This window comes from Spea bombifrons, chromosome 9 (genome assembly GCF_027358695.1).
Source record: "Spea bombifrons isolate aSpeBom1 chromosome 9, aSpeBom1.2.pri, whole genome shotgun sequence".
NCBI lineage: Eukaryota > Metazoa > Chordata > Amphibia > Anura > Pelobatidae > Spea > Spea bombifrons.
In genome coordinates this window covers 31253674-31397577 of record NC_071095.1, presented here as the reverse complement: position 1 = coordinate 31397577, position 143904 = coordinate 31253674, and the positions used below count along the sequence as shown (strand labels likewise).

The 143904-nt window shown below is 39.1% G+C and overlaps 7 protein-coding genes and 1 non-coding gene across 11 annotated transcripts; 3 read left to right on the top strand and 5 right to left on the bottom strand.

Annotated features, from left to right (window-relative positions):
- Nucleotides 1-7836: 7836 nt before the first annotated feature.
- RMDN3 (regulator of microtubule dynamics 3) lies at nt 7837-23310 on the top strand. The gene is made up of 13 exons (XM_053474525.1): nt 7837-7973; nt 10785-10979; nt 11578-11731; nt 12380-12523; nt 13710-13974; nt 14332-14434; nt 14965-15025; nt 18588-18663; nt 19326-19403; nt 19582-19680; nt 20295-20348; nt 21603-21683; nt 22914-23310. Exons 2-13 carry the CDS (start codon nt 10799-10801, stop codon nt 22983-22985), a joined length of 1368 nt encoding a protein of 455 aa, XP_053330500.1. The 5' UTR covers nt 7837-7973; nt 10785-10798; the 3' UTR covers nt 22986-23310.
- Nucleotides 23311-34693: 11383 nt separating this feature from the next.
- LOC128504941 (cytochrome P450 1B1-like) lies at nt 34694-36587 on the bottom strand. Its single transcript, XM_053475217.1, has one exon. The coding sequence runs from the start codon at nt 36406-36408 to the stop codon at nt 34810-34812; it is 1599 nt and encodes a 532-aa protein (XP_053331192.1). The 5' UTR covers nt 36409-36587; the 3' UTR covers nt 34694-34809.
- Nucleotides 36588-53759: 17172 nt separating this feature from the next.
- RAD51 (RAD51 recombinase) lies at nt 53760-62394 on the bottom strand. 2 transcript variants are annotated; one of them, XM_053474900.1, is made up of 10 exons: nt 62240-62394; nt 61581-61662; nt 60847-60984; nt 60048-60165; nt 59513-59604; nt 58350-58444; nt 58148-58261; nt 55477-55606; nt 55044-55165; nt 53760-54450 (listed from the first exon to the last, which is right to left on the bottom strand). In XM_053474900.1, exons 2-10 carry the CDS (start codon nt 61650-61652, stop codon nt 54327-54329), a joined length of 1005 nt encoding a protein of 334 aa, XP_053330875.1. In that variant the 5' UTR covers nt 61653-61662; nt 62240-62394; the 3' UTR covers nt 53760-54326. The 2 variants fall into 2 exon arrangements, with proteins under 2 accessions (XP_053330875.1, XP_053330876.1); XM_053474901.1 differs by having other exon boundaries at nt 62260-62394.
- A 2787-nt stretch (nt 62395-65181) lies between these two features.
- Nucleotides 65182-90330, bottom strand: KNL1 (kinetochore scaffold 1). Its single transcript, XM_053475247.1, has 26 exons — nt 90244-90330; nt 88493-88541; nt 88006-88042; nt 87390-87449; nt 86465-86526; nt 86006-86058; nt 85860-85893; nt 85216-85253; nt 83974-84026; nt 78082-83436; nt 76168-76315; nt 75880-75938; nt 75243-75341; nt 74302-74417; nt 73901-73991; nt 73680-73796; nt 73495-73582; nt 72574-72651; nt 72101-72140; nt 71862-71963; nt 71360-71460; nt 70541-70609; nt 69752-69858; nt 68560-68678; nt 66724-66846; nt 65182-65568 (listed from the first exon to the last, which is right to left on the bottom strand). Exons 2-26 carry the CDS (start codon nt 88522-88524, stop codon nt 65472-65474), a joined length of 7278 nt encoding a protein of 2425 aa, XP_053331222.1. The 5' UTR covers nt 88525-88541; nt 90244-90330; the 3' UTR covers nt 65182-65471.
- Nucleotides 90331-90773: 443 nt separating this feature from the next.
- TRNAS-GCU (transfer RNA serine (anticodon GCU)) lies at nt 90774-90855 on the top strand. Its single transcript has one exon. It is a non-coding gene; the product is annotated as a tRNA-Ser (tRNA).
- Nucleotides 90856-93275: 2420 nt separating this feature from the next.
- On the bottom strand, nt 93276-97460 carry RPUSD2 (RNA pseudouridine synthase domain containing 2). Its single transcript, XM_053475001.1, has 3 exons — nt 96979-97460; nt 95699-95995; nt 93276-94192 (listed from the first exon to the last, which is right to left on the bottom strand). The coding sequence occupies exons 1-3, from the start codon at nt 97426-97428 to the stop codon at nt 93428-93430; spliced, it is 1512 nt and encodes a 503-aa protein (XP_053330976.1). The 5' UTR covers nt 97429-97460; the 3' UTR covers nt 93276-93427.
- Nucleotides 97461-102736: 5276 nt separating this feature from the next.
- On the bottom strand, nt 102737-131982 carry LOC128504878 (protein-L-isoaspartate(D-aspartate) O-methyltransferase-like). Of its 3 annotated transcripts, none has more exons than XM_053475134.1 (9): nt 131853-131982; nt 112041-112192; nt 110506-110610; nt 108922-108953; nt 107846-107950; nt 107286-107406; nt 105436-105521; nt 103495-103664; nt 102737-102957 (listed from the first exon to the last, which is right to left on the bottom strand). In XM_053475134.1, exons 2-9 carry the CDS (start codon nt 112156-112158, stop codon nt 102945-102947), a joined length of 750 nt encoding a protein of 249 aa, XP_053331109.1. In that variant the 5' UTR covers nt 112159-112192; nt 131853-131982; the 3' UTR covers nt 102737-102944. The 3 variants fall into 3 exon arrangements, with proteins under 3 accessions (XP_053331109.1, XP_053331108.1, XP_053331110.1); XM_053475133.1 differs by lacking the exon at nt 131853-131982 and adding an exon at nt 117438-117516; XM_053475135.1 differs by lacking the exon at nt 131853-131982 and adding an exon at nt 116530-116637.
- CCDC32 (coiled-coil domain containing 32) lies at nt 117690-126339 on the top strand. Its single transcript, XM_053475136.1, has 4 exons — nt 117690-117720; nt 120578-120841; nt 121810-121966; nt 126130-126339. The coding sequence occupies exons 2-4, from the start codon at nt 120586-120588 to the stop codon at nt 126266-126268; spliced, it is 552 nt and encodes a 183-aa protein (XP_053331111.1). The 5' UTR covers nt 117690-117720; nt 120578-120585; the 3' UTR covers nt 126269-126339.
- Nucleotides 131983-143904: the final 11922 nt, after the last annotated feature.

Here is a 143904-nt window from a genome sequence, read left to right as displayed (position 1 = left end):
TGGAAAAGAATTGAGAGAGAAAAATGATTAAAATCACTTTTGATGACAATATAACCATAGTCATCCCAAGCCTATATGAACAATTTAATGCAAAACCTACAAAATCAAACAAATTAAAGAACCACTTAAAATGTGTCTGGTATTAAACATGACATAGGATGTAGATATCCCAGCACGATTTCTAAAATAAATGAGGAAACTATATTACGCTTTAAATGGCATTAAGTTCTAATAGGTAAAGTAAATCCAAAGATGTGTGTTTCTGTAGGTGCTTCATTTGCACAGCATTTAGCAGAGAAAAATGGGCATTCTCCATCACAAGACATAACTTTAACTCACAGTTTTTGAACATGAGCCCTGCCTCGGCATGTTCAGCAGCAACATGCATCAAAAACATGACACAAAGTCTTTGTAAGGCACGCAGAATAAATCTGCAAAACTCAAACATCAAGAGGCTTGAATGTACAATCATTATTATTAACTTTTTAAGGACCAGCCTCTTTTTTTTTTTTTCTTTTTGTAGTCTTCATGACCGAGGCTGTTTTTTTTTTTGTGGTGCTAGTGTTTATCTTCTTCTCTCTCATTAAGTGTACTCACACAAATTATATATTGTTTCTTCAGCACAAGATGGTCTCACTTCAGATATCATTTACTTAGTCATATCATCTCATTTCCTATAAAAAATATGGTGAAAATTTACCCCCCCCCATTATGCACTAAGATGTTTTTACCCCCATTGTATTCCACTATGTTGAAAATTAATTTATGTGGTAGTGGATGGGACTGTCTCCACTAGCACAGTGCCAGCATAAGCACTTGTATTGGAGGTTACATAGTGTGGGGAATTAATTGATATTTCATCTAACGATGTTAACCCAGGAGGGGTGAATGGGACTGTGGTCTCCACACCTGGGCCAGATAACCACTCCCCAGCAGAAGTGTTGGCATCAGGGCAGAGTGCCGCAAGGCCTCTCCCTGGCAGACATTTCAAGGCAGCCAGGAGGTTGCAGATGTTCTGTACAAGCACTTTTGAAGAAGCACAAAGAAATGGGCAATGTTGAGAACCATAGACACAGTGGTCGGCCGAGAAAAGTTAGTGCAGCAGATGAAAGACACTTCATGCTTACTTCCCATATAACATAACTTCCCACATCGGAAGATGTCCAACAATGCCATCAGCTCAGCATTGGCTGAAAACAGTGAGACCCTAGCACACCCAACTACTGTCCTATGAAATCTGGTCAGTAGTAGACGTAATGGAAGACTTGTGGCCAAAAAGCCCTACTTCCAATGTGGAAACAAGGCCAAGCAACTCAATTATTGACAAATACAGAAGAACTGGGGTGCAGAAAAAATGGCAGCAGGAGCTCTGGATTGAAGAGTCCAAATTTTCACATATTTGGCTGTAGCAAAGGGCAGCTTTTGCGCTGAAGGATGAGTGTTTGTAGGCAACAGTGAAGCATAGTGGAAGTTCCTTGTAAGTTTTGGGCTGCCTTTCTGCAAATGAAGTTGGGTATTTGGTCAGAATAAATGGTCTCCAATGTTGAGAAGTACAGGCAGATATTTATCCATCATGCAATACCATCAGAGAGGCATCTGATTGGTCCCAAATTTATTCTGCAGTATGACAATGACCCCAAACATACAGCCGAAGTCATTTTCAGCTTAAAGAAGAACAAGTAGTTCGGGAAGTGATGGCATGAACCCTCAGAACTCTGATCTCAACACCACTGAGTCTGCCTGGGATTACATGAACTAAAGCTGCCATAAAGCTACAGAAGAGCTGTGGTTAGTTTTCCAAGATGTTTGCAACAACCTGCCAAATTCCTTTAAAACAACTGTGTGCAAATGTACCTAGAAGAATTGCTGCTGTGTAGGCAAAGGGAAGTCACACCAAATATTCATTTGATTTAATTTTTCTCCTGTTCACCCACTTTTGTTACAAAACTGTTATATATATAAAAGAATTTAGAAAACATAATTCTTAGCGTGGGATCAGCAAGTTCAAATAGGTATTGGATGCTATCCACTTGGCAGAAATAATTTCCTTTGCTGCAACAGAGATCTGGTTACAGTAGTTTAAGTTGAATGTTCTGGGCTAACCACAAACATACAGCTGAACAGTCCCTAAGTAGATATTTTAACTTGGCAATGAACACCACTTTTGGGGAGGATTGGACTTTGATACTAAACTTGTTTAATATTACAGTCCCATGGTGGTTAGATCGCCATTCCCCAATGGCAAAGTCATGAACATTTTTGTGAGGTTTTACAAATGTCATAGAAATAAATGTTAGTTTGGCATTCTGAAAACATATAATGGACCCAGCAATTGAAGAAAGTTAAGTCCCACTGCTAACAACGCTATGGGTTGAATTGGCTGAGGCGAGGGTTTGGCAAGAGCACAAGCTGTACCAAAATGTAAATTAAATTGTTGTTTTTTTTTTTTTTTCTTTAACTGTGCTTGTTACTTTTACATAACATTGAAAAGGCATTTGGCAATATCAAAATATGTGAAGTGTTTAGCCATTTCAGTATTCTAGGCACTTTTATCAAACCCATAACTGCAATGACGGTCATCCTAAACCATTGTTTCTCAATGCAGGTTTTAACACAACATTCTTTTCTGTCCTCATTGATGTGTGTCCTGGGTTTAGAATCCTTGATAACACGCATCTGCCATGACCCAGATATAATGAATTTTCAGTTTGCACTCTTATCGCATGGTCAATCATGCCATATCCCAAGTCATAATAATACAGATGCAAGGGTGAGATTTGGATGTATTGCAACACCATTTTAAATGTCAGTGAAAGAAGATACAGGTTGAATGATGATTAAACATGACATATTGACAGAGCCAGGAAAAGTACTGGATCTCAAACATTATCGGTTACCAGATGGTAGAAGACAGCCTTTGAGGGAAGAGGTACAGAAGATGCAGGATATGGGAGTGATAGAAGAATCTCATAGTAATTGGTCAAGCCCTGTAATGTTGATTCCAAAACCAGATGGATCAATAAGGTTTTGTAATCATTTTAGAAAACTTAATGTAATATCCAAATGATATGCCTACCCATCTTAGGTTAGTGGTTGGTAGATGATTGGTGAAATCCCAAATATCCACACTTGAGGCAATTAAAAATTGTCCCAGGCCACTTAATATAATACAGGTACAAGTATTTTTGGGACAGGCAAACTATTACTGGTGTTTCTTACCAGACTTTGCCACTATCTCTGTACCTTTGTCGGATTTGCCAAAAGGTACCAAGTCTGTTTTGGTTAAATGGAATGGTGAAGCTGAGCATGCTTTCCAAAAACTAAAAGATGTGGTTTGTGCGTAGCCAGTGTTAGTAACCCCTGATTTCTCAAAAGAGTTTATGGTACAGTGTGACCCGTCCAATGTTGGAATAGGAACAGGTCTGCTACACTAGCAGAAAACCAAGTGGGAGCTAGGATTTTGTTTTGGTTTATTTTATTTATGTGAAAAAACCCTACGAAATAAAAGCATACTCATTTTATCTATGGTTTCCAGCCTGCAAAGAGGTGAAGTTGTCACATAATATGCACATATAGACATACAAATGCACACAGAACTTCCGCTTCCTTGCTGACGTGCAGCCATCATCATCCCTCACTGGCACTGCTCGCCAAGAAATAATGTTATTTCCGTTGAAGGAGGGAGGATGGTTGCCTAATCATCTCCCCACGTTGTGAGAGGTATGGACCGTCACAACGCTGGTGCACTGGTGCAGGGCCCCTCAGAACTATGGGGCCCTGGAGCAATTGCTCCATCTGCTCTGCCTTTAATCCGGCCCTATCGTGGCCAATGTGGACCTGCATATAGAGTACACTCATCCTCTTATCAGTATGTGTTATGATACTTAGTGATTCAGTTGCCCTTCTGGGGGTTTCTACAACCCGTTTCAAAAAAAACATTCTCCAAGCTAATTTCATGCTCATATAAATTGTGCATTGATGTTCACAAGGCGCTTCCTCTTTTTTCCAAATTTCCATTAAAAATATAAATGGCTTGGATATTATCAACTGCGACACTAAAATGAAGAAAAAAAAATATACAAAGGGGTTGTCTATCTTATTAATCTTAAAATTTAAATTAAAAAAGCACTGCATTTGTAGTGCGCATTAATATGCCCTGTGTGTATCAAGGCACCGTGAAATATTAAATCCATGGTTATTTTTCTCCTAAACACGCGTTAGATACAATCTTTAATATCCGCATGCACTTTAGGCCTGCAATATTGTATAGTTTCTCTCAATAACCTTGCATGCGGTTATTTCATTCTCCCACTGCACACAAAACATATCGAATTTCTCCTGGGCAGAGTTTTATCATCTTTACCTGTACAATAGACAGAGATGATGTCAGTATACTAATGGGAAAATAAAGCTGTATGATTTTAACTCATTACATAACATTTTAACGGACAATTTTGTAGGGGAAATTATGAATATTTGCGCCAAACCTTTTTTTTTCTGAAAAGCTTGTTTTGACAAGAATACACCCAGTAATACAGGTCCTTCAGATGCATAGTCAATGAATAGCATTTTCCCGAGGGTAAAGAACATAAATAGAGCAGGAAAGATAGAAAGGAAACAGAAGTGAAGGGAGACGGGAAGTAAATAAAATTATATATACACGCTAGGTATACACATGTATGTCTTCTACTCAGCGTCAAGCGGGTTTGGGGTTCCCCCGGGGAAAGAGACTGAACCAGATGGGAGAACAGTGTCTCCCCAACAGTGGATTTCTCGTGGCGATAGCATTTAACCCCTCAGCTGCCACAATTCAGTCCTCTACAGTAAGGTGACCAGATTTTTAAAATGAAATCCATGGACATTTGTTTTTAATTGGCAAAAGGTAAAAAAAAAACATTTTATAAGCATATTTTCTTCAAACTATATATGGAGTGTATTTGGTATGTGTATGATATATACGTTATTTCATCCATGAGATAAAAAAAATTACTTTCGGGCAGATTGAGAGTATCATGGGCCTGGTGCGGAGGATTAAAATAGACAGAATCTAAACTCTTCAGCATACTGGATAAATATGTTATCAGTTCGAGGCAGATAATATAGGATAGAATTTTATGTGATGGGATTGGGAGTAGATAAGTACACTAAACAAAAGTCATCATAGACGGGACGCCTGAAGCCACAATTTACTGCCACTAATCCTTTTTAATAAGGTATGCTGACTGAAATAAAAGCAAATAACACAATACTTTTCCTCTCATTGATGTGTGGGCCTAGAAAGTTTTGTCGTCTGAAGTGCCTACAAATTCAGGAGGGTGTTTTATCTCTAGATAAGTAGAAATTAAATAGACCAATTTATTCCTACAGAAAGTAAAGTGCAGAGAAACAGATGACTAAATACACACACCAGGACAGGTTCTGCCACACCGACACCCAAACACATCCACACCAGGACAGGTTCTGCCACACCGACACCTAAACACATACACACCAGGACAGGCTCTGCCGCATTGACATCCAAACACACACACCAGGACAGGCTCTGCCGCATTGACACCCAAAACACACACCAGGACAGACTCTGCCAACACTAGGTATGCACCGAAATGAAAATTCTGGACCGAAACCGAAAATTCATGATTCACTTGGCTGAAACCAAAAATGACCTCCCCCTTTTAAATAATTTTACATTAAAATAACCACACTTTTATTAAAAGTAAAAAACTGGACAAAAAAAAAAAAAGAAATATTGATATATATGATTGTTAACGGCATGCTTCCATGCTGGAATCTGGGTATGACTGGGCATGACAAGATTGTGATTGCTGTTAGCAATCATATATTTAATATAGCAATCACATGCCTATCATTCCAAGTCAGCCAGTACATGCCAGACTATGGGTATGCCTGGGCATAATAGGAGTGTAATTTAATACAGTAATCACACTTCTATCATGCACAAGCAGCCAATACATGCAGCCCCTGCTGCCGATATATATAAATATTAGCCCCTGCTGCCAATATATATTAATATTAGCCCCTGCTGCTGATCTATAATAATATTAGCTCCTGCCGTCTAATATTATACTATTATACTAGCAGGGGAAAATATACTAATATTAGCCCCTGCTGCCAATATATATAAATATTGGACCCTGTTGCCAATATATTTTATATTGAAAAAAATTGGACCCCAAGAAAGCATTCCTTGGGCCGCGCTCCACACTCCATAGCATGCAATCACTCCCTCCGCTCCCGCACCAAAAACAATATATGCGACACTGACTGCAGATTAGGGGGAAGACTGTGAGAATCAGTGCAATCTTCCCTATTTATGACCCTACAGTGACATTGAGAGGTCATCTCCCCTATAATCATCCCCAGAGTCCCTTTGTCCCCTAATTCAGGTATAGATCAAATAAACACCACATGTAAACAGCACTGCATGTATAGATCAACTGAATAAGACCCTGTATTTGCAGGTATACAATAATAATGTATGGAAACATAGCATAGCAGGTATAGATCAACAGAACACACAAACCCAGCACTGCAGGTATAGATCAACTGGAAACCACTTGTAAACTCAGCACTGAAGGAATAGACCAATTAACCAATTGGTTGATGCCAGAGGAGGACCCTGCAGACGAACCTATGGATTTCCGCTTCCGTCAACCCCTGCGATGCTGCATAGATAAGGTAGGCTAGATGGGGAAGGGACCAGGGAGATTAGTAGATGAAGACGAACACGAAGATTCTTCATGTTGTGTGTCTTCGCGTAAATTTTACCACCACTGCCTTCGCTTCTTCGGGACAAACAACGAAAACGCACTCTTCGTGTTCATTTCATGTTCGCCTGAAGACGAATGCACAAGTCTATTTGCTATCTTGTTTTCAATCATAATTGCCTCCCTCTGATTTAGCTTTACAACACAAAAAGGAAAAAATGGGGGGGGGGAAATATGAAAAAGCCAAATATAATTAGCAGGTGCAAATTAAGAGAAAAAGAAGATCTATCACTGTTTTCATACTAGATTTTTTTTTTTCTAAATGTGATACGCTGGCAGGGCCGGCCCGACAATGGAGCCGAGTGGGGCAACCGATCCAGGCGGCACTTTTGAATGGGTTTTTGCTTACCAAGCTGTCAGTACCCGCTCGGCGCCCCTCTCTCTCTCCTCTGCGGTGAGTCTCCCTGTTCGGTCTCGGTGCCTGCTTGTAATGAGAGTTCCAGCGCTTTACAAGCCGGCACCGAGACCGAACAGGGAGACTCGCCGCAGGACTGCTGAAAGGTAAGTACAAGGGGGGGGGAAGGGTAGATAAGGGGGGCAGCATTTTAAAATTCGCCCCATACGGCATTTTGCCTTGGGCAGGCCCTGTACGCTGGAGTTGGGTCCTAATAATAGCTAGAAAAAAAAACCCTGAGCAAAAAGAATATATTTTTTGAAAGCTGACAACCCAAAGAATTGTACTAGGGTCATTTTCAAATTTTTGCTGGGTTCCCTTGGCAAATGAGGGTTTATGCCCTGCGGACACATGCAGTCAGCTCCTTCTCCTTCTACTAATTGGCTGTTTCAAGTAGCCAATCAGCGGAAAAAAATCTTCAGAAAGAGGAAGAAAGTCCTTTTTTTGTGTTTTGGGAGAATATGCATTTTAAAGTATTAACAGATTACTTTAATATGTATTCTTCTTTTGTGGGGGTGTCATGGACAGTACGTTGTACCTTCAAAGAGAGAAAGCACTATAGGGACGGTACGAACGCAGTGTGATGCTTGAATGCATTATTTGGAGGTTGGTTAAGGACAATCAATGCGCATGCGTAACATTGTACACGCCTTTGTAGTGGGCGTGTCTCCGACTGTCAGATTCCTCCGGTAGGGAAGGCGGGTATTTCTTAAGAGTACCGAAATCGCTAGATCGGGAAAGCGGCGCAAGTAACGTCCCCTCGTTAGATTTTTGGGTTTTGTGCAGAAGAGGTAACCTGACGTATTAAAACACGTAGAAGCGACCGAGATTGCATGACTGCGATATGACCACGTGGTGGTGACCTATCTCAGAGGGCGCACTTTCCCTGGACTCTGGCCTGTCAATGTTAACGGGGTATTTACGTTGTATCTGATATTAGTTCGAACTTACACGCGGCGAATGACGATGATTCCTTTCACTGTATGACTTGTCATTCAGTGCCGTCATTAGGAGATATGTGCGGATGATGCAGCATTTTTTTTACATATATGTCACTTTCAGATCAGAGTGCAAGTGTTATGACACACGTGCGGATACGTCGCTTTATGTGATGGACTCTAGTGTCATACTACATACAATGCTATTCCATTTTCCTTTTACATATGGGTAATAACAGCATTTAGGTTGTGATCTTAGGATTGTGCTTTTTGTATGTGTCACATAGAACTATATATACATGTCAAGAGATATGAAAGAATGTGTCACGTGGGTTTTGTTTGTTTCACGTCATTATGCGTTGATCTCCTTTTCTATTACGTTATTTAAGATGTTCTCTGGTTAAAAGTGAGTAAGACCCAAGATCTTTGTGGGGTTGTGTTACCCAATATGTGGCATCGTATTCATGTAGACAGTTTTTTTAATTGTTTCTCAAAATGCTATATATTACTAAAATACACTAATGAAATACTTTACGGAACGTTGCGTTTTTCTTAAGGCTGCCTATTTGGCCAGCCGTTACTGGACTAATGAACCTTAGAACTGCAAACATTGTAGCCCTGCTTTCACTAATTTAATATGTGGATCTTTCCATGTATGTCTGATTGGCCATTGCCTTTTTAAGTGGATCTGTCCCTTTTGCCCAGATCCCAACTTTTGTAGTTCAGTACACTAAATCAACGTATATACGTCCTACGAACCCGCCATGTTCATTTCGTGTTTGCAGTTCTATGATCACACAAGTTGTTGATATGCTTATGGTGGACTGGTCTTGACTGTCTTTGTAAGGGTCAGTCGAGAAGAAGAGAAAGAACTTCAGGACAATGACTTAATTAATTATCTACATTTTGGCCTTTGGTCTCAACTTTTCTGAAATAAACTTTTTTTTTTTTTTTTAAATATTTTAAGCCATATATCTCTAGATAAAAGTGTCCAAAAAGTATACTTTTTAGTTTTGCTAAAAGCTGTGAAGGCCACACACCGCAGTAAAAGGCATTTAGTACATTCTCGGATCCTGAATGAATCCATCAGTATTTTAACCCCTTCGTGACAATGGCTGATTTTACTTTTTGTACCCTTCGTGACAATGGCCGTTTTAACATTTCTGCGCTGCTCGTGTTCAGCTGTAGTTTTATTCTTTCCCGTTTACTGAACCCACACAAGTTAAATACTGTTTCTTCAGGACAAGAAGGGCTTTCATTAGATGTCATTGTTTTGATAGCGCTTTTTCTAACTTTTACTTGAAAAATCTTTTACTCATCTATAAAAGCTAGAGAAAAAAAAGTGAATAGATTCTACTATTTTTCTTGAGTTTAGAAATTCCCAATGTTTTTTTGCTTTTTCTGCACGTTTTGGGGCAATAAGTATATAAGTAAGCGTTTTGCTATTTCAAAACCATTTTTTCAAAATTTGGTAATTCTTCCCCCCCATGCCCTATTTGGAACATCTTTGAAGCCGGCCAACACAATTTACCCCATCAAACCATATGTTTTTAAGAACCCACAGGGTATTTCAAGTGCTAGTATTTTAACTCTTTCCAAGCACTAATTCTACCACCAGTCTTTGTCAAACTTTGGTAGTCATTTTTTGCATTTTTTTTCACACACAATGAAGTAACAGGTCCTGGTATATGTCACTGTCCCACAACACCCCAATGCATGCATGGGTTTGTTGGGTTTTTGGGGGGCTAAAAGGCCACATTTGGGACGTGTGCATTTTTCAAATTGGAAATTAGACGTGTGGTCATCCTTACCCCGGTGTTAATTGGTACATTGAATTGGCCGGGTTCAACAATTTACTCCTATCAAATCACCCCATGGGCATTTAACATGCCAGTATATTAACTCTTTCCATGAGAGAATTGTTTTAAGTTAAAGAGCTAAATGCTATCGAGTGCTATTGAAGTTTAGGAGGTGATCCTTGATCGCCTCTTAAACGCTTTAAATACTACGAATGGCGGACGTTGGTATTACACCAACACAGTTTGGGTGCAGAAAGCCATTCTAACAATATCCCCTTGACGATTGACGGTCCTGGCACGTCAATTGTCGTTAACCCTTTGTTTTCAGGTGACGTGCCCGGACGTTAATCTTAGAATCTCACGAGACTGGTCGTTCCATAGACACCCACCCCCCCCCCCCAAAGTAAAGAGTTTAACTTTCTGGTTAGAGAACCTAATATAATTCCTATAACGTTAACGGTTAAGCAATTGTTAGAGCATGGCTTAACAAACCCAAAAAGCAGAGGTAATGAAAAGTGAATCAGAGCATATGAAACACACGTGCTAAAGAGGTTACATAATACAAATTTGTTTCAATATGTTTTCATAATTGTTTCATATTATTTTGGAGGCGTGTAAACGCAATACATTTTGCTGACTGGTAGCCGCTGAGATACCAAAATACACCTCTCGTAATTGCCAGATACTAGTGACCAGCCAGTAGCCACTACCGGTAGTGGTCATTGTTCAGCAATAGAGCTCTGCGGATAAATCCATGTAGTAAATACCGGTAATACTAACTCACCCAGCCACATAAATACCTTGATTTAAAATTTCTAATGTGAAAATAATTGTGATAACTGATTTTTTTTTTCTTTTTCCCCAGAAAGAAGCCAAGCCATGTCTAAACAAATCTTTTTTTATCGACTTGGCTTTGGTTTGATATTTGGAGCAACTGCAGGGGCTGTCATTTTTCTGGTCTACAAGAGGCACCGGAACAATAAAAAACTGACTCTGAAGCAGAATGGGTACTGTTTATCCACAGATGACAGTAAAAGCCTAACGTCAAAGCTTCCAAAAGGTAACTTTATGCAATATTTTGTTGTATTATATGTGTAGTTTTTAACCATCTATTCAACCAGCATTCCCTTTTTTGTAGCCACACAAAATATATATATTAAAGAAGCTAGTAAGTGTCTTTACAGTGGAAATGACTAATCCCCATATCCTTATGCATGGTGTAGGCGTCCACATGGCTACTGGGATATGACCTCCTCTGCCTTACCTGTAGGTGTTGTGTTATCCCTATTCATAATGGCATAGAAAGTCATGAGTAGAAAGGGTTAAAGGAACAGCCCTGTCAAAAATGTACTCCATTTATATCCATTCTATAATTCCAAAAAAGCCCTGCTCTATGTGGACCATTCCGCAGAGCAGCTCGACCTTGCCCCATTGGCTACTAAGATACAATGTTTAATCCTGACTCCTATGCATAACTGCAATGCTTGTGCACATGCTTTGTAGGCATGCTGGTTCTGCATGTCAGAGGGTAGACATAACACTGTTTGTTTAACAGATCCCTAAAAAAAAATATAAATTCTCTTTCTGCAAGATGTGAACGTCACGTTTTAATCTTTTTGCTGTGCAAACTTATGGTTTTCTATTTTGGTTTACTTCAGCCGTGTTGGAGACAGCTGTATCACAAGGGGAGCAGTTGGAGTTGCTGAATCGCTTGGACTATGTCATCAGCAGCATTTCTGAGTTGAGAAGTGAGGTTCAAACCTTGCGTGACAGTATTCATGGACTAGTTGAGGATATTGTTGGAGAAGTGCGGTAGGTACCTCTTGGCTATCTTTGGAAGCGCAAAATTTCTCCAAAGTAGAGAATGCAAATTAAAATTACTTAAAAATACTTGAATAAATATTCTTTGTTGGTACGACCATAGGGGGTAGTAACTTTTTGATATCCAAAGGAAACCTCCTGGATGCAAACTTTTTCTTTTTAAAAGGACGTTTCAGCCATATCAAGTTACATGATGCCCCCCTTCCAAATACATAGGGGTATTCTACAGAATCCTCCATATGCATTTGCTCCAGTATTTGAGATCTTTCTGAGATAACTTGTATTTGCTAAGAAATTGCAAAATAAATTAAAATTAATTAATTGTAGAATTACAAGAGGCAAGGCCCTTTTATGTGGTGAGTTTTTATGTTTTTTTAATGCGGCTATGGCGTCTACATGAGCTCTATCAATAAATGTAAAGTATTTAAATGTTATATTTTGGAACTTTTATTTAAATCTTGGATAATTTGTTTAATATATTGCACACCTTCCGACTGTAACATGCATAAACCTTGATTTAAACTGTGGAATGATCATCACATTTATGTTAATAAAAAAAAAAAAAAAACAGTATTTGTGATTTAATTTCCCATAAGCGTTCACAAAAAAACCCATAAGACTGTAATGTATTATATATAGATTGCAACTGGAAGAGAACCAGAAGGCAGTTCGACGCAGGAGATATCTACCTTACAGAGAGAGGACAGATTCCACAGGATCCAGCTCGATCTACTTCACAACAAGTTCTGGAGCAGGACACACGGATGTTGAAAGCGAAGGAGGGTAAGCAGTGCAAACAATACGTTTCTGTATGCAACAGGTATGGGCTGTGAAAACAGAGTACTCGACAATGGGGGGGGCAGTATTTCTGCTGCCTACCTGGAGACCATGTATACAAAAAAACAAAAACTGTCTGCGCTTCTCACCCTAATAAAGTTGGCAACAAATATATAAACATAATATAAATGAGACGTTTTGGTTATATGAATTGGCCAAAGCATAATAAAGCTCACCCGCCACGTCAAGGCACACTGTGAATAGGGTGAGAACCTACTCTCACCTCCTACATAGTGGACACACAAAGCAGTTTATACTGCTACCAAAACCTTATTAATGTGTTGGGGGAGGTGCAATTAAACCTCCTCCCAATTAACCCCTCGACAGCAAGCTGCAATCAGACTGATGAGGAGCCAACAACCTCAAATAATACAAATGTATAATATGAGGCCTACCAAACAGTGTGAGCATGCTGCTTTGTGTGCCCACTATGTAGGTTCTCAAAGAAGCCCCGGCCTCCACCCGCTGGCCCCACTAGAGGGCAGAGTGGCAAGCCTGGGGGCAGATGTGAATAACTGGGGGGGCAGGTTGGCAAATAAAAGGAAATAAAAAAAAAATTCTCAATCATATCTTTTATTAAATATGAAAAAACAGTTTACATGAATTAACTTTTTTTTCCTATGGAGCAGGCTTTTTCTTTTTTTCCTAAATTAATATTCAGATTTTGGGGGGTCGTCTTATAAGTGAGCAAATACGGTAATATTTGTATCTCAAGATCTACATGATTATTCTAATAAGTCTCAACAAAAAATTAAAAATGTGATATTAATTGCACTCACAAGTGTACTTGAAAGTGATCGCTCGTCAAAAATCTAGACTCTTTTCTGTCTTGGAATTTCTGTGACGAAGATCAGAAAACGAAATAGTGCAATAAAAGTTGATATTTCTTTAATAAATAAAGGTAAAAAAAACTTACAAGCGGATGGGCATAACGAATAAGTTATGCGTAAAAACAGTGTGAGGATGTCCTTCACAATAGTAGAAATGGTGATCAGCAAGTCCTTATATAAAGTCCAAAGATCGATAATCGAAATTATAAAGCTTCTCAACGCGTTTCGCCGACTTCAATGTCGGCTTCCCCAGGAGAAATTCAAAAATCAGTATCATTATGATGTAATTTTGATCTTTATAGTTACACTACAGCAAATGCAGAATCTGATTATGACCGCGAAAGCAGCAAGGGTAGCGAGGAAGAGGAAGACGAAGTAAGCTGTGAAACTGTGAGAACAATGCGCCGAGACTCTGTGGACCTGGTCATGGATGAGGAAACAACTATGGTTACTGACCTCGTGGATGAAGAGCTGATGCACCTACTCCAAAAGTCAGACCAACTTTCCAGCGGGGATTCTGAGGACAAGAGTCAAGGGTTCCAAATGCTTCTCAGCAATAAATTATTGGTAGAAGTTACTTTTTTTTAACCACATTTCTACAGCCAGTGTAATGTAGTAAAAATTCCTTCATAATCGGCTTCAAATTGGCCTGCGTTGTAAAATGAAAGAATTATTTATATTTCTATTTAATTAATTATAAGTAATATCATAGCTTCTATTTCTAGATTGTAAAATTTTGAATAGCAAGATATGTTTTTATGTTCAAGTTTATGTGTTTAACTGAGCTTATTATATGTGATTCCACCCATGCTTGCACATGGTCTATTATGTTAGGATTTGGTAGTAGTCATTTAGAAAAAAGTTATAGCACATGTGGGCCATTATTTCTATATACTAATACACTTTTTTGTTTTAATTGTAAAGTATGGTGAACATCAAGATTTTCTTTGGCGTCTTGCTCGGTCCTACAGTGATATGTGTGATACCAGTGAAGATGTTCAAGAAAAGAAAACGTATGCATTTGATGGTAAGCGAGCTATCCCGTCTCATTTTGTAGAAATGTAAATATAAAAATAAGACAAAAAAAAAAAAAAGTCAAGCCCAAATCTTTTTTTACAGACACTCCTGCTGTATATAAAGTGACACCATGTTGAAGGGATAAAAAAAGGAGAGGAATGGATCAGTAATTAGTCGATTCTACTGGCATCTTTATATATATATATATATATATAATCATAAAATCAAACTGGTTTCTATTAATGCTTTGTATGTTCGTTTGCCTTTGGCAAACATAAATCCTCACCTTTTTATATGAAATACTATAGTATATGTATGGTATGTTTTTTGTGTGTGTGTCTGATTGCTCTCCCTTCGGTAGTGTCTTCCGTCATGGGGAGGGGGTATATGTAATATTTAAAGAATATTAAAATGTATATAATTTTGGTGTCATTTCCTTTGATCGTCCCACAACGCTTCCGACTACCATTGAAAGAAACATCCCACAACCAGCTGAGATTTCCTCCCACCTAATACTCCCTTTGTGTAATTGTATTGCAGGAAAAGAGGAAGCTGAAAATGCACTTCGAAAGGGAGACCAAAGTGCGGAGTGCCACAAATGGTATGTAGACATTTCTGTCTTTGAAATTGATGTCTCAAGGTCATGTTTAAACTTCGGTTCACTGCGGATATAACACAGCAGGCAATGTTGGCTTTAGTACTTAATGCAAACTGAAAAAAGACTGACCAAAAATTAAATATGTTTTGCTTGTTGGAAGTGACTGGCTGTTAGCACACAGGTCATTTAAATGTGTTTTTTACTCCTTGAGTAAAATTGATTTTAATGTTTCGAATTCCTGTGTCTAAAAAATGAGCCAGATCAGCAGAAACACATAAAATAGCTTACCACAATTCACTTGCGGTGGCTATAGTCAGAACCAGACTGGAGCACTAAAATTGTTAGCAACGGTTTAACGCCAGCAGCCGATAAATCACTGGTGTGGCGCTGTCTGCTAAAGGTAGGTAGAGGGGGTTCTGTCAGCAACCTACCCACTGGGCATTTGGCGTCAAAGTTGATTTTATGGAATTGGAGGCTTTTTGAATTAACTTGACTGACTCAGTCAAGAGTCAAGCGGTCAAGCTTGCTTTAGCAAAGATATGTTTCCGTAAAAACAATAAAGCATCTACCTTAAATTAAAACCAGATGATGTCCTTAAGAAGACTATGTAAAAGGTAAGTCCTCATGGAAGTCCTTAGATTTGTGCCAGGTTCCTTTCTCTCCACAACTCATTTCAATGCTGGGTTTCCTCTGGTGTCGGGCACAAATTTGAAGACTTAACTTTTACCTATTCTCCTGGAGGATATCATCTGATTTTAATGTAAGATAGATGCTTTTATAGGATAAAAGTTTTTTGAATGCCAGTGCTTTTATCTTCTTGAGTATCAAGGTCTGGAGTTTGGAACAAGGAACACATTAACCTTATTGGTCTCCCATTGAAATGAATTAAATAAGCAGTGTTGTGCTTCATTCAGAGTGAGTGGCTACTGCCTACAAGTTATTACCAATTGTGTAGCGCTGCGGAATATGATGACACTGTATAAAACAATTAATAATAATTACCACTTTTATAGACATTTTACTCATATTTCTTTTGTATTTTCATGTTTAACCTGGAGCATCTTGGTGACCCCGGATAATAAAGGTGCCATTTATTTTGAGAAGTTTACGGTTTGCTCAGTTCATCAATACCTCGCTATTAGCGATGGAATTTACACACTTTGAATTAACCAGAAAATAAATAAAAGTGTGAAACTTTGACTGTGGCTAACTGCTGTTATTTCTCACGGCATTTGTTCCAGGGAAACTGTAAAACAGAGTCTGCAGATCTTAAACTGCAACGAGTCAAGCACTAACCTCCTGTGACCTTGTTAAAGTGTCAGTCGCCCATCACCCTTCACCTTACTGCAGATGTTTTTCTGAGTGGCGAAGGGTCCCAAATAATTCAATTTCATCCGCTTCCCCAAGAGATCAAAACACAGCACATATTTTATTGCTAGCCTAAGCAGTATTTCATAGCCAGAATGCCTCAAGCACTGCATTGTTCATTCGTTAAAAAAAATGCTAAGTGTATCATATAACTTTTACAACAGCATGGATTCACACTTAATATTTTGTGTTTCCAGAACACATTTTTGACCCCACTTTAAGAGGAAGTCCAATGGACTATATTTTCTTTTGAGCATTTTTATAGAGTTGTATGTGGTGAAGTAGCGTAGCGCTGAACAAAATTGGGTTTTGCGTAGCTTAGGGTTGACACATTTCGGCCCAGGGGACAGGTAAAGTAGAGTCGCCGGCGACTACACACTAGCATGCACACCCTCACACATGCACACTCATTCTAACACACACACTTACACATTAATATTGAGCATTATGCGCCCCCCTCCCCTACTTCTGGGAAGGCACTGCCACTGGAGCTGTATTAACCCTTAACGTCTTCGTGGATGGGCTATTATATCCACAAGGTCTCAAGATAACGCAGTGGATGTAGTAGTATATCCAGTGTTTTTATTTATAGTGATAGGAAGACCAGGCCTAATAAAGTACTACATAGTGGAGTTATGTGGCCTTCAAAAATCTAAAAACATTTAGGATATTAGTGTAGTCAGGGGATGTTGCTGAATTTAAATTAGGTTATTGTTCAGCTGTGTCACCTACTCTTGTAGGTGACACAGCTCATTGTACTTGAAATTTCTATTTTACCATGAACCCTGGTAAAGTTGAATATCCTGCTACCAATGGTATATACGTTTTTCACTTATTGATGTGCCTTGTGTCACATTGCAGACTTCTATCTATCTTGCCTATTTTTCCACAGTTATACCTTTTCATATTCAATTAGTCTAATGCTACCAAGTTATCTGCATCGGGAATATTCTTGCTTATTTTACCAGGGAACATAGATACAATGCCTAATAATACAAACTTGGGTAGAAGTTTAGGCAGCCCCAATTAAGTGGAATGGGGTGTCGCAGCCATGAAAATTGTGTGCCTTACTATAGTAAATGAATAGGTTAAATATTGTGGATATAGTGAATTCTCTCATTCAACAGGCTGTTATCCTTTTGCCCTGTGGTGCAGGAAAACAAATCTTATGTTATTCATCCCTGAAATTCTTCTGACCCTGTTTGGTGAAACTTTTGAGTATTTGTTCAGCTGTATAAAACCGTGAGAAATATCCATCTTTTTGTTCTTGGGTTGTGTATTCTCTTGAATATATACACAAGCACTACAGGGTTTCTATAGCGAAGGAGCATAAAAAAAAGTGTTGGTTCGGGTAAAGTCTTGAGTTGATCAACTAAACCATATGTCTTTGTTTGACTACAGGGGTAGCTGCGCTATGTTTCCGTATTCTTCAATCTCCTATTTGTTCCGTTTCACTTATAATGGCAATTCCTAGCACATAGTATAGAGTAAAACCATCTATAAATCTTGGTCAGCTTGCTTTCACTATTATTTTAAATCACAACCTTTTTTGTGTGAGAAAAGACACACATTAGGTTTAGTAAAGGCGTACTGAAACAGTCATGTGATGTCCTTCTGTTATATACTGTGCAATTGTTAGTAAATGTAATCTATATTTCTGTTCTAAGGATGCGATGTGTTCATGCTGAACAAAAAATAATCACGCTTCTTTAGGAAAAGCTGCACATGGCCCCCATCCTTTTCTGATTGATGCCAATTTCGGGTGCTTGATATCGATGGGAATACTTTACCCATGGGTGATCTCATTAGACCTCCTGGAACTCTTGTGTAAGCCAGTGCCAACGCTGGCTGGCAGTGAGTTTCGCACATGTGTGCACTGGCATGTAAACAATGTGTTGGACCAAAAGCATCTCCAACCAAGGATCTGACAAGGAAAGAGAGAAAATGCATGGGGAGGATTCTGAGACATCACTCCATGCATCTGCAACTGGGAAAAACACACTGTTAGAGGACCTTCGGCTGTCACATGCATTAAAATACATGTGATGGCTGGAGTGTCCCTTTAACAGGACCGTTGAATTATTCAGGACCGTTGCTAGCTATGCATACTTGCACAATAGTCTATATGCCCTCTTATTTTAAATTATGAACAATCTTTTTTTATTATTATTATTATTTATAGTATTTTCTTTTACAGGTTTGCTATCCTTTGTGGACAGCTCGCAGAGCACGAAGTTATCCAGAAGCGCATTCAGTTGGGAAATTTATTTAAGGTGGGTCTACAGCTTATTGTTTAAAAAATGGCATAAAAGAAATAACATTTATTTTTAATGTGGTTAGCACTTATTAAAAGTAAGTAACACACCAAAATTGGACAAAAAGAAATTTGAATTCAATAACAATATTAATGTGTGTGTGTGTATATGTATATATAATATATACATTATATATATATATATATATAAAAATAATATGATACACACACACACACACACGATTGCTAACAGCAATCACACTCCTATCATGCCCAGGTAACCAGTACATGCTAGAACCTGGGCATGATAGGAGTGTGATTGCTGTTAGTAAGCATACTCTGGGATTGCCTGGGCATGATAGGAGTGTGTTTGTTGTTTTTTTGTCCAATTTTTGTGTTATTTATTTTTAATAAGCGTGTTTTTTTGTTTTTTTTTAACCCCCTTCATGACAAAGCCCATACATGTACAGGCTCACAATGCATTGTTTTTTAATGGGTTTAAGGACAACCCATTGTCTTTAAGGGGTTAAAGTGAATACTGAATTTTCGGTTTCAGCCCAGAATTTTCATTTAGAAACATGCGTAGAAAAGCTTGACTAAATGAATATTATGCAGAAACATAATCCCTTGCTTATTCCACAAAATGTGGTATTTTATTTTGATTTATTTATTTTTGTTTAGGAGCACATTGAAAAGGCAATCTCACTGAAGCCTGATGATACAAGATGTTATTACTTGCTTGGACGCTGGTGCTATCAGGTATATGTTTATGTAGGCAATTGGTAATTTATTTTTGTATCTCAACAAAGCCACAGGTGAAAGGATAACTAATAACTGTGTACATGAGATGATGGTAATTTACTAGTATTGACCATATGCTGCCCACTATTTCATATTTAAAGAAACCGTTCTCACAGTCAAATATATTTTCCTATAGGTTTCTAACCTTGGTTGGTTGGAAAGAAAGACTGCGTCTGCCTTATATGAAAATCCTCCAAATGCTACTGTCCACGAGGCCCTGCAGAACTTCCTGAAGGCATGCTCAACACAATACATTACAGTTTTCTCATCTACTGTAAAATGTTTAACAACTTTTTCTCTTTCACTCTGTAAATGTATACATCACTGGAGGAGCTAAATGAACGGTATACCCTGTCCTTCGAGCAGTACAGAGCTCTAGTTGCGGAAAAACATTTGGGAATCTCCTTCCTGCCCAATAATTAAGCACATAGGAGTATCACACAGCCTGAGTTTCTGATGCATTGTCATGTTTACTACACTGGGGAAATCCCAGTTTCAGCTGGACACAGCACAGAGATCTGCTATCATTAATTTGTGATTGAAAAGGATGCCTTGAGTTTTTTTTTTAAGCAAAATAAGCTTAGTATAAACTTGTGGCATAGGTAAACATCCAGTGGGACAGATGGCTTATTGGTTTTTACTTACTAGATGATATTTCAAAAAATGAAGGAGGTTTGGATTTGAGAAATAGATAAAGTGAGAACAATGTTCTTTTATTTAATGAGGAAGTGGGAATGAGGGGCATTAAACAAGCAAAGGAATGAAATGTAGATCTTTTATATGCTAGAATAAATTCTGCATCCTTTTATTTCTTAGATATGTTGTTTAACTGTTTATTTTTTCTCCCAGTCCGAGGAACTGATGCCTGGTTATTCTAAAGCATTAAGAATTTATATTGCAAAGGTAACTATTAAAATACCTAGTATATTTAACTACTAAGGACAGGGTGATTTTTTGTCATTTGTACTATGTTTGCAAACAGTGACATAACTTTTATGGTAGGATTCCTTGAGTGTTGTAAGATTTGATCTATGGGTGAGCCTACACCTGGTGGTAAAATCCCTATGTATTTTTTCATATATATTTTAATTTTATTTTTTGGAATTTGTGGCTGGGTAAAAGATTTTTCAAATGTCACAAAAAGTGTTTAGTTTTTTACCATATTTCATTATTTTTACAGGATACTGTAATATAAAAATAATGGTATCTAAAGAAAGCCCTTCTTACCGTGAAAACTATATATAATCATTATTATTAACTATATATATATATATATATATATATATATATATATATATATATATATATATATATATATATATATCATTCTCATCAGAGAAACAGAGGCATAAATGCAAAGGCAGCTTCTGAAGACAGAACTGATTTAATTCTTAAAAATAAAAAAAAAATCCTCACACTTAAACCTTATTGATTTTTAAGTGTATTGTATGTAAGGCTTTGGGAAGTGACGGGTCCATTTTAAAACTTTTTCTATAAAATTACAAAGCTTAGTAGCACTATGTGAAACTACAGCATAACCGATTATAGTTGGCTTTGCATGCTATTACAGTTTGAATTGCGCTTTCCCATAGTATATTAACACCCTGTTCCCAGCTGAAATTTATTAGGTTTTTCAAATCACTAGAGAATTATCTTGACAGCGATTGCCAAGTTTGTGTAGAACATAAGGGGAAGTAATTGAGAAACTGGAAGTCTGCCAATAAAAAGGTGTTCAGGGGGTAAGCAGTTTCTATTAAAAAATGGTAAGCGACTGACATCTCGACTGTTCTGTGCGCTCCTGTTGAACTGCAACGGTCTACAGTGCAAATCAGTCATGACATGGAGTGACACAGATGTTCTGCACAGACCACATCCAGTATAACAAAACCACTTGAATAGAATTACTGCAAACAAAATGTACTGTGCTTGAGATTGCTAAAGAGTGCAATACTGAGTAGACTGTGAATAATTACAAATACCTTTTTAACAATCAACTTCAAATGTGTATGGCTTTTCAGGCATGAATTTTATTAGTGACTTGATTAGATACTCATTTTGAGAAAAGTGATAGAGGTGGCATGATGTAGGATAAATGGCAACGTGCATTTGATTTATTTTTCTTTCACCTTTCTCTTAACATGTCTGTTTTAACCGCAGTGTTATAAGGATTTAGGAAACCTCGCTATGGCGGCACATTGGTTGAAACTGGCTGCAGAACTCCCGTCTATCACAAAAGAAGTATGTATTGCTAGTGGATTTTGGGTGCCCAAATATGAACCCTTTTGGTCAGTAGTATCCAGAATGTATATCTTAAGCAAAAGACTCATTGATAGTTATCGCAATCATTTGATCTGATCACAGTTGCCTCCAAGAGATAAAATAAACAAGGAATAATGGAGAGCATATACATGGGGGAAGAAAACAAAAACACAACCAATAGTGTAATATTGTCAAATAAAAAGATGGAAAATAAATCATCCGATGTATGTTGATAAAATCTCTCCAATTTATTGTCTCGACGCGTTTCGCCGATGGATCGTCGGCTTCCTCAGGAGAACAAACGAATCAAATAACAAATAAAATCATAAAAAGTCTCGTGTCTTTTTATGATTTTATTTGTTATTTGATTTGTTTGTTCTCCTGAGGAAGCCGACGATCCATCTGCGAAACGCGTCGAGACAATAAATTGGAGAGATTTTATCAACATATATTGGATGATTTATTTCCACACGCTTTTGCACAATACTCCTTGAGTTGTGCTTCATCTTAATTGTAAGTGTAAACTGATCTTTTAAGATCAACTTATAGAAGATACTGCACCATCCTGGTTTATGTTTGCTTTTGCAGAATGCAGTTTTTAGAAGCCTGAACTTTGATGAGCCTTCTTTATCCAGTCCTTTTGTGAGTGTAATTAACACCATAAAATATCTTTTATTATTTGACAATATTAAACTATTGGTTGTGTTTTTGTTTTCTTCCCCCATGTATATGCGCTCCGTTATTCCTTGTTTGTTCCTGTATACACTTTGAGGAAGAGTGTTTTTTGGTAGCTGCTTTCATTGTGGGGAAGTATTTATTTATATTTTTACATCTTTTTACACGTGGGATATTTGGTTTTTTCACTTTTGTCTATTTGTATTAAAATAAGTTGGATTATCTGAAGTGTTTTAAGGTGACTATTATTATCTATATTATTATTTATTTATTTGTATAGCACCAACAGTTTACGCAGCGCTTAATACAATACATATATTAAAGGGGTTTGACAAGACGAAAATCGACAGACTAAGACAAATCGATACATTAGGTGGAGAGAACCCTGCTCGCAAGCTTACAATCTTGACATATGCAAAAATATAAGAAATTAGGAAGGGGCAAATACTTTTCCACAACACTGTATGTAACAATTTCTTTCAAAAGCTGCTGTTTTACTAAAAACAAAAAAAAACATTTCCATTTCTATGACAGGACCATGAAATGGCTTCTACTATGGATGAAATAGCAACATACAACAATCGTGACAATTTACTTGGACTGTGAGTTGTGATACGGAAGACCTAATTCTTAAAACCGACAGTTGGTTGGATAATAGGAAATCACTGAGTTTTGTGAATTTGAAGATCATCGCTTTTTGCTAGGATTTTAGATGTCCTCATTCTGAGACTAACTTCTTGTTTTCAGAACTCTACAACTATGTTATGCATCTTATTTATTTTATCCAGGACAATAGTTAAGTGAGGGTTCCAAACGTTTAACAATACTAGTTTTGTGAGTACACCACTTACTGAATATCTAAATACCCTGCTTCATTTTCGGTCACAACCCTCTAATTCCAATAATGTGAAATAATAATTACTAGTAATGGACTAAAAATATTGTCTTATTTTGCTATAGTATCATGTAATTGGTATTTCTTTTGTTTAATTTTCAAAGGACAAGCAACGCGTTTGCTTAGTAAGTAAAATGTAATTAAGGGTAGACAAGAAGAGGAAAAAAGTACTGTTTTTCTTTTTTGTAAATATTTGTCTACCAATTTTCACTTGATGGAAAAACCTAAAAGCTTGACTGATTGCTGATAACGTTCACACATGCTCACCATTTGTCCAAACTTCATTATAAAACAAATTCAAGTTTTGGCAAAAAGAAAGGTGTACAACAAGGACAGTGCAGGAGCTCATCCATGCTACAATGCAAACAATGCAAAAGCCTTAACCCGTTTCTTATTAGTGTATTTATGGGGCCCTTTTCATGGACCAGTTCTGTTAATTTTGATGACTAAATAATAATAAAAATGACCATAAGTATTGCTACTTAAATCTGTAATGAAAGATTTTCTCTCCACAAATATTGTAAATAGTTTGTCACAATGCCTTGCCGGTCCCCTGTTGTAGACAACGCACAGCAATATTTGTCCTAACTATTCTAAGTTAATAGTTTTATAGTACCGTATACCCCATTAAAACAACTCAAATGTAACAATCGAAAATAACTGAAATAGCGCCATACATTGTGTAAATTGATCCTATGTCCTCTTTAAATATGTAACAAATAAAAGCAAAATGTGTGGCACTGGCTAATTAGACAGTTAGCCCTTGGGCAGCTCCTACACAGGTTTAATGTGTTGGGTAATTTTGTGTAAACAGCTATGTGTTCACATTTGTTGAGACTCTTTGGCCTACAGACACAGTGGTAAAGATATAAATCCATTTTACAGATCAAAGGAACTTTTGCCACGTATCACCCCAAAACCTACATTGTATACGATAAGGAAAGAAAAGCCAACATAAACATCCAAAACCTTAAGGTATATTTGTACCATCATAAATAATAGTCTGATGCACATAAAAGTCACTGCATATTGAAGGCCAAAGAAAACAAAACAAAAGGCTTGGGAAGTTTCTACTCGCCCAGCTGTCTGAACTGAAATTTAACATCTGAAAGACTTAAATAGGTTTGGACAACAACTGCGAGTTTTTTTTTTTTTTGGGTGTATTTTATTTTTTACTTACTACCTACTGGATGTAGTGTCTACATAGTTATAACTGTCACACTTTATGATGCCAGCATCACTTTAAACCATTTTAGGCTATTTGTGTTACGTTAAAACACATGAAATCATCAGACATACAAAAACATTTAATTACTGTTAAGTGCTTTAAATATAGAATATATTTAAAAATTTTATTTATAAAAGCTTAAGCCCCAAATGACCTTCTTTTAAAACTCAATGCCAGCAGGCCACCCAGTTGGCACCTATTACTTATATATAGAAAGGATGTTCCTGGATCATATAGAAGCATCGCCAGTTCATAGATGAATGGTTGCAGAAGCTTGCTGGATAATTTGTTACCAAGTAGCATGGGCTTGTTACCAGGCCCAGTTGGCCCATTTACACTACAGTGGAGTGTGCCAAGCTTGACCGAGGTTCCATAGTATATAGTACCTCATGCCTTAACATCCTTAAAATGTGGAGCACCGGTATATAACTGCAGCGCCCTACATAAGTAAACCGGTTATTCCCGTTGACTCTTCACACAAAAGAAATTCTAATTATGTGAATTACCTAGGTCGTAATTTGTTGAAAATAATTAATTGTGGCGACACAAAAAGCAATCAGTGATGGGTTAATGTCTTAAAAAATACAACAACAAAAAAACGTAAATCTTTTCAGCTTCTGAGATGAAACTTGCTTAGCATAGTGAGTGCAGTTGATTTTGTCTGTGGGAGAGCATCTTAAATGCACAGTATGTGTAATGATTTTGTTCTACAGACCGCTATAGAATAGCTGTATACTACTGTAGTGTGTTTCAGTACCGTTGGCATTCATGTGATGTTTGAAAAACAAAATGTTTTCCTGAGAGAGATTTGCTGGTCAGATTTTATAGTGAAGGTTTATTTTATAAATGAATTATATGGAACATACGTATATAAATAGTCACACATTCCTAATGTCTTGATAGGCACAATGCTTAAAATTACGCTTGCTGCATAAAAATAGTATGCATTAAATTACCTGCCATTATATATATATATTCCATATATGATAATGTAACTTTCCAAAAGCCCAACAAATATTTATATGTTGCATACACTGTATATCAGAAAAATGTGTGGTTAAGTATTTACATAGACATAATCACAATGCATTTGTATATAGTTAAAGGTATGACAAGGTCTCTAACTGATATATTTAACCAGAAATAGGCACACTCGGATATTACAGCCAGCGTTTAGATGTTGTTCATATTTTTAAGTGGTTTTATATTATGTAATTAACCAAAACATGCACTGACAAGCTGTGAGAAGATTTATATGTCAAAATACATGATAAATAAAATAACTTGATGGACATCTTACGTGCCTTGGCTTTGTGTATGTGTGTGTATATGTTAAAGTGTGATTCAATTAAGCTGCATTCATTCTTAACATCTGTTTTTTGTATAATCTCAAAAATATGGATGTTCAAAAAATTTAATGGTTTTCTCATTTTTCCCTTTGATATAACTTTACTAATCGAAAACATTCATCATAAAGTCATTTAATTACTAGTTTATTAACATTTGAACAAGGTCTACAGTATAGCCTTTTTTACCATCCAATATAATTTGTTTAATGTGACGTGAAGATGAATGAGTTATGTGTTTTTAGTGTTAGTTTTACTGATACCCGTATATTTTAGATGTTTTTGCCATAACAAAGCAAATGACATATATTGCTCTCCTGAGGCATTTGGAGCTCCAGATAGCAGCTCTGAACACGTAGGTTCAGCTTAACCTTGCAATACTGATCTCAAAGGGAATTTTATCTTTTAACTTTGTTACCTCTAAAACCATGTTTAAGAATATGAAAGAAGTTTAGAGAACTATTTCTGAATTAGCTAGTATAGCCTAAAGTGGTACCTGTCGCTCTTCCAGTAACATTACATTTAGCACTAAATATTTGTACTTGTATATGTTTGGGCTCAGCAATGGTTTTGTTCTCCTACCATAGGGGAAAAAATCAAGTTCTCCTTTGTATTACCAATAGTGTTTAAATATGACTTCACGTGCTTTGAGCATATTACCAATAGCTATGTCTAAACACAAACTATCAGGAACTCGTAAACCCAGAGTCAGAGTGAGTTCGGACAAAGACTAAGGCAAAATAAAAAACTTGTGTAGTATGGTTCATGTGACATCTGAGTAGATGCATACATGACACTTGTTCACAAATGTGCCAAAGGAAACAAGGACACTAATACTCAGGAGAGCAGGGCCTGCCAACTGTGGAAGATGACTTAGATTGGGTCTGAGTAGCTGTGCAACGATCCCTATAGTTGGTAAGTGTGACAGTGCTCCCCCAGACAGCTGCATGGAGATGGACTGCAGCTTTAACATATTCAGATACAACCCTGGTACGTTCCTGGCATATATTCCGAGAAGACAACCAAACTTAATCTACAGGATTAAATTTAAGAGCTGGAATACAGTATCTATCTAAAAATATTTTTTGTCTTTTCTGGGTCTCCTGTAGATGTGTAGTGATGTTTTGCCAGTGTTAAAGAGCAGACAAGTAATCTGAGGTACCGTTCCAGGGTTTGGTTGGTCCTGTCGGCCCAATTATTTGTGGATAAGCGGAGGAAACCTGAAATGATATACCCTTAGATCTGCACATGGCTCTCTGGAACAGAGATGTGAATTGGGAACCTCTAAACCACATTTTATTAATGTGTGCTGGAGCCTGACACGTCGGAAGCTTGGTCAGTGCTATGAACTGGGCCTACTTAGAGAATAGGTCAACATTACTGAATATACTATTTTTGCCTTGTAATAGAGGAAAATCTACAACTAAGTCCTTAACAATATGTGTGTCCAAGGTCGTGAAGGTACTGCCAAAGGATGTAATGGTGCATAGGGTATGAATCTAGGAGATTTATGTATGAAACATAGGGTGCAAGCTTGGGAAATATAATGAACATGCTGTGAGAGATTGGACCACCAAAAAGTGCGAAACAGTAATTATATTTTTCTCACACTGTGATGGGCCTGATGGAGGAGAGGAATGTGTTGAGGAACCAAACGGTTGTTATTGGATGGACAACATAGTTACATAGGCTGAAAAAAAAGTGCGCCCAAGTCCAGCCTTTCCCATATCTGTATCTAAAAGCAGGCAAAAAAAAGTTGTGGCTCTTTCCAATTTTGCAAAAACATTCTTGACCCCATAATGGCAGTTAGATCTCTCCTTGGGTCAAGAAACTATTTCCCCATAATTTAAAAATGATATCCCTTAATATATTTTTGCAAGTATTCATCCAATTGTTTAAGTGTCTGTAGAGACTCTGATAATGAGACAGAGAATTCCACATCCTTATTGTCCAGATGAAAGACAAACTAAAGGAAGTCTGGCACCCTACAGCCCAATGTAAACATTACATTACACTCAATGCGCATTATTTATTACTGTCTAGCACACAGTTACTGTCCATATCCTTTCCTCCTGTTATACTATCTACACAGCCCCTGCCTCCCCATGACCCCGTTCTTCACTTAACTGCAGCCGGGTAAGTCTACAACACAACTGCGGTGGAGTCTATCTGGCAACACTAATGCAATCGCAACATTAGACATTGACCTTTAAATACTCACAATACTTTAGTGACATTTAAACAGGTCAGCTAGACTGTAGTCTATTTTTGTGTATGAAGTGCGTTATCTGTTAATTCTGAATTGCCAGACTTTGATTATATATGACTTTGAGTTTGCTCAGAACCTCAACACCCACCCCCACCTCCCCATTACAGCCTGCACAAGACTACCAAGATTGCGGTCCACCATGAAGTGAAAAACGGTACAGGGATGTTATATGCATATGAATTACTGTGTCCATCCCAGTCTAGAGGGAGAGAAACAACATGAAGCCATGAATTGTTCTTCATAGTGCAGAGGTAAATCTGTGACAGGAAGTATTTCCTCGCACCCCAGTACACTGTTCAGTGAATTAACTCCACTGAGAGCAAAGTAAAAGACATAGCATGTTGAGAAACTTATATATAACAAATATTATTGTTATATATAAATTACTTATATATAGCAAATGATCATACCTTATGCTTATAACGTGGACTCCACTCTGTAGGTAGCAATAACGAAACACAAAAAGGGTCTCAGTGAGAGAGACAGGGGAAACAGAAGAGTAGGTACTTATCACCCTCGATCATGAATGAAGAGAAAGTAGGAACATCAGCCAGGATAATAGTCAAAGCAGTTCTTTTGTTTATTTCTGAAAACACTGACCGGTTTCAGCGTGAACAAACGCCCTTTGTACATTATATTAATAAGCATCTATCCAAAGCATAAATTCCATCACCAATATGTTGTTTAGCACCCCACTATTTAAAAGTTACCCATTTTTGGTGAATTTTTACATGGTTATATTGTGGGTTACTAGGCAGTTTTAGTAATGTACCTCCATGGTAAGCTATGTTAGGATTAGATAGGATTCTCCAAACTTGGGGTACTTTGACTTAATGTTGGGCTCAGCTATATATATATATATATATATATATATATATATATATATATATATATATATATATATATATATATATATATATATATATATATATATATTGTGACACAATACCCCTTCACTTTGGTACTCTGTCCGGGAATCTTTACTTACACACAGTCTTTCAGGCTGCAGAGGCGGCTCAGACACGAGGAGGGTAAAATAAAATGCTGGGCCTGTTTTTATTTTTCGGCACAGGCATAACAGGAAAAATAAACAAATCAAAACAAAAGCCTTGCTCTTGTGAGCACTTACTAATACACGGATCTCCAACCTAACTACAGTTGGACGGCTTATCCGTTCCCAACAAACAAAATAACAGTTTGTATGCAATAATTGCAGCAGTCAGTATTTTTGGCAGCTCTCTCGCTCTCAGGGAGCCAAATGATCTCCCCTGCACTGAGACCAGGAGGCTACTTAACTGCCTCTCCCATTAATTAGTGGAACCAGGTGAGTACTAGGAGAGTATCCGATAATCTCCGGACTGGATTCCCACCTGCTGGTCTTCGGCTGCTCATAAACTCTGGAGTGGAGCACTGACCCGCCCTACTCTCCAAATGCTCCACCCCAGGGACCCAAAACACACAAATAACAACAGACGTTAATAATTCCAATATTAACAATACATCTCCCTGGGGCTAGTAAAACTATTGTGGGTAACCACCCTGCAAAATATAAGGGGATATATACACTCCCTCCATTATCATCCCCTGCTTTCTGTCACAATATATATATATATACATATATATACATATATATATACATATATATACATATATATATATATATATATATATACACACATATATACATATATATATATATATATATATATATACACACATATATATATATATATATATATATATATACATATATACATATATATATATATATATATATATATATATATATATATATATATATATACACATATATACATACCGTATTGGCTCGGATATAGGCCGCCCCCGTATATAGGCCGCACCCTAAAAGTTTGGTGCTTTTTTAAAGAAAAAGTTTTTTTCTTTAAAAAAGCACCAAAAAACATGCTGCCACTCTGTCCTCTCCCCCCCCCCGAGATATGCTGCCACTCTGTCCTCTCCCCCCCCGAGATATGCTGCCACTCTGTCCCTCCCGAGATACGCTGCCACTCTGTCCTCCCCCCCCCCGAGATATGCTGCCACTCTGTCCTCCCCCCCAACTTACCAGAGTAGACTCCCGGGTGTCTTACGGGGCTGGAGGGGGACATCTATGCACATCGTGTATACAACTCCCGGTGCCGGCACTCAGCGGAAGTACCGGCACCGGAAGTTGTATACGCGTATTGCGTAGGTGTCTTCCGCCGGCCCTGCAAGACACCCAGGAGTCTGCCCTGGTAAGTCGGGGGGGCTAAAATGCATTGTGCGGACGTTCACCGGCAACGGCGCATCGCCGCTGCCGGTGAACGTCCGTGCGATGCGCTTAGACAACCTCCCGCGCCGGTACTCCCCCCGTGGGAAGTGCTGGCAGGGGAGGCTGTCTGAGCGTATCAGACAGTAGGATGCAGGTCCCCTGCACCGCTGCGGGGGATCTGTATCCTAACCCCGCTGCCTGCCCGGCGCCCGGGACTGCATGTCCCGGGCGTCGGGCGCTAGACCCCGAATATAGGCCGCACCCCCACTTTAAAGTTTTAAAGTGGGGGAAAAAAGTGCGGCCTATATTCGGGCCAATACGGTATATACATATATACATATATACACACACACACATTCACATACACACATTTTTTTTAAAAAATTATTATTTATTGGTTTATCAGTACGTAATAATTGGCAACAGTTTCTCTAAACATGTTAACTCTGGTATGAAGTAAGCATACCATGTAGTGATGGTGGTTACATGAACCCAGTGGCGACTCTAGAAACAATATATGGGGGGGGCACATTAGATACCACAGTCAAAACTGGGGGGCATTAATAATTTCCACCATTAAATCATACCACTGAAAAAAAACTTATACGGTGTATATATATGTATAGTTTTGTGTGTATCTATATATCTCTTCTTAAAAGGGGTAGGATGAAGAGCTGAAGCACGGCCATTGGGCGGCGAAGTGCGTGCACGCCAGCTGCTTCAATTTCATTAGGCGCCGGCGCGGAAGCCGCTTTGAATGCCAGTCTGGCCCTGCGGCATGGAATAGGCACGCCGGCCGCTTTAAAACCGTAGACCAGGGGCGTACCTAGAGTATTTGGCACCTGGGGCGGATCCTGTATGTGGCACTCCCACACACACTTTAAAACTGCATAGCTTCTATCATTAAGCAAACATTGACGGTGGTACAGCATAACTGTTATCATTATATACTGAGGCAAACATTGACAGGGGTACAGCATATCACCTATCACTATATACTGAGGCACGCCTTGACGGTGGTACAGCATAATCCCTATCACTATACATTGCGCCAGACATTGACAATAATGCAGCACAACCCCTATCCCGATATACTAAGCCAAACATCAATGTGGTGTAGGCCTACCACTTCAGTGTCTGGGTTAGTATATAGTAGGGATGCCCCGAAATGAAAATTCTGGACCGTAACCAAAAATTCAGCATTCATTTGGCTGAAACCGAAAATTACCCCCCCACACACCTTTAAAAACGAGAACAAAAAAACCCCCACTTATTAAAAGTAAAATTATACAATAAAAATCAGTAACAATATTTATATATATTGCTGGTTGTTAACAGCAGTCACACTCCTATCATGCCCAGGTTCTAGCATGTACTGGTTGCCTGGGCATGATAGGAGTGTGATTGCTTTTAGCAATCATATTTATATATTAATACTGTTATTGAATTTTGCTGTCCAATTTTGGTGTGTTAACCACAGTAAGTAACACACCAAAATTGGACAATTGGAAAAAAAACAACAATATATATATAATTGCTAACAGCAATCACACTCTTATCATGCCCAGGCAGCCAGTACATGCTGGAACCTGGGCATGATAGGAATGTGATTACAGCCTCCCTATGCCATGTTATCCCCCCTTTTACATCCATGCTATCACACACTCATTCACAAACATTCAGCATAAACTACAGCATAACACCCATCACTCTCACACACTTACTAATCCACTCTCACTGAATGTTTTCTTACCTTTTCTCTGTCACTGTCACTTTTTCCTCTTGGCTCTTCTTCTTCTGTGTCCTGTCCTTCCGGTGCAGTGAGTGCGGAAGGCGGTGGGCGTGGCTTCAGTGTTGCCGCACGCGTCTCACAGGAGCAGGATCGGAGGTCTGCATTAACAGAACTCCCGCTCCCTTGGTTGCTTTTTAGCCGGTTAGCGGGAGATCCTTGATCTCCCCAACCGAGCCTGCTCCTCTAGCGGCAGACATTACAGTCCGTCTCTGGAGGGGTGCCGGCATGGTGGTACCCCCCTGATGAGCGCCCCCCACTAAGTACGCTACTGCCTTGGACCGACCAGCCCACCGGGAAATCTCCCGGTGTCCCAGTGGGCCAGTCCGGCACTGGAAGGATGGTTCCAAATTCGGTGGGGGGGGCAATAGCCCCCCTATAGCGACGCCACTGCATTAACCTGTGCAAAATTTCAATGTAAATGGTATTTAAATCGCGAAAATAAATTGATCACACAGAGTGATCGCTTATTACTCTGTTTCTCTGGAAGCAAAACTAAGTAGATGATTCAAACACACAATGAGTCTGAAAGTAGATGGAACAAGAACTCTCACAATGAACAATCAGCAATTAATGTATTAAACACTTAAACAATAGTTAATAATGTAACCTCACAATATTGATCGCCCATTATCAGCATTATGCTAGGGCAGTGTACAAAATAAAGCATAACTAAATGCAGCAAACCAAACAAAAAGTAAAAGCCAATAATTGGCATGATATAGACAAGAACTTAACATTATTATGTGTACCATGAGTAGTGCACATGGTATAATATAGTTCATTTACTAGATAACTTAAATACATATTTTAATATATAGTGGCATAAAGTAACTTAGTAGCGTGCATATAAATACTAAATAATTACAATGTAACAACAATTAACAATTAAACACAGTTATTCATGCAATGATATGGACATTTTTCATACTCCAGTTAATCGGTTACATGAACTTATCATACTGCAGAGATCTGGTTATAAAGAGTGTTCACAATAGTGGATCTGTAATCTTTAAACTTAAACATATATTGAAATCCAAGCGAAATATAATTGGTTTTAAGGTATAATTTTGTACTTTAAATTGTGGAATCCTGCTCGATGCTAAAGCTTTGGGGTTTAAATTCAGTCTCCTGGTTGATAATCGGCACTGCATAAGCCTGTGCAAAATTTCGATGTAAATCGTATTTAAATCGCGAAAATAAATTGATCACACAGAATGATCGCTTATTACTCTGTTTCTCAGGAAGCAAAACTGAGTAGATGATTCAAACACACAACGAGTCTGAAAGTAGGTGAAACAAGAACTCTCACAATGAACAATCAGCAATAAATGTATTAAACAAAAGGAAACACTTAAACAATAGTTAGTAATGTAACCTCACAATATTGATCGCCCATTATCAGAATTATTTTAGAGCAGTGTACAAAATAAAGCCTAAGTAAATGCAGCAAACCAAACAAAAAGTAAAAAACAATAATTGGCATGATATAGACAAGAACTTAACATTATTATGTGTACCATGAGTAGTGCACATATGTAATATAGTGGCATATAGTAACTTAGTAGCGTGCATATAAATACTAAATAATTACACTGTAACAACAATTAACATTTAAACACTTTGTTATTCATGCAATGCTATGGACACTTGATACTCCAGTTAATCGGTTACATGAACTTGTCCTGCAGAGATCTGGTTATACAGAGCGTTCACAATAATGGATCTGTAATCTTTAAACTAAAACATATATTAAAATCCAAGCGAAATAGAAATGGTTTTAAAGGTATAATTTTGTACTTTAAATTGTGGAATCCTGCTCGTTGCTAAAGCTTTGGGGTTTAAATTCAATCTCCTGGTTGATCATCGCTACTATGAAGATCTAATGTTCCTGCCGCGTGAACAAGTTCTTCATCCCTTAACGTTCTGTCTTAGTAAATGGAAAAGTTAACCATTTAGCTGTTGATGCCAAATATAGCGTTAGAAGCCCCACATGAAGAGTGTTATCAGCTGGACAGTGAGGATAATTTCCTGGAGTTGTAATACTCTATCAGTACCCAGACATGGCTGACTAAGCGTTATGGGTGTTGTGGTCCACGCTGCCGGGAAGGCAAATGGTATAGATCTCAAAAGTATCACTACCCCCCCCCCTCCATCTTCCCTGCCCTGTCCCACCATTACCTCGTCTGCTGCTGCCCTGCTTTAATCACACACGTGTGTTCGGGCTAGTAAGAGGCAGCGGATCGCCCAATCTGCGTGGACTGAGTAGTGTAACTTTCTCGTCCTGAATGAATTGTTCCAAAAATCCACAATTTGCATACAAAAAAAGAGTAAGTACCACTCACTTTATTTAAGATGCATGTGGAGCGGATGGCGAGTGGCTTCGAATTAAAATGCATTTCATGTAGGCTATTATCTTAGTTACACTCACAGCGATAGTGAGTACTGAGTGAGAGAGTGACAGACTACTGTTCTGTAGAATTACTTCATCTTTGTATTTGGTTTACTGTATGGAACTTTAAAATAGTTCTTTTGATTTATTTACATTATTGTCCATACAATGTGCCTCTTAACATGCTGAGTGATGTATATGAAAGCCTGGCTGGTTGACACCTAAAGTGACCCAGTTTGAACCTAGTCCCATGTTCTGTATCCAGCTTGGACTCCTATCGTAGGGGGACTTTTTCTGGCAGTTACAGAGATTTTATAGGGAAGTGGCTTCAGTGACAAGCCATTGATATAGTCCATGGTTAGTTTTTCTCTTGGGTGGGAGTGAAATGAACACTGATGGAGCATGATGGAAGTGAAGAGAAAGATTTGCAACATAGACAGCTGGTCCCCAATACATCTTCTCTTTCCCAAAGAGAAGATCATCACTCCATATGTTTTGTCTCTATCGAGTTCTCCGTTCTCATCCAGAAATCGCTCTGGATCAAAGATCCCTGGATTTGTCCATTTGGCTTCGTCGTGATTAACTGACCACTGGTTAACAAACACCACTGTGTCCTTTGGAATGTAGAAGCCATCAATGATCACATCGCTCGTTGTGGAGTGAGGAATAGTCACGGGCACAAAGCTAGTGAAGCGCAGAGTTTCGTATATAAAGGCTTGAACGTAGGGCAATTTAACCTTGTCCTCGACAGTGGGCAGTCTGTCATGTCCCACCACTAGGTCAATTTCCTCCTGCAGTTTCACCTGAATGTGGGGATACTTGACAAGCAGCAGAATTATCCAAGAAAGAGCAGTGGAGTTGGTATCCTGCCCTGCCCCAATCAAATCAGACACAGTCCCTTCCACATAGTCCTTACTGAGACTGTCTCCTGCCCCTGCTCCATACTCTATGTGACTAATAAATGCGTCACTCATATCTCTGGTAATGTTCTGACTGTATGTTTGACGATGTTGAGTTACTTTTTCCTTCACAAAGTCAAAGAACTCCACGTTGAGGTCTTTGAAGCTGCGGTAGAGGCTGCGCACGGGGTTCGGGAACGCTTGAAGCCACGGCATTATATCTACAAGACTTCCAGCACCCACGGTCTGTACGAATTTGTCATTCCTCCCCACTAAGGCTCTGAACTCCTGGTCATCGTGACTATAGCGTTTCCCAAAACACAAGGCACAGATCACATTGGCAACGGCCACTGTGCACTCGTGATATGGGTCAAAGAATTGACCACTGGAGCTCAGGTGAAGGAAGACTCTTATCAAGTCTTCAACTTCTGCCACCACATGCTGTTCAAAAAGTTTAGTTGTTTCTGTATTAATTGTGGAGAAGGCTCGTAGAGTCGAGTGGGCAATTCTCTTGTGAACCTTCCACAGAGTGCTGTACCCACCAAATGCCATGCTCTTGCCCCCAGAAACAAACCGGAACGATGTAAAGTTTGGTCTACCCGCAAATTCTGCGCTGTGCTTCACAAGAGCTTGTCTAATGGTGTCATCTCCATTCAACACTACAATATCTTGACTACCAAGCCTGATCTGAAAGACATTCCCATATTTCTGTGCCATCTTGCAAAAAGTAAGATGTGGTATTTGCCCCAGCTGCATCACGTTCCCCACCAAAGGCCACCTGAAAGGACCAGGTGGAGTCTTTCTCTGTCCATGGCTTCTCACCCACATACAGGCTTCTAAACAGATTAAAAATACAAATGTGAACATAAGCGCTGGTTGTAGATTTTCCTTCCATTCTCTCCACGGTTGCGACACCCCGTCAATTGCATCCATTGGCGTCATCCTTGGCTGCAGTTCAGGTTGGGAACAGAAGATTAAGTCTGAATATTTGCGAGTTTCTGGTTGTAAATCTGGATATGCTTTGTAGATGACCCCTGTCCTGGTTATAGTTCCACCAGAAAGGAGTTCCTATCTTCAAATCAGTTCTCCTGTTATGGCATCTTATTGCATTTCAAAATCCGTTTCTATGGTTCATCTTGTGCTCTCTCGTTCTATATGAGACTGGGGACTCTGAGCACTTTTTTTTATAGCATCCCCAATAGAAGGGGCAGAACCTGTCTCCTCCTATTCTAGTGGCCCCAAGGACTCATTCAGCGCCAAGTGCTCTCTTCCTGTAGAGGTCTCCAGTTAATTAAAGCATGGGACACACAAGTGGGGAAACACTAAATTACTCAAAGAACAGCAGACCAGCTGGCCCCACGTAAGTAACTGTTTCTGGATCACAAATCCCATCACCCGCAGGTACCCATGCAGCAAAGGATGATGGGAGTTGTGGATTTTAAAGGCAAAAGTCCCAGCATACAGTTAATTGGTAAGTTAAAGTAATGTATTTACATCAACCAATAAAGTGTCATATATTACCTCTTTCAGGGCATAAGATGATTGGGCTATCATCAACTTTCACAATAATACTGTGGTTTTCTTAATGAGGATGGTTTTCTCTTGTTGAGGTGTCTAGCATGTAATTTCAGATTAATCGTTATACTGTATGCTGTTTTTTTAACCGTGATGGAAATGGGCAAGTGCTCAGAGGAAAACATTCCTAAAAGGGCTATGGTGACTTCTGTTCTTATGTTAATGTTAACATGTTTTCTCATGTTAATGTACCCATTGCTTCAGTGTGGCTGACCTAAAGGGAGGGCAGGAGAAATCATCATTTAGATTCTGAGAATTACTTAAGAAAGTGGTGGGGGTTGCTTTTGAGATATTCACAGTTAAGAAAAAACATTTATCAATGTCACCTCCATATTTGTTTAGGCTACTGCATCCAAACTTTAAGAGTCTGGGTCTGGAATGTTAATATAATTGTTAATTAAATTATGCAGATTGTGCCCACCGGAAAATATACTCATATGTAGTGCTACCAGGTAAATAGCTGCTTAAGTGTGTGGATTCCTTTTTGTTTCTATTACTTTTAAGTAAAAGGTATTTGTTACATTTAAAGGAGAAGACCAATGGATTTTTTTTCTCCTTGAACATAAATACAGTATACAGAAATGTAGGTTAGCATTAAAACAAACTTGGTTTTACTTCATTTTCTTCCAATAAACGCACTTTTCTATAGACCTGGAGCTGCTGTTACAGAGCTATGATGATATTTTATGACTTTCCCTACTCACATACCACACTGAGCTGATAATTTATGGCAATTCTAATAAAGTCCTGCTTGTACACTGAAATCATCAATAATTAGTCAGAGTGTCAGGGACTGGGTGATTAAGACCAAGTCATTCTATTGATTACCACAAACCAGTAAGATAAGGAGCCAGGTCTTTGTCTAGAAGGTTGGTGTGTGTTATATTAATGGTTTTTATATAAAAGGTTTCTTTAGAAAAAAAACAAACAGTGCAACACTTTGAAAACTCTATAGGTTACTAGTAATAAGTTACTGGTTTATCAAGGAGCCAATCAACCCTTCAATTCATTGTACAGCGCTGCGGAATATGATGGCACTATATAAAACAATGTTTTTAACAAGTATCAGTCTCTCCTCTATATACACCATAATTGTCATTTTCACAACTATTGAATGTATCCCATACACTATTTATTGTTTTCTGTAAATAATTACATATTTATGTACTTATTTTTTTGGTAAATAATTACATACTTTTTATGTAATCAGGTTACTCAGAAGAGTGCAAATTCCTGGTATAATAATGGTTTCCAGGAGGCAGAAAGCCTAATAACAGCTTTATGTGATTGTAAGTATTTATGGACCGTGTCTTCATGCTGTAATTTTATAGAGTTTCTTTTTTCTACACTAACAATTTTATGAATTTGTTATAAAACTTGTTGGGTCAGTAAAGATTTTATGAACAATTCATTTCTTCCTTTTTTTCCGTTCTTCCCCTGTGTGTTATAAAAGGCGTGAAAATGGTGAAGCCAAATGTCTCCTGCCGGTCCTCCAATTCTGTGCTTGCGTGCTTTAAGTATGATGTAAAGTGAAATTCCCCCGTGTTCTTCACTCACACGTCACACATAACAGGTTGGGAGAAATGTTTCACGTCTGATGGAGTAGCTCTTTGTCTAGATATAAGCAAGGTACTAGAGATATATACGGGGGTCCTATAACTGGGTATTCCCCTTTTCAAGATTAAATTATGACGTAGTGTAAATGTTGACACAAAATCATTATCACTGCATTAATGATAAACGTGAAAACACATATCACCGGGGAAGATGTATAAGACTTCTGCCTGCAAAAGTACCTTCGGTGCCTCATCCAAGACCAGATACAACAATAAGCATAAGAAATGTAATAGGTTACTTCAGCCCGCTTACACGGAAGCAGAGGGGTTAAACACAATGCCAAAGAAGCCAATCGTGAGTCATCTGATTGACTGCAGCGTAATCTTTGCACTGTTCAGCTCCGGCACTCATTCATAATTACTCCCAGCTCGTGTGTGTGTGTGTGTGTGTGTGTGTGTGTGTGTGTGTGTGTGTGTGTGTGTGTGTGTGTGTGTGTGTGTGTGTGTGTGTGTGTGTGTGTGTGTGTGTGTGTGTGTGTGTGTGTGTGTGTGTGTGTGTGTGTGTGTGTGTGTGTGTGTGTGTGTGTGTGTGTGTGTGTGTGTGTGTGTGTGTGTGTGTCTGAGTTTGGATTTTTTAAAATTTATTTTTATTTTTTTATCTAAAGGTAGAGCAGATCCCCCTTACATTTGCGTATTTTGGGAACTGCCAGTTAGTACAACCCCCCCCCCCGAGCTTATTTTATTTACACATTTATACATACACACTGCCTTTACATACACATCTGCCCATTAACATGCATATACTGCCCTTACACAGGACTGCCCATAAAACACACATATACACATACAATGCCCTTACACACATGTACTTATCTCTTTGAAGTAAAGACTGTGATTGAAATATGATTTCAAAATAACAGCTGAAATGGCAGTTTTCATTCTTTCATATTAGATCCTGTTGCCGATGAATATTAACCCCTTCATGACAAAGCAATGCATTGTTTTTAATGGGTTTAAGGACAATATTAGCACCTGCTGACAATATATACTAGTAGTAGCCCCTGCTGACAATTTTATATTGAAACACCACACTCCCTGGCATGCAATAATTCCCTCCACTTCCACACCATAAAAAATACTTGCCACACTCACTGCAGATTAGGGGAAGACTAGGGGGTCTTTCCTCCTTCTGACCCTACCGTGACATCCAGAGGTCCTCTCTCCCGTAATCATCCCCAGAATCCCTTTGTCCACTTATTCACTAAGCCATGCCTCTGTGCGTGTATAGATCAACTGAATAAGACATTCAAACCCTATAATTGCAGGCATTTATAAATGTATGAAAACATAGCATAGCAGGTATAGATCAACACATGAACACTCAAACCCAGCTTTGCATGTATAGATCAATTCAAATTCACATGTGAACTCAGCATTTAAGGTATAGATTAAATAAACAGAATTAGACGTACAAATCCTGTATTAAAAGGTATACAATAATAATGCATGGACAAATTACATTGCAAGTATTGATAAATAGAACACACAAACCCAGCATTGCAGGTATAGATCAACTGGAAATCACATGTAAACTCAGCATTGAGGGTATAGATCAAATAAACACACGGAAACAGGTTTGCAGGAATTGAGCAACTGAATAAGACATACAAACCCTGTATTTGCAGATATACATAAATAATGTATGGAAACATAGCAGATTATGGATCAACAGAATAACACACAAACCCAGCTTTGCAGGTATAGATCAATTGGAATTCACATAAAAACTTAGCATTCAATGTATAGATAAACCTCTTAAATTACAGGTATAGACCACAGACTGCACACCCCAAAACCAGCCCTGGCGCTCACGCTGTCCATATAGAAGCTGATCAGCACCCAGACTACACACATTGGGCTTGCCATCTTTGTCCCTAAACATCCCTTCATGAGTTAACTTTGTCCCCATGTGCGCTCTGCCATCTTGGTCGCCAAGGCTCAAACACCCTGCTTGGGCAATCTTTGTCTTTCTACAAATATATCATACATCTATGGTACATACAAACACTCCACACTTTTATGTACATAATTAATTAACACAATGTATTCTCTCACTCATTCACACTATTCGTCCACACATACAAACACACACTAATTCACATAATTCATTCACACAATGTATTCTCTCACTCATTCACACTATTCGTCCACACATTAATTCCTTTTCTCACTCATTCTCACTCTTTATTTCAGTATTCTTACTACCTCTCTAGCTACCTCTCCTCCCTTTTCTCACGATCTATGCCCCCTTTTCTTACTATCTACTCCCTTCTCACTATCTACATACTATCTAACTATATACACATATACACAGCCCTTACAAACCTTTCTCATCTTCCATCATCTTCAATCATCCTGCATCATACATCATCTTCTATCTTCCATGCTGTCATAAGAGCGTGAGGTCTGTCACTCCATGCCTCTGCTTTAGTGGTCCTTCATCACTATGCGCCGGCTATTGATGCAGAGCGCCGGGGTGCCGCACTCTGCCTCATTTACCGGTGAGTAGTGATTAGGCAGGTTAGAGGAGGATTGTGATCTCCCCAACCAGCCCTGCTCATCGGACACCTTATAACCAGACCAGCGCAATGCCCACGAGGCACCCAATGAGCAGGTCTGGTTGAGGAGAGCACAATCGTGCAGCTGCCTCTACACTCCCCTGAAGGCCGCCCTAGGGGTGGTGGCCTCTCTGATCACACTATTTTTTTTTAGGGGCTTTGTGGTGAATCACATTGCTTGCAGTAATGTGATTCACCACGGAGCTCCTAGAACGCTGGGCCCCTGGGAAACTGCCCAGAGTTCCCATGCATTTAGATGGTTTCTTTAATGTTAGGCTGGTTAGGGAGATCCGTTATCTCCCCAACCGCTCCTCATATCCAACATTTCAAAATGTGAAAGAGGGACACATTTTTTTTTTTTTAATCGCTCTCGCAGAACTCACCAATACAAGCAATTGCACTTTACAATGTCGTGCTGGAATTCCCATGAGGCTCAGCCAGACATACCATTTCCATGATGCTGGCTGAGCATCATGGCAAGTGCAGTTAACAGTAGATGTTAGCTTTGAATTACAACTCCTATGATGCTCAGCCAGTCAGGTGTCAACTATGACTTGGCATTGTGGGAGTTTAAATTCACAACTAACACCTGTCACATCCACTGCTGTTAACTACAGTTCACATGAGGTTCAGCCAGACATACTGCTTCCATGGTGCTGGCTGAGCATCATAGGAAGTGCAGTCAACGGTAAAGCTACAGATGCTAGCTGTGAATTACAATTTTTATGATTCTCAGCCAGCCAGGTGTCCACCATAATGCTGACTGAGTATCACTGGATACTGCTCTTATACACACATACAATGTGATACACGCCTGTCCATACACCTGCTCTTACACACACACACATATACACATACACTGCCCTTACACACATCTGCCCATAAACAAACATATACACGTACACTACCCTTACACATACAGACATATACTGCCCTTACACACACATATACACGTGCATTTTCCTTACACACAGCTTACAAACAAATTATACTGCTCTTACACACACCTGTCCATACACACACAAACTTACATACATACATACATACATACATACATACATAACAACCCTTTCTCACCATCTCTTACCGCCTCAATCCGTCTTCCTTCATCTCGTATCCTGTGGTGGGAGCGCGAGGACTGTCACTTCAGACCTCGCTTTACCGCTCCCTCATCACTACGCGCCGGCTATTGCTGCAGAGCGCAGGGATGACGACATATCCCCGCGCTCGGCATTTTTTGCCAGCGTGCAGGGATGAGGGAGCAGTAAAGCGAGGGCTGAAGTGACAGACCTCGGGCTCCCTGATGTTGAGCCGACTAGAGGGAGATCCGTGATCTCCCAACTAGTCCTGCGGGCTGCAGTTGCTGATCCTCGCAGCTGCGCTCACCCTTCCTACGGCCCTGTGCTTATGCAGCATTTTATTGTTTTAATATGTTACTTCAGCCCGCTTACACGGCAGCAGAGGGGTTAAACACAACGCAAAAATAGCCAATTGTGGGTCAGCTGATTGCAGCGTAATCTTTCCTTCGTCCGGCACTCATTCATAATTACTCCCAGCTCGTGCGGGTGTTTGAGGTTGGAGTGATTTGTGTATTTTGGGAACTACCAGACAGCCCCCACCCTCCCCTCCTTTCTTATCCCCGCCCACACCGGTTCCAAGCAGAGCTGAGCGGGATTCCAGTTGGAATTTGCGTGTTAGAGTAATGGCAGTTTAGGAGAAGGGGGTCTTTTAGTCACGAATAGCAGCGCTGCGTGCTCTGGAACCTATCACTGTTTATAGCACTCACTTCCCTTTACTTTCAGCCTCTGTCACGCACGGTTAGGGTGGGTAGGACACGGGGGGGGGGTTTGTTGTGGGAGACTGCAGGATGGCAGTGTTTTTGGGCCTTCGGGAAGGAAATTAATGCTGGTTTTAGTTGCCTCATTTCCCTCTAAACCGGTTTGTGTACATCATTTTTTTTCCAGGGTTTTAGTTTATCATTCTTATTGAATTTGCATTTCAACGACAGCGAGTTGTAGTAATCATCTTCAGCCACAAATGTGATCTATACCAGATCATTACACTAAGTAAACCTATATGATTGTGCATTGAGACTATATGTTTAAATATATTCATATAAATATATGTTCTAAAAATGTCTCACTGTATTTGCTCGATTATAATACGAACACCCAAAATCTGAATATTTATGGAAAAAAGAAAAAGCCTGAATATAAGACCACCCTTTGGGAAAATTTTTTACCAGTAAATGTAAATTGTTTGTTAATAAAAGCTATGATTGAGAAAAATATTTTGTTTTTATTTCCTTTTTTTTCAGCCTGCCCCCCCAGTTATGCACATCTGCCCCAGGCTTGCCACTCTGCCTCAGAAATGCCTTTTAACCCTCTAAATGCCACTGTGCCCCATGATATGCCTTTTAACCCTCTAAATGCCACTGTGCCCCATGATATGCCTTTTAACCTTCTATATGGCACTGTGCCCCATGATATGCTCACCAAATCAGTTCTGTTTTGTAAAGGGAGAGAGAAGCGGACATCAGGAGAATTTATTTATGTGCCACGTCTGGTGCCATTCCACGTAGATCTTGGCTTCCAATTGATTAAATAGTGCCTAGGGTTTAAACCAAATATATCTCCAAAACAAAAACATTAATTGCAATTAAAAAAAAAAGTTTATTTGAACTAAAATAAGTCTAGAAGCAGAATTTATTGGTTACACTTTGTTTAATCTCCATATCTGTCATCACCCCTGAACGTCCTCCCATATGTAAAAAGGTGAGCCTTTTTGGGGGGTTTCTATCTACCTTTTACGCCATAATGGTTTTCATATGTGTGGTAAGTTCATGTCCTGTATATAAGAGAAACATTTTGTTTCATCGACCCAAAGATATTTTTAAATTAGAAAGTTAGTATCTTCTTTAGACCAATTGCAATGCATTTGCTGTAGGATAGCGGTGGTTCATGTGACAAAGGGTGGATCATAAGACAGTTTAGAGAATGATATACATCAGGGATAATACTCCCCACATGGCTAGAACAAGTAAAGGTTCTAAATATTCTACCTTGTCTTTTGTATACGCTGCATCCATATTTTTGATTCTAGATCCCTTTTAACTAAGCAAAACTACTTATTCTCCAATGTGCATGGAGCAGACAATTAAGCCAAGGTCAGGTTATCAATACAGAATTTAACCAAAGAAAAAATGTACTTTAGTGCAATGGAATTGCTCCTTAATTTAAAACAAATCACCCAGATGCAGGTGCCCTTGGTGGTTTTTATAAAGTTACTTTTTTTTTTATGCGAAAAGCTATATTTGTGATAGTGTTCTATACAAGGACTGACTAGAGGCAAAGATGGACTTCCGACTATAATCATAAAGAATAGTAACCATTCATTCTTACATGATTGACAAAAACCGCATGTGTTTCAAATAAAGAACAAATTGATTTGAGTAGGGTCTGCAAAGCTGTCTGAACGTTCCCCAGGCAATAAACTATTCACCAAACACCTGAACTGCATGGGTCTAGTGAATAGTCTTATTCATTGTGATTTTGTAAGAATTTTTACCACCTGCAAATTGAGTTTCGGGTTTGTTTTTAATCGTATCTAGTTAGACGTGGCTTGCATAGTTATTGTAACAGTAAAATGTATCCAAATGAGTAATTTATCAAAATATATGCTGACATTTTCTCTGTATTTATTACATAGTTAATATAATGATCTGTGACTTATCCAGGAACACCCAAAATACTAGCTTGTTAAGGCTGCTGTGGTTGCCCTGTAACTGCCTGTGTGCTATGCATTATGTCTTATGGAACATTAGTTTAGAAAGATTAGTTCTTCATCCACTGCTGATTTCGAGTTGTTGGGCACATTCTCTATACAAGTATCTTGTGTCATAATTCTTCTCATTTTATGCATTCTCTCAGCGTGGTTATCCAATGTTATCGATATGACTGTTCCTAATGTGCTGAAACTAAATTTGCCCTAGCACCCTGTCACGCAAACCTCTGTGCCCTGGGCTCGTGGAGAGGCCTGAGTGCCAGCCTCCTCCCTACAGACTATGGGCCCTGGCCTTAAAAGGGGTTCTGTTTTTAGGGAGATACCATTGGGACTACTACTTCCCACCGGTGCCACGTTACCAGAGATTCATAGGACTGTGAAGCCTGGACACAAATTTGGGGTTCCTGCATTTTGGGAGGAGATTTTATATGTGGTGCTTTACTCTCCTACGGGTCAGGACTTACAGGACAGAGACCTCCATGGCCAGTATTTGCACCAAGATCTGAAATCCAGCCAGTTTCGTACAGAAGTCAGGTAACCCAGCAGTGTTTACAATCTTTCCCATGGACTACAATAGCGACCCCCAACTGGGCTGAGGTGGAGCCATGTGCAAAGGCTGGCTTGCTTGAGAACTATGTGTTTTGATGTGACATGTATGTAAATGATCACCTTGTACTATTTTAAATGATGGTGTGCTTCACATTAAACTGGGTTCATGATTTTACCCTCAAGCATCTAGTTTCGGCTAATGTTCCTTGAGCGGAGGGCATTATCAGTCGATAAGCTAGGGGTGCTGAGGTCCGTTACACCCCCCTCCGTGCCCTGCAAAATGTTTTTGTATAAAATGCTTTGCAAGGTACCTGGGGCCACCCTGTAGTCAACAGGCTTTAAACACTGGTTTATGAAGAAGAAAAAAAAAGGTATGTTACTAGTGTGTATTGGCCTGTTAAATCCAGGCCAATACACACTTTCAAATTGTATAAAAACAAACAAACAAACAAAAAAAAATACTTTTACCTGAAGGATTTCCATGGACTAAAGGAAAATCAGGTGCCTATTACTCGGAATATTTGTGGCTGAACCGACACGGTGGTTCTCAATTTGCCTTGTCATGTTCCATTGAAATTACAACATGGTGTCTCACAACAGAATCCCTCCAGTATTTGAAGTTTTTATTCTAAGTAGTTTTTATTTTATTTTATGTTTGCATTTGGAATGCATGGAAATGTTTTAAAGAATGATAGATCCTCTTTAAAGTTGGCCTTGCCCTCCTGAAAAACTGCAGTATTCTTTCCAAACCTAGTTAGTTAAATCTGATATATATATAGTATCTGACAACCTTCCCTTTTGAATGAAAGGGGTATTAGTCTTATGTTACTATCGATAAAAGTTCCATTCTACCTTTTTTTTCTTCCCTGTTTTATCATAAAATAATTTACTTAGGAAGGATCATTATTGTGCTATATAAACATGATGGACCATCCCGTGACTCCCTCATCTCCACTCGGAATACTTTCCGCTCCATTGAGAGTTATATTACAAATGACATGCAGCAAAGTGAGACGCGCAAGGGTTCACCAGGAGGTTGAGGAGCCCCCTTCAACTTTTTACCTCTAGTTATGCTGTGTGCGGTAAGAGTGCACTAAGGACATGGGGTAACTGATATGATGAAGCAACAGCTTCTAAAAACAAAGGAAAACACAGGTAACAATGTGTATTGGTAATACAAATCTAGGTAATTAGCTGGTAAAGCCACAGTTCTAGCTATTAAAACGGTAATAATAGCAGCATGACACAAAAGTCAAGCCAGTGACAAATGCTTTTAGTGTGACACATACAACATGTCTGAAAAGATTGATGTTAGAAACTAAACCAGCAGATTGGATACTGCTTATAATCCAGGAGATGATGTAGGAAATGATGACCCTTTTACAGGGTTATTCTTCTACGGAATGTGTGACAAATAAAGCACAAATACAAGCGTATGGGGGAAAAAACCTATATATTGATTTAGGTCACTGCTACCGGTTATTAAACATATAACATACACAAAACATTTGATAATCATACAAAACAGATATTAAAATAATGAAGAACCTCTAAGCTCACAGCATTCTCCCAAACGCCATCCTGCGCTGTTTCATTCCGAGTCTTCTGACCCAGAACACCTCTGATCTCTGTGCTCCTTTTTTCTTAAGCTATTGCAGCCACTAACCAGTTATCCCAGAATCCCTTGAACCTCCCAGAAAGTGGTTCTGCCCCTCTTTCCAGAGATTTCTTGTATGGCCCAGTCATGCAGGAGATAGACATTCCATGTGAACATACACACATTTATGTGAAAATGCAGCATCTTCTGCTTTAGCTTTCTGAGAGGATCCCATCTCTGTTGGAGCCGTTCATTTCTTAACTCGTTGTTGTGCATTACTATGCAAATGACCTTACATTGTTAAAACCAGATAGCTCACCTTACAGAAACCCAAATCTTCCCAAAAGTATTGTTTATGTATAAATATCTGAAGTATCTAAAGGTGTAGATACTTTGACATATTTTGCCTTGAAAAGATTATCAACATGAAAGTCATTATAGAAGCTAATGTAAAGCCAGTTGAAGATATACACAGCAAGTGAGGGTCATTAGCACTGACGAGAGCTTAGTGTGCCAAGTTTTAATTATGCAAAACTTAAGGACCTTAATCAAAGGTCGACACCGCCCTTCTAAGTAAGGGCCTAGGCCAGCAACTAGGGTTTCCAAATTCACATCAGATCAGAAACTGCCAGAGACATCTCCCTGCTGCTACACAAGAGATCCTCCAAACAGGGAAGAGCTCTGCCTATTTGTGGTCGTCCATGGGGAGGAACGTAGCGCGATCATGTAAAGTAAGGTTACGTGACCCTGTCGTTAAATGGAGGCTGCTTACAGGACTAGGGACCAGGCGGACACAAAATGTATAGTGCAGAAAGCAAGGAAACAAAGCCAAATCATAATCTAGGAGCGTACACCAATAAGACAAGCCAGGACAGAAACCAAAGCGGCGGTAGCCATAAGCAGGAGAGCAGAGATCAGCGAAGTCAGGGTACAAATGCCAGGAATCAGGAGCCAGGAGGGTAGTCAGATGAAGCTGGGTCATACACGGAACAACAGGGTGGACTTGGTAGCAGGAAGCAAAACACAACGGCAAATGCATCCTCCAGGCTTATATAGGCCAGAGCAAGGTGAAGCTTCAAAGAACCGTCCATAACCCACAGTGAATTGGTTGAGAGCTCACAACACTCTCTGTGAAACCATGAGAGAGGATAAGCCGTGGTTAAGCCAAGGAGTGAGGGAGAATGCATGCATGGACGTGTAAGTGTTACACACCCATGCTCACACAAAGCATGTGAGCATTAGACATGTTCAAATGGGCCAAAAACTATTCGGACAAATTTTTCAGGAATTTTTAATTCTGGAACTCACTCATTCCCTAAATGTTTCCCTACCTTCTCTGTTGACTGCTTCCACTTCTGCATCATTTTCTTCTTCCGCATTGTCTTCTCCTTTCTCTTCTCTCCATTTTCTATCTTCAATCTGCTATCTTTGTCCGCATCTCCACGGCCATAACATTCTATGAAAATGTCGGCGCTTGCGGTGATGTTCTCTAATAACAAAGAGAAAACAAAAAAAAAAATTACGTTTAGTAGATTAAATTAAAAATTTAATAGGTTGGTAATAGATCCCCCATCCATCAAATATCATATGCCATGAAAAACATAATTGTTAAAACATAAGTAAAAATGCACTACACTATCCACACGGTAAAAGGCCCACTGTAAAAATAAATTAAACTAGGATCGAAATCATTCCAAATACATAGTCTCCCCTATTATAGTTTCTGTCTGCCCCTATACTGGACATCAACCGGCACAGCTGTACCAGGTTGTGAACGTCATTATGCGCTGGAACGCCTCATGGCCTGATCGTCAGGCAAAGCGTTGTGCGATCCATCGTGCTGGTTTTTCCATGCACCCTTTTCGCAGCCCCCCCTTAACGTCACAGTGAAAGCCGGCTGGCAGGTGGTGGTCCCTTCTGTGTTTGTGGTGTTTGTGACAGCTGAATTCCTACTGACTGGGCTGGGACTGATAGGGCTGGCAATCCCCTTTGACGCGTGTCAATGCTAAGATACACTGGAAACCAGGATAGACCCAGCGTGAGTTTTTTTATTTTTATTTTTTTTTAATTTTTTTTAAACGTTTTACGTTCTACCATCAGCCGTTGACAGTTTGTGGGTTTTTTGTGGGTTTTTTTCCCCCACACATTGTACTTTAGGTATGAATTTACAGCCCTTGGTATATGTCACTGTCAAACACCCCCCCAATACGTGTTCAGCAACATCTTCTGAGTACACTGATATAACACATGCATGTTGTTTGGGGACTAAAAGGCCACATTTAGGAGGTGCATATTTTATTTTAATTTGACATCTGGTCAGTCTGCATCTCTGCCCTATTTGGGACATCTTTGAACCTGGCTAATTGAATTTGCCCCATCAGGCCCTACATCTCTTTTCAGACCATCCAAGAACTAGCGTATGGGCAATCACACATTGAGCGCTACCTCAGATAAAGGGTCCGGGGAAGCTTCTGCTGCATGTTTTTTAAGTAGGAAGCGTGCACAAAGCATAACGCTTTTTGGTAAACTTTTAGGTCATGACTTGCATTAACTTTAATCTCAACACGCCTAAGCGGTAGCAGAAACATTGGGACACTGCATAACCTGCACATGCTACGGCAATATGATACAGTGCTCAATGTAGCAATTCACCAAAATTTATGAAAACATAAAACCACCAAGTTCACTGTGAAATTAAATCCAACGACATACAATACACACCATCCAAATCCACATGCAAATTGAAAAGTTTACCATTAAGAACCTCCTACTCATATATTCTTCTCGCTTCTAAAAGGTAGTTTATTTTATTCACTTATTTTGTGAGCAGGGTAGAGGACAGGATGCTTACGTTAATTCAGTGTCATAATTGATGAATGCTGACAAGAGGAGACGGGTGGGTGTAGGGGGTAGACTGTGACAAGACAGATGACAGAGTTGCATGCCAATGCGTGAGAATCCTGCCCCAGCTCTGTTTTTCTTGCGTGACTGTTGCTTCCTCTTTTCCAGAAGAAAAAAATCTTATCTCCCGACAGTCTTCCTTAACCCCTTCACATTTTTTAAAGGGGCTTAGGAGTTCAGGACAAATCAGTGCTAGCTTTTCTGTTAACTCTTTGAACATAGAATGGACTGCAGTATAGGAAGCTGTTGCAACATGCACATATTTTCCATTTAAAAGAGAATACAACAGATAAAAAGTCACTCTGTAATAGTTAAGTGTCCTAATAAGCCTTCCATAGTTTTAAGTTTAAAATGATTCATTTGTGCATACTTCAGCTTCAGATGTAAATGCATTGCTTGGGGGTTTATTCAGCACTAGCATAGTTTACTATTTATAAGTGCTAATTGCAGAAAGTGATTATTATATATATATATTTTTATATAGGTCAACAATGTATGCAGCACTTCTTACAATAAATACATTCAAGGGGAATGGCAAGACTAGAATTCATAGACTTAGCCAACCTGATATACATTGAACATTAACCAAACAGCTTGTGAGAGCTAAACAAAAAACAATTAAAAGATCATTAGGTACAAGTGACAAATCATTAAGCAAATTACCATAAGCATAGTTTAAAATGAATTATTACTCCATCTTGAAAACATGAGTTTTTCTTGTTACCATCCAGCACGGCAGAGTGAAAAAGTAAAAAAGTTTATGTCAGGACTATAGGTTGCAATGCAGAACATCAGGATAAGCCATGACCAAAAGTGACCAAGCCATTGTCAAGTAGTTGCGCAAGAAATTAGGAAAAGATGTGTTCAGGTTAGTGGCTGTCACAGCTGATATGGGACAAGGCTTGTAGAGGTTGTTACCCTAAAGGTTAAACACATAGAAAGCCCATTCAGCGTTCAGTAGCACAATTCTTTAAAAACGTGCAATAGAAGAATTTCTGGAGAAACATCATAAAAGAAAAAACTGATATCTAGAGCCATAGATTTAATTGTAAGAATTAATGTTAAAAATCAAGCATGAATTATATCGGAAACACATGAATAAATAATTTAATTGATAACTGGGTTCAGGGATTTATGCAGATGAGGGAAGCTTTTTTTCTTTTTTGAATTATGCAAAGGTGGTATTTAACCCCAGCAGTGATGCAAACATATTGAAAAAGTGTTGGCAGCGTTTCAAAGAAGATGGCACTTGTGTCATACGTGCTAGCAATGCATCGAGTTACGACATATATGAGAAAATAAAATTTCTCTTAAGTAAACATATGTTCTTAAAGCAGAAGGTTAACCCCATACTTTTCATTTCTTTTATAAGTGCACAAAGATGCCTTATGATTCACATACTTAAGCTATTTATAACGAGCAGAAATATTAACCTAAATTAAATATCTGCGCAAGATGGATTTCACAGAGCCAGAGGAAAATACAATATGTTTAAAGATATGGCTCGATCTGAACAAGGCGCAAAATGGAGAAGAAAAATATAAATGTAACTACTAATCATTGGTTATGTGATATGGTACTGTGAATATTAATAACCAAGACATCACAGAGATAATGAAACTTACCGTTACACCTAGACTGACACCCCCATGATAAATTGTAGCATAATAACTTATTGTATTATATGTGTATGATTGTATTTATGTATGAATGTTTTTCTTATGGTCATTGTTTTTTGCCTATGCCCTTTTGTAGATCTAATGAGAAAAAAGTGTTCACGGAGGTCACAGCAGAGCTTGTCATGCAATTCTACTAACATTTACAATCAATGACCTAACTTACTTGCATAACAAGTTACAAGGCAATTCATAGGAACAAGGAAAATTTTAATTTTTGCATGGCAGATGCAATGACACGGCAGCTAGAACTTGATGGGGAATCCATGGCATACATTGCATTCTACGGCATCCATTTACAGGCCCTTACCTGAACTGCAGATTTCCTGCGCATCCCGCAAGGTTGCCTTCGCGTTGCTCCCTCACAGCGTCTTCTCTTGTTCCGCCCAGGAACCCAGTGGAGTCACGGGAATTTACGTCACTTCACGTGACTCTGGTGGATTCCTATAGGTAAAGTCAAAACAAAATGCTACAGGAATAAAACGGTAGGACTCAAAAGCATTCAGTAAGTAGTCCTAATTAAACATATAAAATCAGAAACCACTGCAGCAGATCCATGTTTGAGACCAATCAATCATCTTGGGTGCTGTATTGGGACACAGCGCAATTGGGTATGCCTGCAAACAAACAGTCTTGTGTTGAAGGGGGATAGGGGGCCAATGAGCAGATTAGGGAGTCTGAACATAAACAGATGCAAAAAAAAAAAAAAGTTTTATTGGTACTGGGAAATGACAAGAGAAACACATTGCCCGGAAAGAACTTGGTTTTCATGTTTACCATTAGCGTGTAGGAGGAGACAATGCTTATGGAGGGTCACGCATTAAAGAACCGCCCAAAAGTAGAAGCATTAATTGAGGACACATCCAGAAGGTAAAGCATTATGAACTTACAACGGTTCTTCTTATGAGGGTTAGTTATGATCAAAATTTTTTATTTATGTCCCTTGTCCCTACTCTAGCTCACATCTTCAACCTCTCCCTCACTACTGGATCTGTCCCATCCTCCTTCAAACATTACTCCTATCTTGAAAAAGTCCTCCCACCTCTCTGCTTCCTCTCACCTCCAAGCTTCTTGGAAGAATTGTTTATATACAATTAACTAACTTTCTGGATTCCAACTCCCTGCTTGACCCTCTTCAATCTGGTTTTCGCCCTTGACACTCTACTAATGACTTACTCACTGCTAAATTCAAGGCACTACTCCATGCTGATCCTACTGGACCTTTCTGCTGCTTTTGACTGTGGACCACCCTCTTCAAATACTTCATGATCTTGGCCTCCGTGACACTGCTCTGTCTTGGTTCACTTCCTTCCTCTCTGATTGTACCTTCAGCGTCTCCGGTAACACTTCCCCTCCCCCTCTCAGTTGGGGTACCCCAAGGCTCAGTTTTAGGACCCCTTCTGTTCTCTCCTTACACTTCCTTGCTTGGCAAACTAGTCGCATCCTTTGGCTTTCAATACCACCTGTATGCTGATGACACCCAGATCTATCTATCCTCCCCTGATCTCTCTCCTCTATCTTAGATCGTGTAACTAACTGTCTCGCCTCTGTCTCTACCTGGATGTCTGCACGTTTCCTGAAACTCAATCTCTCCAAAACCCAGTTTCTCATCTTCCCTCCCTCTCTCCAATGCTAAGATTCCCCCATCTATCTCCCTCAATGTTAACGGTGCCATCATCTCCCCATCTATCATGCACGATGTCTTGGTGACACCCTTGACTCCGACCTCTCGTTCACAGCCCATATTCAGTCTCCAAAAACTGTCTCCATCTTAAAAACATTGCCCACATCCGTCCCTTCCTAACACAGCAAGTGTCACGTGAAGATAAGGTTTCATCTTTCAACAACCCCTGAGAGAGTTTCCTATAGCAGCTGCATGAATACCTTATGTTCGTATACCTTCACAAAGGATGCAGTCTTTCTTTTGCACAGCTGAGGTCGGTGGGAATAAGTTTGGCCCTTACAATTTTTAATCACATGGCTTTAAGGTTTACAGATTATATTATGCCTATCCAAATACACAGTAAAAACGAACATATGTTGTGAAGTTATATTTTATTTTTGGAAACTGAAATCGTCTATACATCTATTTACATCAATGAAGGGAAAAAAAAAAAAAGTGATTGTGAAACTTGCCAAACAGCTATACATTACAAATGAAGCAACAGGATGGTGTTTTCTGTAGTGTAGAATATATCATGCAGCTCCTAATGTTAATGTTCCATATTTCTGTGCATTCTATGAAATCTTTGCGCTCTTAAGAAGATTGCATTCAAGCATCAAAGTCCAAAGTAAAAATAAAGTTTTTAATCCAGTGGATAAAGAAAATACTTAATCTACTTGATCTTCCAAAGACTTATAATGGAAACAACGTATATACCATTACCTGGAATAATGCACATTGGTTGTGCGCGTGTTGGTCAAAAGCAGATTGTGTAAAACAGGAAAATGGCAGCTGCACATTTGTAGTAGATACTTTCCACACTTTTCCAAGTTACTCAATGACCAGCCCTACTAGGCCCTGGTCTATGCAACGGAGCCCACTGTGAACAAGCCAGTAGTTCATATGTTAGAGGTACATAAGAGCAGTAGAAGCTTTCACAGTTCAGTCCTTTGCATCTCCTACTCCATCAGCATTTATTGCAAACATGGCCTCTGCTTCCGGAAGACACGGCGAATCATAGATCTTACAGATGCGTGTTTCACCCCTGCCTTTTCTTAGGTACAATCTGCAAGAGAAGGACATTAGAAGAATTATGAACCAAGTCAGTCATCAGTCTAAAGTATATCCAAGTACTATTCAGAGACTAAGATTAATAGATTTGAACAAAGATGCGTTCGCATATCAGAAAAACATTTTCTGGCAAGATGAACGTTTCACATCCAACTGGAAGTTCTCCTGTTAAGACTACATGCCCCATGAATGCTTGGCACTGGTAGAATGATGGTAATCGCAGTTCTGCAATAGCTAAAGAGCTACATGACACTTTTTCTCTTTGAATATACCTTAAATCTTTTTGATCTTTTAGCACTGAAGGAGCAGTGCTAAGCTTTCACCATGCGGCTTTAAATGCATTGCTGTACTTGCTTTCTGTTTATATAGTAAATTACTGTATCAAATGTATCTAAATACACATGTATTTGATCTTATGTGACTTACTTGTCCATGTTAATTTAGGGATACTATGTTTAATGTGGTCTATAGAGAACATGATTAATCGCCAAACGCAAAACAAACAGAACTGCTTTGGTAAATACAATACAAGCTGAAGTTGTCAGCTGGTGCAGGCTAATGAAGAAAACAGGTTTTTGTATATATTACCTTGTAGTAGAGGCATGAGCTATAATATTCCCTCCGATGGGCTTCTTGGGGTCAGCTGCAAACATGGCAGCTCCATCTACTTGTGCCACAACCTGGTTTGTGATGACAACTGCCACTCCAAACTTAGAAGATTGGAGAATAGTAAGGGAACAAAGAAATATGAAAACACAATTGTTATTAATTATGTATTACTAAAGAGGGCAGCAAAGCACTGTAAAGGCACTGCAGCTTACCAATCACTTTTAATTATCTGGGTAATTTCAAACTTTTATGTAGAATCCAGACCAGTAGAAATATTCTATTAAAAGTCTATTTTTTTTAATCTAAAATAAGAAACCATCTAGCAAGTACACTTGTGCCAAATTTCCAAAGGCTTGGTATCAGATGTGCAGACATACATTTTGCGTTGTCATAACAGGGTTTCTGCTTTTACCTCATCGGCAAGTCTTAGAAGCATTCTTAGGAAGCGAGCCAAGTGCATCTGTCGTGCTGAAAGTTCCCCTCGGCCAGAATAATCCGTCCTATAGAGTGCTGTAGCACTGTCCACAATAAGAAGTGCATATCTGTAAAGAACCACCATCTATTAGGGCAAAGTTAGAAGGGTCATGACAAACATCGTAATCAATAGGTTATTTCATCAGCATGGGACCCATTAAAGGGGCAGCAATACCATCAAAAGGAGCGTTTGCATTCCTAGCATCCCTTTTCAGTGACGGAAGCATTATCTCACTGCGAACCTGAGCCTATTTTATTGTACAAACAGGTGACCTGTGGAAACAACAGCTTCTCAGCGCGACAGGGTTCAGCAGTGTACCCTGGACACATACATATGATGCTCAAGCAGACTTATGAGCCAACAAAATAAAAGGGCATCAAGGTCAGCTCTAAAGAATTTCACACCAATATTTTCCACAGACTGTCTAGATCTAAATTCAACATTGTTTGGCTAAATTTAAACTATTGCTACCTAACCTGATCATGCTCCTAATAACCTTCCTTGGTTTATAGTAGGGCTGCAACAACTAATCGATAAAATCGATAATAATCGATAATGAAATTCGTTGGCAACGAATTTCATTATCGATTAGTTGAATCGATTATTATCGATTATAAAATGAGGGTTTTTCAGAGCAAACGCTCTGAAAAATCCCCCTCATTATATAATCCGTTTAGTCTGACTCACCGTCTCACAGCAGCAGCTCCTACTTACTCCCCCTCCCTGTAATCACTGTGACAACTGGCCCCGCCCCTTCCTTCTCCAGGCCAGAACCACATGGATGTGACACTCATCTAACTGTAAGTATATGTGTATATATATATATATATATATATATATATATATATATATATATATATATATATATATATATATATATATATATATATATATAATGTGTATGTGTGTGTGTATATATATATATATATATATATATATATATATATATATATGTGTATATATGTATGTAATATATATATATATATATATATATATTTGGGCTACTGAAAGTTAGGGGAGGTGGGGGTTAATTTAGGGGCAGTTATGATTAGTGGGGTGTTTAGGGTTAATCTAGGGGCAGTTATGGTTAATTGGGTGTTTAGGGTTAATTTAGGGGCAGTTATGTTAATAGGGTGTTTAGGGTTAATTTAGGAGCAGCTGTGGTTAATGGGGTGTTTGGGGTTAATTTGAGGCAGTTGTGGTTAATGGTGTGTTTAGGGTTAATTTAGGGGATGCTGTGGTTGATGGGGTCTTTAGGGTTAATTTAGGGGATGCTGTGGTTAAGGGGGTGTTAAGGGTTAATTTAGGGGCAGTTATGGTTAATGGGGAGTTTAGGGTTAATTTAGGGGAATCTAAATCCTGGGGGCAGTGAAGTGACATATCTGGGGGTATAAGGCATATACAGTATATAAGGCATATGTGGGGAGGGCAGTGTGGCATGTCTGGGGAGGACGGAGTGGTGTATCAGGGTGTATAAGGCATATCTGGGGGTAGAGAAGTGGCATGTCTGGGAGGCAGGGTGGCATGTCTGGGGAGGATGGAGTGGGGTATCAGGGGATATAAGGCGTATCAGGCACAGTGGCAGATGTGGGAGGCAGCGTGGAGTGGCAGATGTGGGAGGCAGCGTGGAGTGGCAGATGTGGGAGGCAGCGTGGCATATGTGGGAGGCAGCGTGGCGTGGCAGATGTGGGAGGCAGCGTGGCGTGGCAGATGTGGGAGGCAGCATGGAGTGGCATATGTGGGAGGCAGCGTGGAGTGGCAGATGTGGGAGGCAGCGTGGTGTGGTATATGTGGGAGGCAGCGTGGAGTGCTGTGGTAGGCAGCGTGGCATATGTAAGGGGGGCAGCATGGCATGTCTGGGAGGCAGCGTAGCAAGCCTGGGCTCAAATGTGCATATATTGGGGGGCTGGTTGGGAAATAAAGACAAGAAATGTATTATCAAAGTTTTTTTATTCTGCTGTTTGTATTTAACATCATTTGTTTAGTAAATTATTTTAAATAAAAAATTTACATTCATTTTTTTTATCCGATTAATCGAAAAAATAATCGGCCAACTAATCGATTATTAAAATAATCGTTAGTTGCAGCCCTAGTTTATAGCTTTTTAGCAAGTACTACTATACATTTGTTTGATGTGGCACTAAATTGAAAATAAAAAAAAATTAATTAACCCCTTAAGGACAATGGGCGGGCCCTAAACTCATTGAAAACAATGGATTTTTTGTCATTAAGGGGTTAAAACCTGCAGTTTGGGTCTTGGCAAACCCCTGAAGTCAAAACCCTAAAACATGCTGCCGCCAACTTTGTCTAGGAAACAGAGATCTTGATGTTTCCTGAAGTGACCAAGATTAAAACATTGTTTTCTCCCATAAAGTGGAGATTTAAAAGCATGGTGGAAGACTGGAGTAAAACGCTAGGAATATTTAAATGGAACAAGATCTAACAGCATGCTTTCACATAGACAGACATGACAAGCCTACTAGCTCTTTCGGCATTCATATATTACAAGCTTCCAATTAATAAGTTATTTATAGACTGTAATTTACGTGGTTTCATTAGGCGGAAGATAAACATTTAATGAAGAGCTCTGGATAAAATTACACATTACCTAGACTCGGCCATCATGGCAGAAGCCTGGTACAGAAGCTGGGTCTGATGATCTGTGTTGAAGGCACGTGCATAAGCCACATTATCTAGAACATCGCTACCCGATAAGCCATACCTAGAAAATAAAAAACAACACGTAGATTTTTTTTTTTTAAGGGAATAACTAATTTGCGGTTCTTTCATAAAAGTCATCTATTCCATACCTTTCAGCCACAGCAAGTAGACGTTCTGGTCGAAAAGTGCCTTCAGTGTCAATGTACATGGCTTTTCCCTCACCACCACCTCTATCAATAGGGAGCTTTAGAGTCAAAAGAAATATTAAGACATAAGAAATCCAATCATTTCCAACTCTCAAGAAGGGAAAAAAACCCCATAAAGAATGATGCACAAAGTAACTGCGTTAAAGCATTCTCAGAAGTCAGGAGGGTCTGCTTTAGAGCAAACAAAAAAAACAATGTAAAATCAAGTTTTATAGAAAAACAAGCACTCTAAACAAAGGATTTAAAAGGACCAATTTTATAAGACATTTATCTTGTGAACTATTCAACGGATGCGAGCCCTTGGACCACTTGCAGGGAAGAATTTTCTTTGCTCAAAGTATACTACTTTTTCTCACTGTTCTCTTCTTCATATTCCTACTATATTATAAAATGATGGACTAGTAATAGTCAGCAAATTATGCTATCTATAAAGTGAAGCATGACATAATAGCTCGAATACAGCTAGCACAAAGTAAGGCTGACAATTTGTAGAAAGACTTTCTTCTAAGTTAAATGCTTTAGGAGGGAACATATTAATCGTCCTTTCTTCATAATTTCAGCGTAGTAACCTCTGTAAAATAGATTTGAAATATAACTAAAGTAACTTGGAGATTACCCACCTACATAACTTTGAAAAGTCTTAAAAAGAGTAAGTTGTCAGAATTCAAAGTTTGTGGAGTTCAAATTTGCAAACTAACATTTAGTACAGTTAATAATGGTAATTTTTAGGTAAGATAAAAGTTGTGTAATTTTCATCTTTGAATTTTATCACTTGATCTTCAACAGGGTTCCAAACTTTTGCATGTGCTGATTTGATATAATTTGGTTTGCAATTAAATTAAAAGGCCAAGACAGTGAACACACACTTCATCTATTATGTGTTCCTATGAAGTAGTTCCTTTTCGATTTTACAAAATATGTGGCTCAAAATATCTGTTGTACAATAGACACATTAAAAGATAAAGGTCTAAATACACGATGTACAAAGTCTGTACAACCTGAGAAACATTCTTACTTGCAACTATTTCCTTGGAAAGTCAATGTTGGGATCTACAACTTTCTTTAGACATTGCCAGAATCTTTTCTAACAGCAAGTTTTGACTTACCTGACATGTAACTGCCAGAGTGTGACATAACTGTGTTTTACCAGTACGGAATTCACCAAACATCTCTGTAATAGAGCCTGTTTCAATGCCACCTGAAAAGGCAGGTAATTAGAATCAACACACTGAATTGGGAAAATAAGATGTCCAATTTCGGCCTACATAACCGTTCCCAGACTTAATAACCAAAGTTGATAAAATTAACATGCGCTCAGAAGAACCAGAAATGCACTGAAGATGCAGTATATTGATTATGTCAAATAGGTGTGAGCATTGCTCCCCTAAAAGAAGGTGCAGTCTGAGGTTAATAAGGACCATCTGAGCCTCATGAAAATGTATATAGGTGTTCATTTTGCATTTGCTTCAGTGTATTTTACTAAATGCAAGACTAACATGCATTCTACAGCTAGAGGTTCTGAACTAATTCAAAAACCAAACAGAAAAGACTATGGAAACGCACATTCTAGATCCAATTTTCCAGTTGATCAACTGCATTGTCTTCCACTATTATAGATATGAAACAGCATGATGAATTCACCTTGCAGAAGTTTGTCCAATTCTTTGGAACCAGTTGTTACTTGTATGATTTCTGATCGCCTCTGGTGAAACTCTGTTGCTGTAGTAAATCCCATGGGAACTAATTTAGCAGCTTCAGCCTTGAATATATAAAAGAAAAAAAGGAAAATTGTAATTTACAAATAATTTAAAATTACAGACTCTGGCAATAACGCAATGCCGTTTTTTGCCATATAAATGTGAGCAATGGGCCAGTAACGCAATATCCAGTATAGATGTAGCAAGTAGTATAACATAATTTGACTTACAGAAACAGGTGAGGAGGGCCCTGCTCAAACGAGTTTACAATCTATAGAATAGCCTAAGCTTACCAACATAGAAACATGGAGACCAGTACATCCTCCAACTTTTAATGAACCCAGCATGAAATACAGACTGAGATCTGACACAAAACCACTACTTTTACAGGTGCTGTTGCAGCAGTCCTGTTGATTAAACAGATTTCAGATGAAATTAGAGCATCAGAAACATCTTCCCTTCCACTATTGAATGTCCTGACCATCCCCAGAAAGAATTCTTTAATGATGTAATATTTTCTCATTAACAATTCTTCACTTGCCATCTAAATGCTAGCACTAATAGATATCTCACGATGAAACCAAAAAGGTGTATTGGTTTAATAACATGAAAGCAGCATCAAGTTTCGGAGGAAAAAAAAACAAACACCTGACATGATTTGTTTACTTTACACAGTAAATGTTTTGTCTTAATATCAACAGTATAGATGAATATTAAAAGCTGAACAAGTTGAATGATCTTACCAAGATTTTTTCAGCTTTAGCTTCACTGATGCCCTTTATATTCAGCAATTCCTTCTTGGGAGCATACGCAACTGCCTCTACTGTGTGAAATCCAGCCTCCTCCAATTTCTTCACATCATTTGCATTTATTCCACATTGCTTGTAAGATAAAAGGAGGGAAAAAATAGCCTGAATGCATGTCACCCATATAAGTCCAGTTCAGTGAGTCTTTGGCCTCATTGCATTTCTTTTGAGAGAAATTTGATTTAAAAAAAAAAAAAAAAAAAAAAAAAACACTATCAGTTTACGTTCATATTAAACCACGCCGCTACCAGACCAGCTAAATGAATAGCATGATATAGATATAATTTCTGCTAATCTTGTGAACTGGTTTTCATATGCCGGACAACAACGAATCATGTCTGACATTTTCTTCTGGTCGTGAAAGGGTCAGCGGATACCAGCTGCACTAAACTGTTGATGGCCTGTCAGCGCTTTTTGCACCTGTACACATAAAAGCATATGCTAGCGCGTCTCTGCTTTGGATCACACTCATTGTCCTCCATGCTATCTCTTCATTCACCAGTGAGTTATAAAGACACTCTGTTTGGCGAATCCACATAGTGATCTGTCTAAAGTGAGCTAAAATGTATTTTAGTTGGTTTCCAAAACATACAATTTTTACCCCATAACTTCTTTGATGACATCAAACGGCACCAACAAATAGCTCTCTCTCCTTTGAAAGCCTTACATACCTCCAACCGGGATATAGCTTGTGGTCCAAAATTCTCCTCCTCTGCAGCTTCATACTGCACTTGCATGGCCATCGCAGACTAACTGGAATAAAGCAGATGCATTTAAATTTACAATCTTTACAAATAAATTACCCAACACATACAAATTTACATTAAAAGTAAAAAAGTTTAATAAAAAAAAAACAACACGATTTGCATGGCCCACGCTTCCAAAACGTACAGATACATTTACATCTGGAGAAGAGACATACGAGCTTATAAGCTTATGTAACCAAATCTCTGAAAGCAGTAAAGTCACCTGAAGAACCCATTGAGAGTTTAAGAGGATGTAGGCGTTAGCATAATACACAGCCCTGTCTCTTTAGTTGAATAGAGATTTAAATTATTTTGGCAAGACCACAAAGGTGAACAACCAGAGACCTCCAAAAAAGCATAATGATGACGTCATGTTGCCAAACCATATCACAGAATAATATTTCCTACCAGCTGCAATAATATACGGATACGCAGGACCTGTCAAGGCATTAACTCAGCCCCATGTTTAATTGGAATACGTTGCGGCCCTATTCACATTTAGATAAATAAATATGTCGAAACATATGAATAAAGTTTGTGTGAGAGACAGTTTGAATGCATCTAAATGCCGGGGCGTCCCATACCTAAGACGGAGGGCCGTTACCGTTTGCAAGCAATGGCTGACGACAGCCTTTAAAGTTCCAAACAATGTGTCTCAGAAGACACTCCAACCACCAAAACCGGATCTCTTCAAATATGCAAGGCGGAAACACGGAAAGCGCAGTACGAAAGACCCGCCAACCCATACGTCACACGTCACCACGCACGGGGAACACCCACCAATGCAACGTATAATATTGTTGTTTGAGACGTCCGGTGAAAGGCGCAGAAGTGTTACGTGATCCAGTTCGGCTGGAAGGGGCGGTACTTAGCGCCCGGGAGTAGTTTTTGTTTTCCTCTTACACTGTATTACGCTCTTGTTATAAGCTATTAACTAATATTGTTGGAAGGGTTTGTGTTACGTGAAGCACCAGCGCAGGAAAAATATGTAAAGTGAATTATAGGGACAGTGTAATGTCCCTGGCAAGCACACTAAAGAAGAATGAAAAAATAAAAAAGCACCTGGGGTAGATACTGCACTTCTCCAGAGTATTCCGAGGATTCTTGCCACTGATTGGCTGTTTTTGGCACATGCACACTGGTGTCTGAATAAACCCTTTTCTGTAGTGCTTGTGAAAATTAACTCACATGCAAGGTGACGTGTTTGACCATAGGTATTGGGCAAATGCGTATGGCAGGATTCTGTCCATGTATATCCAACAGAGACACAACGTAAATGTAAATTTTAACCTGGCAGCTCTCATATAAATATTTTGTTCAGGAAAATGCATATTAAAGTACTCAGTTTAACATGTATTCTTCCTTTGAGGGGATACTTAATCATATGATAATATACAAGTGTCCCCTCAATGGAAGAATGCACATGAAACTGAGTACCGGTACTTTAATATGCAATTTCAAAAAATAAACCTTATCTAATGTAGTATCTTAAGCCCTCATCCATGGCCTGACAATTCTTAACACTAATTGGCTACTTGAAGGAGCCAATCTTTGCTAGGAAGGCATCCCTATAGAAATCAAAGGGACCCCTTTATGCACATGGGGATCCGAGTAGACCTTGGCATGCGTTCACCAAGCCAGCACAGAAGCTGAGCACAGTTACAGCTGTAGAATCCTTACAGTCCGGAGCTACTCTTAAGCCACCGAGCCCCGCAATGTCCGTACAGCTTTCAATTCTCAGGCGGCTCCCTCCCTGGACCATCTCCATACGATAGGGCTGTGGTCGGGGTCGATGGTGTCCAGGTTATACAGGGTTAAAAGTCTGGGGGGAGGACACATGGGCGTAGGAACCAGGGGGGACAGATCCCCCCCCCCAGTAACTCATGCGGGGGGTGACTGATAATGAAGAAATCCCCCTCAGGGCCGTAGGAACCCCCCAATAGAAACGCAGCAGGAGGAGAGAGAAGGGTGCCGAGTGGTCGTTTTCAGCAACCGCTCTGCGTCCTTCTGTCTCCTCTGCTTCCTGCAGCCACCTTCCGCAACGGTGCCACGACTGCAGTGGTGGGAGCGTGAGGCGTCTGTCTCGGTGCCGGAGCTTCATGCTGAGCGCCCACATAGGATGTCAAATGCCAGCGCTCAGCAGTGAAGCCGCGCGAATCACGGCAGAGCACCAAGACAGAGGCCTCGTGGTCCCACTACAGGACTGCATGGTAAGTGAACAACATCGATACGCACGGGCGATGAGGAAGTACGAGGCCAAGTATAGGCAGGGAGCAAATCAAAAGGCAGGGTAAAGAGGCAGTCCGGGTCAGTAGCCAGGCAGTAAGCAAAAAGGCAGCAAAGGGACAGAAGCACAGAGTCTCTCAGAATATCCGAGCACCGAAGGAACTCAGGGGTTTTAATAACCCAATTCTATAAGGTCTGGGGAAATATTTGTGGAATAGCAATTGACATAAACGTTGCATTAAGACAACTTCACGACAACGAACGAGCTGTAAGTACCTTAGTTTCCAGTAACTCTGTGAGAAGGACCAGATGTAATGGACAGACAGCTCGTAAGTGGGAGGGTCTTGGTATTAGTATTGTTTTAAAATAGCTGTGAACCCCTCATTTGTAATGCATGCAAACAAATAAAACTTGATAATTCAATAAAAACATCCATATCTATTTTATTACATATCCAACATATAAACACAATTACAAACACAAGTGACACACATTATACAAACAACTGTTTAAAACTACAACAAAGAAGAGCTCGCTAACGCGGAGACACGTTTGTCCTTATAAAGGAAAGAACATACTCTGTTATTAAATACCCCTTTATTGATGTTCAGAAACATTTAAAAGTGGATAGTTGCAAAATCTAAGTACTATACCCAACAATGTCTATCAGAGAAATGGTATTTCCTACTAAAAAAGGGAATGAACTTCTAAATACATTTCAAAGCAGGTGCAGTTTGTGCCAGACGACCAGAACTACAGAGCTATGTAGGCATGGAAATTATAGTTACATTGAACTTTTAGAAATTGATAATGGGTATTTTTAATAAAGATTGTAATTTCTGCCAATTGAATGAGGAATTAGAGAACATACAATTACTATCGAGAGCTAATCGCTTATTAATTATAGCCAGCAATTCGTCTTGCTGAAAATAAACTATTAACTCCAAGAGAAAAGCGGCTGTACCATATGTATAATATATATTTTTTTATATAGTGGTGTGTTTAGTCCAAAAACAAACACTACCGTTTAAGAGAAATAAAGTTTATTACAGCAGTGCAGTATCAATCACTGTATTTACACCCCCCCCCTAAAAAATAAATAAAACCTATGGATAACATCTACCTTTCTTCTTTTGATTACCTTTTAGAATTCATAGGTTTGCGATAATATTGCGATACCTAAACATCCGTGTGGATGAGGATTACATTACTTGCACCACCTAATAGTAGGAGGGTAGGGTCAACAAAAACAGGACCATTCAGGATAATGATGGGAAATAACGGGTGGGTTTAATATGCAACATATGATAAAGAGCTTAAATACAAGGGCTGAAACATACGTATATATATAAAGGATGGTATAATGCGTAACACTAACAAAACAAAATGTATGCAATATTTACAAACCATTTAAAACATTTACATTGACATCTGTACAAGAGAACTCGTGTGTTTTCTAACACATTAACAAGCCACAGCTTATGCAGGTAATTTAAGACAGGTCCTTGAAATACGCACTCAAATTAATAATCTTTAAAAGTATCTTCAGTATGTATGGGCGGAAAAGGTCTTTCCTGGGCACAGGAAGGATCATATCAGGAGACTTGTATATATTTGACAAATGGCTCTCTTCAAGTACTCAAAACCCACAGGAACCTTTGAAAAAATGGCACTTATCTTATCGTGGCTGAAAAGCAAAAAAGAAAGTTCCAGGTTATAAAACACATACATTTACTTTTTTAAACCTTGGTATCTAAACAGTTTTCTTAGAATATCTCAAGTGGACGTTATGAACAGAGCGGTGTAATTGTATCCGCTTTATTTTTTTGGCGATTAGAAATATCGAGCCATGTTTAATTGGTAGATTTTAATACACAAAGGGAATGTAAACATGTATGGGACAGGCATATGGTTATCCCGAACATAAAATACCATGTCTTTACAAAGCCCACTGATTTTGAAGAATATATGCAAGTGTGGCCAGTTCTATGCCAAATAACACCAAAAGGTAAGAATTGTGCCCCCTCCACTCCCTGGTTTAACCCCTTAATGACAATTGACGGTCAGGGCACGTCACCCGAAAAAACAAATGGTTAACGACAGTTGACGTGCCCGGACCTTCACGACTTCAAACGCTGTTGCTGTTATACCCTGTCTGACCCCCACTTACCTTTCCCCATGACCAGCACAAACTAGGGACACTCCAGCCATCAAATGCACTTTTGATGAGACCCCTTTAAATCTATGTATTGCCCCCTTGCTAACACATGGGGGGGGGTTCTTCAGACTACCCCGTTGTACGCCCCCAAGCCATTTTTCAATTGGTATTTGTGTTCAAACATCTCCTGGCACGCGATATACTTACTGCCATTCAGCTCCAGTGAATGTGGTCTATAGCAGCGCTCCTCAAGGCACACCTAACACATCTGAGTAATACCCAAATCCTGGGCTGAGGTGTGCCTCGAGGAGAGAGTTGAGGAGGACATAAACAGAAAGCGCTCCAATGGATTTCAATGGGGGCACTTTCTGGTCACTAATTGCTTAGCAAGTGAGCTTTATAAATACTACTTACATGACAGCTTACATTAGTGCACAGTTCCAGGCTTTGTCATACCATAAAAACCCGAGACAATAGAAGTGTAATGTAATTGTCTGTTTCACCTACACATTTGCTAGTCCACTTGACTCGGGAAAATAGTACCCTCTATAAAATGACACTATCATTTTTTTCAATGACAAGTACATCCTCATTCACACACCTTCTCTTTCAAATGTGTTACTAAACATAAAGAACATGAATGTAATGACATTTTAAGATTTATTAAAAATGTCCAGTACTTACTCAATTTTTCCAATTAGATTCTGGACTGTGAAGGAGAGGGGAACCATTGGGTACAATTCCGACAGATGTACTATAAGCTCGAACTTCGCACAGGCTGCCACGCTTGAAAACACTAGCTTCACTCTGAATTATACATGGAACACAATGGTCAGTTATCTTATGATTACAGATGTCATTTCTTTTGAGATTGGCACAATTTTAAAGTGCCCCCCCCCTGCAATTACAAGCGATTGTGAAAAAAAAGACAAGTACTCACTCCAGTCACAAGCTGGCTTATCACACATTTATGTCACAGAAATCAGTGAAAGACTTAAATGGGTTAACTCGTTTGCGTCTGAAAATGGTGACTGCAACATAGTCCTAGAATTTCATTTAACTTAATAGCAATGGCTTACATTTCCTCATTTTAGCAGATTCCAACTAAGACATTTAAAGTGAACTCCCTCAGCAAGGAAGGCAAACAAGAAGATCCCCGAGGTCCCTAGGGGGTCTCCAGGCATGTTTCCAAAAATAAAGGAACAAATATAGTCTAAGCAGTTGCACTTGCAATGCATTATTGGTATATTTGATTTCCCCCCCACTTGGTTTTACATTCTTTTAATATTAAAGGAGTTTTTTACAAAAAAAAAAAAAATATAAGCAAAAGTGCAGCCTTGGCCTTTAACCTCTTATAGACTTTTTTTTTTTTTATACCCTTCATGACCAAAGCTGCTTTAACATTTCTGCGCTGCTCCTGTTTAGCTGTCATTTTCTTCTCTCTCATTTACTCTACCCACACAAGTTATATATTGTTTCATTCTACCATTTTGATCTTCTAAAAAAAAAAAAAAAATCATAAGCATTTTTCCAAGATTTAAAATCTTTTACCCATATAGAGAAGCTAATGAAAAAACCTGCAAAATTGATTTTAATATTTGTCCTGATTTAAGAAATACCTAATGTTTTTATATAGCTTTTTCAAAACCACTCCCTCCCAATCTGGTAATCCAGTCCCTATGTCCTATTTGGGACATCTTTAGGGTGTCTAGTTTTCAAAAATATATGGTTTGATGGGGGTAAATTGAAGTGGCCGGCTTCAGAGTATTTCACATGCTGCTAATTCTAATTTTTTTTGTTTTGTTTTTTTTTTAAACCACACAAATTGTACTTCAGGTATACTTCAGGCTCCCGGTTTATGTCACTGTCAAACACCAACCAATGCATAGGTTTGTCGAATTGTTTGGGGGCCCAATAGGAAATGGAGACCCCTTCTGCGATAAATCACAAGTGTCACACAAAAATGTTGCCGACGTGTTTAGCAGAAGCTAGAAGTGCCCAGCATTCAAGCCATTGCATATTTTAACAACTCACAGCATTCACAGATAGACACTCACACAAGAACACACAGCTCTTACTGTACTCACAATACTATCACACGACTCAGATTGCCAGTCACAGAAACAACCCACAGGCACTCACTGCCATTTCCCATCCTTCAGACTTCATTACTACCTCCCAGCTGCCTCCTCCTCTCAGCAGGGGTGTCTGTTTCATCCTGATGCACGTGCAGGGGCTACACAAAGCTCAACTAGAAAAATAAGTCACATCCAACTAGTGAAGCCAGCTCTTTGCAGCCACTGCTGAGTCAGTGTGAGACACAGACCCCTTGATTTCAAGAAAGGCAAGATTGCTGGGTAGCTGCTAGCTGGGGGGGGGGGTAGGAAAAGCTTAAAGGGCTGGATGCAAGCTTTGGGGAGTATGTTTGACATTCTTAAGGTGTTTTGCAATAAAAGAAAACAGAGGTTTGTGTGCTAAATTAAATCATGGACATGTGTGTACTGCAGTTGTCATACTCACTTTGAGTTGTCTACTTCGGTTTTCAGAAGATTAAACTTTGCTCCCCATTTTATTAAATATTGAACTTCTTCACCCAGCAGCCGGCACCGGTTCACTATCAGAGACACATCGAATAGCAGCTGAAAGGAGGAGAGAATGTATTTAATATACTGGACAACTGAAAGATTTAAATTTAACCTAATAGGTCTGTAGATGCTGGTTAGTTTTAAAACACCAGAATCTTACACTAGAGAGAAGAAGCAAGGGTGATTACACTGCCCATAGTATGCTTTTCTTGCTCATAAAGAAAACAGATTTAGAACATAGAACGAGAATTAGGGCACCTAATAGTGTACTTTTTCAAAGGTGCTGTTCCACATTAATTGGACTCCCTAATTTTGTAAGTAAATAAACCCAACTAGACCTGAACCCCCTCCCCACACCCCACCAAATTATAAACCTAAGAGTCCTCTTTAGTTACAGTAACAATCCCTTGTTTGTGTCTGGTAAGTTACACACCATTTAAAAGGAGACTCTAGCCAGGACACTTTAATGGATATAGCAGGGTTGTCCCGTTAAATGTTTTTGTTGGCCATATGCATTTGCCCCTTTGCAACCCCCCCCGCCCCCATTTGCAGATTAGGAGAAGTGTTCACATCTCCACGCATGTGATCGATTTACTGCCAGTCAGCTCCAGTGCTGGCACAGCGAACAATGTGGGCAGGTGTCTATTCAGACCCCATTGCGCATGTGTGAAAAGTGCTCTTGTTGATTTCAATGGGAGTTGTTTCCTGCCACCAATTCTGTTTTAGGCAATCGGTGGCGAGAAGTCAGAAAAGCTAAATTGTCCTTTTAGCTTTTTATAAACAGAGCTAAATTATACACGACTAAAGCATTTCTATCATGGGGATGTTTCAGGCATTCAACAGTGATAGGAATATTTTGTAGTGGTATATTTAGTCGACATATTCCATTTAGCAGAGTGGTTGAACATCTTCAAAAACAAATCTGTTATCCTCGTTTGTGCAAACTCTTAATGGAAAAGTGCCCTAGCTATTTGCTTTAGGGGAAGTAGACATGAACATCGGAGCCTGACATTACTAAATACCATATAAATGGAACACAAAACAAGAGACATCAATGGGTTTGAGTGCTGCTTTCGGTTTAGTATCGGTCCCTAAAGGTGGACTATAGGAATGTTTTTTGTTTTTACCTGCGGCAGATCTTGCTGAGTCTTATAACTTTCGTGAAGATGACCTTTTCTTTCAATCGAATGCAAAATTAATCTATGTACCAGGAGAGAAGACGAAGGAGCCGTATCTGGGAAATTGCGAAGAGATAAAATACAGTAACCGTATGGAAAGCAACATTAAAATACAAGATTGTGTACATTGTATATCACGGTCAATAGGATAAGCAGTATTGTTTAACAGTAGGCAACATGATAAAGAGGCAGGGTATATTTATTTTCGAGTATGTGTGCGCTGCTCAGAGGTTATTATTAATGGCTGGATACTGAAGTGTAGAGGCAATGTTTACAAAACAAGGTTAGTTAACTACCATATTACATTGTACGGCATTGTACTGTTTTTTTTCTTCGTTGTTTTGTGCCACATTGTTATTCACTGTATCAGTGTGCATTACTTAGACAGAAGCCCATTTATATTTAGACTTTACTTGTACAAGTCACATTTTAGATGTGAAAAAAAATATGCTTCTTGGATTGGTACATGAATATATCTATAGATAGATAGATATCTATATATCTATATATCTATATATATATATATAGTGGTGCTACCGCTATGTATTTAGAATATCACAGATAAACAGGAGACTGAATGAAATATTGCATACAATGAACCCATGTAGACAGAGGATGACTAGCATTAAGCCACAGCACTTTGTTACACGTTTGATCGCGAGTTGTATTCTCAATTAATTACTTTGGTCTTACAACATTATGGATGTAGGTGGCTTTTATTCTGGGTTTGTAGCTTACCATTCAGCAGCGACTCAAATCTTATACTGGAAATTTGCCTGCAGGGTGTGTTAATACAATTGACACCATCTAGGGGGAAAAAATATATGTTATGTTGTTTTGCTGTATAGAACTCAAAAAACAAACAAAAAAATATATATATATACTCTGCTAGTCTTTTTTTCTGAAGTTAGTTTACAGGCCACCTGAAGCACGAACCTTCGCTTACAGCAGCTGCGGCTGCATTCAGCAGAGTATACAGAGAACAACAAAGCTATTCCTGGGAGATACGAGCGCTACGCTACACTACAAAATGTTCCAACAGAACTCTGGAGATATTTCGCCAACATCAAGCCTTCTACTAGATCAATAGAATTGTTGACACAGAGTACTCCCTCTGCCAATTCCGGTAGACCAACACTAAAGGAAGAGTAAGTACATCAATATATTAAGAACCTCCCCTGGTTTTTTTCTCTTTCGTGTATTTAAATTGACGGAGTGATCATTTTCATTTGACCACCAATTCCATATAAGTATACAATATTTTCCCTCTTGTATACTTGGGTGGTGTAGGAGTGTATACTGACACTTAAAGAAACATTTTGCTCACTCCTTTTATTTGGTTTTTGATCATGAATATATTAAATGTTACATAGTGGGCTTGTCCGGTGGTTACAGATTAGCGATTAGCGAGTAGTAATCCCTCTGCTACCCCCTTAATTTGTTGTGTGTCCCACACTATAAAGCCACGTGCAGTCAGGTATTTTGTCTATTTACTGCCTATCAGTGTGCAACTTATTCATTTAGTTTATATAAAATCATGTGACATACAGTACTCACCTATGAAGTCACCAAATTGGACAGTAAGTTCAAGAGAGTCATAGAGAAAATACAAAATGGCCTGGTCATCCGTCCAACTATCAAGTGTCCATTCCGTGAAACTGAGATAATATAAAATAAATATAAAAAGATCATGAAGTATTGCAATACACGGGGTAAACGTGTGTGTGTGTGTGTGTGTGTGTGTGTGTGTGTGTGTGTGTGTGTGTGTGTGTGTGTGTGTGTGTGTGTGTGTGTGTGTGTGTGTGTGTGTGTGTGTGTGTGTGTGTGTGTGTGTGTGTGTGTGTGTGTGTGTCATAACATATCTCAAAAACCTCAAGTCATGCTATTAACTAAGCAGATACTTTATAACAGATATGTTAGTATATCCCCTGAACAAATGTTTTTAACCCTTGTCAGATTTTTTTTTTTATTGTTCTTTAAAGTTTCAGTATCAAGCAATACTAGCCCCGTCTAGGCAGATCTATTAGAAAAAGTTTCATTTAGTAGTTTTCGGTCTTACTTGTTCTCCTGCAAATATTTGTTCAGGGTCTGTGCTTCTTCTTGCAAGCGGCCTAGTTCACCTAAAACCTGTTGCTTGCGCTCTTCCAATTGTGCACCTTTCCTGTAGAAAATAGGAGAAAATGTTCTAAACGTATTCTAACAGAATAAGAGACGGCACATACAGAACACATTTTGTATGTGTTAGAAGCACAAGATTAAATATTCTTTAAAGACAAGAAGCAATTTTAATCTATTTACTTCGAGCTACTTTCTTCTTGGAGTTTCAAATCTTCAATTTCTGCGGAGAGAAAAAAATAAAATAAAAAAAAGCATTCGAATTGTGTCATGAAAAATACTAAAGCACAATGAGTGACACATTCTAGCAGCTAGCTGGACCCTCACATAACAGGTACCCAACATTTTTATATATACACACACACATATCTATATCTATCTATATTATATCTATCTATATATATATATAGATATATATGTATGTATGTATAGTAATCGCTGCATCAACACATTCCAAGTAATGTTTAGCCCCCCCCCATTATTATTATTTTTTCATTCCAAAAATACCCAACGGACCACTAATTCCTTTAATATATTGTGGTTTATGACTGCTAAAATAATCAGACATTGACGTTTGATTGTATTAATCTGCTGTACAAAATGATATCTAACTTTATATCTAAAAATACAGTTCCATATTGTGAATTTGTAATCACCATTTTGGAGCACTTGAACCCCTTGATCCTTATATGGAGTATTTCCATCCAGACATTCTGCTTTCAGTCTGTCCGTTTCTAAACGAAGAAAATCCAAAAATGCAGTTGTGAGAAAAGATAGTGACAATCATTCACTAAAAATCTAAAAGGGATCAAACACTCAGCTCTGTTACTATTAGAAAGGGAAGCCTTACAAACGAGACAGTCAGGCCTATCCATAAACATGTAAGAGAAATATACACCTACCCCAACCTCACGTATTTCCTCCCCACATCCAGGGCCGGCCGAAGACTTAACGCCGCCTGGGGCGAAGTTTAAAACGCCGCCGCTCCGCCGACGGCGGGGGGGGTGGTTTCATTTTAAACTTCGCCGACGCCATTATCTACCCCCGCCCCCCCCGGTACTTACCTTTAAACAGTCCTGCGGCGAGTCTCCCTGCTCTGCCACGGTGCCGGCTTGTAATGCTGAGCGCCGGAAATTGACGTCACTTCCGGCGCTCTGCATTACAAGCTGGCACCGGGACCGAACAGGGAGACTCGCCGCAGAGGAGAGAGAGAGAGGGGCGCCGAGCGGGTAAGCGAAAACCACTCGGTGCCCCTCTCTCTCTCCTCCGCTTCAAAAAAAAAAAAAAAAAAAAAAAAGCGCTTGGGGCGGCAAAGTGCCGCCGCTTCTAAAGTGCCGCCTGGGGCAATTGCCCCAGTCTGCCCCATTATAGGGCCGGCCCTGCCCACATCCATTACTTTCCCAAACCCATTACTCTGCATTGTCCAGCCAGTTAACCTGACCTTCAGTAGCTGTCTCTTGAGAAAGGGACACATGAACCCCACTTTTTAAAATGCCCCTGGGAATACCCTTAAATAAAGGCATTACAAGCAAGTGTCTTCACAACAGCTACCGAGTTTTGAAGAGATATCAACTTACCCATATCTAACCCCGATATGCAGTTTTCAACCTCTTGAAGAAGTTTATCTGCTTCACTCATTCTAGACTGTAGCTGCTCCCACTGATCCTATGGAGGTTTGAAGGGAATATAAACTGGTGCTTAACTTTTTGAAAGCTATGAAAAGCCCTCTTTGAGAAATGCAATTGTAAGTTGGACTGCTTACCTGTAGAGACTGAAGCAACTTACTGTACACCGTCACTTTCCCTTGGTGAGCGATCAGCTTATTTCTCTTAGTGTACAGGGCTTTAAGACTTTTCAATTTCATGCCAAAATACATTATCTGTTTGTCGTAAAATAATATAAAAATATGTCATTTGAATGTAATGTTCAAAACCAGAATTAATCAAAAGAACGAATAATAATAATAAAAAATGGTTTCCCTACCTCATCCTCAGAGCACATTCTTATCGCTTCCCAAAGGAGGCTGTTGACTTCAGCTAAAGGCTTTTCCTGCATTTCTATACATATTTTTAACCTAAAATGAAGATATATATATATATTTTAACATATGCAAGTTTATTCACATTGGTTTAAGCCACATTGTGAGTTTCTTTAAAAGGGGTGGAAATTGATTTTCTTTGTTATCGTGAGGCACAGTATGAGCGGATTGTCGGTGTTCACATGCCACTGGCAAGAATACCGTAAGGAGATCCGATAATGCAAAGCGAGTAAACTAAATGTACTTTTTACATGAATACACATTATATAGAATGGTCTTGAAAAGGATGTTCAATTTTTGAAATATTCAATTTGGAAGCAAAAGCAAAAAACTAAGATTTTCTTACTCTTCTGCAGTCTGATACAATGTATTAAAGTGCTCCTCGTACACTTGCAATTTGGGCTGGTATAGATGCTGATCTAGCATGGCAACCACATCACTCTGTTGTTCATTTCCTCCAAGCTGGAAAATAAATAGGAAAAGAAAATCTTGAAATGAGATATAAAATGTGCAAGGTTGGCACTTTGGTTACTTTTTTTTTCTTTTTTTGGGGGTGGGGGTTAAAACTTGATTCACACTTTCACCCAATCACTATTTAATGTAGCAGGAAAACAACATAACAGGTATTCTGCATCTCAACACAAAACAAAGACCATTAATACGTATGCAATCTGGACTTTAGTTTTGGAAATTTAATATGTACTTTCAATCTACATAATGAAAAGAAAACATAATAGTATTCAAGCAATGCTTAACCCCTTAAGGACAAAATATAATGAATAAATATAATAAATACAAAATATCAACGGACTGCTGGTCAGGAATGGCTGCCCAACAATCCCTAAGAACGTGTGCCTGGACTGGGCATAGACTAGAAATAAGTTTTCTTAGGCAGGACTGCAGATGCATTTTGCAGTTCAGAAGAATTGCTGTTCAGTATAAGTATATACCAATCATGGGGAAACAAACCCCCCAATCACTAGATACTCCCCCCCCCCATATAGTTGATAGGCGAGGGCATTAAGCCATATACAAAAAGATGATTCTGGGAAAATTGCTAAGAATAAGTCATTCTTTTTATGGGGACTGCTCCACATTATGCAGTATATAAGTGTCCAAAATCATGTACCCGAAGTACAGCTATAGCACCCATGTTATTGCCCATTTAACAGGCCATTAGAGATTTTTTTTTTTTTTTTTTTTTTTTTTAACTATAAACAAATTTCAATGTTCAATTTCCAAATTCACTAAAATCAGCTGTTTATGCCATCAATGCAAGTTACTTACATTTGCAGGAATTACACTAGATCGCGGCTTCTGAATTAGAATCCGAATCCTGAGTAGTGTAAAGAACTCCTTTACTGTAATAGTTCCTTCTTGGAATTTCTAAAAGACAAATCTTTGCTTTATTTTCCGTTTGCCATTTGGAAAATGACACTTATAATTTTATAAAGGTATTATACACGGTAATGTTAGGATGGCTGACCTTAAACACAGTATATCTACTACAGAAAGGCTTAAAAATAATCTGCATTTTGGAGTGGCCCAGACCTTAGCCCGTTAGAGATGCTGTGGAATGACCCAAGAGAGCCGTTCTCACCAGACATCCTAGGAAGATTACTGAGTTTAAGCAGGTCTGTAAAGAATTCCTCCTCGGCTTTCCGCAGTTAACGGAAGCGCTTGTTTGAGGTTATTGCTGCCAAAGAAGTTTCGACCAGTTATGAATTCCAAAGGTTTAATTATTTTTTCCAGCAGTACTGTGAATGTTTAATGAACGTGTTCAATGACGACACAAGGGATTGCCATTGTTTGTGAGTTATTAGCTTAAGCAAATGCCAAATTTTATAAACAAAACAGAACAAACCTTATTGTACCAGAACAGGCTGAAGTATAATTACGCCTTATAAACAAGAGTTTTACTCGCCTGCCATAGACATTCCGGTTCCCATGGTAACTGAGAATCCATCTGACTACAATGCTGGCCTGTGAGAAAAAAAAAAAGTAGAACCTAATAAAATAAAATGTAAGAATACAACTAGTCATACGCTTGCTTTTCTATTTCCAGTTTTAAATTGTCAAATTAAATTTCCGATAGCAAGAGATATTGGTCATTTTTCAGTGGGATACATACTATGTATAACATTCTACGCACATCATTCAATAAGTGCCAAACAATCAATATTAATAACTTCCCTTTGTGAAAAACACTTACTGCTTCCTTCTACCGATACGCCCTCGCCTCTCGAGTCCATTGAACTGCTATTACCACTAAAGTTGGTTGCCTCTAGAGTTTTGGTTGCATGCAAAGCGGAATACTCGCTTGTATAGTACTCATCTGGGCTTTTACAAGCCATTGACATCTGCACGGGGCAAAGAAAAAAAAAAAAGCATATCCACTATATTGAGAATTTAATTTGTTATAATACGTTGCAGAGAGTATTGTGTCCATAATCATTTAAGGGTTAAAAGAGACAATCATTGATCACAATTTATTTTGTGGGAAGGGGTTAACAATGCACAATCACTTTCATGGAGCGACCATAAATATGCTCTTACTCTGGTATAATATGCGCCCCCTTTTCTGAGACTTCTAAGACTCTAGAAAGGGGGTAAATTGTATATAACACACACACATACATATACACACACATACATATACATATATATACATTACATATTACATATACACACACACATAACATTAGTACCACCTGCCTAATATTGTGTGGATCCCCTTTTTGCCACCAAAACAGCTCTGAGCCGTCGAGGCATGGACTCCACTAGACCTCTGAAGGTGTGCTGTGGTATTTGGCACTAAGACATTAGCAGCAGATCTATAAGTTGTAAGGTGGGGCACCTACGGATTGGACTTGTGTGTCCAGCACATCCAGCAGATGCTCGATTGGATGGAGATGTGGGGAATTTGGAGGCCAGGTCAACAGCTTGAACTTGTGTTTCTCAAACCATTCCTGAACCATTTTTGCATTGTGTCAGGGCGCATTATACTGGTGAAAGAGGGCAATGCCATTAGGGAATACCCCGTCCATGAAAGAGTGTACATTGTCTGCAACAATTAGGTAGGTGGCACGTCTCAAAGTAACAGCCACATGAATGGCAGGACCCATGGTTTCACAGCAGAACATTGCTCCAAGTATCACACTGCCTGCACCGACTTACCTTCTCCCCATAGGGCATCAAGATGCCATGTGTTCCCCGGGTAAGAGACTCACACGCACCCAGCCATCCACACGATGTAAAAGAAAACATCAGCCCAGGTCACCTTCTTCCATTGCTCCGTGGCCCAGGTCTTACACTCGTGTGCCCATTGTAGGTGCTTTCAACAGCGGACAGGGGTCACCATGGGCACTCCGACTGGTCTGTGGCTACGCAGCCCCACACGAAACAAACTGCGATGCACTGTATGTTCTGACACTTTTCTATAAGAACCAGCATTTGCTTTTTCAGCAATTTGAGTTACAGTTGCTCATCTGTTGGATTTGACTACACAGGCCAGCCTTTGCCCCCCCACGTGCATCAATGATCCTTGACCGCCCTAGACCCTGTCACGGGTTCACCGCTTTTCCTTCCTTGGACCACTTTTGATACCAAGCAAAGCACACCAGAAACATCCCACAAGAGCAGAATTTTGGAGATGCTCTGACCCAGTCTGGCCATCACAATTTGGCCCTTGTCAAAGCTGCTCAGGTTCTTACGCTTGCCCAATTGTTCTGCTTCTAACACATCAACTTTGAGAACAAAATGTTCACTTGCTGCCTAGCATATCCCTCCCACAGACATGTGCCATGATAAGATGACCAGCAGCATTCACTTCACCCGTCAGCGCTCAAAGTGTTATGGCTGAACGGTGTTTATTTTAGTTCTACACATACACTATTGCATGCTGTTTTTTCCCCCCCTCTATTTTCAAAGAAATTTGTTTTACAGAATCCACATGGTGCCATCAAAGTAATAAACTTGTGAATAAAATTGTATCCGAGTTATAGTTCCTTTTTAATAATAATTCTATTCCTGGCTTGTTACCAGAAGCCATTTTCTTTATACGCAAAGTACAAGGCCCAGATCTTTGACAATTCTAAAATTGTAGGAACAAAAAACAAAAACTCACCGCTGTGCCCTGCGAGTCAGCGTCTTCGTTCTGCCGAGCTCTCTTCTCCTTACGGAACGCTTCGTCATCCTCCGTGTCTCGAGCCCTCTTTTGAGCGGTCTTGGTTTCTTGTGGCTTAAATGAAGGTTGACCTAGATCTATATGGAGAGCTTCTTTTTCACACAACTCCTCCCACGCCCCTTCTGGAACCTCCAAATGCAACAAGCCATTTGGATCCGGGTCCTCTGGACAGACCGGTAGCATCTCTTCGTCAATATTCTGAGCATCATCCGGCAACGCCTTGAAGATGCTCTGTGATTTTCTGTTAACATGTGCTTCAGAAACTGAAGGATGCAGCTCTGGCACATTGTGTATACTAGAACTCCTTTTTTGAGGTAATTTAGGCTGGAAAATCTTCACAGAAAGCATATTTGGCAAGCACATCTCTTTTGAATTAGCTCTTGCAGGGGAGATAGAATCTTCTTTAAAAAGTTCATCCCTCTTTTCCATACTAGGTTCCTTGCTGGGTGTCCTTTCTGTATCCAGAACATATTCTTCATTGGTACTCAGCCTATCGCCAGACTTTTCCTCAGGAGTAGGCAGCTGATCAACAAAGCAAGAGACTGGAGCGGTATGACTTGGAACCTTTTCAGACTTTTGTGCAAGGCTCTTTATCTTTAAGTGGATGTCGGCAATACTTCTGCGTCTCCCGTTGTCATTTTTTGATAACTCTGAAATCCCAGCACAAGGATATACACTTTCAGTCACACTCACGTCTGTAACTGAATGTGAAAGACCAAATTCGCAGTCAGGCAGACTACAACAATCTCCTGGAACGATGTTTTTCTGTTGCACTGTAGGGCCGTTTGGCGAGCGGTCAGTAATACGTCCAACCATCGAGTGCACAGGCGTTTCTGAACGAGGAGAAATATGACTGAAAGGATTCCTCACAGTATTAGTCTCATCTATAACCTCAGTCGTATGCACACACAAATCGGCTTTTTCTGGAAGCATGAACGACACCCTCTTTGATTTCGGCCTTGCTTTTTTATCCGATTGGTCATCCCGATAACTGCAAGTATCTTTATCCTGAACAGAAGATTTGTCTTCTGTCAGAGTAATGCAGTCATTTTGTATATCAAAGGGCACACAGTCCTTTTGGCCTCTATCTTGATACTCTATGCGATTATTAACCAGACGGTCACCGGTCTTTAAACAGTTTCCCGCAATATCACGGCTGATCTCCGTTTCTAACAAACTTCTGGTCGCATTAGCATCTGGAATAGTCGCCTTTTTGAGCAGGGCATTATTTGTAAATAAATCCGTGCGGTCAATTGATAGAGCAGGCTTCATAAGACTTGTAGCGGACAAGCTCTGATCCTGAGTCACTGCTGAGTTAATTTCTCTGACAATATTAGAAGAAACATCGTCATCGGTATTTTCATGACCATCTTTCATCTTCACTTCTGCAGAAGTGATCTCCCGTTCATTTGTGTCTTTTAGTCTGGCATTGTTTCTTGTGGCCACCTCACCAAATTCTCCGTTTTCCACGTCAGCGTGTGTTTTTGTTATAATGTTTTCTGTGCCAGAGGAAGCCATCTTCCCCGGAGAAGACCTTGATGATGCCGTTTCTGATGCTTGTGCCTGCCTACCACAAATTAACATTGAAGGAACCATTTGCACTTCAAGAGATGGATGACCGTTACTAGTTGTACTTAATATCTGTGAATACGATATGCTTTTTCTTTTAACAAAAGGTAGAGAAAGGAGGCCTGCCTTGGACTCTCCATCAGTTAGCGTGTTATTAATAAAAACTGCATTAGTCTTTGTCATTTCGACATCCTCTTGGTCACATAGTAAACCAGCAACACCTCTACTTGCAGGAAATGTGTCTTTCGGTGCTTGTGAAGTATTTTTATCAATTAGCAGTGTTCGGCTTTTGTCTAATTCTATTTCATCTTCAATTGGGTTTATCGTTTCCTTGACGGACAGAGCCTCGGTGTCATTTATTAACGTATTTTTAACATTAGCGCTGTGTGCCTTGTTTACCTCAAAGACTTTGTTTTCAATGACAATAGTTTGCGATCTTGTTATATCCATGTCATTCATGTCATCTGAGAACACCAGAGTTTTGTCCGACGAACCCTCAGATATTCCAGCTGGTTGGTTCTGTATCTTACTAATAAAGTGACCTGCCGTGCTATGTGAATTTACAATTTTATTATCAGGAGCACATGTTCTATGGGGAATTTCATCAGCGAAAAGATTGTCAATAAATACGGTGTTTGACTTTGTGATGTCCATGTTACACGCTAGGTGCAAGTTGGAACGGTTTAATTGACATTTCCTTTCCAGACTGCAAATATTGTATACATCATCGACAAGCTGATTTTCAGCGGAAACAGAATGCGATCTTGTAATGTCCATGTGACTTTCTTCAGAATTAAAGACTAAAGTTTTGTCCTGGGATTTTACAGACTTGTAAATGGTTCTCTCATCCTCAGTTTTCAGCTGCCTTTTTCCAGTTAAACCAGTGTTTGCAGGCATTGTCATCTCCATGTCATCAACCGAATGTACAGTCCGATCGTGCGATACACATGATACTTGCGAGCTAGTTAAGGGCCTTTTAACAACATTAAGAGAACGAAGGTCTACTTTGGGCATATCTGATGGTATGTTATCAATGAAAACTGTATTGGACTTTGTAATTTCCATTTCATCTCGCACAGACAACGTAGAGCTTTCACAAAGGGGGAGCTGATTATTTCCATTAATAAACACTGTGTGGCTTTTGGTAAACTCCATGTCATCTTTCAAAATAGTTTTATTGGCAGATGCAGACACGGTTTCAGAACATTTTGTTTGGTCAGCTTTCATTACCGGATTGGGATTTCCGTTTCTCTCAAAGAGTTTGTTTTCAATGGCTACCGTGTACGAGCGCGTTATATCCATTGCATTTGAGTCATTTAAAAACAGCAGACTCTTATCCCGGGAAGGCCTAGAGACTGGATTTGTCTCTCTCTCTGAATGCATCGGTGCCTCAAACAACCGCCCAGCATCGGCACTGGTAAGTTCCATGAAATCACTTAAAGCGTGCGCAGTCTTATCGTTGGCGCAAGTTCTTAGTAGATCAGTCGTGCTTTTCCTTTTCACAGAAAAAGGCTGACCGGCAACTACAGGTCTCTCATCCATCAACACGTTATCGATATAAACTGTATGTGAATTTGTGATGTCCATGCCATCTTGTATATCAGGTGCACAAACAAAGCTTTTACCGACTGGGCCATGTTGGCTAAACGTCTCTGTAGAATCTTTTGTATTTATTATGTTGTGGCTTTCGGTTAGTTCCATTTCAACTGCCAGTACAAGTGTCTTATCAGATTCCATAGTGGCAACTTGAGATACCTGTTCAATTATTTTATTATTCTCATAATCTAGACATCGAAAGCGTTCATCAGTAGTGCTTTGTTTCACAATGTTGATATTCTTGTTAGACGGACATAACATAGCCTTTCCTTGTGATTCTACGCATAGCGATAGAGGAGATGATTCTTTTTCAGACATGCTTTGTCTTTTGGTCAGAGGAATCCCGTTGCCAGATTCTTTATCCATTTTGTTCTCAATAGAAACAGTGTAGGACTTGGTAAATTCCATTTCATCTTCATTTTCTGGGGCAAAAACGGTTTCATCATCACACAGATCCGTACGGACATCAAAATTGGATAGTCCACCTTCATAGTTAGCAGCAACAAGGCTGGTGCCGCTTTTCCGGCGGAAACCCGAGAAAGTGTTGTTTTCATGAACTTGTCTACCATCAATAAATCCTTTGCTGTCAATAACAACAGTATGCGATTGAGTAATGTCCATGTCTTGCTGGTCACGTGAAAACAAAATGGTTTTATCCTTGCTGCATGGGGTAGGAATACCATTTATTGTCATCTCCATATCCTCCTGCAAATGTTCTGTCTTGTCATGTACACAAGAAAAGCTTAAAACATTTACACTCTCCCTCTTTTTGTGGATCTTGGACAAAGGATTTGACTTTGGATTGAATTGATTCTCTTTACTAGGAAGTTCCGGTGGTAGGCATTTTGTTGGAGGAAGATCATTATCTGCCAAGAATAAAGTGCTCTTGTTGGATAGCGAAGATAACTGTAGCCCTCCATATTTACTTTTATCTGTTTTGCCGGCCTTCAGTGCATGTGGTATATTGGAGTCTTGGGGATTTTTGCAGATAATAGAAACATTGTATGGTTCCGCTGATCCTATAGCATCTTTGGATTCTGTTTTCAACACAAAAGACTTTGCTTGCATGAATTGCTCATCAAAACCTGCGTTTGGGTGTCCAAATGGCTCACCGAGAACACATTTCCCCTCTTTGTTCATAAGATTAGATTCAGAGTAGAGATCAGGAGTGACACTTTGTATTATATTGATATCCTGGTTTTGGGACATTTTCTCGCACTCCATTGTAGCATATTGGTTAAAGATACTCTGGCCATTTATAGCTACAGTATGACTTTTGGTAAAATCCATGTCTTCCACTGGTGAAACAGGTGTAAGCTCTAAAAGCGAGGCTTCCCGTGTCTGAGGCAACATTGTGTTTAATGCAAAAGTATGATTCTTTGTAAATTCCATTTCATTTGCCTCCGTAAAAACTATGGTCTTCTCAGACGGGACAATGTTGTTTGCATTATATTGTTTTTTTGTAAAAGATTGAATATTGCTTATAATGGGAGTCTCATGCACTGCGTCTATGTGAACAGTATGACTATACGTCATATCCATATCATCCTCAAAAACTCTGCTTTGGTCCTTTGATGGTTTATTAGCGAGTCCATTGCTTCCATATTCATTGTTGCCCAATGGAATAAATGAAGTAATATGAGTTGTGTGACATTTGGTTAAATCAAGTCCATCGTTATATTCTCTGAAAATCTTTGTCACGTTTCCTGTAGTTTCTTGGGTGGTTGGAATCGTATTCCCATATCCCGAAAACAAATGTCTAGAACTTCCAGAAGGTAAACTAGATGGAAACACATTCTCTTTATCACCCTCGTCTGAAAGGGGAGCCACGTGCGGATCCATTTTTAAACTGCTCAAAAAGTCATCAAACTTTCTTTTTGCAGGCACTAAAGCTTCTGTTGACTGAAAACCTAATTTAGTTTGAGCAGATTTTGAAAACTGAAACTCTGTATTCTCGCTTAAGGCTTCAGTTTGAGATTTTAAATTTGCGAGAAACAAACCTATATCTATTTTTGGTGTTTTTAGTTCAGGATAGCCATCAATGGTCACTGTGTTACTTGTTGTTATGTCCATATCATTGTTGCTTGAGAAAAAAACGGTCCTGTCTTTGGGACAATCTCCACGTTCCCACTAGAAATAAAGAAATAAAACGGATTTAGTGTGGGGTTTTTTGTTGTACGCAGGTTCTCTTGATGCTATGGCAGGCAACAGGTATATGGAGCAAGACCTTGGTTAAAACATCAAAGCGTGCAGCAATATATTTAAAGCTTATACTTAAGGCCTCTAAACGCATTAATTGGTAATTAAAAGGGCTTTGTACCCCGTGTGGCACGTATTATGAATATGCACATTTTAAAGCCTTTCAATTACCACTGACACAGCCGTTACCACATGCCTTCAAATAGCATCCTCCAGAACTACTGAAAGCCTGCACTTTAGGTCTCTGTGCCCCACAGCAAATAATATTATAGGCAATAAGGGGAATAAAAAGCAACAAGTTACAAGTTACAAAAAATGTATTTGGACAGAACGGCTCCATTTTCAGAGATCTATTACTCCCCAAAAGCTTCCCACTGCCCTGCAGCCCGATTTATTTTTAACGAGACACACAAGAAGCTGTTGTCTTTCCATTATACCATACATACCAACGCAACTTAAGAAACGTACCTCTGACTGAAGAACTGTAGTTTGAATAGGAGCATGAAGCAATGTCTCCATTCCTATAAAACAAAGATTAACAGAGTAAAAAAAAAAAAATTATATATATACCGTATTGGCTCGAATATAGGCCGCACTTTTTTCCCCCACTTTAAGTTTTTAAAGTGGGGGTGCGGCCTATATTCGGGCTCTAGCGCCCGACGCCCGGGACATGCAGTCCCGGGCGCCGGGCAGGCAGCGGGGTTAAGATACAGATCCCCCGCAGCGGTGCAGGGGACCTGCATCCTTCTCCCCGATACGCTCAGACAGCCTCCCCTGCCAGCACTTCCCACGGGGGGGGGGTGCCGGCACGGGAGGTTATCTAAGCGTTTTACCTCTGCCCACCCCCGACTTACCGGAGCAGACTCCCGGGTGTCTTGCGGGGCCGGCGGGAGACATTTACGCAATACGCGCATGCAACTTCCGGTACCGGAAATTGCATACGCGTATTGCGTAGATGTCCCTCGCCGGCCCCGCAAGACACACGGGAGTCTGCTCCGGTAAGTCGAGGAGGGGGGGCAGAGGAGGACAGCGGCAGCGTATCGCGGGGAGGGAGGACAGCGGCAGCGTATCGCGGGGAGGGAGGACAGCGGCAGCGGATCGCGGGGAGGGAGGACAGCGGCAGCGGATCGCGGGGAGGGAGGACAGCGGCAGCGGATCGCGGGGAGGGAGGACAGCGGCAGCGGATCGCGGGGAGGGAGGACAGCGGCAGCGGATCGCGGGGAGGGAGGACAGCGGCAGCGGATCGCGGGGAGGGAGGACAGCGGCAGCGGATCGCGGGGAGGGAGGACAGCGGCAGCGGATCTCGGGGAGGGAGGACAGCGGCAGCGCATCGCGGGGAGGGAGGACAGCGGCAGCGTATCGCGGGGAGGGAGGACAGCGGCAGCGTATCTCGGGGGGGGGAGACAGAGTGGCAGCATGTTTTTTTTGGTGCTTTTTTAAAGAAAAAAACTTTTTCTTTAAAAAAGCACCAAACTTTTAGGGTGCGGCCTATATACGGGGGCGGCCTATATCCGAGCCAATACGGTGTGTGTGTATATATATATATATATATATATATATATATATATATATATATATATATATATATATATATATATATATATATATATATATATATATATATATATATATATATATATATATATATATACACACTGCCCACATTGCAGGTATTTTAACTTGTTTGATATAAAATAAATTATACCTTACCAGCAATATTGTAATCTGTGTTAGCAGATTCTTGAATTCTAGAGAGAGAAAAAAACAAAAAAAGATAAAAGCAAAATGCAGCTAAAACAGAATACTCGCTGCAAATAAAAGCACACAGATTACTTTATAAAACAATCTGCCTAGAAAAGAACGCATACAGCAATCAGAACATTAAAAAAAAAACCCCCATCAATGGAAAAAGTATTTAAGTATGATAAATTAATCTCTACACATTTGTCTAAAAACGAGGTATACTCAAATTTGTATTCACTGCCCGTTTAAAAGCGATTTATTTTGTACACTATGTAATATAATGCAGCATTAGAAACATCCAAGCTCTTTCTGTAATTTTATAAATATTCATAATTTGGCACAAGTTGCTAGAACAGAAATTGAAAAAGCTTCTTAAAAACTGTGAAAATTTGCAGAAAATGCTTCAATAATACTTTGTGGACAACCATATATCTGTGTGTGCCTATGACACGTATATACGCACACAGCTTCTCCTCAATAGAAATTTAACAAATAGTACTAAAACAGCTATAGACTAATAAACATACAAAAATGAGTGGAATGTGGACTGGCAGGAATATTGAAAACAATATTGTTACTGTTTAGGACAAAATATATATTTTAATACTTACTCATTTTTAGGATTATTTCCACCCTCCTCGTGATCTGTTAAAAGAAAAACGCACCCCTTTAGCAAAAACTACGAGCAATATACCAGACAGGTGGAAATGGGAATGTATTCTAAAATGGTTACTAAAGTTGGGGAAACGATGCTTACCGTTACTGTTGGCTGCAGCTTCTCCTGCACATTGTAGTTCTGGTGCGAAAACACTAACAGGGGGAAAAAAAATCAAATAAAAACCGGAAAGAGCAAAAAGGTCTCATAAAGCAGCACAAACGCAAAACAATGTAACCGACATCTATCTGTCTGGAAGTGAACCGTCTCAGGAGTGGCCAGCCTACCAAATATCCTCTGAGAGCACATTGACGGCTCATTCAGGAGGCCACAAACAAACCCAGACTAACATGCAAAGAACTGCAGGCCTCTGTATATTCAGTGGCATCTGGAGACGGAATTTTCATACATGAACAAGAACCACAGTAGTGTTAGCTTTTCTAATAAGGCTTTCCTTTATATTCAGTGTAGAATCCAATAAACATATCACATTTTAGCAATACTTCTCTAGAAAACAGCGCACATTTTTTGCCTGGGAGAGTCATTAAATGGTTAACAAACCTTATAGTTTCTGCAAAGCTGACTCTTCGAGAACTTTTTCTTCTCTTATCAAGTGTTAAATCCTGCAAGGAACATGTTATTGTATTAATAATATAGATTTATATAAAAAAAAAATATGTAATGGACTTTTACTAGTTATTTTAAAGATTATGGTTTTAAATGGTCTTTAACACTCTACTAGACCCAGATCTTACCTCAGCTCTTTTAAAATTTCCCAGTTAAATCACTTCCCAATTATTCCAACAAACTTTTAAATCATCTGTTTTTTGGCTACAAAACAAATGATTGCGAAGCGATGGGAATCTAGATGTGTACTTGATTTCCAGTCTTTTTTAATTTAGATTTTACATTTTTTTTATCTCTGTACATAATATTTTAAATAGAAATAAAACTTTCTTTTTTTTTAAGTTAATAGAAAAATGTGTGTGCAATTTTGAAGCTAGCAAAGGAATGCACCAACCTATAAGAATAGCAATTATGAAACTAATATTCCCATAGCAATAGGAATCTACTTGAAGGGAATGTTAAATGCCCTACAAAATAAAGCCATATAGACACATTCCACACGTCAAAAAACAAGATCTCTATTATTTTTTTCAATTTTCATTCAGAAGTGCCGTGGAATCTTTAAAACATCGGTTTTTAAAGTAATTGGGAATGTTGAAATTTAAAATCCCCTTTCTCAAAGGGAATACTAAGAGCTGAAGGCTACCTAACCTGTCCCAAGATCCTGTCACATGATTCCACAGACCAAGGTGCCCTACAAGATATACTATTTCAGGAAAATTCCCATAAATTGAAAACATCTTGGATCAGACAAGTCAAAGCTATTTTAATCATTCAAGAAATCTGCACCACCATCCAAGGCTTTTTGACGCGTTTTATTCATGGTGCAGAAAATAGAGTTCAAATAAAGAAAACCAACCTGATAAAGTTCATTTCCACATCCCAGATCTTTGAGTGGGCTCCGAGGGGCTTTTAAAATCTGCCAGAAAAATCTCTCATATTAGACAATGTACAAATAAGCCAATTAAAACACCAATTTCCACAAACTGTTGTCAGTTTAAAAATGTTTTTTTTTTTTTTTTAATGGTATTAAGTCCTCAAGAACAGGTAGAAGGTCAATGGACAAGAGAGCAGGTAAAGTGTCATTTTATTCTACTAAACTCTAAAGGAAACAATTGTACCAAAAAAAAAAAAAAAAAACTAACTAAAGAAAACTGTCAGCAAGGTTTGCTTTAATAGCTTCCTTTACACATATCGAAATCTAAGAGACTAATCGGTGTAAATAAAACGCTACAAGCGTCACTAAAGCTGCATCTCAGATCCAGGCAATCTAGCCACAGTGATGCCATTCACAAGAGTACAATGTAGGAACAAGTTGTCACTTAAACATAGGTAAATAACTACCCTACTGGAGTTTTCAAAGTTTAAAAAGTTCCAAAATCAATGCTTTAACGCAACAAATTGTAATATTTGAATTTTAATAATTTTGTTTCCCTTGGGCGAGTAAAACAAGACAAGACAAGACAGAAGCTTACAGAGGAAACTCTTCTTCTACTGCGGTCAGTCAAGTCTCTGACAAGACAAAAAATAAATAAATAAATAGAAAACATTTAAAGAACAGTTGTATCAAAATGTTAAAAGTATTAAACGCCATGACAACCTTAGTGAAATTACCAAAATATACTTTTTGGTACTAATGTCCTTAAAGTGAGGTATGCATGTACTTGGAGGTTGCTCTTATGTCCACATCTTGCAAGGTAGACACACCTAAAACGCAGTTTTATTCTATAATTTTACCAAAGTACCCATGTTATGCACAGAATATATTCCTCCAATTATGGGGGAATTGCACTGCTTTTGGCCTTACAGCAGGGACCAATTACTTGTGCATGGGGCAAACCGATCCCATTAGTGATAGAACATCCTCCTCACCTTACAAGCTGTTTATGCAGAAAATCTCATACGCATGTGAAATACTTAAACCATGAACTTCTAATGCACCCAAAAATGCTTGTTACTTACTTATTGCTCTGTGGTAGAGACTGCCCATCCATTTCTGCAACCAACAAACCTGTAAATACAGACAGACACAGTTTACATAACAATAACTTAAAAAATATCTACATTTAACACCAGTTTATAAGGCTATGATAACTAAGACAAATCTTGGGAAAATTAAGCATATTCTATATGACAAAAAGGGACTTTTTATTCTGGCTCCAAAAACCTTGTGGTATACTGTATTTCCCCATGTATAAGACGCACCTTTTTTTTTTAAGAATAAAATGGGGTATAAAAATTAGGTGCGTGTTATACAGTGGTAGTAGATAATTTTTTTTAGGGGACCTGCTGCTTACCTATGTTTTGCTCAGCAGCGTCTCTTGATCCGTGGCGGCGACACAGGAACCCAGTGGAATCACATGACTCCGCTCGGTTCCTGTTCGAGCAACACAGAGGGAAACAGTGGCCCCCACAGAAGTCTGCAGTTCAGGTAAGGTGGGAGAGTAAATGAATGTGTGTGTCAGCATGGATCCATGTGTAGGGGGTACAGGGAGGCTGAAAGTGAAGTGCATATACTGGCTGCCTGAACATGATAAGAGTGTGATTGCTAGCGGCTAACATCAATCACACTCATATCATGCCCAGGCAGCCAGTACAATAACTTTATGTAATATCTATTTTCTAAAATTTCAGCCCCCAAAATTAAGGTGCATCTTATACTTGGGGAAATACGGTATATAAACATACAGAAGGTAACCAGTTGTATGGTATTAGGTGACATTCATCATGTACCGAGGTGCACAATGGTTACTTTGGGGTTAGACACAATGCTACAAAGAGAACGACAATTGGCGTTATCTCCAAAGTCAAGCTACTGACAGCTAAGTACTTTATATTAAATGGCATATACTGCCGCATGATACACTGCTTATAACATTTTACTTCAGTTGTGACAACTGTATGGATTCCTGGTCACTAAAATTTGATCGAAGTGACAGTTCTTTGAAATTTCATGTATATTTCTTCTAAAATTATTTTGTACACTGCTATTTCACTCATTCTTGGCTCCTGGCTTTTAGTTATTTGCTTGTTTCAGGTAACTAGAAAAAAAGTCGGTATTGTAGCATAATTTCCCTTATATGGGTATTTGCATTGAGAGGGGGTTATTTTTTCTTCAAATTTTTGTATATTATCTCCAAGGCAGCCGTGGGCCTAGATTTTTTTTTTTTTCATGTTGATATCTAAGGGCGTAGAGCTTTCGGTCTCCTCAGAACATAAAAAACCGATTCCAAGGTTTGTCTGTCAGGCTCCTATCTTGTACATAAATGTGTTCAGCCCATCTGACAAACACCCAGATTCCATGATCTTTGGACCCATGATAACCGGGTTATACATAGTGTCCTGGAATGGGGTACACAAACCAACGGCATTAAACCGTCCCTGAAACAATAATGACAGCACAGATGTGATGATGAACCGCATGGGAAACGGAGAAGCGAACTGCTCCCTTCTAATAGGTAAAACATGGCTCCACCACAAACAAAGCCAAGCCAATGCCTGCTAAACTGTGACTTTTCCAGCGAATGCCTACACCCCGTTTACAACGTCCGCACGGTTCCGTCACACTTAGTACTCACTCCTCGCAACATATTTACACGGGTGTAAAAACCCACGATACGTCCTCCAGGTAAGGACGTATCTAAGGTCTCAAAGCCGCGGGACACACATATTATCGGTTATGAAGTTCTGAGCAGAGAATAACGGAAGCTTACCTTTCAGCTTCTTCAAGCTGACCTCACAGACTTTCCCCCTTCCCGCGTTCTGCTGTCCCGATGCTCCGCTGAGGCGACGGTTAAACCCAATTCACAGACTTTACCATTTCAAATGTAACCGCTCTGCGCCTGCGTACTACTGCTTCCTTCCTCTTCCATTCTGATTGGCCGAGTGTTAGCGACACGAGCAAGAATGCTTTCTGTTTTTGCCCGCCCGCTTGAGTTTTAATTTTCGTAGTATTGGAACACTTATTCAGTTTATCTTGAAAAATTCATTCTGACACACTTTTCACTGTCGGTGTTATCTGACGTGAAGTGAGCATTATCGGGCAACCCGTAGGTAATTCTATAAATTTGTATATTGACTGATTTAGGAGACTTTGCTGAATGAGGAAGGTGAAATAAATCTTGCTTATTTTACTGTCCCAGAAAAAGTTTTCGGGTATGAAATAAACTCCTATTGTGTGTTAACAGAACCGCCATTTCGAAACAAATTGTAGAAGTCTGTCGACCAGGGTAACGTTATCACTGACGAGGTGGCCGAGTGGTTAAGGCGATGGACTGCTAATCCATTGTGCTCTGCACGCGTGGGTTCGAATCCCATCCTCGTCGGATTTTTTGGTTACAATTTAGCCAACCAGATTTGAATTTACGTTTTTTATAGAAAAACTAAGCAACTTTTGTATAAGATAAATTTGCGATCTCTGGAAGATACCATATTGTTTGAGGATTGTGCAGGAATGTGAAAAAACGCCATGGGCATTTGTCATCTATGCATAAGTCTGTTTATATATTAAATGTCTAAAAATGTTATTTAATGAAAAACGGCAAGTTCACACGTTTTGAAAGAATACATTTATCATATGCAGTGTCTGCTGCCTGTTTATATTCGCCATTGTTCTTTTAGTTGGCAGATGTCTCAACAGGATCCCACCAATGTACCAAGGATGAAATTCCAGCCATGGTGGATGCATAGAGTGAGCTTCAAAAATATCAACTTTTAAATGATCATCAGGGGCATTGCTAGGCAGTTCACGAAAGATCTGGGATTAAATCCCAGTAGTTCCTGGAACTTGCAGACTCTGAAATAAAAAGATTTTCATCATGCTGTTTTTTTAGCAAACAAGAATAAATAAATTCTTTCTGAGTTTTAGCAAAGGTATAGATACATTTCCTCTGGAAAAATAATACATGTATGGCTGTGCTGGCCTTCGTAGGCTGCACTAACAATGGAGGTGGTGAGCGAAGGTACCGTGGAGGCTTTTAAAAATAAATTGGCTTACCTATTTTGGCAAGAAAGAGTACTTATGGGTACAAATCCTAATTTAAAAGTTGTTGAGGGGATATTGTGACTTCTCATCGAGTCATGAACTTTGTGTTTTTCAATATGGTTTTGACCCAGAGTCTACTGGTGAAGTGCAGCTTTCCCTAGTCTGCCAGTCACTTTTATTTCTCTGGGGCACTTGTGTACTGATGTACGTGGCGGCGCTCACGGGTTGTAGTGCATGCCGTCACGGTACGGTATTTAAACAATACAATGGCTAATTCTGAACACAGGCTCAGTTATAAGAGGGTGTGCACACGTATGCAACCAGGCTATTGAGTTTTTTTTATTTTTCCCCCTCAAAGATTTCATATTTTTTTTTTTTTCTAAGTTCTGACATGATTTATCTTTGTCTCATCCTTTAACATCACAAGAACCTGGCATTTTAACAGGGGGGTGTAGAGTTTTTATATCGATCAGGGTGTTTTTCTAGGCCTATGCTATTTATGGAGCAGTTTAGCAGTAGCCCATGTTCCTATAAAAGTATATATTCTTGAACCACAGAATTTCAAAGTTTTTCATGCAGCCATTTGACCACCAATCACCGCTAAATTCAGGCATAGCAATAATTTCCTGCGCCCCCCCCCCAACATGTCCGTTTAGGATTTTTGCACAGGTTATGTTATGGGCAGCCTCAATTTTTCAGCTGCATCTCCTGACCCCACATGCATAAGTTTTTTTTATGGCTTTTTTTTTTTTAAATTCGTAGGGCAAAAAAATATGGAATCGTGCAAATTGAAGATATGCCCCTTTCCCCTTGTGGCTCAACCTAAATGAACATATATATATATACATATATATTTATAAATAAATCTATTAATATACCTTGGTATGGCAACTCATTAGGCAACCATTGCTGAACAGTCCTGGCAGAGAGGGACAGGAAGGACAATTTCTGTGGTTTTTGTTGAAGTTCCTTCCCCAAGTTCAGTGGCTATTTTTTGAAAGGTCTTTTGGGGCAATTTTTGTGTGTGTGTCTCAGTTAAGTTTAGTTAAACAATCTGTTAGTTCAGCTGACTTGTACGTGATAAGTTTAGGCCACTTACATTGATCAACGAGTTATGTAATGATCTCAAGCTCACTCTTGATTGAAACTGCTGCAGAGGCTACCAGCAGCAGACCTGGAAGCAGCTGTGACTTTCAGATCTTTGGTGTTGAAGACATTTTTTTTATTCTTTCAATTCTGGTGCTCCATAGATTTGTCCCCAAGCTTGTCATGGAAGGGGTGAACACTGCAGAATCAGTCTCATGAAGCCATCGTGCAGCAGGGGGCAGTAACATTTGCTTTAAGAATCTTTGTTGAAGGCGCAGCTGCTAAACCTTATGCATCGTAAGTTTAAACCAGTTGTTGTGAAGTGAAGAAAACAAAACCCAGAAAAAAAAAATCTAGTGATATACAAGAGTCAAATATACGTTTGTTTACTTGAATGAATTATAAAAAAAAATAACTCTGGTAAAGCAAAGACTAATGGCAATAAGTTAAGATGTTATCCTTTCTACATTTAGAATCTAGTATGAGAAAGCACACCAGTTCTGCCACCTCCTGCCTTTGATCTAAAATTTCAGGTAAAACATTCACTTTAGCAGACACACATACCAACAAGACGCAGAAAACAGCTACACTCCGATTTACATTTCAACAGCTCTAAAGAAAGGTTACCCCTATTTTGCTTTAAACTTACATTTGCCATGTGAATTAAAATAATAATAAAAAAAAAGGTAGAACACAACTTAATAAGTCATGATTCATTCAAGAGCACAAATTAGAACTAGCACAATAAGCTTTTACAACTTTTGAAAAATAGTTGTGAGGCTTACAGAATAAAATTAAAAAAAAGGCAGACATTCACTATCAATGTTCTATTTTAAATCCAACTGCCAGTCCTCTTGTGCCCAGTCTGGCATTTCAGTGGAATAATCAAAGTCGCTTCCCTTATATCTTAACGCGTGGAGGTACATAACAAGGTCTTTGGGAGAGGGGTCTGGTCTTATAAGCTTGCATTCACCACACAATAGATCTCTTAATCCCTGTTTGTTTTCCTGTACATTGTTGGTTACATTTTCACCATCAGATTGATCATTTTCTCTAGAAGCCTCCAATGTCTTTAAGGCAGCTGGGGATTCTACATTCGTGGAGTCTCCGCTTTTCTGCAGGTTTTCTCTCGCTACAGGTTGTGTCTCGCTACACCCTTTGTCGTCACTTTTACGCTTTATGCTTAGCTGAAGATCCTCTTCTGTTACGTCCAAGACGTCCAAACTATTCTTCGATCTATGTTCCTCCACCAGCGACCGAAGCAGTTCCTCATCATTTTTGTCTATGGAACCACCTTTGCCCCGACTGGGACCCCAGGATTCGGTATTATAGATTGGGTCGTTGACAATAGGATGCCCAAGATATTGTAAGTGGACCCTTATTTGGTGTGTACGACCAGTGTACGGAAAACACTTTACCACACTGGATTTGCCATTGTAACTCAATCTCTGAAAGACTGTTTTGCAGGGTTTGCCTTTAGAATGCACACGGCACACACCAATCTTGTAGGAGACAACAAGTATTGGTTCTTCACAGGTTACCTCTTCTTCAGGAAACTCACCACAAACTCTACAAACGTATTCCTTCTCCAGCTACGATTGAAAGAAAACAAAATATTACAACTATTTTTGTATCAGTTATATTATTCTTATAAATCGATATTCTCACCGCATGATAAAACACAAAAAAAACAATGGGCAGATATCAGTACAAATTTAGACATACTAGACGTAGACATAGACATTCCCAAGGCTAACATATGAACCTCTTAATAACCAAGGGATTTTACTACCGTACAGACCAGAGGTTTTTTTGTTTTGATATTTTTCCCATGTGTTTGTAAACCGTGATTCCCCTCTTCCATGATCCAAAACCATTTCAGGATCTCTCTTGTATCTTGCGGACCTCAAGGAATGGCATGACATCACTGGGGTCCCTCTAATTTTTTTTACTTTATATTTTTTTAGAAAAAGGGAGAATTTTTTTTCTCCCCCTCACAGTGAACGTCCTCTCTACCGACAGACAATGATTAGGAAGAACAGGTCCACTTTTGATCATGATGTATGCAATCAGCCAACACAGGGTTATCAGAGATCCCAGCAGGTTCTGGACGCACCCTTCTGGGATTCTACTCCTCTCCTCACTATCGGCAGTGAACGTATTGGGAGGGAATACCAAATCTCATGATCTGATTCTCAAACAGTGAAAGTGAACAGAAGTTTACCTAAGCTGTCAATACTAAGCTTGTGCTTAGTTGTTCCAATTTTTTTTTTCTTTCTCCTAGAAACACTGTTCTGGCAGACAGCATTGGAGACTGTACATGCTCTAAGGGTCTCTCTCCCCTTGTGAGAGAGACTGTACCCTGTCATCTTGCATCCAGCACAATACCAAATTAGAATGCAAATAGGCAAAAAAAGCCAGTGGTAAAGCAGCTCTGCAGAGTATTTGAAAAGGAACAATCCACACACAAAGTAGACACTGCTACCTTCCAGCTGAAAAATGAGACAGAAGACCAAAAAGACACATGCAGTAACGTGCATTGGACACCAATGTTTCCTATGATTGTGTTTGGAGCTGGAGTGTTCCATCAAATGTTAGAAACAATTTTAGTTTAACTGATTTGATGCGTAATTCCCAGTTTCACAGTACCGGCCATGTGTACTTACACGTGCACGGCTTAATCTTTGAGACAAACATATGCTACTGCCAGGATCAACCAGGTATCTCTTGTTGCAGCAGAGGGCCCGGGCAAGAAAGCAGATATTTGAGGCATCTGGTGTCTCAACTTCTCCTCACCCCACCTAAACAAAGACCACCAGGACCACCAGGATCTAACCCCCCCTTTAAACACCACTGGTATAGAACACAGATCGTGTTTTTGCTTTTCTATATAAAACTATATAATGTGTGTGGGACATCACAGGTGAACAGAGACATGACCAACCGAACAACAAGAGAGCAAATGTGTCAGATGGTGGTTTTCCTAGTAGCACTCATGTGACTAAACTCGCTATTCTGCAGTGCAATTCATGCAGTGATATTCATGCAATGGCAATTTTTTCTTAACGTACGGTCTGTAGCCACATTTTATGCCTCACCTGCCGTTCTCGTACTTGCTCATCAATTTTCTTGGACACATCTAAGGTTTTTGCAAACATGAGCACACCAGAAGTCATGCGATCCAGACGATGGATGGTATGGAGCTCCTTAAGATTGTGCTCTTTGCCCAAGATAAAAATAACAGTGTTGTGGCGGAAGCGGCCACAGGGATGAACAGGCAAAGATGAAGGCTTATCTACCACCACCATCTCATCACTTTCCGCTAGAATACGCAGAGGCTGAGCTGTCACAGGCGGCTCGTGACGATGCACAGTGTTTCTAAGAAAATCATTATTCTGAAACAAAGAGAAAAAAACAAAATGTCAGCCACGCAAAGAACGGGTTGTTTCCCTTTTGTGCTCAATTAACTAGCATATTTTGCCCAAGGACGCCAAGCAGCAATTAACTGAAGCGCTTCACACTAAAGAGGGGGTTTGCAGGAAACAAACAACACCATTTTAACTACCTGAAATCAGTCTGAATTAGCAAATGGATTATAAACAGCAAAGCGCTGAGAGCTTCTTCTGCAACAATGACTGAGTATATACATTAACTATGCATTACAAAAACGGCAACTCGGACCTTGCGTGGAAAGTTTACAGAGATTGCTGCTTATAATGAATAGTAATATGTCAGAATTTAAATGTTGTCTTTAGATCACACTCACAAGCATACACAAAATCAAACAGCTAGGCATATACAGGTTATTTGGCAAGATATATTAGATATGAATGATTCTGTTTGGGGATAAATGAAGCAATCTGAAGAATAATCTGCATTATGATTAACTATTCTTTTCTTAAAGGGAGAGTTAGTGCGGACATGTATGGAGGATTCTGCAGAATCTTCCAAGGCATTTGCAAAAGGGACACAAAGTGCATATGATGGCGAGAGTGTCCCTTTAATTGAACTGATACCAAATGTTTATCAAATAGCATGTATATACATAATATATGAGGGTTCTTTATACTTCAATATTTTTAATATTTTTATAATTGATACGTATTATTACACACAGATGGGACGTAGCTGGTATAAGTAGTAGATATAAGTAGAACCACAAGCCCTTTTACCCCACAAGGTGAATTAAGAGGGGTCATTGTGGCTGGTTCATCTGGTTAACTGGGGGTGGAGGGTGATCTAACCCCCCCCTTTAAACACCACTGGTATAGAACACAGATCGTGTTTTTGCTTTTCTGATGTCAGAGAAACACTAGAAACATATAAAACGCTAATATAATACTACTTATAAAGTAGGAAGGCCGCACCAAATATTTACCTTCAGTACGACGTTTAAATCACGTACGATCTCTTCGTTAAGCCTCAGTCTGCCGGCTTGGGCCGCCTGTCGGTAATATTCCAAAGGCTCGGCTCTGAACTCTGCACTGAATACCTCCAATAAAGTCTTCCCGACCCAGCGGCCTTTACAGTAGGTCTCAAAATCGAAGTAATAAGGACGGACTTTGCGCAGCCCATTCTCCAGGTAGGACTCGGTCTCACGAAAATGTTCTTCTCCGAAGCTAATTCCGGGCTTCCGCTTCACCGGCGGCGGCACATAACGATCGCCAGCATCTAACCCGCGGTGCTTTCTTTTCCTCTTACCTATACCCACATTAGTCTCATCTTTTGGTGCGTTACTGTTACCAGAAAGTTCCGACATAGCTCCAGACACAGATCTGATTCCAAAGGAGACTACAAAACGTCCTCCTCTTTGTAGCAACCTGATCATCCCAGGCTAGTACCCATGTGTAGGGCTCCCGGCGCATGTATATGACGTCATGCAGCAGAGGATTTTCGTGGCTGGAGCAATGACATATTTCGATGTGCGTGTCAGAAGAAGGAATTTATTTTTAAACAATGCCTCGTAGTTATTATAAACTCCAGATCATCAACATGGATAAAATAGGCATTGTAATTGCTGTAATATATTTTTAGAACACAAATACCTGATTATATGTAGTTTTAAATTGTGTTGGTTAATAAGCAGGAGAATATTCCCTTAGTTTAAAATTGTTAGAAATGTATGTTGGATTTTATAGTCCAAATTAGACCTGCGCATTTGAATTCGTACAAATTTTAATTTTTGAAGGAACATTGCCGACAGATTTGTGGAGAAAGAGAAGCGTTTCTGCACCTCGCTTTCTCCACGAATCCGTCTTCATTATTCTGGCTTCTTGGGGTACCTCTGCAAAAGTGAGGAGCCATTGCACGTCCCTGCCATGGTGTGCCCTACAGGGGCAGACACGACCCCATTCCTCCAATCAGGAGGAAGCACTCCGGGAGATCTGATTTTGGGGAGAAGCAGACTATGAAAATGGAAATAACTTGTGATTCCTCATTTCATGTCTCTGATTTTACAGAGATCTGCCGTGCATCAGGGATATTCTTGCATGGGTCAGTAGTAAATAGTAGGGATGGAGCGAAATAAAAATTGTGGACCGAAAATTTAGGATTCACTTGGCCGAAATATATATGATTGTTAACAGCAATCACACTCCTATCATACCCAGATTCCAGCATGTACTGGAGGGGGGTAAAAAAATGCTATTCTGACTGCATTACATAAAATATATTTTTTTCTGCAGTCACTTATTTCTTGGACAAGAATTAAAAAGCAGCATGCAATGTTGTTGTTTGGGAGAAACACACAAACATAAGTCATCACAAAGATTGGAAGAGATTGGGGATCAAATGACCATGGTGTGTCTTTTTTTACTTATAGTAACTTATAGTTTTAGCTGATTTTTTTTTTTTTAGTTGTAGCCAGTATTGAGTCTCACCACACTAAATTTCAAGGGAAAAGTCATATGCAACTTGTAATATTTGCCCTATAATAGACAAAATAAATAAAAGTCCTAGGCATATAAGGTAGTTCCCAAATAAGGGCAGTTTCATTAATACACTTGGGGTATTTTTTCCCACTCATTTTTTTCAGCTGTGTACAATTTATATACTTGTGAAAGTGTGAAAAAGTGTGTGTGTGTGGGGGGGTCAACAAATGCCTGCCTGTGCTAAATAAAACTATATAATGTGTGTGGGACATCACAGGTGAACAGAGACATGAAAACTGTTCGGGTCCTGTAGTGATAAAAAACCCTCCTGGTTAGAGTTCAGATACTATTACATTCAACCACATACATGTACGTGTAATTATGCATTCATCATTCTGTGACATAGTAGAGAGGATTGTGAATGCACATGCAGCCTACCTCGTGGCTATGTTTGTAGTTTTTACCTACCAACATATTACGAGCAAAATCATATATTTTCCTAGTCAATTGGCTACCACAATGTATAGGAAAAAAGTAACACCTTTTTCAATTACATTTTTCAAGTGCCCTTTAAAAATGTGTTATAAAGATTCAAACCTTCTTGCAGAAAAAGCTTACTGGGGTTTTTTCTTTGTTAATACTGAAAGATATTGAAATCTTAAGTGAATAAACTCCTCTGCATATTTATGCTATGTAGGCATCTCATTTTGAATGTCTTGAAAAGGTGAGCCAGTAAAGCTATGACCCTGAAGCCTTAAAGGCCAATAATTGGAAAGAGAAATTATTTTCAAAAGGTAATTGTCACATTTTAAAGCTTTTAGCATCACTAACATAGAATTAAGAAAATACATGCAAAAATATAATAAATCCAACTGTCAGGATTCAACCCCAGCCCTGCAAACTGCCAGACATGGCTACCCCTTTAAGAGGTCTGCTTGGAGTTGGACTCCTCTCCAGAGCTTGATGTCTTGTTTATTTGTGTCTGTATTTTATGTACCTTTGCCCTCTTTCCCTTATACACCTGAGGATCTCGGCTCCTCACTCCATCCCCTGTGTTCCTTGCCTTATTCCCTGTCCTTTGTGGCATCCTGTACCATGTATGTATTGTCTGGGTATGTATATAATCCATGTTCTGTGTATTTATGTTCAACTGTGTTTGGTTATACCTATGCCTATGTCATTCACACCTGAGCTAATGACCAGGCCTTTGCATTGAAGTTTTAGGACCGTTTTGCTCTGGCCCTGTATCTGATCCTGACTCGTACCTGATCCTGAATTGTTCTTGCCTTCAGCCCTGCCAAGTGGGCTGCCTGCCTTCTTGCCGAGCGCCCCTCCAGAGGGCTTCCTGCCAATACGTCAGTTTTCTTGCTAAGAGATTGTTTAACCTGTATTTGCTTGTCCTGCCATAATATACAATACATAGCATTACCTGGAATTCTGCCTGTGGTGTATTCCTTTGTGCCTGTCTGTCTTATCCTTCGGTTACCATGCATCGCCGTGTGCAGACAGAACCACAGGTATCCCCTGCAATGAGGCTCCTACCCAACCCGATTACCCGAGTCCTGACACCAACTGACATATTTTCTGTAAAAACCTACTCTCCTCCAATTAGATTAGGCAACAATGCATATCAACTCTTCTTGTATATAGGGAAGAAAAAACTAAAAATAATATAATATTAATCAAAATATAAATATTATAATACAGCATAGTCAGGGGACCAGGAAATTTGTGTATTGCACACAATAAATAATACTTCATACAACAATTAATCAAACATTCAAATTAATTTAGGAAAATCAGATTAATAAAATTCACCCACTATTATAATCTTTGGATTGGGCACTTTATGGTGACCCCAATACTGTGGTGCGAGTGACAGTAATTGCTATTAATTCTGTGCAGGCAGGCAAGCAATTTGTTCAAAATTGTACTTCAGTTCAAGCCTAGTCTGCAAATTTTTTCTGACTAGGTTTCATTTGAACATTTGCATGTATTTCTTATATTGCTTATACTATTGTTTAGCAATCAATGTAACTGTTATGTAGCTATTTGATTTTACGGTAAAAGATGTAATCATTCATGAGCTTTTGATACATAAGGTGATGCCCATTCCGGCCCCTAATTGATCATCAACCTGATGGTACCTTACTTAAAGGGGCAGAAATGGTCAATTCTTTTACTACCAGAAAGGCAAACATGCACATATTGCATTTATTTACTTGAATAGAGATTTTCATTTTTCTGGGATTTTTTTTACATTTATAAAGATTTTTATTTTGAATCGTTTTTTACACATTTCCTTATCAAACGATTATTATGTTTCAATTTACTTTCATTAACAAGACATTCCAACAATTTTAAAATAATCAGATTTGGCATGCTTTTACAAGTATGAATATCTTCTTCAATCATGTACAAGCAATCACACGTAATATTTTCTGGATGATTATCATCAACTATCCATTTTATGATTTGCCACATTACATAAAAGTAGAGGAGATGCATCATCTTTTATTCTGAAAGCTATATATATATATATATATATATATATATATATATATATATATATATATATATATATATTGTAGTAAGATTTCTACGGTAGATTGTTATCAGGATTGTTCAGCTGTCTCTCCAACCTACCATGTCAACACCATACACTATGGCGACATGTACAGGAGCCATTGGGGTTTAAACCTGTAAGTACACCTAACCATTATGCCACCAGGTGGCTTTTGGGTTGCTGGTCTCTCTACCCTTGTCTTCTCTTTTTGGATTATTCTCTTTGTTTTCTCCTTTTGGATTATTTCTTAGTACCTCCCTAAAGACCCCCTTGTGGTCTGCCCATACTGGCCTGCTCTACATAACCTGTTGCTGTGACCCTGTTCTTAAATTCTGGTTTTTTTTCCAGTTGCGCCTACAGATGGCACCAAAGAGAAAGCCAACGGCTAAAGCAGACAGCTGTCTGCAACTTGACAAAGTAATACCCATTTTCCTCCACGTGACTTCAAAGCCTGATCCTGACCCGACACTGGGGCCCCTGACAAAAAGTCACTAACCTCTCCAGCCAGCCCATTGAGAGACGTGGCTCAATTGATGAATTTGTTTCTAGTGACCCCAGGAGGTATCATCATATCCCGGCACTCCACCTTTTTAAGTATGCACAGTGCCAGGTACAGCATGCTATGCTAGGTGAACATAGTCCTATATAGTGAAAGATTTCCCTCGTAAACCTAATCACCTACTCTCTCGTTAAAAGACCTAAATTTAGGCTGCCTTAATACACTTTCTATGCCTAAAACCTATACCCTTTATTGTTCAGCATCATTCAGTTTATCATTTCAATAGAAAATCATAAATGCATAACAGAAAAAAAACCCTTTAGCCTCATAGTTCTAATTTGCCTTATAAGCACCTTTTATTGGCACAGTCTACAGGGACAGCTTCACATAAGCTTGACCACAAGTTGTAAAAATAGGTTGGTCCATATCTAATCCAGGCATTAACAAATATGTCCTTAAGAAGTTATTACAACAATAACCATCTTATTTTAGCTGGGATTTTCATTTGTAAGAGCTATTCATGAAGAGTAAATATTTGTTTCTATAAAAACAAAGCGTACACAGCTTTTTTTTTTTTTTTTTTTTTTTTTTTTTACATTTTATTATTTTTGCTCATTTACAACAACTAACCAAAAAAAAGAGCATAACTGAATAGAACAGTAAATTTCTCAACGCAAAATATCGTCGGTATGTTTCCACAAAAAGGTTTGACGATGCAGCTTTTATAAACGAGTATTATGAACAACCCATTATAGGTCATACCTTTTACCATGCCTCTTCTAGAGTAGCTTTAATTTAAAAGCATCAAACAGCTATTAATGGTCTATTATCACAGTCACATTTGGTGGAAGTTTACTTAATGTAAAAGCCCATTATTGGAGCAAATGACTCTTTTTATGCGAACGCATTAAATATCAGAATGTAAAGCATTTGTAGCATTATATATATATACATACATACATACATACATACATACATACATACACACACACACACATACACCTTATAACCAAATTTTATATCTTCATTTATACAAATTTGCATATATTTTTTAACATATTTATTCCCAATACAACTCAAATGTTGTGATCCAGCAATCTTATCTATATCATAAGCAAGCAAGCAATGAACATAATTAAATAAAATTCTGGTGAAGTAAACTTATTTAAACCTATATTTTAATCTTTATTCCTTACATCCCTCATGCAACTTACAAAGATGTCATTTTCATTCATATCTCTATATTTTGTTACTTCAAGTCCCAGAGACAACAACGAGCCCTTAAAACGTATCTGGCGGATTACTACGGCTGTCCCTTGAAATAGGCTTTCTGACTCTGATCCGGCCACACGATGAAACTACAGTCTTCATTTTATGAAGTTGTAAATTTGATGGACCTCAAGTGGTCGTCAGAACTCTCCACTGAAATAAAGAGACAAAATGAGAATGTCAGTGTCTAGTGTAGGTTTATGGATCTAAATTATTAAATACACTAAGTTTTGTTCTTATGTTTTCTTCTATAAATACTTTATTAAAACCATGCTGTCAAATCAAACCTTTTTTTAACCCCTTTGTGAATATTTTAATTTTGGTTACTTTAGTGACAATGGCCATTTTAACATTTCTGCAGTGCTGGTGTTTAGCTGTAATTTTCTTCTCTCTCATTTGCAAAAAACACTAATATATTTAAGGGACACCCCAACATCATATGCATTAACATGCATATGATGGCTGGAGTGCCTCTTTAAGGGGTTAACAGCTTCAGGCTTTTGTTTCTTTATTGTTATAATAAATGTTTCCCATCCCTCAACAATATTCCTGAAATTGGATATAAAAGGTGAGCAGATGATTCCCAATATAAATTGAATAATTTGTTTTGTATTACAAGGTATAATTGCCTCCTGATTTCATAAAATAACTTGAATAGGAACTTTGACAAGCCGCTGTAGATGCCCTCACCTTGGCCATTGCTTCTTTTTGTCAGTCAAAGGAACGTACATAACACCCATTAGGCGAGTCCTTGTGATTGCCCCGTCATTAGCCTTGTCATACTGCTCTAACACTTGGCTGCCACCTTCTGGTCCCACAGGTAATATCAGTCTTCCCCCAGGCTTCAGCCCATTTAACAACTGTCGGGGCAAACAACATTACTTAGAGAACAATATATATATATATATATATATATATAGGTCATATATAGGCATAACAATGTGCAAATGAACAGCAGAAAATAGCTTTATATTTTAAACTGTGCAAATAATGTACATTATTCTTCAAAGTACCTAACTTCTTGTCTGTAAAGCTGTCACATAAACCATTCATCCATCTTCACATATTTTCCTGCTGTAGAAGTTCAAACCTCATTTGGTCCAGGATATTGCATTTGTTCAATATAGCCTTTTATCTACACCGTGCATTCCTAAATTGCCACCCTGTATTATGTTCTGCTACTTCTGCTGGAAAGCTATACCACTTATCCACCACTCTATGTGAAATAAAGCTTTCTTGTATATTACATCTACCCTCTGATGCTCTACTTTCAAACAAGCCATTTTGCCCTAAAGGTTTGCCTTTTTTTGAATTATTTTCCCCGCTGTATGTTGAAATCATTTTCCAAGATTTAAGTGGTATAGCCTTGTAGCAGTAGCAAAAGATAATACAGTAAGGGAATTTAAGCCTGAGTAGCAGTAGTATTATCTTTTATATATATAATCATCAACAGTTAAGGCAGCGTTTCTTCCAGTATATACACACAAAGGGTACGACAAAACGAGCTCATGATCTAGAGGTATAAATAAAAGACTATATTAAACAAACACTAGACACAAGCAAATGAGGTTTGAGGTTTTACAGGAGAAAAAAAAAATATGAGCAGATGGGTTAAATGGTTCTTGTGCGACGAGAAATTTCCATGTTCACCAAAAGTAGACAGATTTACAGACAAACAGTTTGTTGTTTTAATTTTGGCCATTAAGTGGTGCTGCAGTGTCCCCAGGCCTACTAAAAGTGCATTATTAGCCTTTAATCTTCATGTGCTATTTTCAATAGCGCAAAATAGTTTGCAATTCCTAAATTTCTACATTTAACAAATGATACATCCAACTACCATATTTCTCCATGCATAATTTGGGTCTAAAAATTGGGTGCATCTTATACAGTGGTGGTAGATTATATATATATTTTACTAAAAAGGGAACCTGCTTCTTACCTGTTTTGCTCGAGCAACACAGAGGGAAACAGCGGCCCCCACGGAAGTCTGCAGTTCAGTTAAGGTGGGGGAGTAAATTAGTGTGTGTGTGTGTGTGTGTGTGTGTGTGTGTGTGTGTGTGTGTGTGTGTGTGTGTGTGTGTTTTAGCATGGATCCGTGTGTAGGAGGCACAGGGAGGCTGAAAGTGATGTGCATGTACTGGCTGCCTGAGGATGATAGGAGTGCTATTGCTAGCGGCTAATATCAATCACACTCATATCATGCCCAGGCAGCTAGTACAATAACTTTATGTAATTTTTTTAAAAAATTTCAGCCCCCGCAATAAAGGTGTGTCTTATACAATGGAGCACCTTATACTTGGGGAAATACGGTATATATTTAGGATGCTCTAGTAAATGTAACTGATGCTTAAATAATACTTGAATGAAGATAAATACATACATAATTCAACAGATGGGTTTGATGTGTGTAAAAATATCTGGTGAAAATTACATAATTTACTGCTTCATCTTCTGAGGTATTGTGAGTATATTATGTTCAGATAGATCTTACATCAGATGTTTTATTTCTATAGTGCCAGTTCTGTTATATATGAGATCGTTGCTTGTGGGTGCAAAATGTGTGTTGCAGTCGATTTATGTTTGTGTATGAGTTTGTCACAAAAAGCACACTGTACATCGGTTCGAGCCTACCTCCTGCGGTAGTGCTGGCGATGCTGCCCCTACATGAATTGCATCATAGGGGCCTTCTTCAGGATACCCAAGTCTGCCATCACCCACTGTAAAACACAGGGCCATAATAACTCAATGTACACTAATTACAAGTATTTAAAAAACAAACTTTTTTATAACAGGTTGAGGGAATACAGGGTCATTCACTGCTTGTGTACTCTGTTAACCCCTTAATGACAAATGGGTTTAGGGACCACCCATTGACCTTAAGGGGTTAATTATTAGCAGTCATTTAAAAGCTTTTTAAAAGTCATTTTCTTTATTATTCCGAGTGATCCTAACATATCTCAACCTGACAAACTTGCAGATGTGTGTTTATCTAAATAAAAAGTAAAAGGAAATATTCTGTCACTGTAGTTTCCAAATCAAAGGGCAGACTTTTTTGTGTGTCTTTTTATTCATATCCTGTGATTATTATTACGTTTCAGACTTACATGGCTTTTCCTCAAGCCAAAAGGTAGGCAATGAAATGTGGCTGTTATAAATTGTATTATCACAGCATGTTTTCTTGTAAACGCAATTTTCTGCAAATGTCACGTTTAAAGGCTTTTTTTCTCAAAGGAAAACTTTTAAAACTATAAATTTTCCAAATTTTCAGTAATCTGAATATGTATTGGTGTAGATTCAAGTGAAAAGAAAACTGTCCTTATACATAGTTTTAGCATAACTAATTATATATGATAATGTTTTGGGAAAACAAATCTGTAAATTGGACATTAAATGTGGTTGAGTTAAGAAAATCAGTAAACAAAATGACTTTTTGTAGACTATAAGTTAGCAACATTTGATGTCAGGCAGCTGCTACAAGTGCCAGTAAGATACTGACATGCATAAACAGAGGTTTTGATCGACAACAGGAAAATTACATTTTACCTCTATATAAGTCAGTAGTGAGACCCTACCTTGAACTTTGGGAACATGTTTAAGAGCATAAAATGGCTGACAGAAAAAGGACTCCCCAAGACCCCTAGAACCCCCCCCCAAAAAAAAAAACCCTGAGTAAGGCAGGAACAAACACCGAGTATGAACTGGGAGGTTAACCTTTTTATTTCTTCCTGCCCTACCTGATAGAGTTTTTTGTCTCTGTGCCACCAGGAATGGCAAGGAAATTGGGTTGCATATAGATTCAACTTTTGTTTATATTATGGTACTTATTCTGTATAGGCATTTGTTTTGCTTTTTGTATATCTGACCCCCTTGCTTTCTTTTCTTATCCCTGTCTTTCACTGTCTGGTTACACTTTGTAATAATTGTTTAACTTAATTCATAAAAAAAAAAAAAAGACAATGTGTACAAAGTTAAAAAGATACCGTAAGACATTTTTAAGTTTTAAAAGATAGATACGTTTTTTAGATATAAGTTTTAAACATCTAAACTATACAAAGATACTTTTAAATATGACCTTTTAACTATGGTAGACTGCCTCTTAAATGCATTTTTTAAAAAAAAAAAAAAAAAAAAAAAAAAAAAAAAAAATTTACTTTTTGGAGGCTGCTGATCAACCCCTGACCAATCAGCAACACTCTTGCATGTAGTGTAAGCGCAAAACTTCCATTCATAAAGAAAGTCTGCACCATGAACCATCGAGTAGCTTAATGAGTTGACACGGTTTATCTCAAATTTGCATGCATGCAATTGAATAGCAAGGGATTATTTTATGAAAATGTACTATAGTGATGTCAGCCTTACAACAGCTGTCGTAACTAAACTATAACAACGAGCAACTTAACAACAGGGGCAGAAATATTCATGCAGTCACTGAGAACCTTCTTATACATATAATGACAGATCGAAATTGATGCTACTCTCACCAACAAACTTGACTCGTTCAGAAGTAAGTAAGGTAGGATCATCTTGCTGAACATTCTGGATGGCATCCTGAACAAGGTGGTCAATGTGCTCAATCCCAACAACCTTTCCAGTGGATCCCACCTGAGAGAAGAAAAATTAGTACTTATAGTTACTATGTGATAATATAGATACACACACACATATATATACTAGTGAGCTGCTAGTTCAAACCTGTCTCATTTCCACTTATGTTCCTCTTGTCTTTTAATTGTAATGTTTTCTACTGTATCTACCTTTTCTATTTTGCTGCTTCTAGCATTTAAAACGTCAGTCCCCCCAGCAGAATGAAAAAAGGAATATTGTGACCAAAAATAATGAGTTTACTTCTTCACCTCCTATCCTAATATACTGATATCTATTAAATCATGTATTGCAATGTTTGTTTTAGTAACTATTGTATTTAGGGTATCTTTTTATACCAAAATGGGAAGAAGTAATACAATGTTTTGCATATTGCAGTACAAATATTATCGGTTATGCTACATGCAGTGCCCTTCAATGTATGATATGTAGCGCTAACCATTCTGGCAAAGCAGGCAGTGAGGTATCCACTACCAGAGCCAACATCAAGGACCTTGGCACCTTCTGTCAGTTTGTCTTCTAATAACTCCAGGGCATGTGCATGCTGCGTAAAACAAAACATTAAAATACATTTCTGAGAGAATATATCATAATCATAGTCCAACAATCAAAGTGAACTACAAAGGAAATAATGCAAACATATTTGTTAAAGGGATACTCCCTGTTTTGTAAATGCATAGAGGATTTTTGCTGAATCCTCCCATATGCCATTATCCCTTTCCCCAACACCCAGCTTAATGTGATGCCGGAGATGTTCAAGCTGATCAAATCTCCCTGCATATACTCACCTCCAACCAGTTCAAGCATTGGCATTTGTTTTGGATGAATATATCTTTAAGTACTCACAGAATTCTTTAACCTCTTTGCTGAGGGTATTTTGGATCCAAATACTTGGGGCTTTTTTTTTTGTTGTTGCATTTTTACGTTGTTTCTGTCTTCTTTTTTCATGTGCCCACACACAAATTATATATTTATATCCTCCAGGGCCAGACTGGCCTACCAGGTAACCAGGGGGGTAAAAGAGAGGTAACAGAGAAAGCTGAAGGGTGATTGAAGTGTGTGTTACAATGGATGTAAAAGTGTTGGGGGGCAGAATGGCACAGGTAGGCTGTTTGGGGGTACACCTAACAACAAACTAATCCACCCCCCCAATTTCCATTTTTTAGTTCTTTTTCTCTCTGTACCTGCCAACAAACTAAATTCCCAATTGCAATTAACCGGAAAAAAAAAAAAGTTGTACAGCAATGTACTGTATAAGCGATCAGGAGTTACAGCTTGCATTCCACGAAGCCAATGACAGTGATTGCATGACCCATGGAACTGGTGGGTAGAGCTGCGCACGGGAGCGTATTTCGTTGTTTTATACATGATGTTCTATAACCACATCAGTATAGATTTTTGGGCACAGTTTTTTGCAAAGGCATTTGAAGGTCATGAAAGATTTAAAGGCTAATATGCATTCTTCTTCAGATGTCATTTCTATGAGAAGCATTAGCGATTCATGAGAGAGCTTACCATGTGGGGGGCGCTAATTGTAGCCTTATAACCTGAAATAAAAAGAGCTACAGTTACAAACTAAAAGAAAAAAAGATGGGAGAAATAAAAATGCAATTAAACTTTTTTACATTATTTTTTTTAGATTTAAACAACAAATTAAAAGCTGGATAATCTTATTGAAGTGGAAAATGTAATCTGACTACATATTGTCACCCCCACAAAAAGCATCCAAATCGGGCAACAGAACAGATCCCCATTGGTTTTACAGTTCCCTGGATTCATCAGGAGAGACCAGATAAGATCCCCAAGTAGCCCATGATCCCCACTGTCCACAAAAAGTGAACAGTGACGCAGCTACATGAGACAATGTCAGAAAACACATAGTTATTGATTGGATATGATTCATTCACCTGTGTCAGGTGAAATGTTTTAAAAAATGTTCTTGCAGACCTTCTGAACAGCACTTTAAAGTGTACATAAAATTAAAACTTATATTGTGCTTCAATTTAACCTTTCTGTAAGAAAATAAGTGCATTGCATCTTCATTCAACATCACAGGGGTCTATTCACTGAAGGCAGCGCTGTAAGGAGAATTGTGTTTCAGTTACTTGGCTTTAACATTCATTATGAATGAGAGGTCTCCTGGTACGAGCTGCAATAAGAGATTGGCTGGCCCTGTATAGTATAAACCAGTGAGACCCCTAACCCATTAAATAATAACCATAGAGGGCCTTTACTCTGGAGAATGTTGGGCCTTTATAATGAACAATAAAGTGAGGGAGTTGAAACGACAACTCTCCTAGTGAATAAACCCCATAATTAATATCTAGTTCAGTCCTAGAGGACTACCATCCTACAAGATTTTCTCTTTTTAACGTGTGCTGAAACAATCTGCATTGATTTACAGCAAGCAGTGTGATAAAAAGTATCCAAAGATTTGCAGTCCTGGATACATATTTAGAAACCTTTAAATAAGAGAACATTCTTAAGCCACTGGTAGAAAATGGAAGACTTACCTATTATAGCTCTGCAATTAGGGATTTCAATAATAATGTGAGCAAGTTTAGACCTTGCAGGCAACCTGAAAATCAGCAATACAGCCTAGCCCCTCTCATGACCTCTGAAATTGAACATGTTAACCATATAAGCTTCATTTTTGAGCAATTAAGATGTTTTTTTCCCCTAAAATGAAAGATACATTTTTGAATCTCAGTCATCTTTTTTCAACATACAAACAAAAAAAAAAAAAAGCTTATTTTACTAAAGCAAGAAAGCAACTCTGATTTGGAAGTCACACGCTCCATGGCGTGACCAGAATTGATCAGAGCTCTTTCTCTTATGAGTGGCTTTGCAAAAAACGGGGCTAGCCACGCACAAGGACAGGGCTAGCATGGTTAGAATATGGGCATTACATGAGTTGTCCGATTGGTGAATACAAGCAGAATTTTTAGTTAAAGATGATACATTTTCTTTGGCCAATGTAGGAAAAGATGTCATTTACATAATTCAACATGTAATTTTGAGACCTCAGATCTCTTCTTCAGATGCATACGAAACACAGAACACCATAACTCTTTCAAGAGCTGCTACAACATTTCCTACCTATACTCTGAGGTGAATCCATGTAGGGAAAGTTCTGGATGTAATGACCTCTGTCTGTGGCCATCAGAATGTCGTAAACACGCTGTGATCGGATCACTCCGTTCTCTGGAAGAAAATAAAAATACAACATCAGCTATAAATAGTTATATGGTGAATTCTCTATGGCTCTGATACATATATTAATTTGTTTCTCTTTTGATTTAGCAGATTTTGAGGAGACTGGCCGAAGAGTCAGGCAAGCAAGATCATACACAGTAGAGAACAATAGCAATAAATGGATAATCCAAGCCAAGGTTCAAATCCGAATAGTGACAAACAAGTGCAAAGGGCCCTAAGCTCAATCAGTGTCGCTGAAATGCCTCTATATAGCAGGAGCTGTACATTCACACTACAAACTTTGACAAAGGCTGGTGGTATAATTAGTGCATGGAAAGTGTATAAATACCAGCATTTGAAATACCCTAGGGTGTCTCCAAAGATGTCACAAATAGGACGTGGGTGCAGTATGGCCAGATTTGAAAATAGCAAAACACTACTTGTACTTATTGCCATCTAATTTGCAAATGTTTTTGCAGATGAATAAAAGATTTTTTTCCAATTTCACCATAATTTTATTATAGAAAATTAGATTATATGATCAAAATAATGGTATCTAAAGAAAGCCCTTCTTGTCCTGAAAAAAAAATCAGTATATAATTTGCATGGGTACACTAAACGAGAGAGAGAAGAAAATTACAGACAAACATAAGTACCACAAAAATGTTAATACGGTCATGAAGGGTCCAAAAAATATAAAAAACAGCCTCATCCTTAAGAGGTTAAAGGAATGGACAAGTTCAGCTATAAACACAAATGTTTACAAATTAGGCTTGCTCTTCACTTGGGAATATGATTACATATACAAGTATATGCAAGCACAAAATGTAGTCCTATCTGGGGGTCTTTTCACCCACATAATTTTAAAGAGATTTCTTGTTCAACAAAGTATTTTCTTTTTACAGTCAGAATAGTTAAGATGTGGAATACTAATGTAGTAGATTATAATGCAACTTTAGCATCAGTAATTATGATTTGGGGAAACCATGAATTTCCCTTGGAGCCAAGAAGGAATCATTTCACCTTTTTATAAAAGACTCACTCTTTTTGTCAGTGTTTGTGGTTTCAGCATAGATGAACAGAATTATTAAATGAATTAAAACCTTTACAGAGTAAAATAACATTACAATCCAAAATATATGTTCTAGTTGGCCTTTTTTATTATTAAGTATCCCCCAACTTTAAATATTACATATCATACTATCACTGCATCATTTTATCAATAAGAAGGATCACTGCTTAGCGTCTTAATTGAATCAATCAAGAAATAGTCTTATGTGCCCTCCTTAAGTTAACAAAAAAACTTGGAAAAACTTTTCCAATTTGTCTTCCCCAAAACCTCATTCCGATTTCCATTACATTAAAAAAAATAACCTAAGATTTCACTCGTTTCTAGAAACATTTTAAGGTGACATGTATAAACAAAGGGATTCACTCACTGTGAAGATTATTTATAAGATCTGCATGGGTTTTGCCACTTGAAGTCCAAGCCATGGCTTTGGTGAGCAGGAATCCAAACGGTAATGTAATAGAGGCTAGTTGTCCAAGACAGATCATGACATAGAACAAGAGGGAAAATCCACAGGCTACTCTGTCAGCAAGAAAAAGACATCATGTTACCAACTTTAAGCACTTTGTAACAATATTGCCTACTATGCTTAAGCCTATTAAAACATGATACATAACAGGAAGAAAAGGTGTTAAGTAAATAAATCGTTAGTACTCCATAATACTAATCACTTTGAGTAATATTTAGGCGTTCCTTTCCAATAAGCCACAAAAAAGCTATTTCATTGAAATCCATATAACCAATATTTAGCTAATCTTTTGGCTGGTGCTTTCCTCAACTTTTAGAAATTGTTGCATTCCCATTTGAAATAATATACTATAATAGACTCTAATGTAGCTAATCAGACTGATAGTTGTAACAGCCTACATTTGCCGACGCAGTCATTTCACTGAATGCTCAGTTATGGGCAACTTCATATATCATTGAACACTTAATGTGAAAGCTGGTAATGTAATGATAATGTGTTTTTAAATAGACAGATATTTCTTTTTCATTCTATGCACACTCATTTCCACGATTAGAGCTCTTATACACTACACATGTAAAATATAGCCCTTCCGGATTAAATCCCTTTGAGTGACCACTTACACAGATGTGTTGTATGCTCTATCATACTGTTGTCCAGTTAGATAACCAAAAGGTTCCATCCTAAGGAGCCCACAGGCTCTGCCGTGTCACATAAAATCAACTTTTCTAGTCCCCAACCACCGTTTTCCAACACACAGCCCCACACTTTCCATAACCTAGACAACACTCCAACATTTAATGTTATAAACCCTTCTTCATGTAATATTGTCAGTGAATGTACATTTGTTTGGTGACAAATAGAACGTGAAATAATTACACAGATAACTTTGTATTAAACGAAAACACCAGCCTGCATTTTATTGTTGCAGGTATTCTTAAAAGGTATTGAGGCTAAAATACTTGTCTCATGTTGGGACTGGGCCTATAATCTATAGCTCAAAGAGCTGAAACACACCTCTCCTACAAAGAGTGGAAAAAAACAAATCTACTATGAGATTTAAGAGAAAAATATCGGCCATCCACTTCTCACACCAAAATGGTTATTAAGAGAATTAGGTGACTATTTTCAAAGTTTTTAAAATTGTGAGCATATACTTCAATTGTTAAAAACAAACAAACAAAAACAAAAACGCTAGAGCAACCATTTCTTTCACACTATACACACACCATCTATTTTGTCAGGATTTGCTTCACTATTGTCACTGATTATTAATGCACACTTCCCAAATGTGGCCTTTTAGTCCCCAACAACCCGACAAATCAAGGCAAAGCCATGTATCACTGTACTCAGATGTTGCTGAACACATATTGGTGGTAGAATTAGTGCATGGAAAGAGTTAAAATACTAGCATCTGAAATACCCCGAGGTGTCTAGTCTTCAAAAATATATGGTTTGATGGGGTAAACTGCATTCAACGGCTTCAAAAAATGTTCCAAATAGCACATGGGGGAAGAATTACCAGATCTGAAAAAAATGGTTATGAAATGGCCAAAACGCTACTTGGAATTTTTGCCCCATAACATGCAGGAAAAAGCAAAAAACTTTTTTGTATTTCTAAACTCAGGACAGATAGTAGAATCTATGTCACAGGTTTCTTCATTAGATGAGTTGTTTCCACAATTTTCACCATATTTTATACTTTTGTATGGTAAATTATATGATACAATCAAAATTATGACATCTAAAGAAGCCCTTCTTGTCCTGCAAAAAAAACAATATATAACTTGTGTGGGTTCAATAAATGGGAAAGAAAAAGAAAAATTACAGCTACAACTAAAAATGAGTACTGAAACAAACACTTAACTAGCATTTTAATCTTGTTCAATCATAAAGACATTAAGATCTGAAAAATATTATATAAATTATACCGTGGTTTAGCTTACGATCCCCAGGGGAACAAAATGCACCGACTAATCTCTCTGCCACAGACATCTGCTGTAGAACTACTCAAGGTATAATGTCATATGTCTTACACTAGAATATTCAGAGGTGACACATGGGAAATCTCCCCACAAGCAATCCACAAAGCGCGTCTCTGTCACATTGTTGATCTGCACAGATTTTCAGTCTGGGTACAGCATCTGGCTTGGAGATTTTCTTTAGTAATAATGTGCGACTCCACTGAAAACTAGGGCTGAAACAACTAATCGACTAAATCGAAAATAATCAATAATGAAAATAGCAGTCAATGATTCGGTGTGATCCAGTTCTCTGTCTCTCTATCTCATCCCACCTTGTCTCCTCATTAACCCCCCCCCTCTGCAAATTAAATAAACTCCCTCCCAACCCGTTGGTCTGATCAGGTCTCCAGGTCACATCATTAACTTCCCCAGTTTCGTTAAATAAAGAAATAATTGCATATTTTCTTATCTGATTCATTGAAAAAAATATTCGGCCAACTAAACGATCATGAACCCATATCCCATATGGCCATATTTCATCGACACATAAAAGTATTTGAACTAAAACTATCCAGAATGCAAGTCAAGCTAAAACAAAATCTATGGGTGAAAATAGCCATAAAAATAGGTGCATTCCATGTATAAGTTTGTTGGATTTGTGTGCCAAAAATAGACAAAATTAACTGCCATGTCAAAATGGCAGTACCTTTTCTGCAAATAAGTACATCAGCTCATACACAACCCGGTTTATGAATTTATCCTGGAGAAAGAAAAATGTACCCCCTTGTTTGTATAAGTCTGCTATATATTATGTGCAGTACAAGGTTGGAATTGCATTACCCAGAGAGTTTTACCTTACATCAAGCTACTTGGACTATGTTAGATCTCTTTAAATAGACAGTTTAATGTCCATGGCCCCCACTAACGAATAATGCATATTAAAGTACTGTGTGTAATATGCATTCTTCAAAGCAAAAACATAAAAATTGACTTACATGACCGAGCCCTCCTTCTGCAAAGCCCACCATTTCTTGCAATTAATTGGGTCTGTGAAATAGCTAATCAGCGGCAGGAGCCTACTGGCAGTGAGAATATCACCTTGCATTGACCCCAGAGACACCAAGTAGAGGGGAACCGAGAAAATAATTATTATTATTATCTACAATAAACTACATTTTCTCCCTTTTACGTTTATTTTTTTTAGAAAAATGACTTTAAAATAAATCTGCCCCTTTTTAAGCAGAGTATAAGATTTTAGAGGAGAGTGCAATTATAAACAGACCGATGTGCCCGTACGAGGGACTACTTCATTATCTCTACATCTCCCAAGGTCGCACCAGAGCAAGATAATGTAGCCAGTGACTGGAAGCCCTCCCTGTTTGGACGAATCGGTGGGGTGTCATGGCTGATGTCTTGTGATACTTTGTCAGAGGGCCCAGTCAATGTCACAAGATTTAAGGACTGGCAGCTGGAGCCTCCAGCATTGAGGCCCGGCATTTGAAGCTTTAGCATGGCAGCTTGTGACCTAATATTTCCGGGGCTTAGTAGATGGTAATTTTCATATGCTAGAGGGTTGAGGTTCCAAGGGTATGGGGGCCATATATATATATATATATATATATATATATATATATATATATATATATATATATATATATGTACAAAGAATGAAATACTACAGCAAAAGGCATCAAAGAGAAAGTCAAGTGGGGGAAATACATTATTTGAGCATTGAAGAGGATTTTATTTCATATTGTTTCAATAAATTCCCTTTATCTTCAGACCAGAAGGTCTCCATTGCAGGCAGTCACTTGATATTTAGGTGACATGTCCATAAAAAGAATACTAACAAAGGCCTTTAGAGCACAGGGTCTCTGCTTCTAATTAAAGCACGTCTGTCACTTTTCCCAAATTCTGCATTTTACAGTTTCACGGTACTAAATAAACCAATGTTAACGTGTTCACAGCTCACCTTCTGCATATACCATGAGCAAAGATATCTTAAATGTCCCTTACTCAGGATCCCCATGATTATGGCTGTCAATATCTTATCTCTCCTGCGTTGGCATGCTGCTACTTTTTTTTTCTTTATTATTATTCTACCTAGGTTGCCAGGGGCGTGCAGGCCCGGGGGGGGGCACTCCAAAATTCTTAAAATTGGACCTTTCCAATCCACTCGTAGAAGCGTGAACTCAGTGAGGTCGCTTAACAAGATGTAATTTGATCCGCTGTAGATCCGCTGCAGAGAAGAAATCCCCAGGAAGGTAATGGGGTGAGGGGAGAGTCAGGAGTTAGAGCGTGGGTAAGGGAGTTAGTAGGGCGTTACTATGTATGTGTAAGTGAATGTGTAAGTAAGTGTGTGTTAAGATACGCGTGTATGAATGTGTGCCAGTGAGTATGTTAATTACCTGGAGGGGGGGGCACTTTACCTAGTCACCAGACGAGAAGGTGCCAGCCCTGTATGTTACCATGACAGCAAGTAGCCATATTAGGTTACTTGCTCCAGGGGCCAGTCCCTGCCTAAAACCTTAAATATCAGAGTTTCTGACCAGTCTTCAGTTTACCAAAAGCTTTAAAGGGACACTCCCAGCCATCATACGCACTTTAATGTATATGATAGCCGATATATCCCTTTAAATTGTGGTGCCCCCCTTGCAAATGCACGGGGAGATTCTGCAGAACCCTTCCATATGCTTTTTCCTCCGCTGCCCCAACCTGAGCTATCACTCCCCATCGTGAACATTCATTCATAGAACTGGTAGCTTTTTACTGCCACTTATTTGCTACTCTAAGCCAATTAGTGAGGTAAAGAGGAGAGCTGCAGCTTCTCCCACCTATCCGTGTGAGAGCTGCATGGGGATTAATGAGACCCCGTGAGCGCACGTGCAGCATTCTCCTGTCACTGACTGGATGATTTAAGAAGCCAAAAGTGGCGTGTGAAGGTACAGGTACACAGACACGGACAATAATATATAATGCATAAGATATTAAACTGCCCCTGGGAGAATTCTATTTATGTAACTATGGGCCTTTTGGTGGTTCACAGGAGGAAACCTGTTGTGGTAACTGGTTCATAATGCAAAAATATGCAAGTTTGTGTACATAACATGTAAATTGTATAAGAACATACGTTTTGTAATCTTCTATTCCCTAATTCCCTCTGAAGCACTGGATTATTTGACATTACGTTGAGACTAATGACAGGGCTCTAGGCGAACACGTCCTATTAGAAGTCGTTGAAAGACTTGCTCATTAGTACAATACTATTAGATGCCACTTTCTACATATAATTCCGTACTTCAGACCGCAGCTCTTACACTGCCGCCTAATAACTCACCTGCCCAACCACATTTGTTTTCACGGTTGCCGTAAATTAACGTAGCATTTGCCGTCTATTGCTAAGAGAAATAGTACGTAGACGTCCCCCCTTCTCCACGGAGACAGTAAGACCCGCCTCCTTTGGAGCTTTGTTAGAGTGGAGGGCTAACTGGTTCGCTGATGGACACTTCATCCAGCCAACCAACTTACGAAACCGAAAGTAGACTCGACAACGATTGGCTATGAGTTCGGAAAACGCCAATCGAAGGGCGGAAGTGATTTTATCAGAATTCTTTCAAAGGTAAGTAACAACTGCAGTCATTTTAATCTATGCGGTGTTCTATGTTTAGTATCGAGACAAGGGTGATGTGTGATTCTAGAGGCAGGGCCCGTTTAAATTCAACGTGAAAACACCTACGAGTGGGCACTGCTTGATTACTGCTGTGTATTAGGGCAATCACAAGGTGAACTACTTGTAAATAAGTGGCTCCCTGCAGTCTCCATCTGCTCGTTCCGTTAGTATTGGGGAGTTTTTTGTTATGATTAGTATGGTATTGGTTTATGATATGCTACCGTTTAGCTTTCCAGCCAGTCAGTCATTCGTGATGTCACCAATCTTTTTTTCATGTCCTAAAGGCTTCTTGTTGCTCCTTCGAGATGTATGTGGAATTTTAGCAGAGGTTATTTTTCTATAGGGATTCTGGTGAAAAAGTCAGTTACCATAGCGACAAATGGAATGGTCCAATAAAGTAACACAATCCATCGGTTGCCTTGGTGATATGAAAAAAATTGCACCAAAAATGCCACGATGGAACCTGGTCTCCTAGAGGTCATGGTTTTTCAGGTGAGATAGGTGGCCCCGTCCTGCTATCGAGGGTTTCAGTGGTCTTTACTGTTGCATGGAAGGACCAAGGAGAGCCAGGCCTACGGCCGAGCCCTTTAGCTGGGGAGGGAAGAAAGGGGTTGCATATCCCTTCTGGGGAATACAGCCCCCCAAGAAAAGAACCTTAGTTTCTGGTGTCCACTGTGGCCATCAGGCTTATTTGGCCCCTTTTTCACCTTTTTCTTCTCAACAATGGAGCACCTGAACCTCTAGGCTTTAAAACAAATATAATAATATGTATATAATATTATATGATATTAATTTGTAACACAGAGTGTATAAATGGAGATGCATTATGTATAAAAAGTGATCCAATCAGCGGGGCAGCTCCATCGGAATATGCATTCTTCAGAAACGAAAAATAGAAAACCCATTAACCTGATGTAGAAACTGCTTGAAGCGGTCAATGAGTGTAAGGAAAGCACTACTATCGAAATGAATGGGAACACTTTGCATGCATGCGCACAGGGGTTTGAACAGATGCCTATCACGCGTGTTCAGCTGAACACATCTCATGCACAGAGAACAGCCGGGAGGTGGGGAAGGAGCAAATGCATGAGGGGGATTTTGTAGGATCCACTCATGCATTTACAAAAAGCATGCCATGAAAAGTTAAAGGGATCATACAGCATTAAAGTGGTTATAGTAGCTGGAGTGTCCCTTTGTGATCCACTCTAATGGACTTGGTAAGAACTTACTTGCTCACATATCAACATCCAACATCTTACTTGAGTCCATTCCATATCAACATCCAACATCTTACTGGAGTCCATTCCATATCAACATCCAACATCTTACTGGAGTCCATTCCATATCAACATCCAACCTCTTACTGGAGAGCATTCCATATCAACATCCAACATCTTACTGGAGTCCATTCCATATCAACATCCAACATCTTACTGGAGTCCATTCCATATCAACATCCAACATCTTACTGCAGTCCATTCCATATCAACATCCAACATCTTACTGGAGACCATTCCATATCAACATCCAACATCGTACTGGAGTCCATTCCATATCAACATCCAACATCTTACTGGAGTCCATTCCATATCAACATCCAACATCTTACTGGAGTCCATTCCCCACAGACCTTACTCAGTCAGTGGGTCCCAAATACATTTTATTGTTTGTAGAGCAGACTGGGCAAAGATAACACGAAAATGAATATAATAGTAATTTAATAGCCCAAATATCACAATCTGCTAATATTAGAGGACACAATGGCCTCTTTAAATAAATAAAATAGCTGCCGATAGTCCTGAATGCTGGCAAACCAGACAACCAGATTCATGTAATGGCAAGTACCGTTATCAGGACCCCTACTAAATACATTACAAACAAGTAATAAGGCATTGTTTGTGTGGATGTCTTGCTGTTGTGGACTTATTGTGATTTCATATTGGTAAGTGTGACATTACAATGTAATTCTATGTGGTCTAACCCATTATGGAAGTTCCAGATTCTACAGTTTATGACATAAAACCCATCATTCTTCTGTTGCATGCATGATGGATAGTAGAGATCTTGCCTGATAGATAACATAATGGTTGTTATTGAAGATTCAAATACAGATTCCAAGTCTGTATTACAAGTCAGCGTTTCAGTCTTTTTATTTCCAGACTTCATATGTCCTGATGAAAGTCTGAAAATAAAAGACTGAAACGTTGACTTGTAATACAGAGCTTTGAGAGATTTATCGAAACCAAGTCCCAGGAGTGCCGGCAACTATTTTTGGAATCCATATGCATTACTGCTTCAGTTACCAGGCACTGGGCAGAGTAATTAAGGTTGGTGTGCAATTGTGTACTTTGGATTTTATATATATATATATATATATATATATATATATATGTATCTATGTTGTAAGCTCATTTGAGCTGGGCCTTCCTCACCTGTTGTCTCTGTTTGTTATATTACATGCTACTTGTTATGTCCCATCTACCCATTGTATAGCGCTATGGAATTTGATTGCGCTTTATAAAAAAACAAATAATAATCTAGGTCCTATATACAATTAAGTCCATTAAAACTTATTTGTGAAATAAAATAACAATGCTTTCTAACTCTGCTTTCTTGTAGCTTCCAAACACAATTAGTTATTGCATTCTTACTTTGTTTATTTTGCACTCTTTATTTTGTGTCATCTCTTTTGTTTATTATATATACGGAAGAACATTTGGTTTCTCTTAGTTGGAGAATTAACTGGCATACATACATTGTGTTGTATTTATATTGATATTGTGTGTGTTTTGGCTTTTTCTTACAAGGGTTTAAGATGAAAATGATCGAAACCACAGACTCTGAAACCCCCGCTTCTAGCAACGATTTGTGGGCTGGCATTTGTCAATTTCCAACAGAGACTCATCAGGAGAACCTAACTCAAGCTTTTTCAGACTCCTTTGTTTGCCCTTATCCCGAGGAAAGGAAAATCCAGGACGCCAGCCTACATGAAACTGAATGCAGTGTTCACCACTTCATTCCAAAACCATGGGCACCCCTGCAAGATTCTGAACTTTATTTAGCTTCCTTAGGTTTGTAATGAGTGATCACAGTAGTTTCTGATTTGTGTGATTTAATAACCAAGTATCAGTCCACCAACTTTCAAGCAGTAATTGTGCTGATCCGATAGAGAGAGAAAAAGGGCAGATAACTCAAAGCATTCATAACACAAAAAGCCTATTACTCCTAGGACCGACCATCATTTGAAATGTGTACATCAGGGCATTTCTTTTGTAGATAGTAGTGAGATCAGCCTTTTGGCATCATGGTATATAAACCAAGTTTAAGTAGACACTCTTCATAACCGATTGTTTGTTTATTACATCATACTTATTTTGTACTCTTTCCATCTTAAGTAAGAGCTACCTGAAGCTTTGTATTGTTATAAAATAGCTGTCTACGGTTTGCACTTTTTTTTATTTTTTTTTATTTTAAATTATTTTAATTAGTTTACACAGAGCCGGCCTTAGGCGTTGTGGCGCCCTGTGCGGACTACTCCTCTGGCGCTCCCCCCCTCTGCCCCTTCAAACTACCCCCCACACTTACCTTGTTGCAGGAGTCCTGCGGTGAGAGCGGGAGGCATCAGTCTTCTCGCTCTGCCATGGTGCCGGCATTTCATGTTGAACGCTGGAATAGTCCGGCGCTCAACATGAGATGCCGGCACTGCGACGGAGTCACGGAGAGTAAGGGGCGTCGACCAGTTGCTGAGAACTTCACGAGCAACCGCTCGGCGCCCCTGCCCGGGACTTAGATTAAAGCATCGTTTTTTTTTTTTTAAACTTTTTTTAACATGAATGATGTTAAATAAAGTTTAAAAAAAAACAAAAAAAAAAAACGATGTTTTAAGTTAAGTCCCGGGCAGGCGCCCCTGCTACCATGGCGCCCTGTGCGGTCGCACAGGTCGCACACCCCTAAGGCCGGCCCTGAGTTTACATATTCTAATAGAATAAAATACTACAAGTGTTGCATTATATATGTATTTGGTATTATATTTACTTAGAACGGCGGCTACAGAAGATTAAAGGACAGTCCCGTGAAGTTACATCTAAGGACATGCTGCAATCTCTAGGCCAGGCTAAAAAGGAATGCTGGGATCGGTTCCTACAGGAGTCCTTTGAATCTGAGGCATACATTGAAGGCATTGATGGTGATAACAGGTATCCGAATAAACTGTAATCTTCATTGTATTATTTGTATTATTGTATTAATGTATTATTTTTTTTCCTTTTAAAGAATGGCAACATATTATACACATGCTGAAACATGATATACATTGTCAACATGTTTAGCAAAAAGTTATACAAACTTAAGGTTCCACTCAATATCCAATATTTACCATAATCTTGAGGTCAGCATCACTGCAGTTACCTGGAGCATCACACCTGAGCCCCAGGAATCTAATTAAATCACTTATTTTTTCAATAATAAACACAGATGATGATGCAATGTCCCCATAATCTTACTTTTTGGCTCGGTGTACTATGTATAAAACTATCACAATAGATATTATACAAAGCAAGACTGTTGCAACTAACTTATGGTGAAGTTCAACTTTTTTGTTCTTACAGTGCTATTTCTCTGACCACATTACATGTAGTGCTTAAGGTAGGGTGGCAGAGGTATCTAGGGATCTAACAATTGATACACATTTACAATGTTTTTAGTACGTAGTCTGTAGCAAAATTTGACTAATATTGAAGCTGCACTTTGTAGGAGATTAGTGTGTGCATATATGTTCAAACAATATTGTTGTGCAGTTGCCTTATATCATATTCTACATAACCTCTTTGATTTCATATACTTCCAGACTGGTCTACTTTTTATTGCTTTTGCCCCTCTAGAGAAAAAGTACCATAAAATCTTCACAGATTATTTCTGCAATCTCAAATGTAGTCATATTTACATATACTAAAACAAATACTGACACATGTACACACTCACTCCATGCCTCTCACACACATCTATATTAAGGACCCTTTCCCAGCTTTAACTTTCTTTGTATGCACAGGAGGAGGCTCATCCCTTGTGGTCCTGTGGCTGGCGACAGGTCTGTTCTCCTGCTCCTTTGCGGTCCTCACACATTGGGAGGACAACAAAATTGACAAAAACATGGAATGTTTGGTGAAAAAGCAACCAAAATTAACAGTGTGGCTCCCTTTGCAAGGGGTTAGTAACCAACTGGTTGCAAGAGAAGTGTCCAAATATGCCTTGTGACACTCTACAAAGGTCCCAAATGAGACGCATATCATACAAAAAAAAAATTGAAGAATTTAAGAAGTTTTTGAAAGTTTTGTTCCATTTTGTGCCCCGTAACTTCCAAAATGCACAAAAAAACTATGCATGTCAGTTTTTTTTTTTCAAATTCAGGACACTTCCACAAACACATTTTGTGGTATTTTGTTTAACTGAACTGGTTTGTGGACCATTTTCAAAGTACATTATTAGAAGAAAAAAAATATTTAATTTTATTATTCATACTAAATGTTGGACTATACAGGAAAAAAATATGTCTTCAAAAGAAAGCTCTATCTGTCCTTGAAAAACTAATTTAAATGGTTTCAATTCTTTAAACAGGACTAGTCTAACTTGGAGTCTCGTAGGTTCGAGTACAGTGGGGTCATGTAACAGGACCCCATGGTAAAAGTGCAATGTGCTATGAGTGATGTGTGAGAGAGTGAGGTGTAAGGGAGTGGGGTGTGATAGGATAAGTATGTTTTAGTGTGTAGGTGTTTGTGTTAGTATGCAAATTGGTTACTTGGGGTCGATGGGCTGAGAAGCCACTCTGCTATACCTTGGCCAGACTTCCTCTAAACGCAGTTCAGATAATGGGCAACTGATTGTGGAGAAATAACTAAATGTAAATAAAGTGAAATAAGAAGAAGCGCACAGTTTGGAAATAAGAAGGAGGAATTTGGGTATACAAAAATAGACAATAGAAAAAGTAATATACAATGAAACTTAGTTTATTAAGTTTCGTGATATCTCAACATTTGCATCAAAACTCGAGTACACATAGAGGGAATTTTAATTCACATTACATAATACACCCTCAGCTTGTGGATACAGAGAGACATGGAAGTGATTCAACTGTTCTTATGAGAGAAGCCTCTCCAGTTTCGTTATCATTCTGTTGAGAATATTCATCAAAATGTGTAAAAGGTCTCTCCGCTTGAAAATACATCTTCGCCGAATAGCACAGAAATTGAATAGATTTCTCTCACTGGGATGCCTTATCACTCATGGGTCCTATTTCATTTATTTATTTAGAAAAAAGCAACATTATGGTCTGCCGTGATGTATACAAGGTTGACAGACAATTCATATTACATGAAGTTAAAGGTAGAACTGTGACAAAATCTTGTTTTAATATGACTGGGGTTTTTATTATTATTATTATTATTATTATTTTTTAAAAAGAACCCCCAGCATCCCTGTGACCTACAGAGTATTTTTCTTGTAAAGATGAGGAACCTTAACTCCCACCCATTCGGTCGCGATACCAAGTCTTGTAGACTAAAGGATTGGATGGCCTGTCCTGAACAGAGGAGGATTCTTGTGTAGAAAACAGCAACAAGGTAGTTAAATGTGGCCACAAAAGTCCTCTAAGAAGACTGAATGAGTTTGGCAACTAATGTTAAACGTGCTGTTCTGAAAGACAACATGATCTACCGTTTAAGTCTTAAGTCACCTTTTTGACATTCAAAAACAACACAAATCCTTCTGAAGTGCAGCGTATAACAGTCCATGTCCACTTCTTTATAACATGACTATACCATAGAAAGAAGCCTTCCCTGCGATAGTCTGTATCTGGCATAATTTGACTTTGAAAGTGATAGGTGATGCTCCTAATACTACAGTTATGTGATATTAGAGAGGGAAAAATATTGGGGTAACAACTATTAAACTGAAAAAGTCACAATAGTGGTATTTCCACTGTAAATTAATGAATTGGTTGCAAAACTAAATTGAGCATAGACATCGACTATTATAAACGTAATGTGAAATCGTAACACTGTATGAAAACGATTAGTTAGAGTAATAATAATAATTCCACATACTAGATAGAGACCAATTTTACCCATACACTGTGGGTAATTAGAAACAATTACTAAATAGAAAAATATAATTAAAAAACAGAACCATTAAGAACCATTTGGCGAATCTAGTCTGCCCATTATACTGCCCAGTTAAGTGTATGTGCTTCAGTAGTACAATCAATGCGGAAGATTTTGAGTAAAATAATATGACCCAAAGTAAACAATTATCACTATTATTGGAATTATAGGCTATTTGTTAAATTTAGAAAGTGGTCTCCTGACACTTGAAAACCTTCACCTTTTAAAGTAGCTTATGTTTATTTAGCCACGTGATATAAAGTTCAATAAACAGTTATTTTATGAGATAAAAAAAGATTTAAAGGCAAATGATAACTAATGCTAACTAATAATAATAAGTATAAGAACTTTTTGTATTTATATATACATATATATTGCTGTATTTATAGTGAGATTAAGTTTCTAGTCCAGAAGGACCTGTATGGATTATCCATTAGGCACACTAAGCCTAGTGGACCCTAGCGCTCTAATGACTAATTCTGCTACTGGCTAGCAGGATCATGTTATGTGTATAAAAACATTAAAGCGGTAAGGATATTTGTTTTGCATGATAGGAGTGTGATTGCTGCTAACAATCGTATAAGTAATATTGTTATTGAAATCACACTCCTATCATGCACAGGTTCTAGCATGTACTGGTTGCCTGGGCAAGATAGCAGTGTGATTACTGTTAACAATCATATTTATATATTAATATTGTTATTGCATTATTTTGTTACTTACTTTTAATAAAAGTGTTTTTTTTTTTTTTTTTTTTTTAAGAAGGGGGTTGCGTTTTCGGTTCAGTTTCGACCAACTGAATCCTGAATTTTCGGTTTCGGACCAGAATTTTCGTTTTGGTGCATCCCTAGAACTTAACAGTAATGTCACTTTACAGTTTGTGGATAGAGAGATCATTTGTAAACCATAAACACAACAGAGCCTCTGGCTAGTCGATTATTCCCTCTATGAAAATGGTCATTTCGGATTCCTTTTGTGATTTCTGCAAACCTAGATTGATATTCATTGATTGAAACCACAATTACAATGCCTCTTGAGACAGCAGGACGCCCTTTGTAACCTCAGTCTATGACCCTGACATGACAATTTGGGTTTTATGTGTTATTTGAGCGGGCCTCCCTGCTCTTTAAGGTTGGTTAATTTGGCTTTTATTTTTAGCTGTCTACAGCTATTGATTTTCCTTTTTCCAATTCTCACATTTTCAGCACCTTGGAACATTTGAAGCGTTGGCTGCAGCCAGAAAAGGTTGCCATAAACGCAGAGGAGGTGCAGTGCCTTATTCCAGTGGATTCTCCTGCAACAACAGTTGAAAACAACAAAACGAATGATTCTGCAGAGGATTGATATTCTGCATTTGCATGATGTCCAACTCCAGTTTTCTGATGAGGCTGGGTTTTAGAGATTAGTGAATAAAATGGTAAAACACGGCACTATTTAACACAGTTTGTACAGATTTCTTAAGGATTAGGGGTTGGTTTCATCAAAATGACTCACATGGCGATGTACTTTTTTTTATCACTGAAATCTGAACATTAACTACAGTGAAATATACATTCAACTATTTGACACCAGCACCTGTATAATTTGTCCACAATTTTAAAGCAAATTGTCAAGGAAAATGGTAGTCAGTGGATGACGGTCGATATGTATGTATGTATCTTTAATAAATACCAGTGTCTATACAGTTCTGTTGGAGACTTCCGAGTTAGATAAGTAAGTTCCATCATTATTACGTCAGTGAAGATTGTGTGGTATTCCATGTTAAAAAGTAGGGCACAACTGTAAGCTAAATTGTAATAGAATATTACCCAAACCAGCGGTGCATTATGTTGCTGCGATTTGCTATGCTATAGCAATTTGCTAAGGGTTGTCATCACAATTTGTTGTTTAAATAAATGACCTTGCTCTGTTTTAATAATCACCTGGTTGTTAAAATGTCAAAGAAACATAGTTACATAGTTTGAGCCGTTAAAGTATTTAAGATCTGATAAACAATTTAGTGAATGCTTGGGTCAAAACAATTCATTGCATGTTGGGTCAAAGTTGTCTCATGTTGTGTATTTACATTGTTTAATCCTCTGTTTCTTACTTTGCTTCATTGTCTTTTTATATTTCCTTGGGCCAGTAATGCTTAATTAATCCATTAATTGTTAGATGTAAATAGATTAAAAATAAGCTATTTGCCTTTGTGTGCTTGGTTGGAAGACTTATTCACTATTAGACAAGTTCAAAATCTATGTCAGATAAAATAAAATTTCAGCGTACCTATAAACAATCTTTATGTCTTTCTTGTGTTTTAAGGATGTAGGATTTTTTTGGTAAAGACACAATTAACAAAACAATTGTCCTGCTCAGTGCATCTGTGTATCCACCGTGACCCTCCTTTGGACACACATGTTACAGTTTCACCAATGTCAGTGACATCCCATTCAAGTTCCAAATCTTTAATGTGTGCCTTTAAAATACAGAGCACCAAGATATGATGTCATAACTTAGCAGTAATGACAGCAACTGCAGAGGTGGTAGGTGGTATCCTGGGGTAAGCCTAGAGCAGTGCTAGGCTTCCGCCAAGGTTCCAGCTTCCCCGGGGCAGTAAAAGAGTTTCTTAACACAGTGTGCCCACTGGGGTGCATAGACCTCTGCACAGCCCTAGTGCCCGGCTGTCAGGCCAGTGAAATCTGCAGGAGAATGAATAGGCAGACTGTGTAGGGACAGAGGTGGCACATGAAGGCTGTTTCAGGGGCAGGTTTGGCACAGACATATGTGCTTAAGGGACATAGGTGGCCCAGGCAGGCTGTGTTTGGGGCAGAGGTGGCAAAATACTCTAATACGCCCCTTACACACAGAAATGTTTAGATGTCGTTGTAGGCGAGTGTTCGGGCTCCAGTGATCATTATACAGTGTGGTTTTATATTATAAGGGCAGTGGCATTAAACCACACAAAAACAAACGTTTTTGATTTTTCTAAAAGGGAGCTATGTGCACGCATCTTTGGATGGTGTCCAGGAGAAACTATTTAAGAGACTCTCTGATAAAGGTAGCAAAAATATGGCATTAAACATGATAGTAAGACTAATGGAAAAAGGAAAACACTGTGGTACGCCGTTTAGGAACTGTAAACCGACTCAAAATGAGGAAGATGGGAGCAGATCTGCAGCTAAGCGTAGGGAAGCAAAGAGCATTATTAGATGCGCCAAAAGCACACACTGAGGAGAAAATTGCCTGGTTAACAAAAAAGGATGATAAAACCTTTTTAGATGTAGAAGAAGAAAACATAGACCAGAAATAATTAAACTAAAGACAAATGAAGGGAATTATATAAATGAGGATAAAGATCTAGCCGACTGCTTAAATCAGGGGTAGGCAACCTCCGGCACTCCTGGTGTTGTGGACTACATCTCCCATAATGCTCTTACAGTCATAATGCTGGCAAAGCATCAAAGGAAATGTAGTTCACAACATCTGGAGGGCCGAAGGTTGCCTAACCCTGGCTTAAATAAATACTTCTGTTCTGTTGTTGGAAGATAGAGGTGACAGACCCTTTGTTAGAAAAGAGAAATAGAGTGACATGTAAAACGGGTTTTAATGGGACACGATGGGATACACCCATTCACTATGACTATGACTTGGAGCCCTCATCTCCAGAAGGATATCGGCACATTGGGGTAAGTGGTTTGCAAGATAGAAATGATCAGAAAAGACAGATTTTAATATGTGTAGCTTGGAGGAAAGAAGAGAGAGAGGAGATGTAAAATATACATTAAAATACTAAAAGGATGTTAATAATGTACAGGAGGCAACCTTTTTGAAAGGAGGAGCTTTGTTAGGACAAAAGGGTCATAGTCTAAAACGAGAGGGTCAGTGGCTTAGATGTAACCAAGTACTGATAGGGGATTTACTATGTCTTAGATGAGGAAAAACGGGCAGACAAGATGGGCCGAAAGGTTCTTATCTGCTGTCAAATTCTTTTCTCTTACCCTTCAACGGAACTAAGGTGACTGGACAAAACCCTGAAAAGTAGCCACTGCCCATTATACCTTCTGCACCAAAATTACAGTAAGCACTATGCATTCTGGTAGGTAGCATTCTCCTGGCATCTGCCAATCCCAGATTTATCCATCAGACTTCCAGATAGTGAAGCGTGATTCATCACTCCAAAGAACAGCAACGGCATCTTTTACACCACTGTAGCTTACGCTTGGCATTGGACATAGTGATTGCAGCCTGTGTGTAGCTGCTCGACCATGAAAACCCATTTCATGAAGCTCCTGACGCACAGTGTTTATGTTGCTGTTGCTTCCACAGGCATTTGGAGCTCTGCAGAGAGCGATGCTACAGAGGACAGGTGCTTTTTACATGCAACCTGCTTCAGCTCTCGGCAGCCCCTCTCTGTGAGTGTGAGTGGTCTACCGCTTTGTGGCTGTGCGGTTGTTACTCCTAGACCAGGGCAAACTTAGCAGAGCAGAAATATCCCAGACTGGCAAGGGTGGCATCCTATGACAGCGCCATGTTTAAAGTTCAGCACCAATTGCACTTCTATTCTATGTGCTTGACTGTATACACCCATTACCAATGAGTGTGGCTGAAACAGCTGAACTCAATATTTAGAAAGGGTGTTCAGTGAGTAAATATCACCTGTTTTCTGTAGCATCACTTACTACAAAGTTTCAAACTGCTCTTGGAAGCCACAGCAGTACAAGAACTATGCTTCATGAAATGGGTTTCCATAACCTAGTCTCTGCACAAAAGCCAAAGATTACTAATCATCAGATGGAGTTGTGTAAAGCATACCACCACTGCAGGGCCGGATTAACATAGGGCCTGATGGAGCTGCAGCTCCAGGCCTCTACCTGAAAATAGGGCCAGTCAGGGCCGTTCTTAAGGCAGTCCAAAAGGGGCAGCTGCCACTTGAGCCCTCAATAACAGAGGTCGCAGGGGTTGCAACTGCGACCAGGCCTGCCATTATAGGGGGCCCGAACGACCCCCGCGATCACCTTTGCAGGAGCCCGCTAGTTACCTGTGTGTTGCGAGCAACGTCTCTTGTACAGCCAAGTGGATGCAGGAACCCAGCGGAGTCACGTCACGTACGTCACATGATCCTGCTGCATGACTGTAAAATAGAAGTCGTTTGCACGGAGTGAGAGCAGGGCCGGCCCAAGGCAAAATGCCGCCTGGGGCGAATTTAAAAATGCCGCCCCCCCCCAATCTACCCTTCCTCTCCCTCCGTCCCTGCCGCCCCCCCCATTATCTACCCCCCTTTGTACTTACCTTTCAGCAGTCCTGCGGCGAGTCTCCCTGTTCGGTCTCGGTGCCGGCTTGTAATGCTGAGCGGCGGAAATCTTCCGGCACTCAGCATTACAGGTCGGCACCGAGACCGAACAGGGAGACTCGCCGCAGAGGAGAGAGAGGGGCGCCGAGCGGGTACTGACAGCTTGGTAAGTGAAAACCACTCGGCGCCCCTTTCTCTCTCTTTCGCTTTTTTTAAAAAAAAAAGGGCTTGGGGCGGCGAAGTGCCTTCCCTTCAAAAGTGCCGCACTCGGCTCCATTGTCGGGCCGGCCCTGAGTGCGAGCAACACAGAAGGAAGCAGCGGCCCCTGCAGAAGTGTGCAGTTCAGGTAAGGGGGTAGGGGAGAATGTATGGGTAGGTGAGATTGAGTGAATTAATGAGTGAATGGGAATGAGTATCTGTGAATGAATATTTGTGAATGAATATGTGTGTGATAGCATGGATGTGTAAGTGTGTGGGGGGGCATGCCACAGGCAGGCTCTTTTGGAGGGGGCAGAGATGGCCCAGGCAGGCTCTTGGGGGGGGGGCAGAGATGCCCCAGGGAGGCTGTTTTTTTGGGGGAGATGCAATCTGGGTGCCAGGGCTGATTTGATACTAAAAAGGGGGGGGGAGCTGGCCGGGCGGCATAAATACACAATGTGGAGCTGGCTGGTGCAAGCAAGGTGAAATTCTCAAGTAAGAATGTTCAGTTTTATTTAAGGTTTTTATATTCCAGAACGATGCAGTTGGTACAAACTACATGTGTGTACCTTGTGGATTATGACTAATTTCATTGTTCTATAATGTAGCACATGTTTACCTATTAATTGGCTAATTAATATTTGCAATTGAACTCTTGCACCTCGTCGTTATTATTTTAATGCTGTTACACCCGTGCAGTATGTTTTACATAATATCATGACCATAAAAATTGCCTTGGAAAAGTTAAACTTTTTTGTGTAGTATTTAATATTTAAAACAATGTCAGAAAGGCATTTTATTATTCTTAATCCTTAAATAATGATTTGCTAAAAAAAAATATAACTGTAGCTGCCCTGAGCTGACTCTGTGCTTTCCGTGCTTTAAATCTTATACTTAGAAACGGTTCCCGTTGACTCATTTAGAGCTTTGAAGGATCTACTAAGTAACCACCAGTGCAAGAACCTGGAGTTTAATCCATCTACAGAAAAATAATTGTCCCTTGGCCATGTTGCTTGTTCTTTTAAGAAAAATAACACACTTGGATTTGTGGAAAAATGGATTCACTCATAATTTTAAACTTGTTAAGAATGTACGCTGTGAAAAGCCTTTTTCTCTTGCTTGTAGTCACTTTAAGATGTTAAGTGAATGCACCATGTGGTTTTGGTTCATTACCCCGTCCCCGAATCAAAACTTGACTGGTGCATAAAGTGAAAGCAACAGCTTTTGTTTAAATTAGACATTTACTATTTTCCGTGCACTTAAAGATTAGAATGTAATAATAGTTATAATAATGGTCATGGTCTCAGAAATCATTAGAAGGGGGTTTGTAGCTATGCACACTGTCCACTCTCATGGTGTATATACGAGTGGCAAGTGATTACATGCACTAAATTAAGCACAGCAGGATATCTACCAAAATGTTCCCTATCTAAATTAAAATGTTAAATCAGCAAGACTCACCGTGTATTAGGTTTGATTGGCGTTCTTTCTCCAAATAGCTGAAAGGGAGATCATCATCATCATCGTCGTCATCTCACATATGGCGTTTGTAGTCATCATCTGGTCTGCTTCCAAGTGTTGGTGATATCTGCTAAAATAAAATAAGACGTAAGGTGCGCCCATAATATAATAGTTTGTCTCTTATTAAACAAAGTATCAAGAAGTACCCAGTGTCAACAATCCATTTTTAATTCCTTCAGAATACACACCAACCCCCCCCCACTCAAATGGATGCCTTGGCTTCCTATAAAACAGCTTCAAAATCCTCTTCGTTACTTCAAGGTGTTCATCACTATCCTATGTTTCATCTCTGATACAAAACACAGTTATAGTAATACATTTGTACACCATATTACAACCAAAAATATTTCTTTATCGAAGGAGAAACCCCAAAGGCATAAAAACATTGCCTGAAGCATTTTGCACCTCCATGCACTTAATCATAAACAAGATTTAGACAATGTTTTTTATACCTTTGAGGTTCTTGGATGAAGAACTAAAGATGTTTTATTATAATATGACACAAGGAATCATTTTCTTTTGTACCTCGATCTCAAGTGGCGTTTTGTCCCTTTACATTCAAGTTGTATCATCTATGATCCCCCCCATATGCCTTCATACCCTCTATTTTAAGTTGTGCGCCCTTTTTTGACCAAACCTTAGGATTGAGCAGCCCTCCTGCCACACGGTTGCCAATATAGCCATGAAAATTTAGATAGGGCTCGCCAAACTTGAGGGACTTTGACGTATAGTATGACAAAATCCCCAATTTAGTATGACAGAATCCCCAATATTTATGCCTTAGATAAGTGTTTTTTAACGATATTTGCTGGTTATGCGCTGATTTCTTGCTTTGTTTAATAATGACATATTATTGGATAGCTGTCATTGTGCCCCATGGATACAAAATATTAATATAAATGTCAATATTGACAAAATTTTGAAAAAGACATGTACTTATCCACGTACTAATCCACGAATACAGTCAATGAACATCAGAGTGATTTAATAATATATGTCTGGAGAAAAATTAGAAAAAAGAAAGACAACTGGAAAGTGCAGTAGAAAAGCTGGACTGTGATCTGAACCTTCCATAAAGAAAGGCCTGGAGCTCCAGTAAAGGGCAAGAATGCGGCCATACTGGCCACCAGTCCACTGGGCATTTGCCTGGTGCGCCAGATGACCAGTTCAGGCCTGATCGTGGGTTCCTTTTGTCTTTTGAAGGTTCAACTCACAGATTATTGATTGTTGTAAACGAAAGCCTTTGGATTTCAGTTGGCTCTCAACTTCTTAAGAGGAAATAATGGGACACAACTAAGCTTGCATGGTCATGGCCAAAAATATTTGAAGTTCACGCAAGGAATCCCTGACTCATTAAAATAACACTTCTGTGACGGTGATTTTCTTCAGAATCTGGAACACTTCATCTTTTACTGTAGAAGTCATTAACTATATTTATAATATTTAGGGCCTCCTATGGCATTAACTGGTCTTACAAAGAGAACTAGTTAGTGCAATCAAATGTGATTTTCTAAGCAGCCGGAAAGCTGGACGGCTAAAGAACTAAGAGTGTTTTATAATCTCATAGCAACTACTTCACAATAAACGCGTATCTATTTCCACCAGGGACCCTGCGTATCTGACTAATTATTTCGCCTTTAATGTGTGATTCATAATTGCTTTCGAAATAAATAAGTAACTTGGAGAGCTACCAAGTTAGAGAGAGAACCATCTTTTCATTTTAAAATATCAGGATGTTAGGAACATTTTTAGGGATGCTGATACAAAAAAAAATGGTGAATAATGCAGAGAGTGGCCTCTCTCTCTCTCCCTCTTTCCCTCTGTGTTTATGCTGTTCTACCAGAGGAGAAGGATACATTTATTCCATGATTGCCATGGGAACAACTAATGATGAAGGGCAGAGGTCACCCTCCCGTGTTGTGTCTAACAAAGTCAATTCCTTTTTGAAGTCTCTCTTTACAGTTTATTGAAACTCTCCCTCTAGGGGAGATTTGGAAGCCTACAAAGTGCTCTTTTCTGCCTCACCCCTGTGAACAGTCAAGCATAATAACATTCTTATGTCTTACTTTCTCCCTCATGACACTGACTTTCCTGTACCTAGATTTAACCTCTAGACAACCTCAAGGTACTATGGAGTTTGTGATCAGAAACACACAGTATGCACCAATTGGTTGTTTTTGATATGTTAAGGGTGTTGCTTGCCAGGTCCTCTCTCAGCGACCTAATAAAATACTTTGGAGCTGAGCTCACTGTTCTATCATTGAGTTGCCTTTAATCATCTCGTTCCTTGAATTGCATAAAAAAACAGAAAAGGGATTGATCTTATTGTAAACATTTGTGTGCCATATACCCTATTCTGCTTAAATATGCTTTCGTGCCAGAAGCTAAGCACACAGAATATAGACGGTTCCACGGCAGACAGCACTGAAAGCAAAGACTACAGTGCCTTGCAACCTTATGCAATATTTCTATTAATTTATAACCAATGTGTTTTTCTGATAGCTTATGGGTTTGTAAATATCTCCCTCTATAAAATGTGTTCATGCCCCACACACATATTGCTGTATCATATATAAAACAGAGAAACTGCCCTCTGGGCTTAACCCTAACAATTTCATATACTTTTCTAAATATCATCACAATGTGTGATATGGTGTACAAAATATACGGTACTATAGCATGGTATATTATGTTATCTAGTAAGAAAGGTGGCCTGTAGGTTCTTGGAGATTTCACTGTAGACTGGTTGGACCACAAAAATGTTTAATCATGCTGACTGTTTCAATCTATGCACCTAACCCAGCTTATTTGTTTCCCTACATGGATAAATCCAAAGAACTCCAACCATACATTATTGTTTTGAATGCTCTCCTCCTGCCCCTAAAGAATCCAGCAGTCTGGCACCCTACCCAGTGGCTGGGAAAGTATTTGAAGGGCTATTAAGGGATAATATTCAGAAATTAATTGGGAAGAACAGTGTTATTAGCAAAAATCAACATGGTTTTATGAAACATAGGTCATGTCAAACTATTTTTATTGCATTCTACGAAGAAGTAGAAGTGTAGTTCAGGGTGTTGCAGTGGATGTAATCTACTTGGATTTTGCCAAGGCATTTGACACGGTTCCGCACAATAGGTTAGTATTCAAACTGAAAGAAATTGGTTTAGATAAAAAAAATCTCCATTTGTGGACACTAAATCCAATATGACCTCCTTATGAGTTGGTTCCTCAATTACTTGTTTTAAAGATAATCCCAGTAGGAAGTTCAGAATATCTCCTCCACTTCCGCTTCAGCATCATCTCCTCTCTTTCATTTTCTCTGTTTTGTCTACTGTCTTCTATCTTCTTCTGCATCTCTGCAGACATACCAAAAGGGTGGTGCTGTGATGACGTCTCCCTCAATCCTCCAATCGGGGAGAAGATGTCACCTAAAGTGCTGGCAATTTGAAAGAAGTTCACCTTATAGCAAAATAATGGAGCTTTCGGTGATGTCCTCTACCCCAATTGGAGGATCAGGGGAAAAGACGTCAATGGAAGCACCGCCATTTTGCCTTAACACAAAAAACGGGATGTCCTCCTTTGCAATAAGTTAGTTCATGAAATTACATACCTGCTAGATATTCCACAGTCAACTGTAAGTGATAAAATTGCAAAGTGAAAGCGTTTACAAAAACAGCAGCAACTGGAAGCTGAATGTGACAGTTTCAAAATTGAGGGTCTTTGTCCTAGGCCAACCTCCTGGCCCAGTCGAGGCCCCCTCCATCTAGTTGCACTGTTCCAAGGCCTCCAGGAATGATGGTTCCTGATAAGGGGCCTCTGTACACCTATGAATATTTTCCATTAAAATTTCTGATCCATTTGATGTCATTTTAATGCACAAAATTGACCACAAATTAACCCAAAACTTTGAACGTATATATGGCATACCTTTCTAAAAAATATATATATTCAGACACCTTTTGATGTCATCTAATGTATTTGATAACACCACCTCCCTTGGCAGTGAATTCCATACCTTTATGGTCCTTACTGTAAAGAATCCCTGTACAATGTAATACAATAGAGCAATGTATTATAAATCCCTCCCACTGGACACCTGATTTCTGTTTGCCAAGGCAGATTGCCTCAATGCACTAGTCATTTTACTAAGATCATCATTTAAATTGACTTGAAGATGTAATTTAAGAGTCTTTCCTGGTGTGTTTATCTTTTATGTAAAAACCTATTCTAACCCCAGATATAGATAAAAAAAAAATACCTTAACTTGAGATATGTTTCTTTCTTTAGTTGTTTTTATTACCGAATGAGGACTATAATCTAATTCTGGCAATTTCCAGCATAAAATTTAAATTGAGTCAAATTTCAAGGAATATTGTTGCCAGCAACACATCAGGCAAATTATGGTACGTCCACCACCAGCTTACCAAGGGGGTCTGCAGAGAAAAAAACAAATCAGACCATGCCTCAGCATATCATTTCTTGATATATGGCTTTTTATTGGTACTTTAACCCAAATATTATATCCATGAACCTCCAGAGTTACTTGAATGATAAATGTACTATTATATCTGTGCAGCAGCAACACCATCAATTTGATTCATGTGAAATGTATTGTTGTGCAGATTATAAAGCCTTGGTAAATCCTATAGTTAAGCGCGTGTGCAGACACTACATTATTCCAACACCATTATTGGTATAGAAATTGAGCACGGTCCACTGCGCACAAGGATGCCTTTCTCTGTTCTCTTAGCATTGTATGCTAAATTGTGGTCCTGATCGTCTAAACAGTATTATGTAGTGTGACAAACTACCTGGGAATTTGATCCAGCCGTTTTCCAGGGTCGGAAGGACTCAGAGCCACTTCTAGTTTAAGCCGGTGCCTTTTTTATTTGCACACTCCTTGGCAGAGTTACATACAGAAAATAAAGAAATCCTATCCTAAACATTGTAGTTTCGCCTACTACCCTTGGGCAGTTGGTAAGTCTGCTTACCAACTTAACTAAACACGGATAACTTGGAAGCTCTGCTCACAAAAGAATCTTTCCGGCTCTAGGCTTAGCCTGCTCTGCTCTTAATAGCCCTAACCAGGCCTGGACTGGGACAAAAAATAAGCCCGGGCATTTAAGACTGAGCAGCCCATTTTTATTTATTTATTTATTTTTGTGTTAAACCAAATTCTGACAAATGTAATATACCATGTATTGTTGTCTGGCTCTGGGGTGTGCAACCTGTGATCTATTCAGTAACTTAGGGGGTTATCTATACCTGATTATGATTAATTTATTATATATTTATGTAATGCTAATTGATTACAGTGACAAAAGCATGCTGAAATATAACTATATTTCAGCATGCTTTTGTCACTGCTTTTGTCACTGTAATCAATTCTACTTTCTCCCATCAAACCATATATTTTTCAAAAACTAGACACCCCAGGGTATTTCAAATTCTAGTATTTTTAACAACTTTAACAACTACTATTTTTACCACCAGCTTCTGTCAAAGTTTGTTGTAGTAATAATTTCTCACTTCAGGTATGAATTTATAGCCCCTGATGTATGGTACTGTTAAACAACTCTCCAATATGTGTTCAGCAACATCTCCAGTACAGAGATACCTCACATGGATAAAAAGCTAAAGGCCACATCAGGACAGGGCCTCTGGGAACTCTTACATTTGTGAGAGGCACACAACAACACACAACAACTGTTGATCAGTTTATGAGCTCTTTTTAAGCAGTTGGTCGGTGTCAGGAACCGGGTCCATACAGACGACTGTAATGACCCAGGGCGCCCAAAGATGGAGTTCAGGATGCAGTAGCGGAGTCACAGGACAGGGCCTTGTGCAGGGCGACTGCACTCACCCGAGTGGGCATCTAGAGTTGTGCAGCCACATGCCAGCACCCAGACATAGCAGCTGATGTTGTCCAGAACGTGGAGATATCCTTCAGGCACCCTGGAGCAGGCATGAAACATAGCACCGGAATCATGTGCAGGACGCTGCAGGCTAGGACTATGGAAGCTAAGCAGATTATCAACAGAAATGTAGCAAGCAAGGAGGACAGAGCAAGGAAAGGACAGGGAGACCAAGCAAGGAACATAACCAGACAAGACATACATGATACAGGGCACAACAAAGGACAGGGAACAAGGCAAGGAACACAGGGGAAGGCGTGAGGAGCTGGAATCCTCGGACACTTCTCCTTTAAGCAAGGATAGGACATCTTAACTGTTACACGAGGAGAGGAGAGAGGAACCTAAATCCTCAGATGATTCAGGGAAGAAGGGCAAAGGTAGATAAGAGACAGACAAACATGAATACAGGAACTAGCCTAGGACTAAAATATAACAATTGGAGATTCCGTCACATCATATGGCCATAGTATGCTTAGCCCACCACTACGCTAAAGTACTCCAATGATGGTGGATCCTAAGGCTAAACCCTGCATACGAAAGTACTAATAAACTGAACATTGAAGCTACACACAAAACCAAGAAGGACATACCTTTAGACTACAGACTGAGACAAACAGCACAAACGGGTGGGACACACCTTATAAAGGAAACGGAGCTGAAGCAAAGAGCAGAACTGCAATCCAGGAATCAGAGGTTCAGGACAGAGCATTCGGAAATCCAGGAGTGGACCACAGAAAAACATGGGAACTGAGGCAAGGCAGGGAAAAACAGAGATATGCAGCTCCGCAGCCTGGATGGACCCTGACAGCCGGCACCACATCAGTCATTACTCTTCAGTTCACAGACACCTTATTAGTAGGATTGAGACCCAGTCCACCCTGCTCTTACAGATACTCCACCCCATGGACCAAAAATACACAGAATAAAGGATATCAGATATTATACTATGCTCCTCCTGGAGCTATAGGTTTCCTCTATCCAAGGCACTGTAACACCCTAGGTCGTGAATACACACTGTTAAGTCTAAAAGATTACTAAAGCGATGAATGGTTTGCAGGTTACAAACTACCGGGAAAGACTAAATAATCTTAACATGTATAGTTGGAAGGAAGAGAGAGTGGTTGTGATAGAAATATTTAAATACACAAAGAAATTCAAGACACAGTCTCATACGAGAGGACGAGAGGCTTAGATGTAGTGGTAGGAAATTTTACTTCAATGAGAGGTGATAAAAGAGTTGAACAGCCTTCTAGTAACCCTTTCATTACCATTGTTTTTAGTACCAAAGGTTTCATACATCCAGAAAACAAAATAGCAAACCCTTGAAACCAAATATATATCGCATTATACAAGAGACCCAAAAAGAAAACCCTAACTAGCTTGGCCCCCCACAACTGCCCCTCCAACCTAAACGGTTGATCTTGGGCAACATGACTTATCACAGTCCACTGAGCCCACATTGTGGCAGCCTGGGGGTACCCTCCATTTCTGGTTCTCCTGCAGTAACACTTGAGTCTCCTGGAGAGATGTGAACATTCTCATGGAGTTGTTCCATGTGACTTTCAGATGGGATGGGTACAACATTGTGAACTTTATTCCCCTGCTGACCATAGGGGTAAAGAGTGCTGAAAATTCAGCACCTTGGGAGCATCGATAGCCTGAGGTAAGCTGTCAGAATCCTTGTCTCGTCTGTGAAATCCTGCATCTTGATGGTGACTGGTTGTGGGCATGGGTCATCCTGTTGTCTTTCTGGTCCTTTTCTGTGTGCTCTATTTTGATTATTGGATTTCGCTGTAGCTGTAGGACCCCCAGCAGCCAGTTCTGCAGAGTACTGTAATACTTTACTGTAGTAATCAAATTAAGCATTGATTGATTCTGGCAATCCCCGAAATTTCAAGTTGTTCAGCCTACTTCTGTTTTCCAGATCATCTATTTTGGCAGTTAAGGACTGGATCTGTGTCATTTTGATGTTATTCAAGGATCGTTAACTGGGTTGTGTTAGCTGCCACTTTCTGAGAAATCTATCTGAACATTTTTTTTTCGGTCAAGCAGGCTTTGATCCAGCAAAGTTAGGATATGATTTGAAACCTATCTTGCTATTTCCTGTGTTGGTGTAGAAAAAGAGTGTAGGCTTCCTCATCTTCTGAAAGTATTGCTGTTGGTGTGGATGGCTTTTATTGTGTTTATTGTGTACAGAGTGTGGTTTGATGTTTAAGCCTATTTTGCTGATGTTTTTGGGCCAAGCTTCAGGTCCTATGTGTGTATAAATTTCTCCATACTGTCTAACTAATCAGTTAATTTTGAACCTGTTCATCACAAACAGCATCTCCATAGTCACTGTTTAGACCTCTCATTGTCATGCAAGGACAAACTGGATACGACAAATGGTTGGGTTTTCTTCAGTTTTTGGGGATATTCTGGTGCTGGATGAAAAGTATTATTTATGATATATCACATCAATTAGGTAGCAAAAGCATGCAAATCATGTAAAACACGGTTTCTGGTGCTTGCACAAAAAAGAGGCCCAGTTTGGTTTCTAGGTCATGATGAAGCTGAAACATGAAAAAAGGCCCACTTAGCTGGACGAGAGTTCAATTGTTAATTTCCTACTAGGTATTAAATGAATTTGTAATCTTTGAGGATTTAATGGGGTGTCAAGAACAGGGCTAGATGGTCTGGTAGGAGCCCAGTGGCAGGGGACACCCAGGGCCTGGTCTGTACCCTGTGATGCATTATGGTGCAAAGAAACACACCACAGGCAGAATACTCTGAAATGCTTTGTATTAAAAAAACAGCAGGAAAGGCAAGAACAGATAGTGAGTCACTTGACAGGAAACCTGATATACAGCAGGGCACGGGGACACACGGCAGGAAGCCCACTTGGCAGGGCTGATGGCAGAAAAGCCCACTTGGCAGGGCTGAAGGCAGGAAAGCCCACTTGGCAGGGCGGATGGCAGGAAAGCACACTTGGCAGGGTGGATGGCAGGAAAGCCCACTTGGCAGGGCTGACGGCTGCAAATCTGATATGCCAGGAACGGAAGACAAAAAGGGAGGTTGGTATAATATGCCAAGTCAGGTACAGAGCAGAGCAAAACGTCCCTCACACTCCAATGCATAGGCCCTGACTGAATCGCAGAGCAGGATAAAATAGGCAGGCTCAGTCCAGGAAACAAGACTCAGCTGGTTGCAATGATTAGGGCTGGGTGCTCCAGAGTGAGTAGGCTTAAACCCAAGTAAGTAGAGGCAGCTGCTCGTTAGCCTACAGCAGGCATGTCCAAACTTTTTTCGAAGAGTGCCAGATTTGATGAAGTGAACATGTGCGAGGGCCGACCATTTTGCCTGACATTCTTTGAACCATTAAAATTAAATGCAAATTAACTATTTTATGCAAAGTTTATTGAAAACGGGCATACTTTTCCTTTTGTGACTTGGATGACAAATCTAAACAGGTGTTAAATCACTCTACCTTTAATATAAAAAAAAAACAGATCTATATTTGGGCAACTTATCTGCGGGGCCTTATCAGTCTGGAACGCAGGCCGCAATTGGCCCTCGGGCCGGACTTTGGACATGCCTGGCCTACAGGGTACTGTGTACACACAGGCGGCCTCTAGGGGCTGCCACAGACATGACACTAAGAAAATAAATCCAGAGTCCTGGCTTACAGGGAGGAAACCTGACATGGGGTGTCACTTCCTCAATGAGATTTCTCCACTTCCAGTATTAATTTTCAATACTATATATTATATATACTATACGGAAAAATAGCAGCAAGTGGACTGGTAGATTAGGGTGTGGAAAGAGAAGGGCAGGGGATCAATTCTGGCCGATTGGCTACTTTACATGTCAGACCTGGTTTAGGTGCCAAAATCAGGAGGCTTGCGCCTTTCAACTATGCAAATAATTTCTTAGAAACCTCTCAACTGTGGCATACAGGTGCAACTTGAAACTGTCTATGGAATTCTGAGTTTTATTATTCTTATTGGGCCTCAAACATCTTTTTTTGCACACAAAGAAGGACTCACCACAATATAGGAAGAGGATGAGTAGTGAAAACATTAATCCTTCCAGAGCAAAGGTAATCCCCAAATGAACTATGATTTGGGGATTCAGTGAGTTTGGCTCAGACGGGTATAAGATACCCTGGAAGCATGGCTGCAAAAGACTTGGGGTTGATCCCTGAAATGTAACATACATTGTTTTAGAAACCCTAACAAAGTTTGAGGGTTTCTTTGTGGTTTTCCAGCAACAGAAGCTTAAGGGCTGAAGAAGCCTCCATTGTAACATTGTATTAATGTACATTTGTTATGCATGTGTTGACTGCCTTGTTTAAATTGTACAGCACTGCGTAATTTGTTGGCGCTTAAAAAAGAAAAATAATAATAAAAATAATAATTTCTGGACAAAATCAACTATATTTAAGCAAATCGAATATAAATCTTCATTGAAGATTTCTATTTAATTAAAAAATTGAATCTTTGCATAAGATGGGCCCCTACTTTGTGAATACAACCTCATGAAATTGACCTTTGCACACAGATAGACTACAGTTACTGTATATTGAACTGTTTTGATGTATTATCCACACAATGTGATTTGAGACCATATGAAAAGGTGCTATAGGAATGAAATGGCACCCTCATTACTATGCAGTATACTAACCACTATAATTAGGGATCAATACTGTCACAGCTAGCTGTGAGCTCATTAGACATGGAGAGGGATCATTAGCAGCCACATTAGTATATTTTATGCTAAATAAAAGTTTAGCATGTTATTCTCAACAATGTCATGCATTCCAATCAAGAAAAAGAAATCTCAAGATCACAATACCCAGACACACTAAACATAAAAGGATTGGTCCATTTTCACATAAAGTCAGAACTATGACAGAATAAGACAACTATAAGACAGGTAACAGATGGACTTCAATGCCAACCAGTGCTCAGTACTCTGATGACCAAGCAATAGTTCAGTATGTAGTGATGGACAGAGGTGCTTCAGCCTTCCAGTCATCTCACCATGTGAATTTAAGTAGGAGGACAGAAGCACTTCAATATTCACCGGTTCAATCGGAAAGACATTAAGAAGTACGATAAGACAGGTCTTGGAACTATACTTTACACTGTGTAGATTTAATGGCATAGAAACTACGATGCAAAGACAGCTCTGGGAAAAGAAGGGATAAGTGGTGACACAGCTATTCAAACGTCTTGCTTAAGAAATGCCTGTTTTGGAGGCTGATTGTTACGATTTGCCATAACCACGAACCAGATTAGCAAAACTCAGACGGTTTGGGCATTATCTTCGGTGAACAACAACAAAAACATGAAATTGTCCATGTCTAACACTATAGGTGATACAGCAGGATACCTGAATTAGAAGCAGATAATGTCGGATTATCAATGTGAGATTGCAAAGAATGGATGGCATTGATGGGGTTAAATTGCATACCAAAGCTTAATTTGATCGCAAGCTCCATTGGTGACGCTAAATGTAGCTCAAGGTATTATCCAAAAACCTTACACTCCATGTCTTGTATAGATCGGTCAGTATGACTGCCTCATGTTACTGCATTTAGCTCATTTGATTTAAATTGGTTTTCGGTATAGAAAGGAAATCGGGGGTTATGCTATTTTATATTATTCACTTTAGTTTAGTGTAATTAGGATCAGATTATCTCCACGGTAATGAAGTTGCACGCAAACAATTGAAATCTGAGCGTGGATTCTCTAATCGGTTTCAGCACCTCAGCTCCGGACAGCTCAATTGACAAGCGGCGGCTCAATTGACAAGCGGCAGCTCGATTGACAAGCGGCAGCTCAATTGAGTTGTGAAGGTTTTGCTGGACCTCTACTGGCAGGAACATTACGTGCGTTGGAATATGGGTGGTCTTTTAATTTTTCTTTCTTGCTATACCCTTTGAAGACTTGTCTTCAGCGGCAACTCTCACCACAGACTACAAAGGAGTATTTGCTCTGAGCTTCAGGAAAGAAACACGAATCGTTGTGTGTCTTGCCTGCCGTCCTATGAGTGATGTGTTTCATGTTTTCACAACCTTTAAGTAACAAGGAATA

Bases quoted from the DNA above. Each gene is read 5' to 3' on its own strand.
- RPUSD2 (XM_053475001.1), bottom strand. From the start codon at position 97,428: ATGATCAGGTTGCTACAAAGAGGAGGACGTTTTGTAGTCTCCTTTGGA. The intron at 95,996-96,978 runs GTAAATATTTGG...TCTTTGTTTCAG, and splicing joins ATTTAAACGTCGTACTGAAG to AATAATGATTTTCTTAGAAA. The intron at 94,193-95,698 runs GTGAGGCATAAA...TTTCAATCGTAG, and splicing joins AGCAAGTACGAGAACGGCAG to CTGGAGAAGGAATACGTTTG.
- LOC128504941 (XM_053475217.1), bottom strand. From the start codon at position 36,408: ATGACGCCAATGGATGCAATTGACGGGGTGTCGCAACCGTGGAGAGAA.
- CCDC32 (XM_053475136.1), top strand. From the start codon at position 120,586: ATGAAAATGATCGAAACCACAGACTCTGAAACCCCCGCTTCTAGCAAC. The intron at 120,842-121,809 runs GTTTGTAATGAG...ATATTTACTTAG, and splicing joins ACTTTATTTAGCTTCCTTAG to AACGGCGGCTACAGAAGATT. The intron at 121,967-126,129 runs GTATCCGAATAA...TCACATTTTCAG, and splicing joins GGCATTGATGGTGATAACAG to CACCTTGGAACATTTGAAGC.
- KNL1 (XM_053475247.1), bottom strand. From the start codon at position 88,524: ATGGATGGGCAGTCTCTACCACAGAGCAATAA. The intron at 71,964-72,100 runs GTAAATAGATTA...TATTTTCTACAG, and splicing joins CAAGAAGAAAGTAGCTCGAA to GAAAGGTGCACAATTGGAAG. The intron at 70,610-71,359 runs GTGAGTACTGTA...TTTTCCCCCTAG, and splicing joins CCAATTTGGTGACTTCATAG to ATGGTGTCAATTGTATTAAC.
- RMDN3 (XM_053474525.1), top strand. From the start codon at position 10,799: ATGTCTAAACAAATCTTTTTTTATCGACTTGGCTTTGGTTTGATATTT. The intron at 11,732-12,379 runs GTAGGTACCTCT...TATTATATATAG, and splicing joins GATATTGTTGGAGAAGTGCG to ATTGCAACTGGAAGAGAACC. The intron at 20,349-21,602 runs GTAACTATTAAA...TTTTAACCGCAG, and splicing joins TAAGAATTTATATTGCAAAG to TGTTATAAGGATTTAGGAAA.
- LOC128504878 (XM_053475133.1), bottom strand. The intron at 110,611-112,040 runs GTGAGTGAATCC...ATTTTCTTCCAG, and splicing joins TCTTATAAATAATCTTCACA to AGAACGGAGTGATCCGATCA. The intron at 105,522-107,285 runs GTGAGAGTAGCA...TGTGTTTTACAG, and splicing joins TGAACGAGTCAAGTTTGTTG to TGGGTGATGGCAGACTTGGG.
- RAD51 (XM_053474900.1), bottom strand. From the start codon at position 61,652: ATGGCCATGCAAGTGCAGTATGAAGCTGCAGAGGAGGAGAATTTTGGA. The intron at 60,166-60,846 runs GTAAGATCATTC...TATATATTCAAG, and splicing joins CTAAAGCTGAAAAAATCTTG to GCTGAAGCTGCTAAATTAGT. The intron at 54,451-55,043 runs GTAATATATACA...CTTCTCTTGCAG, and splicing joins GCTCATGCCTCTACTACAAG to ATTGTACCTAAGAAAAGGCA.